Source organism: Rhinolophus ferrumequinum, chromosome 15 (assembly GCF_004115265.2).
Source record: "Rhinolophus ferrumequinum isolate MPI-CBG mRhiFer1 chromosome 15, mRhiFer1_v1.p, whole genome shotgun sequence".
NCBI classification, from domain to species: Eukaryota; Metazoa; Chordata; class Mammalia; order Chiroptera; family Rhinolophidae; genus Rhinolophus; species Rhinolophus ferrumequinum.
The window spans coordinates 45,773,884-45,893,447 of NC_046298.1; the positions used below are offsets into that span (position 1 = coordinate 45,773,884).

Genomic DNA, 119,564 nt, shown 5'->3' on the forward strand with positions numbered 1-119,564 from the left:
CTCTGCCTGTGTGCGTCAGCTGTTAGTGATTTTGGGAGGTCTCTGCACGTGCGCTTGGATCTCGGTAGTGGGTGCGATTGAGATCCACTGCGCAGGCCGGGGCCAGTGAACCTGTATACAGTTCCTTTCATGTGGAGGTGGAGCTCGAGGAAGGACAGCAGGTGAGAGAAGTCTCGATGGGACCAGGAGACCCTAGAGACCCCGGCTTCCAAGACAGGGGTCCAAAGTTTCAGACGCCTGAAGCCCAGTAGTCCTGAGGCCCAGAGTCATCAAGACTCAGATCCAGTAACCCAAGGGCCTGGAAACCCAGATCCTCTAGACTGTCCAGTCCAAAGGCTTAGACCCTTCCCCCACAACCCAGGTTCCCTGAGACTGGGAGACCCAGAACCCCTAGATCCAAGCAGCCAAGAGAACCAGGATTCCAGAGACAACTTTTTCCCACCAAAACCCAGGGACCTGGAGACTCCAATGGCCAAAGGACTTGGAGAACCCTGAAACTGAATCTGGGAGCCCAACTAGTCTGAAGACTCAGATCTCTGGGACCCAGGAGACCAGAGATTCTGGGGCTAAGAAACTGAGACTCTGGGTCCCCAAACCCATGTCCCCAAAACCAGGGCTCAAAGGTCCTCACGATGAAAGGAAAAAACCCTCAGAAATCCCAACACTGAGAGGTACAGAGCTAGAGGGTGTGTGGGTCTGTGGTGAGTGATGATGGAAGGGACATGGCAGGCACTGTATAGCCCATGTTTCCTTCACAATGGGAACCATAATGCCTCAATTTCATATTAGATGACCTCCATGAAGTCATCATTAAGCATGGGCCAGTACTGGTCATCAGTGTCTCGTTGTTTCATTTGCCTAATGGTCATTTCCTGAGGTCTCTTTGTGCCACCCTAACCCTCTGCTAGGTTCTGGTAGCACAAATGAGGTCACTGTCCTATGAGCCCCCTGCCTGGTAGAGGTGATGGAGACACAGTCAATATGGGGTGACAAAGCTTCACATGAGTGTTAGGAACTCTGGGAATTCAGTCTCAATTACTACCAGCCAGGATGTCAGGGAAAAAAAAATCAACCAGAGGTTACTAGACATTCTGCTTAGGACTTTACATACGCGTATACTCTCTCAGTTGTTAATCTGTGAAATGGGAATGGTAATAAATAATACCTGCCTCATAGGGTTTATCTGAAATCATGTTTAATTAATACCTATAAAGAGTTTAGAACAATGCCTGGCAGACAGTACATGTTCAGTAAATGGCTGTTGTTCTCATCTCATATAATTCTCATAATATTAATGTTATATATTACATATAAGTTGGTACCACTATAATTAGTATTTAATAGCTGAAGAACAGAGACTCAGACATAAATCCCTTCCTCGGACTTCCTGAATTTAAAGCAGGAGTCAGTAAGCTATTTCTGTAAAGGACCACCACATAGCAAATATTTTAGGCTTTGTGGACCATAGGGTCTCTGTCCCAACTCTGCAGTTGTAGGATGAAAGCAGTCACAGACACTGATGTAAACGAATGAGGGTGGCTGAATTCCAATAAAACTTTATTGATTCCAATAAAATAAAAAATTCCAATAAAACTTTACTGAAATTTGAATTGCATGTAATTCGCGTGTGTCAGGAAATCTTTTCATCTTTCCCCCAACCAAAAATGTAAAACCATTCTTAGCATGTGGGCCATATAAAAACAGGCAGCAGGACAGATCTGGCTGGTGGGCTACAGTTTCTCAATTCCTGTTCTCCACGCTGTGCTTCCTCCTAGAGGAGGTGTGGGTGTGTGTGGCTAAACCTTCCAGAGTGCAGAGAATTTGAGGGTTGAAATGGCCTTCTAATCAAGGAACCAGACTAAGCAAAGAAAATCTAGTGGCAGGGAGGTACAGAATATATTTCATTTTAATATAATTTATGCTCTATAAACAAATTAGACACTTAAATGCTATCAAGTGAAAAATATACAAGGATCTGCAGTGAAGTCTCCTGCCTCCTAGCCACTTGTGACTATCTAGGAGCTCGTTCCAAATCGACATGCACAGAGTGTTCCCATTATTCTCTGAGGCCGGGGTGGGAGTGGGATGTCTGGTTTCCCAGAGACAGCATGACTCCTCAGCTGCCTCACTCCTCAGCCCCCTGCTGCCTGGTTTCTTCCCTCTTTGTCCCCTAAGACAACTTCCACATGGACATCAGTGTCCTCTTCATCCACAAATAAGGGCTCCCTGTACTTTCTTGACTCTGTCTGCCCTGTCTGCAAAAACCTACCCTCTCTGGTCCTCTTACATCTTAGGGCAAACTATTATATATCAATTAGTACCCCAGGAGCCTTGTTCTCCACAGCTCTATCTTTTCTCTGAAAACTTATTTTTAAATGAGCTCAGCGCAAATGAGCTCTCCTTAAATTATTTCAGTGCAACCACAATGCAGCTTGACATCTCTGCCCTGTCATTTCCCCCACCAGGACAGCCAGACATGCAGAAGAATCCCTGTGGATGAACTAGGAAGCAGAGAGACACATATGAGTTTGGACAATTAAGTTCGTGAACGCATCCTAGAAAAAGTGCTACATACCTTATTCCTGCATATGACTACGGTCAGCTTTGAAGTACTCCCCTTCAGAAGCTATGCACCAAAGCCAGCACCTAGTCCACCCTTCAGAGCAATTTTGGAACTCTTTTTCTAGAAAGAGCTGCTGTCATATTAACCTTGATGTCCTGAATGTCATCAAAATGTCTTTCTTTCAATATTTCCTTTATCTTTGGGTAAAAAAAGAAGTCACTGGGGGCCAGATCAGGTGAGTGGGAGGGTGTTCAAATACAGTTATTTGTTTATTGGCTAAAAACTCCCTCACAGACAGTGCCGTGTGAGCTGGTGCATTGTCGTGATACAAGAGCTGTGAATTAAATTGTTCGCAAAAAGTTCAGGTCATCTAACTTTTTCATGCAGCCTTTTCAGCACTTCCAAATAGTAAACCTGGTTAACTGTTTGTCCAGTTGGTACAAGTTCATAATGAATAATCTCTCTGATGTCAAAAAGGTTAGCAACATCGTTGCAACAAGTTGGCGAACTTAATTGTCAGAGAACACCAGTCCACTGCTTGTCCCCAAATCCTTTCCTCCTAGGTCAGCCATACATTTTCACCACTCCAGGTCTTGGATCCCATACTTAAGAGGTCAGACCGCTTTCAGAGCTGGATGGTGTCTGAGGTCAGGACCCAGCCCTATTTCAGCACCACGGACAGCACCACCGTGTAGTCTGGAGCCTACCTGGTTAAGATCTAATATCTCTGGAGGACAGGCATCCCCTTCTTTGCTGAGCCACCTTCATTGCATCCCAGGCAAATTAGTCCAAGATAATGCTGGAAGAGAAGGGAGGGTTCACTATATCATAGCAAATGAAGGACCTGGACAGACACCTCATCTCAGGTCATCAACCCACCATGCTGGGAATTTGGCATCAACTGTTTGATGTACGATGTATCCTGGAGTTTGCATGATCATGGAAAACTATCCAGCTCAATGTCTCTTATGAGAGTGTCTCTAGGATCCTGAACACAGCAGGGAGTCCAAAGAGAGTTCACGGCTTGGGATACTCAGTGCCTGTTTCCTGGGGACCAGACTGACGAGAGGGGCAAGAGGAATTTCATAACCCCCCGTCTTTACCGTTTCTGCGGCTCTAGAAGTGGGGAAGGCCAACTCTTATTACATCTTTAACCACTGAAGAGGGAACTGTTATGTTTCTGCCCCCGGTACTCCGTCCCCCTGGACATCACGCCTTTCAGGAACATAGCACAGGTGAGAAGGAATCTCTCCTCCCTGGGACTAGTTCGGAGTGGGGTCTCTGTCACCCCACAGCAAAGCTGGATTCCCAAGTGACATGATGGGAAGCATGAGATCAGACGTGGGATGTCCGCATCCCCCACCGTCAGCTTTCTGCCCACACACCCTCCTGATCAAACTCAAGAGCTCCACTGAAGTCCCCTCAGACATCACAAGCTGAAGCCTTGGGGCTAAGGGCTGGCAGCATCAGCACCAGTATTCAGAGGACAGATGCCAGTGAGGAATCCCACAGGGCGTCCGGCCCGGTCCTGCAGCCCAGAGCTGCTCGTGGTCAAGGGAGATTTCAAACTGGTTCTCACGGAGCAAATGTATCTCTAGTTAATTGGTTATAAATGATTTCATGGAAATTCTTTGCTGTAGGGAAAAAATACAGGCTTTAGAATAGTTGAAACTTGGATCCTGGTTTCTCCACTAGTAAGAGGGTGGTAATTGGAAAGTTAGTCACTTTCCCTCTCTGTTTCTCAGTGTCCTGCTCCGTAAAGTGGGGGGGGACGATAAACCCCATCTCACAAGGTACACATACGTGTAAACCACCATCTACAGGTCCTGGGACCAGGTGTGTGTTCATTGTGTGCAGGTTCTTTATCTCTGCAAATTCTAGTTTCTGCTGACAACGTCTCATGATGTAGCAGTGCCAAGACCTAACATGTATTAAATGAACACAGGCCCCTTAAACAAAAGGAGCTAAACTTTCACCAGCAACATTCAAACCAGGAAATGAAGAAAACAGCACACCATGCACTCCCAAATGGGAAAGAAAAAGATGTTTTTAGTGTGACACTGAAAATTTTCTGATGCTAAATAGTTATCTCTTCTCCAGAAGCAGGAATATAGGGGGAAATGTTGGGCTGACAGAACCCTGAGAATTTTCACTGAGTTTCCGCAAGAAACACATATGAGTGGACAGGCCTGGATAAAATCAATAAAAAGACTTCCAGTGAATAAGCCTTACATATTATTAATTCTATATCTGAGGGTCACCAGTGCTTACCATCTTCCAACTTCTGAGTTGAGGTTCGAGCACAAACCCCAATGCAAGATACACCTCTGGGTTGGTGGAGAGGACCCTAGTGAAGGTTGCAGTCTCAGAAAGGAGAGTAGAGTCCTGCACCCCAAGAGGTGTGTGTGTTGAACCCCATTTGAATTTTACCCTGTTTTTCTCCCCTTGATCTCCCTCAAACCCAAATATTTAGATCTCAGAGAAGTTGACTGAAAACAACACCCACTCCCCAGACACTAGCTCAGAATGAAGAGGCAAAATACAATGCCTGGACAGACTGCCTGTGTTAAGCTTAAGAATATGAAAGTAATTTCATGAATACTGCGCATACATACTACTCTGTTTTTGGTTCTATTCTGGCGCTCGATGCATTGGATGACGCCGCCCCACCTGGGGAAGGGTGACCCACTGTACTGAACCCACTGATTTAAATGCTAGTCTCATCTGGAAATACCCTTAGAGACACACCCACAAGAATGTTCATTCTGGGCATCCTGAGGCCTAGACAAGTTTATATGTCAAATTAACCATCACCCTGGCCTAGAAGGCCAATGTTCAGTACACACACACACACACACACACACACACACACACACACACAGCTGGGCATTGAGCACTGAGTACTGAGATGGACCATATCTTGCCTCTGCTCTGAATCAGCACCAAGGACGGCACATAGCCCTTTCCTAGGGATGCCCAGGACCCAAGGGACGTGGGGGCAGAGAGATCGCCCTCTATGGGCAGTGGCCTGACCCCTTCTGGGGCAGAGGTAGGGTTGGTCACAGAGCACAGAACCTGGTAGCTGGCAGAGCAGCGCCAGTACAGTGGGACAGTGAGTGGGGTTGAGAACACAATACCTGACTCCAGCAATTCCAGCGTCACCTAAAGAATTCACATCTCTTGAGGCTGCCCGAGCGTCCCTACCATGTCTACCTGGCCCATTCCTCCCCGAGGACTCACCTTCCAGTCCAGAAGCTCAAGAGCCCCATCTATTCCCAAGCTATGCCTCCCGCATCATCACCACATACCCGACGGCACTGGAATTGTCGGGTAACCTGTCTGTCTCCCAAGCAGATGTTGCTCTCCTCAAAGGCAAAGGCTGGATCTCTCATAGCCACCCCTATACTAGAAACCAGAAGGTCTAGTGTAGATGGTTGTTGAACGAATGAATGAATGCATGATGAATGAAAGAATGAAATTTCCTCCTTTACCTCGTGGGAAGATTTGGCAATTCTTCCCTCTCAGTTAACATAAGCTCCTGTCTCCCAGGACGGTGAATCCTGGGCAGACAAGCATTGATGAAGTGGCTCCCGGTGCAGAAAATGAGCATGAAACAGGGTACACCTATTGTTTGGGCAATTCATTTGCTCACCCTAGACCTCAGTGTCTTTTTCCAAAAATTGAAGAAGTGGGGCTAAAGTGTCCCCCAGCTCTGATGGTCTGTGGGTTACAAATTCCTCTGTTGCACACAGTCAGATTATCTGTCCTTTTCCGTTTCATGATTGTCTTTCCCATTCTTCCCCTTTTCTTTGCAAATTAGAGAAGATGGGGAAAAGACAGGGTATGTCCCAGCCATTCTGACCACAGAGATGCTGCAACCTCCCCTGTAGGGAGAGAATGAGTTGGCCAGGACAGGGAGCCCAGGAGGGGATGAGATGCCGGCTGAAAATGCAGGAATTGGTGATCTGTGGGAGCCTGTGTTCAGGCTGAAACCCTGCACCTTCCCTTCTCGATGATCCCAGCGCTGACTCCACTCCAGGTCGTGGGAAGGGGATAGAATAGGATGGGCGGATTCATGAACTTGGATGGAAGGAAACAGACTGATTTATTTCTATGTATATAAAGTCTTAAGAAAGACATATGCAAACCCACAGTATCAAAAGCAGCATGCTGGGATGATAAAAATATGAAGAAAGGCAAGGAAACAATTAGCTTTAAAGCTCGGCTAAGGGCTCCTGTGGGGGGATTTGGGTGCAGTGAGAAGGATGGGGAACAGGGGGAGGTCCTATTCCCTGGAGGGTGTTCATTTTGTGATGAACCATTGAGTTGTTCCTGGGGGGGCTCTTCTCTGTATGTGTCTCGTATTTGCCCCCCACCCCAATGTTTCAAGAAACCCAACCTGGGCCTAAGGAGGCACCACCTCTCCTGCTTTCCCACCACTTCTGCCACCACCGCCCCCAGTTAAAAATAACGTGTGAAATCAGGTGCATGTCTCTTCTCTCATGAAATCCTCACCATCGCCGAGAGTGGACGTCCCCAGGCTGGCACTTCTCACTCTGTGTCTCCTGCACACCCCGATTGCTGGGAGCAGAACCTACACAAGCAAAGCCCCAGAGGCCAGAAGATCCTGCCATGCTTTGGAGCAATGACAAATGTGGTCCCAGGAGACAGCGGTGATGAAGAAACCCTTCCTGGCACCCAGACAGCTGCGATGAAGGGGTGTTTATCCCTTTCTAAACCTGCGCCTGCCTTTCTGCACTTTCTTCCCCAACAAATCCCACTGTGCAGAGAGTCACAGCCTCAGTTTCCCAGGCGTCCTGCCAGCCGGGCTCTTTGACGTCCTCCATGTGCATTAACACACAGAATCCTCACGTCCACTGCCCGGGTCCCCTCTGCCCAGTCCCCTGAGACCCCACCTCCAGTAGGGAAAGAGTGACATCCCACCCCACCTGTGCGTCACCCATCACAGCGTCTGTCACAGGGAGATCCAGGCTCCAGGACACCTGTGTCCCCACTGGACAGTGACTCTCGGGGCAGCATCCAGGGCTAGTGTGTGACTTTGTGAGCAGAGAGGGGATGCCCACCGTGTGGACGTTGAAGCAGGAAAGACAATTGGCCTCTTCCACCCCCTGCACCTCCCCCACCCCCCATGTCACTGAGCCCCACCCCTGGCTGGACCCACCTCCACAGACATAAACAGCCTGTGACGAGAGGGTTTGGCAAGAAGGAACCTGTTTTAACTTTGCAGAAAATGACCCCCAGGGGGAAGGGCATGACAGGGAGGCAGGGGATGGACGTGGGGCCTCCATGGGGTGTGATTTGGGCTTCTCTCACCTTCCCTGACCTCCGGCCCCAGAGGTGAATGTAGGTGTCGATGGTTGACCTCCAAGGGCTGTCCCACCTGACAGTGTCTGAGAGTGGAGTTTCTCCTCCGACAAGCGTCACTGTCCTGACCTCACCTCTTCTTCCTCTGGAGCCTTCTCTAAATCTTGCACTTTTACTTCTAATTTCTGAGAGAGAAATCTTGAGAAACAGACTTTTCCAGAGGGAGCCTGGCAGTGCCAAGCCCAGACATGCTGCGGGCCCTGCTCTGGGGCCAGAGGGCGTTCAGGAAGGATTACAAAGGCAGGTGTCCAGGATCTGTGGACCCTGGGGTGTCCATGTGCTCTGTGCAGGGGGTGGTGGACGAGCTCCATCTCTGAGGTTCCTCTTCTGTGAACCAGGAGGCTCACACTCCACCCCAGCTTCTGTGGTTTCCCCCCAGGTCCCCTCCCACTGCTTTCCTTCTCTTTTCTCACACAGGAGCCCAGAAACCCTCCATGTCAGAGATGCTGCCGCTGCTTCTGTCCCTGCTGTGGGCAGGTGAGTGGACAAGGGGAGGGGGCTGGGTGGGGGCTCTGCTGACCCTCCTTTCCCCACAGGGTCCCTGGCTCAGGATAAAGGATTCCGGCTGAGAGTGCAGGAGTCTGTGACGGTGCAGGAGGGCCTGTGTGTCTTTGTCCCCTGCACTGTCTATTATCCCGAGAGCTACTGGAAGGACTCTGACCCTGCTCACGGCTACTGGTTCCAGGAAGGGGCCAGTACACACAGAGATGCTCCTGTGGCCACAAACAATCCAGATCGTAAAGTGCAGAAGGAGACCCAGGGCCGATTCCACCTCCTTGGGGACCCTCGTACGCGCAACTGCTCCCTGGACATCAGAGACGCCAAGAGGAGGGATGATGGAAAATACTTTTTTCGGGTGGAGAGAGGAAGTGCATTATGGAATTACAAACGTAACTTCCTCTCTGTGCATGTGACAGGTAAGGAACGGACTCTAACAGAGGCCACAGAAGAAGGACATGGGGGTTCAGGACAGGGCTGGGATGCACCCCCTCCTGGGAGGGTGCGGGGGGTCCAGTGTGTCTGGTCTCAGAGGGAGGAGCTGGACCAAAGCCCGAGGCGTCTCTTGGGGCCGCACCTGGGACCCTCCCTCCTGATCCCGTGTCTCCCCCTTCTCACCAGCCCTGACCCTCAGGCCCCACATCTCCTTCCCGGTCTCCCTGGAGTCTGGCCGCCCCAGGAACCTGACCTGCTCTGTGCCCTGGGCCTGTGAGCGGGGCACGCCCCCCATCTTCTCCTGGACCTCAGCTGCCCTCACCTCCCTGGGCCCCAGGACCCTCCTCTCCTCCATGATCACCCTCACCCCGCGGCCCCAGGCCCATGGCACTAACCTCACCTGTCAGGTGAAGTTCCCTGCAGCCGATGTGACCGTGGAGAGAACCATCCAGCTCAACGTCACCTGTGAGAGCTGGGCCAGGAAGCCGGGGTCTCTGGTGGGGTCCTGAGGGCAGCAGGGATGGGGGTTCCCATTATTCTCTGAGGCTGGGGTGGGAGTGGGATGTCTGGGGTCCCAAACACAGCATGAGAAGCTGCCTCACTCCTCAGCCCCCTGCTGCCTGGTTTCTTCCCTCTCTGTCTCCTTAGACAACTTCCACATGGACATCAGGGGCCTCTTTGTCCACAAATAACGGCTCCCTGGACTTTCTTGACTCTCCTTGCACTGCCTGCGAAAACCTACCCTCTCTGGTCCTCCTACATCTTAGGTCAAACTATTATATATCAATTAATACCAGGAGCCTTTTTCTCCACAGCTCTATCTTTTCTCTGCAAACTTATCCTTAAATGAGCTCAGTGCAACTGAGCTCTAACTAAATTCTTTCAGTGCAACAGCACTGCAGCTTCCATCTCTGCCCTGATGCCTTCCTCACCAGGACAGACAGACATGCAGAAGAATCCCTGTGGATGAACTAGGAAACAGAGAGACGCATATGAGGTCTGACAATTAAGTTTGCGAACTCATCCTAGAAAAAGTGCTACGCACCTCATTGCTGAATATGACTACGGTCACCTTCAAAGTCCTCCCCTTGGGAACCTATGCACCGATGCCAGTGCCTAGTCCATCCTTCAAAGCAATTTTGGAAATCTTTTCCTGGAATGGCCATCAGACCTGTCGTTGTATTACCTTTGATGTCCTGAATGTCATCAAAATGCCTTCCTTTCAATATTTCCTTTATCTTCTGGTAAAGAAAGAAGTCATTGGGAACCAGATCAGGTAAGTAGGGAGGATGTTCCAATACAGTTATTTGTTTACTGGCTAAAAACTCCCTCACACACCGTGCCGTGTGAGCTGGTGCGTTGTCGTGATGCAAGAGCCATGAATTGCTGGCAAAAAGTTCAGGTCGTCCAACTTTCTCTGAAGCCTTTTCAGCACTTCCAAATAGTAAACTAGGTTAACTGTGTGTCCAATTGGTACAAATTCATAGTGAATAATCTCTCTGATGTCAAAAAAAGGTTAGCACCATCGGTGCAACAAGTTGGCGAACTGAATTGTCAGAGAACACCAGCCCACTCCTTGTCCCCAAATCCTTTCCTCCTAGGTGAGCCATACATTTTCACCAGTCCAGGTCTTGGACCCCATGCTTAAAGGTCAGACCTCTTTCAGAGCTCCGCGATTTCTGAGCTCAGGATCCAGCCCTATTTCAGCACCACGGACAGCACCACCGTGTTGCCTGGAGCCACCAGGTGTACAATCTCCTATCTTGGGAGGACAGGCATCCCCTTCTTTGCTGAGCCACCTTCATTGCATCCCAGGCAAATTAGTCCAAGATAATGCTGGAAGAGAAGGGAGAGTTCACTATATCCTAGCAAATGAAGGACCTGGACAGACACCTCATCTCAGGTCATCAACACACAATGCTGGGAATTTGGCATCAACTGTTTGATGTACGATGTATCCTGGAGCTTGCATGATCATGGAAAACTATCCAGCTCAATGTCTCTTATGAGTGTGGGGCCCAGACTCCTAGGATCCTGAACACAGCAGGGAGTCCAAAGAGAGTTCACGGCTTGGGATACTCAGTGCCTGTTTCCTGGGGACCAGACTGACGAGAGGGGCAAGAGGAATTTCATAATCCCCCGTCTTTACTGTTTCTGTGGCTCTAGAAGTGGGGAAGGCCAACTCTTATTACATCTTTAACCACTGAAGAGGGAACTGTTATGTTTCTGCCCCCGACACTCCATCCCCCTGGACATCATGCCTTTCAGGAACATAGCACAGGTGAGAAGGAATCTTTCCTCTCTGGGACTAGTTGGGAGTGGGGTCTCTGTCACCCCATAGCAAAGCTGGATTCCCAAGTAACATGATGGGAAGCATGAGATCAGACGTGGGATGTCCGCATCCCCCACCGTCAGGTTTCTGCCCACACACCCTCCTGATCAAACTCAAGAGCTCCACTGAAGTCCCCTCAGACATCACAAGCTGAAGCCTTGGGGCTAAGGGCTGGCAGCCTCAGCACCAGTATTCAGAGGACAGATGCCAGTGAGGAATCCCCCAGGGCGTCCGGCCCGGTCCTGGAGCCCAGAGCTGCTCGTGGTCAAGGGAGACTTCAAACTGGTTCTCACAGAGCAAATGTATCTCTAGTTAATTGGTTATAAATGATTTCATGGAAGTTCTTTGCTGTGGGGAAAAAATGTAGGATTTAGAATAGGTGAAACTTGGATCCTGGTTTCTCCACTAGTAAGAAGGTGATGATTTGAAAGTTAGTCACTTTCCCTCTCTGTTTCTCAGTGTCCTGCTCTGTAAAGTGGGGGGACGATACACCCCATCTCACAAGGTACACATACGTGTAAACCACCATCTACAGGTCCTGGGACAAGGTGTGTGTTCATTGTGTGCAGGTTCTTTATCTCTGCAAATTCTAGTTTCTGCTGACAACGGCTCATGATGTAGCAGTGCCAAGACCCTTCATGGATTAAATGAACACATGCCCCTTAAACAAAAGGAGCTAAACTTGCACCAGCAACATTCAAACCAGGAAATGAAGAAAACAGCACACCATGCACTCCCAAATGGGAAAGAAAAAGATGTTTTTAGTGTGACACTGAAAATTTTCTGATGCTAAATAGTTATCTCTTCTCCAGAAGCAGGAATATAGGGGGAAATGTTGGGCTGACAGAACCCTGAGAATTTTCACTGAGATTCCCCAATAGACTCATATGCTCATTCGTATGAGTGGACAGACCTGAATAAAATCAATAAACAGACTTCCAGAGAAGACGCCTAACATATCATTGATTGTATATTTGCAGGTCACAAGAACTTTCTGTCTTCCAACTTCTGAGTTGGGTTTAGAGGACAAACCCCAATCCAAGATACACCTGTGGGTTGGTGGAGAGGACCCCAGTGAAGGTAGCAGTCTCAGAAAAGAGAGTAGAGTCCTGCACCCCAGGAGCTGTGTGTGTTGAAACCTTTTTGAGTTTTACCCTGTTTTTCTCCCCTTGACCTCCCTCAAACCCAAACATATAGGTCTCAGAGAAGTTGATTGAAAGCAACACCCACTCCCCTGACATTAGCGCAGAATTGAGACACAAGATACAATGTCTGGACTGACTGCCTGTGTCAAGCTTGAGAATATGAAATGAAATCACATGAATACTGTACATACATACTACTCTGTTTTTGGTTCTATTCCGGCGCTCAATGCATTGGATGACGCCGCCCAACCTGGGGAAGGGTGACCCACTGTACTGAACCCACTGATTTAAATGCTAGTCTCATTTAGAAATACCCTCAGAGACACACCCACAATAATGTGTATTCTGGGCATCCTGTGGGCCCAGATAAGTCTGTACTTAAATTAACCATCACACTGTCCTAGAAGGTCACATACACACACACTCACACACACACACACACACACAGCTGGGCATTGAACACTGTGTATTGAGATGGACCGTACACCTATTGTTTGGGCAATTCATTTGCTCACTCTGGACCTCAGTGTCTTTTTCTGCAAATTGAAGAAGTGGGTCTAGAAGGTCCCTGTCATGCAGGGTGTCATGCGGGGTCTCTGGTCCCACTGCCCACATAAGAACGCAGGACACGGTGAGGCCAAACAGCAACACCCATGGAGCCATAGATAGGGGAGTCACACCACTATATTCTCACTGGTGGCTGGGTTGGAGAAACAGGAAGCAGGAGCCACACTCTCTGCAACCTGCCATCCACCTCTCTGCCAACCAACCTCACTTGCTAGCTGCAATCAGCTCTTGCAGGCTCAGCCACCACCTTCTTGCTAGCCCCCATTTGCTGCTAGTGTAGCCACGGCAGTTATATTAGTGGCCAGTGCCTCACTGGTTTACAGCTGACGGCCAATTAGCCACAGCTGATGGCCATCCAATCACAGCTGATGGCCATTTACTACCTGAGCCAGCACCTTTCCACGTGAGGCCGAGAGCCTGGAAACTGCACTCCTGGCTCTGTCCCCACACTCCACCCCTACAGGGTCTCGCCTCACAATCTATGCTACAAGCGTTTTCCGCAAGGGACCCTGTGGAGGAGCCTGGAGGTGACTGCAATATCCTGGACACAGCCAGGATCTCTGGACACAGCCAGGGTTTCTCAGGGCACCACCAGTACATTTGGGCACAGCCAGACTTCCTGGGCTTCTTAGGGCACCACCAGTCTCCCCAGGCACAGCCTGGGCTCTCAGGGCACCACCACTCTCTCTGGACACAGCCAGACTTCCTGGACACAGCCAGTCTTTGTCACATATTCTCCACGGCGGCTGGTTGAGACACAAAAGCAAACATCCGCCAGCTCCACTACGTTGTGGTATATTCCCAAGCAAACAGTCAAGCGGTCCATTAAATTAGGGATGGAAGCCAGTTCCCCATAGTCCATAGTCATTCGCCAGGGCTGTCCTGGGGACGAGGGACGACCTTGACCTCACCCTCATCTACCACGGAGGACTCAGCAAGCGTTTCCTCCTGGGACTACAGGTCCTTCATCTGGGCTGCGTCAGCAAGCACTTCCCAGCCCACAGGACCGCAACGACCTTCACTTTTTCCGGCCTGTGCTGGTTGGGGAACCATCCATGTCTTCCCACCCCTCCACGGGGGTCCAGCTCTCAGGCAGCTGCTCCTCCTGGTCTTCCTGAGACTGAGTGTTCATACGCACAAACTGCCTCACCGCCCTTTGGAGAGCTTTGGCCTGCACCGTACCCTGCTTGCTGCGCCATTTGTCCTGCAGGGTGACCTGCAGGGCCTCTTCCGGGGTCTCTAGTCCTGCTCCCCACATGAGAACACACAACATGATAAGGCCAAAAAGGAACACCCACGGAGCCATAGGTAGGGGAGTCATACCACTATATTCTCTGTGGCAACTGGGTTGGAGACACAGGAAGCAGGATCCACACGATCCGCAACCTGCCGTCCGCTTCTCTGCCAACCAGCCTCACTTGCTAGCTACAATCCCCCCTTGCTAGCTCAGCCACCATCTTCTTGCTAGCCCCCATTTGCTGCTAGCGTAGCCACGGCAGTTATATTAGTGGCCAATGGCTCACTGGTTACAGCTGACAGCCAACTAGCCACAGCTGATGGCCATCCAATCAGAGTTGATGGCCATTTACTACCTGAGCCAGCACCTTTCCACGTGAGGCCGAGAGCCTGGAAACTGCACTCCTGGCTCTGTCCCCACGGTTACAATTTCCTCTGTTGCACACAATCAGATTATCTGTCATTTCCCCTTTCATGTATCTCCTTCCTGTTCTTCCCCTTTTCTTTGCAAATTGGGCATGATAGGAACAGACATGTCCCAGCGATTCTGACCACAGAGATGCTGCAACCTCCCCTGTAGGGAGAGAATGAGTTGGCCAGGACAGGGAGCCCAGGAGGGGATGAGATGCCGGCTGAAAACACAGGAATTGGTGATCTGTGGGAGCCTGTGTTCAGGCTGAAACCCTGCACCTTCCCTTCTCGATGATCCCAGCGCTGACTCCACTCTAGGTCGTGGGAAGGGGACAGAATAGGATGGGTGGATTCATGAACTTGGATGGCAGAAAACAGACTAATTTATTTCTATGTATACAAAGTCTTAAGAAAAACATATGCAAACCCACAGTATCAAAAGCAGCATGCTGGGATGATAAAAATATGAAGAAAGGCAAGGAAACAATTAGCTTTAAAGCCAGGCCAAGGGCTCCTGTGGGGGGATGTGGGTGCAGTGAGAAGGATGGGGAACAGGGGGAGGTCCTATTCCCTGGAGGGTGTTCATTTTGTGATGAACCATTGAGTTGTTCCTGGGGGGGCTCTTCTCTGTATGTGTCTCGTATTTGCCCCCCACCCCAATGTTTCAAGAAACCCAACCTGGGCCTAAAGAGGCACCACCTCTCCTGCTTTCCCACCACTTCTGCCACCACCGCCCCCAGTTAAAAATAACGTGTGAAATCAGGTGCATGTCTCTTCTCCCATGAAATCCTCACCATCGCCGAGGGTGGACGTCCCCAGGCTGGCACTTCTCACTCCGTGTCTCCTGCACACCCCGATTGCTGGGAGCAGAACCTACACAAGCAAAGCCCCAGAGGCCAGAAGATCCTGCCATGCTCTGGAGCAATGACAAATGTGGTCCCAGGAGACAGCGGTGATGAAGAAACCCTTCCTGGCACCCAGACAGCTGCGATGAAGGGGTGTTTATCCCTTTCTAAACCTGCGCCTGCCTTTCTGCACTTTCTTCCCCAACAAATCCCGCTGTGCAGAGAATCACAGCCTCAGTTTCCCAGGCGTCCTGCGAGCCGGGCTCCTTTGACGTCCTCCATGTGCATTAACACACAGAATGCTCACGTCCACTGCCCGGGTCCCCTCTGCCCAGTCCCCTGAGACCCCACCTCCATTAGGGAAAGAGTGACATCCCACCCCACCTGTGTGTCACCCATCACAGCTGCTGTCACAGGGAGATCCAGGCTCCAGGACACCTGTGTCCCCACTGGACAGTGACTCTCGGGGCAGCCTCCAGGACTAGTGTGAGACTTTGTGAGCAGAGAGGGGATGCCCACTGTGTGGATGTTGAAGCAGGAAAGACAATTGGCCTCCTCCACCCCCTGCATCTCCCCCACCCCCCATGTCCCTGAGCCCCACCCCTGGCTGGACCCACCTCCACAGACGTCTACAGCCTGTGACGAGAGGGTTTGGCCAGAAGGAACCTGTTTTAACTTTGCAGAAAATGACCCCCAGGGGGAAGGGCATGACAGGGAGGCAGGGGATGGACGTGGGGCCTGCATGGGGTGTGATTTGGGCTTCTCTCACCTTCCCTGACCTCTGGCCCCCAGAGGTGAATGTGGTTGACCTCCAAGGGCTGTCCCATCTGACAGTGTCTGAGAGTGGAGTTTCTCCTCCGACAAGCGTCACTGTCCTGACCTCAACCTCTTCTTCCTCTGGAGCCTTCTCTAAATCTTGCACTTTTACTTTTAATTTCTGAGAGACAAACCTTGAGAAACAGACTTTTCCAGAGGAAGCCTGGCAGTGCCAAGCCCAGACATGCTGCTGGCCCTGCTCTGGGGCCAGAGGGAGTTCAGGAAGGATCTGTGGACCCTGGGGTGTCCATGTGCTCTGTGCACGGGGTGGGGGAAGAGCTCCATCTCTGTGGTTCCTCTTCTGTGACCCAGGAGGCCCCACACTCCGCCCCAGTTTCTGTGGTTTCCCCCCAGGTCCCCTCCCACTGCCTTCCTTCTCTTTTCTCCCACAGGAGCCCAGAACTCTCCATGTCAGAGATGTTGCTGCTGCTTCTGTCCCTGCTGTGGGCAGGTGAGTGGTCAAGGGGAGGGGGCAGGGTGGGGGCTCTGCTGACCCTCCTTTCCCCACAGGGTCCCTGGCTCAGGATAAAGAATTCTGGCTGAGAGTGCAGGAGTCTGTGACGGTGCAGGAGGGCCTGTGTGTCTTTGTCCCCTGCACTGTCTATTATCCCGAGAGCTACTGGAAGGACTCTGACCCCGCTCATGGCTACTGGTTCCGGGAAGGGGCCAGTAGAGACCATGATGCTCTTGTGGCCACAAACAATCCAGATCGTAAAGTGCAGGAGGAGACCCAGGGCCGATTCCACCTCCTTGGGGACCCTCAGAACTACAACTGCTCCCTGCACATCACAGACGCCAAGAGGAGGGACAAAGGCAAATACTTTTTTCGTGTGGAGAGAGGAAATGCGTTATGGAGTTACACATCTTACTTGCTCTTTGTACGTGTGATAGGTAAGGAATGGGCTCTAGGAAAGGCCACAGGGGAAAGACATGGGGGTTCAGGACAGGGCTGGGATGCACCCCCTCCTGGGAGGGTGCGGGGGGTCCAGCGTTTCTGGTCTCAGAGGGAGGAGCTGGACCAGAGCCCGAGGCGTCACTCGGGCCGCACCTGGGACCCTCCCTCCTGATCCCGTGTCTCCCCCTTCTCACCAGCCCTGACCCACAGGCCCCACATCTCCTTCCCGGGCTCCCTGGAGTCTGGCCGCCCCAGGAAACTGACCTGCTCTGTGCCCTGGGCCTGTGAGCGGGGCACGCCCCCCATCTTCTCCTGGACCTCAGCTGCCCTCGCCTCCCTGGGCCCCAGGACCCTCCTCTCCTCCATGATCACCCTCACCCCTCGGCCCCAGGACCACGGCACTAACCTCACCTGTCAGGTGAAGTTCCCTGCAGTTGATGTGACCATGGAGAGAACCATCCAGCTCAACGTCACCTGTGAGAGCTGGGCCAGGAAGCCGGGGTCTCTGGTGGGGTCCTGAGGGCAGCGGGGATGGGGTCAGGGCCTCGGACACTGGGTGCTGGGTCCTGAATCTGGTCTGGGAGGGGGTTAGGAGGATGCCTGCCTCCAGCTTTCCCCCATGTATGCAGCTCCATTGACTTGGATCCACCATGTCTTTCTGTCCCAGACTCTCCACAGAACTTGACCGTAACTGTCTTCCAAGGAAATGGCACAGGTAGGAGGAGCCTGTCATGGGCTGTAGGGAGCAGGGCCTCCTCCACGTTAGGGCCTGACTGGGTCCTGCCTCATCCTGTCTCACCCGGGTGACCAGACACTCCCTTGTGGACAAACCCAGTGGTCCCTCCATCCTCAGCCCACTCGGCCCCTGTGAGCAGCTGTCCCCTTCGGCCCCTCACTCCCAAGGACGCCTCCCCGTCAGCTGCACCAGGAGAACAGGGTACCATCCACAAGACAGACCTGCCTCTTGAGGCCCCATATCATCAATCTGCTGACGACATCTCCAGCTTGTCTTTGAATTTTCCCTAACGATGTTTTATTTAAGTAGTTTTGAACAGGTCATATATTCAAAGGGCCAAAAAATTCAACATGCATAGCAGAGTCTGTCCTCAGATGCCGAGTCCCCTCCCAGGAAGCGACCAGTGTCCACTCGCTGCTCTGAGCCTTGGTTTGTCCACCTAAAGGATAAGTGGTCCTTTGGTTTCAGTAGGACAGACGTCATTCTTCTCCGTGACTATGTGGTATTCCCCTGCCTCAATGGACTTTAGTTGTGTTTGCATCTATTAGTGGCATTTATCTTATTTGCGATGAATAATCTTGTATCTACTTTCACAACTGTGTATGGTGGTGGGGGGAACGGGGGCGGGGGAGAGATAAGTTCCTAAAAGCAAAATACAGCTACTTCGTATGTTCCTTCTACTTTTGAGAGAAATGGTCAAATTGTTATGCATGGAGAGTGGACAAGTTTACATTCCCACCAGCGAGCAGTGAAAGTGTGTGTCAACCTACGTCTGTGTGTCTGTTCCTCCCAACTGGGTCCTCCTCTCTCTTGTCACTTTCTCTTGGATGCTTTGTCACTCCGATCGTCTCTTTCTCCAGCACCCACAGCCCTAGAGAACGGGTCATCTCTTTCAGTCCCGGAGGGCCAGTCCCTGCGCCTGGTCTGTGTGGTTGACAGCAACCCCCCCACCAGGCTGAGTTGGACCCGGCGGAGCCTGACCCTGAATCACTTGCACCCCTCAAACACTGGGGTCCTGGAGCTGTCTGGAGTCCATGTCGGAGATGAAGGGGAATTCACCTGCCGAGCTCAGCACCCTTGGGAGTCCCTGCACGTCTCCCTCCACCTCTCTGTGCAGAGTGAGGGCACCAGTGGGTGGGGGAGGGGCTGGAGAACAGCACCCACCACCCTCACAGTCCACCCAGCAGCCCCCTGAACTTCAAAGGGGAGCTCAGCTCTGTCTGTGCTTGGCTGTGAGGCGTGGAATTTGCCTGGGACTCAGAGCATCACAGGTTGTCTTCCTGCCTGGCCAGCTCTGTGGGGTGGGGGAAGGGCTGGGAGGGAGAAGCACAGGGAAAGGAAGTGAGGCTTGGTAGAGAGGGGCTGGGGCCCGGACAGGTGTGTGTTGGGGGCACAAGGCCCTTACTTTGTGGGGCCGAGATGAGGGTCAGGCAAATGAGGCACTCATCTTGGGTACACAATTTCAGGAGAAGCCAAGGAAGCCTCAGCAGTCAAGAAAAAGAATATCACAACACAGTATTTCTTTTAAATAAAAAAGAATGCAAAATAAGTTCCACGATGAATTAAAAACCCCCAACATTTTAAATAAAGGCAGGCTGCAGCCCAGCTCCTGTACGCCTCACTTGCCTCACCCTGATCTCTACCCCGTCACCTGTCCCTGTATGTTGTGTCTGGCAAATGGGTCAGAAAACAGACACGTGGGGCCCTACAGAGTGTGGGAGAAGAGACTGAGTTCTCAGCGGGGGTTACCAATAACTCAATCTGTCTGCAGGAACAGCCTCGACATTATCAGGAGTGGCGCTGGGGGCAGTCGGGGGAGCAAGTGTTACAACCCTGCTCTTCCTGTCCTTCTGCGTCATTGTCGTCCTGTGAGCACTGTCCCTTGGGAGGGAGGGAAAGCCTTGGGGGAGGAAGAGCAGGAGGCCACAGAATCCCTTAATCCAGAGCTGGAGGAACCTGGGGGTTCCGGAGTCTGAAGCAAGGGGGGGAAGGGCGTCTCTGGCACCTGGGTGAGTCTGGCTGGACTGAAAGGCTCTGATCTCTTCACTCAGTGTGAGATCCTGGAGAAAGAAAGCGTCGAGGGCTGCAGCGGGCATGGGCGACACGGGCACGGAGGGTGCAGACACTGTCATGAGGTCAATCTCTCAGGTGAGTGACCTGGGCGTCTCACCATCCAGCATCCCGCCTGTACACCTCCCCCAGGGTGGCCCCCTGGATTGCTCTGCTCAGCATGGCCCAGGTGGCTCTCATGTCCCCTGGCCAGTTCCCCATCTTGCTCACAGCACAACAGCCCCTCTTTCTTTCAGGCCTAGCACGGAGGAGTCACCTTCTCTCTGTCCTCCCTTTCTTCTTCTATTGCTAAACGGTTGCCATGTCTTGTGTATTTTTCCTCCTAAGAACAGCTAGCATTGGTCCCCCTCTCTCCATCTTGACCCCCATCATTGCCCAAGATTCAGGATCGCTTCCTGGAGCCCCTCATCTTCCTGCCTCTCACCTCTGTTGCCCTACACAGAGTGATTATGTAAAGCCATCACTGTCCAGCTCCTCTGGACAAAATCTGTTTGCCTCCATTTTGCCCTCAAAATCCTCCTCTTCGAAAATCTGTTTGCCCCCATTGCCTACAGCAGAGGCTGGCAAACTTTCTATACTTGGCCAGATGGTAAATAATTTTGGCTTTTGGGCCATGCAGTCTCTGTTGCAGCACTCAGATCTGCTGTTGTGGCGTGAAAGCAGCCATAGACCATATGTAAATGAATGAGTATGCCTGTGTTCCAATAAAACTTTATTTACAAAAACAGGCAGTGGGCCGATTTGACTCACAGGCTATATTTTGTCCACCCCTGACCTAGAGAATAAAGCCCAAATTTCTCAGCCTGCTGTTCTGCACATTCTGACCTCTCAAGTGCTTCCCTCTCCCGAAGGACTGGGATTGGGGTGAGGTGAGTGAGGCATTCACCTCAGAAGCAAAACTTGAGAGGGGGCCAAAAATCTCAAAAAATGAGATAAGTAATGCTTTAATGCACTGTTTTTCTTTAAAATCAAAATTAATGAAAAAAAATCCATGATGTGCAATGTATCAAAAATCTAAACAATGGCAGGATCAGTGGACTGAGGTAAGTTAAAAATTATTTAAGATCAAACTTACTCAAGGGAAATTGTCAAACATGGCGTCATTCTCAGATGAAAATGAGAGAAGCAGACAGGTTAATTTTGAAAATATTCTTTCCACATTTGCTTCCAGTGAAGCCAAGAGAACAAAATTATAATAAATTCCGGTTTGGGTATAAATAAAATCTTTACACTTAAAAAAAAGTTTTAACATACCACTTTTCAAGTTTTCCATAATATTGCAATTAATTTAATGTTCTGGAGAAACTGATCTTTAAAAATACATAAAGACATATATACAGTGCACACATTTTCTTCTTCTGCCTCAAGCTCCAATTGGTTTAGAAGGGCATTCTTACTAATCGTAGATTTATTTAAATGTTTGATATTTTGTTCTCAATGGATTTTCTTTCCATTCATTTTGATTTTAAACTCTTGCATTAGAATATCAATCTCACTATGAGGGTTTTGGCCCCTCTTTTTATTTTGCACTGAGCCTAATCCAAGCCCCACACTCTGGCCCTATTTCTGCCACTCCCCCTGCCTCCACCCTTTTCCACTCTTTTACTCCATTTCCACTCTTTACTCCATCCACACTGGACTTCTCGTTGATATCAACCAGAACAAGATTATTTTTGCCTCTGGGTCTTTGCATAGGCTGTTCCTCCCTTCTCAAATGCTTTTTCCTCTCATTTCCTCTTATTCATTCCTGTTCAGCCTTCATGATCCAATGTAAGTGTCACACTTTTCATTCATTTATTGTATTCAGCGTGTGAGTGGAAATCTTTGAAGGCTTGTGAGCAGCACATTAGCATACATCCTTTCATTCATTAATTTGTCCAGGAAATATTGATCACCTACCAAGTGACACGTGTTGTAGGTGCCAGGGACCCATGTATTAACCATGTATGATAAAATGTTTTTAACCTTGAGATCGATGAAACAGAGGGACATACCGCAAGCAATCAAACAAACAAACAAACAATGAATACGTGAATAGAATGTGAAAGATAGACAGATCCTTTGGGGAAAATGCAGGATTCAGGGAATATGGAGTGTTGGGGACATGGCTTGTGGAGTTTCTGCTGTTGCTGTTGTTATTATATTTATTTATTTGTTGTGTTAAAATATAACATAAATTTACTACCTTTACTACTTTAAGTGTACAGTTGTGCAACATATTTCTAGAATGTTTTCATCTTGCAAAATGGAAACTCTGTACCCACTGAACAACAAGGCACATCCCCAACTACCCCAGCCCCTGGGAACCACCATTCTACGTTCTATTTCTGTGGGTTTGACTTCTCTATGTTCCTCATATTAGTGAAATCACATGGTATTTGTCTTCTTCTGACTGGCTTGTTTCATTCAGCATAATGTCCTCAAGGTTCATCCATGTTGTAACATGTGACAGGATTTCCTTCTTTTTAAAGTCTTACTAATATCCCATTGGATGTATATACCACATTTTCTTTACCCACTCAATGATTTCAATGGCTATCTGGGCTGCTTGCATCTCTTGGTTATTATAAAAATGTTGTGATGAACATGAGTGTGCAAATATCTCTTTAAGATCCCGTTTCCAATTCCTTTGGATAAAAACATGTAAGTGGGATTGCTGGGTCATATGATTATCTATCTATCAATCTATCTATCTATCTATCTATCTATCTATCTATCTATCTATCTATCTATTTTTTGCAACCTCCATTGTTGTCCATAGTGGCTGCACCGTTTTACATTTCCACCAACAGTGCACAAGTTTCCAATGTGCCCACATTTTCACCAACACTTTTTTTCTATTTCATTTATGTATTTTTATTTTTTAATACAGAATTTTGCCATATTTTATTTTTTATTTTTCAATAACAGTTGACATTCAACATTATTTTACATTCATTGCAGGTGTACAGCATAGTGGTTAGACCTGTATATAATTTATGAAGTGATCCCCCTGATTAGTCTCGTACCCCAAATTGAAACAGACTCATAGATGTAGAGAACAAACTGATGGTTGCCAATTGGAGGGGGGTTGGATGGTGGGTGAAAAGGGGGAAGGGATTAAGAAGTACAAATTGACGGATGCAAAATAGTCCTGGGGATATAAAGTACAGCATAGGGAATATAGTCCATAATATGGTAATGACTCTGTCTTTGTTTTTTCTAAATATAGTGGCCATCCTAATGGATATGAGATGGGATTGCACTGTAGTTTTGATTTGCATTTCTCTAATGATTAGTGATGTTGAGCATCTTTCCATATGCTTTCTGGCTATTTGTACGGAGAAATGTCTAATTCAAATTTTTTGCCCATATTTTGATATGTATTTTTTTTTAATTTTTGAGTTTTAGGAACTCTTTATTTATTCTAGATATTAACCTCTTATCATGTACATGATTTTCAAATATCATATATATTTGCAATTTATTGATATTTGATAACCATTCCATAGGTTGGCTTATGGTTTTTGTTAGCGACGTTTGAGCAAAGGCTCGAGAGTCTGCCACTTGATTGTGTGATCAGAAAGCGCTCCAGGCAGAGGGAACAGCAGGTGCAAACGCTCAGAAACAGGAGGCCGACCAGTAAGTGGAGAAGCACCAAGGAACACCATGCGATCAGCGAGGGAGACAAAGGCCAGCAAGCAGGACATGAGTGTGGAGAAGTCAGCACGTGTGTAGGTCACGTCTGCACACACCGGCTACTGAGGGCATCTGGAGACTTTTCAGCAGAGGAAGGACATGATCCAACTTTCATTTTCACAGGATCCCCCTGGCTGCTATGTGCAGAATAGACTGTGTGGCAGGGAAATTAGAAAAGAGGTTGGAAGGAGATGGTGGTGGCTGGAACCGGCTGTCATGCGGTGGGTCCTAATTGGGTTCTGGATAAATTCTGAAGTTAGGACTAACAGAAATTGCTAATGGATTGAGAGTGGGGTATGGGTGAGCAAGGGGTCAGGGATGACTTCGAGATTTTTTCCCTGAGCAACTGGAAAAACGGAGGCATCAACCATTAAGGTCGAGAAGATTGTAGGAGGAAGAGACATGGGGGAGGAAAGGAAATTTGGTTTAAATACATTGAGCTTTATGTGCCTATTGGACAAGGGAATGGGGGTTTCAAGTATACCGTCGGAGCAAAGTCTATATTACCTGAGAGGAGATGGGCTGCAGGTACAGACGTGGGAGCTACCGGCCTACAGATGACAGGAAGCCCATGTAATGGATAAGATCACAAAGTCAAGTTGCAGAAGGAAAGAGTCTGGGGCTGCTCTGCTATTTAGGGGTCAGGAAAATGGGGAGCAACCAGCAAAGAGGCTGCCAGTGAGGCGATAGACCCAGAGAAATTTGATGTCTTGTAATCGAAGAAGGATTTTTATTTAGAGAAGGCCTGCAACTGAGTCTCCTGCTGCTGCAAAATCCAGAAAGGCCAGGACTGAAAGATGACCATGTGGACTTCTTAGAGGTCACTAGTGTTCTCGATAATAACCGTGTTGGGAAGTGTGTGTGTGTGTGTGTGTGTGTGTGTGTGTGTGTGTGTGTGTGTGTTTAGATTTGAACAATCGAGAGAAAATAGGAGGAGCAAAAACATAACAATTCTGCTGAAGCGTTCTGTTCTGTTGTCTGGCACCCGTCACTGTCCACTGTTTGAGTCTGCATTAGTTTCCTATTGCTGCTGTAACAAACGGCCACTAAGTTAGTGCTTCCAACAACATAAACGTATTCTCTTACAGATCTGGAGGTCACAAGTCCAAAAGAGGTCTCACTGAGCTAAAATCAAGTCATTGGCAGGTGGGGCTGAGTTCCTTCTGGAGGCTCCGGGGAGAATGCATTTTCTTGCCTTTCCCAACTTATACAGGTCGCTTGCTTTCCTTGTTTGGTGGCTCCTTTCCTCCGTCTTCAAGGCCAGAAGCATAGTACCTGTCCCTTCACATCTCTCTCCGCCTCCTTCTTCTGCTTGTGATTACATTGGGCCCACGAGATAATCCAGGATCTTCCCATCTCTAGATCCTTAATCACATCACAAGGTCCCCTTTGCCATGTGAGGTCACACATTCACAGGTTCCAGGGGATTAGGGTGCAGACACCCTTGGGGGCTGTTATTCTGTGAGCCACAGAGCATCGTTTCTTTCACTGAACCTGAGCTTCCCAAGGGCGGGGGCCATGCCTGTATCAAGGCCCTGGAATCCTCTCTCACTTACCTGGTTCCTGTCCATCTTATCATAATTCACCACTAGATATTTCCTTGTTTAATTCATTTTTGCTGCCTCCCTCAATTGAAGAGTGAGCTGCAAGACGCCAGGGCCTGTGTCTGCCACGTCTACCATGTTTATCCCGCATCCAGCTCAGGGCCTCACACTCAGGAGACCAGGCTTTGGGATCAAAAAAGAACTGGATTGGATTCTGGGTGACCAGGGACTTTGAGCACACTACTTCCTTGTTTCCACCTCAGTTTCCATGTCGATAACATGGCGACAATAATATTATCTTCCTTACAAGGTCGTTGTGGGAAGTTAATGAAGTTAGCAACCACCAAATAAGGTGCTCACCAAGTATTCGCTCTCTGAGGAAAGCATGAAAGAAGGAAATCTCAACAAAAATGTGTATGGCATGTATGGATAAAGGCATTCCTGGGCTTTTCTCCCGGATACTCTCTGCCTTATCTTGTCCCCACTGTTTCACTCTTTCTTTTCTTTCCCTCCACTCAGGGTCCCGTGATGGAATCCCAGCCAGGCAGCCTCACAGACCACCCTCCCGCAACTCTGAGTGTCCCCTCGATGGGAGAGAAAGAAGAGGTTCATTACGCATCCCTCAGGTTTCAAAGGAGGCAGCGTGGAACCGCGAAGGTACAGCAGGTCACTGAGAGTGAGTACTCAGAGATCAATACCCAAGTGAGGAACGGCCCAGACCTGGCCCTGACTTGATGATGGCGGCCCCCGACAAGGAAAAGAAAAACACAAAGGTGGATTCCTGCATAATTAAAAGCCCTCAGGAGATGAGTTAAAAGTATAGTGGAAACAACACAGGCTTTGGAACCAAAGCGTTGTGAGTTCAAATCCACACGCTGCCCCTTTACTAAGTGACAGACCAATCCCCGCCTCTCTGTGCCTCAGTTTTCTGCCCTGTGAAACAAGTTGAGAAGCCCTACTTGCAAGTTTGTGGTGAGAATTGAGGGAGTCGTATCCTATCCGAGCACCTGGCTCAACGTGTATGCTGAGCACATGTCGGATCCTTGTGCTTTGAACAGAAAGTTCCTACTGGGAATTTGTCTTGACTCTGGAGGTGACCAGCATCAGACAGTCCTTGCAGCTGAGGTCCCGCTTCCTGGAATGCCCACCTGGCCTTCATCTGCCTCTGTCTTTGAAAGAAGAATTCAAGGGGTAGACGTCTGGGTTGAGATGGGAGTCAAGCAGAAGCTCACGACTTCTTCCCATAAAGACAAACCAAATGAAAGCAAAAGGTTCCCAAATGATCACAAGACCATGTGATGAATGAAACGTGATCCCCAAATTCACCCACAGCTACCAGATGAGGAAAGGAGTATGTCACAGCAGTCACTTCCTAAAGTAGCCTTGATGGAAAGAAATAAAAGGACGTGACAAGACATTAAACATTCCCTAACTCTGTACTGCAGCTCATTTGTAACCGCATTGAAAGTCATAAAATACCAAAGAACTTTTTTTCAAAAAAATGCAATACTTCTGTACTAAAAAATACAGAACATTGCTGAGAGAAATTAAAGAAGATCCAAATGAATGAAAAAATATACCATGTCCATGGATTGGAAGACACAAAACTGTTAGGATGTCCGTTTTCTCTGTATTGATTTAAAGTAATTCTAGTGTGTGTGAGTGTGTGTGTGTGTGAACACAAATTGACAAGTTGATTCTAAAATTTATATGGAAATGGAAAGGACTTAGAATAGTCAAACAACCTTGAAAAAGAACACAGTTGGGGATATCAAACTTTATTATAACGTTAATCAAGAGAGTGTGGTATGGAACAAAATAGGGTGTGTGTGTGTGTGTGTGTGTGTGTGTGTGTGTGTGTGTGTGTCTGTGTGTGTGTATTAATTTGAATAGCACAAGTATATTCAACTGGGTAAGGAATTTTTTTAACAAATGGTGGTAGAACAAGTGGGTCAATGTTTGGAAAAAATGAACCTTATCAATTATATAATTAATTTATATAACTGGAAACATACAGTAGATACTCTTGTTTTTTTTCCACTGAGCATTACATATTTGGAAATTCATCCGAGCTGTTGTGCATATCAGTATTTTGTTCCCTTTTCTTGCTGAGTAGGATTCCACTGCATGAGTGTATCATGGATCGTTCACCCATTTTTCTATTGATGGACATTTGGTTTGTTTCCAGCTTTTGGCAATTATGAATAAAGCTGCTGCGAGCATATCTGTACATGACTGTGTCAATGTATGTTTTCATTTCCCTCAAGTGTTGGCGAGCCAGGGCCAAGAGGAGACAATGAGGTCAGAGTCACCTGTTGGGAGCTCGAGGGTCTCTGGGACCTCCCTATGGGGACCAGAACCCATCAGGCAGCTAGATGGATGGATGGTCTGGAGTGCAGGAGGAACGTGGGGACAGGACATGGACAATGGGAAATATCAAGAGGTCCAATAATCCTGATGAGTCCCTGTTACTGTGGGTTGAATTGTGAACCCCAGAAAGATATATTCAAGTCTGCACCCCTTAAGGTATTTGTGACTATGATTGTATTTGGAGAGAGGGTCTTTGCAGATGTAATAAGTTACATGGGGGGGCTAAATACAGTGACTGGTGTTTCCCCCCACAAAGAGGGGCATGTGGACACAGAGACACAGGTAGGGAAGAAGGCCAGGGGACAATGAGGGCAGAGATTTGAGTATGACACCATAAGGAAAGGCATGCTGAGGATTTCTGGTAACCAGCAGAAGCTGGAAAAGGCAAGGAAGGATTCTTCCCTAGAGCCTTCTGAGGGAGCACGGCCCTGCCAAAACCTTGATTTTGGTCTTCCAGCCTCTGGAACTGTGAGAGAATGCTACTTTAAGGCACACTGTTGGTGGTGGTTTGTCACAGCAGCCCTAGGAAACTAAAACATTTGCTCAGCACCTACTGTGCATCAAACCTGCACGCATCCTGTCTCATTCAATCCTCACAGTGACTCGTGAGAGGGTTGCCGCTGTCTCCACATCACAGAGGAGGCTCATGTGAGCTGGTCAAAGCCACACAGGCTGCAAGTGGAGGGACCAGGCTGAACCCAGTTACATGCCCCCGATGCCACAAGGGGGCCTTCATCAGTGGGCCCTGGGGTCTTGCCTTGTGTCCAGCACTGTCCTAAGTGCTTTGTGAGTATTCAAAGCAGTTATGACCAGAGCTGCTAGGCTGACTGTCCCCACTTCCATAGATTCTGCCAGAAAGTAGTTTCTGTCTCTCTCCCTTTCTTTCCTCCCTCCCTTCCTTCCTTTCTTCTGCTGTAACTGCCATAGTGGTGAACAAATTTGCTTACATGCTTCTGGGCACCCCCATAAAGACAGCACAGAAAAAGGTTTCAGAAATGGCATTATGGAGACAGAACTAAATTCATACTGTTTTCACTTTACTGGTGTCTTTTTCTGATTATAAAGGCAATTTATACACTTCGTGAGGAAAAACATGTTAGAATATACAGTAAAGGGTAAAGAAGGAAATTAAGACATAACACTGTTAATAATTAATGTTTTCCACAATTTTTGAGCACATATATATGTATATTTATGTGTGTGTGTGTGTGTGTATATATATACATATGTGTGTGTACACATGAAACTGGAAAACACATACTGTACATATTATATCTACATCAATCAATTAATCTATACTTTGTATAACTACGGTCCTATCAGATGCTGCTTTGTATTTCTCATTTCCAACTTATCAAGTTATGAGCATTTCCTGCGTCAGTAAGCATCTTTCCCCAGCGTGGTTCCTAACAGATAACAGATTAGCTCAACATGTGCTGTGCCCCATTTAAGCAACTCCAGTTGCTGGGTATTAGAGGCTGTACTGTTTCCCTGCCATCAGCAATGCTGAGATGGGGCATCAGCGTCTCTGATGGTCCATGGCGCCCATTAGGGAAGCGGGGAAGTTAGAAGCACATTTGCTGGTGAGGAAGAAGCAATGGAATTTGAGCACAGAGCTCTGCACATGACCTGCCCCAGCCTGCATCCTATTTGTTGGCTCTGTCTGGCGATGGAGCAACCAGTAGCCACTCTACCCATGACGTCACACCCCAGGTTCTAGGTGGGGTCTCCAGTCTTCCTCCAAGAGCCTCCATCTCCCGAGCTCTGTGTGACTGGGCTGGTTCCCTCACTTCAATGTCCCCTATGAGCACTCGCCCCCACAGCCTAGCCCACCCCTATGGATACTCTCAGCCCTTTTCCATCACTGCCCCCTTACCTCCTTGCCCATCTGGTCTCGTCCTCCAGTTCTGATGCGGACACTCAAATGGCCCGGTTTGTCCTATGGGAAGAAATCAGGGAAGCAGTCACTTCTCAGGTCTGTAGGAAACTAACAGGACACAGGAGAGTCCTGGGTAGGTGAGGGGTCAGCTTCCTTCCAAGCCTTCCTGGTGAGGGACCACAGGAGTAGGAGGTGACGAATCTGGGGGTTTCACCTCTACACCGAGAGTCCTTATTCCCCATACTTTTAAAACATATTTCGGAGGTATTAAGGCCACTGGAGGGAGATACCACGGGACAGGGGCTGTGGGGTGTGTGGAGGGAAAAGAGGCTGGTGCCCTTGGGGAAGGAGCTGGCACTATGTGGCCTAAGTACTGATGATGGTGATGATGATGATGACGACTCATTTCATGCCTATCATGTGCCAGGCACTATGGCAGATGATTCATACGAGTTATCTTGAACCCTCCCAACAGGTACACAAGTCGATACTTTAACCCCATTTTGTGGATAAAGGAACAGGAGTTCACATAGGTGATGTCACTTGCTCAAAGTCACACAGCAAGAAAATGACAGAGGCCAACATTCTACCCTTGTCTCTCTGACTCCCAGCCCAGACTGGAGACCTCAGACCATGGAAAAGGTGGCACCTCTAAGGGGAATGGGACAGTGAAAATGTAGGGATGACTTCTAGCTATGAGGAGGGTGTGACGCCTGGTTAGGGGGCTTCTCCCAGGGTGTAGAAGAGGAGAACCAGGTCTCCCGGAAACACTTTAAACTCCACAGAGTTTATCGCAACCAGCTCGACATTGTACATTGAATGACGATGATGGTATCAATAGTAACGTCTAAAACTCTACTGAGTGCTGACCACATGCCACACCTGGCTCCAAGGTCTTCATCAGTAATGTCTTACTCTATCCCCATAGGAGCTGTCCCTGTGGGGTCGGTACCAGTGTGACTCCCATGTTACAGACGGGAAACAAAAGCACAAGTGGGCTAACCTGCCTACTGTCACACTGATGGCAAATACTCTAAGCTGCTCGATATAGAGAGCACATAATGATCACAAATAGTCTCAGTATCAAAATACCAAAATGTAACAAAGAATGTATTTTCTAAAATGTTCACATCATCACAGCGATCAATACCACTATCACCAGCGTTACCATCACCATAATCCCCACCCTCACCACCATCACCATTGTCACCACCATCACCACCATCACCATAGTCACCACCATCACCACCATCACCATTGTCACCACCATCACCACCAATGTCATCATTATCACCACTATTCTTATAATTTCCATCACCATCATCGTCATCACTGCTGTTCTTAACATCTACTACCGTGGTCCTCAACCAGGCCAACTTTGCCCGCTATGGGAACTTTATAGAGCCTAGGGCCGTTTTTGGTTGTCCAAACTGGAGGCTATGGTGGTTGTTGCTACAGACATCAAGTGGGTAGAGGCCAGGATGCTGCTGAATGTCTTACAAGGCACAGAAAAGCTTCACCCACCTACCACTGAAATAATTATGTGACTCTAAATATAGAGGTTGAGAAACTGGTCCACTCCGCCACGAGTGTTGCCAATCCGTTCATCCTCCAAGGTGTGTGTCTAACCCTCCCGTAACCCTTCAGAGCAGATGTGACCCTTCACATCTTCCAAGTGGGGCTAGGAAGAGCTGAGAGGAAAAATGATCGGCTCAAGATCACCTAGCCAGCTAGGGGTAGAGCTGGAATTTGAATCCAGATTTTAATCATCCCTCCACCCAATCTCTTTCCCCAATGTACTTGACCTCTGCTACCTGTTTCTCAAACATCACTTGGAAACTGGTGACTACCATGCACCAGGCACATCTCACATCTGCCCTTCTAAGTGGACCTCTACAGCTGTATTGTAAACACATAGAAACTGGAATGAAGTCAAGTCACTGGATGAAACCCTACTGATATGTTAGAGGCATGGCTGACTCTAAACCTTTCACCTCTCCTTCTGGCTGGCTTCTGGTCCTTGAGTCCCATGTGTCTGCCCCCCAGATAATCCCTGACAATCCAGGTCCAGGTTTGTCCATTCCCCTTCTGGCTGTGCTTTCCCCTCTCAAGGGAGTGATGGCTCCTCAGTCCCAACCCCCAGCCAGTGCCCCGTCCTTGGCCCAGGGCAACACGCACCTGGAGAAATGGCTGATGATCACGTAGACCAGGATTCCGCAGAAGTAGATACCTCCCAGGACTGTCATCACGATCAGAACCACCACCAGGGATCCGGAGATGTAGAAATCTCTTTTATCAATAGGAATGTATTCTGGAAGGAGAGGATGTGTGGGGGTTAGGGCCACCGTTCACTTGTCCCTTCATTCATCTATACATCTGTTCTCCAAAAATTTATCAGTACCTGTTATGTGCAAAGCACTGTTCCAGGTAGTAGGGATTCAACAGTGAACAAAACCAACTTCCCACCCTCATGGGGCTGTCTTCCTAGCTGGGAAGTGGACAGTCAGCAATTAAGCAAAGAGATGTCTAATATCATTGCCGGTGGCAATAAGTGCTCTGGAGAAGGACAGACCCACGTCAGAGGACAGAGTGTGACAGGGCAGCGGGGTGTTGTGCACACAGGCTCGTTAACTCATTGCACAGATATTCAGTGAGCACCAACTATATGCCAGGCACCGTGTTAAGCACTGGAGACAAGTGACGATCAAAGAGCTCACCCAACCTCTGTCCTCCTGGAATTCATAGTCCCGTGGGGTAGAAAGGTGTGAGTCAGACAGTAGCACCAATACATTGTGTCTGGTGCATAATTGGTGCTTAGTAAACGGTGTGGAGTGACCAAAATCAATGTCTCTAGCTCATAACCAGTATCTGCTGCTGATTTTGTCTGGGAAGAGCCAGGCTGATGGCTTCTCATGCACTTTCTTGCTCAATCTCTCATTTCATTCTTGCAGCAGACTTGTCATTAGGGACCCTTATTACCCCAAAATTATAGATGGGGAAACTGAAGCTCAGAAAGCTGAAGCTGCTTGCTCTTGGTTCATGCAGATGGGCAGATGCAGAGCTGGGAATTGAACTCAGGTCATCGGGTTCCAGTGTCCCTGCCTTTTACCCCCTGCATGTCTGCTCTCTCCACGAGGACTTCAGGCTCTCTCCTTGATGCAGAAGATTGAATGTGTGGTTGTTGAAAAGGTTCTTTCCCCATTTAGAAATTCAGTCCCAAGCCATGTTTCAGGGACCATATCCATGACAAATGTCTATTTCCTCTGCAGCACTTCCACTCCTGTCTTCCCATTTCCTCGTCTTTGGAGGCAGCCCAGTAGTATGTCTGACAGATTAGGATGTGCGGTCAGATTGCGAGGGTTTGTATCCTGCCTCCTCTGCTGATTAGAACTGGAACCTTGAATAAAGCACTCAAACTCGCCTCAGTGCTCTTGCCTGTAAAATGGAGGTGACGCTTATAACAGTCACTTACTCTGGAGGGAACCTGAGGGTCACACAGGCTGGAATGGTGACTGGCACTTAGTGCTCAGTAAATGCTGGCTGACCTTATCTCCCTGGAATTCAGCCCAACACTGAGAAGAGGACTCTGCAGACTTCCTAGAAGAGGCAGCTTTCGGCTCTCACCTCAGGGGACGGGAGGATTTCACCCAACCATTGTGAGCATGATGGCAGGGTGGAGACGGCATTCCTGAGGACGGGCGCTGCCTAAGCAAAGCATGGAGGTGGGAAGATTTGGAAAGTGTAATCCCAAGAGGGGAGTGGATGTTCTTACCGGGATTCCTCTGGATCCTGACGTCCCTGTACATGGTCAGCTGGGCCACAGGATTCTCCACGATACATCTGTATCTGCCCATCTGCTCCCAGGTCAGACTCGGGAGGGTGATGTTTGCCTCTGAGACGCTCAGGAGGGAGCCGTTGTGGATCCAGCGGTGCTTGGGTTCCGGGAAGGCAGTGGAGGTACACTTCATCTCCACCTTGGAGCCGAGCTCAGCAGACAGGACGCCGTTGAAATTACTGGGATCACTTCTCAGCCACACACTGTCAGGTCCATCTGCAGAGACAAGGCAAGAGACCTGGAGCTATGGTTCTGATGTCCTGGTTGGAGGATCAGTAACTCTAACCAGGACGTGTCCCACTCTGCACCGTGAGTGGACCCCTAGGCGCACCCTGGGCAAGGCATCTGTGCCAACAACAATGACAATAATAATAATGTCTTCCGTTATGAAGCACCTACTGTGGGCCAGCACCTACTATGGTAGCCATTTATGTCATAATAAAATAGGTACAGGGTAGTAGCAAGCGCATCAGGCCCACTGCATGCCAGGCACTGTCCTAAATACTTCACATGTTCACACACTCTCCTAATTCCCACAGCAGCACATGTGATCAATTCCACGATTGATCTATTTCATAGATGATGAAAATGAGGCTCAGAGGAGTGGATTGGGGATTAAATAGTCTCCAATTGACCAACAAATGGGCTAAGCAAGTGCCCCTGTGGCTCAGGAGGAAGCCCCCTGAACAGCTGTAGTCCATGGTCCTGGGTCCTGGTTCAAACCTCTGATCAGTAAGCAGTATTATCCTTCCATCCCTGGAAGGCCTTCAGCCCACCCCTGGCTTCACACCCAGACCCCAGAGCACTCACAGGCCACAGTCAGAAAGATCTGTGCACTTTTTTGAAGATACCCCAGGATGTTTTCCAGCGCACACTGAAGTATCACGTCATAGCGGTTGACCTTGAGAATGACGAGGGTCTTGCCGTCCGGGGAAATTGTCATCAGATCATTGCTGGACACCTGTATGCCATTCACGTACCACGTGACAGTAGTGGCGTTGGTGTGGCAGAAGGCGGCCACAGAATCCATGTACTCAACCACAGAGGTGGTGTTGGTCGAGATGCCTGGGTTGCTTTCCTTTTCTGGGTGAAGCAGGGAAAGATTAGAGGAGGGGTCTGCCTCTTCAAGCTCTGCTTGTCTCCAAGGGGGTGGTTTTGGGGTATGTTGGGGAGAAACCAAGAGTTGTAAAATGGGGCCTGGGGTCTTGGCATAGGATTGTGGCCTAATGGTTATTTCCAAACCGCAAGGTCAGGACACTCCCCCTCAAGGAGCTGTGGGTAGAATTCAGAGCCAGAGGTGGTATTTGGACTCTCCATAATAATTGCTCCCATTATCTGAGTCCTATTTACTTTACAAATACTCCCTCTAACCTTACAACATACCACAATGGTAGACACTACCCCCATTCTACAGGTGAGGAAGCTGAGGACCACACAGGGAAGACAAAGTTCCAAGGCCGTGCAGTAAATACAGGTGGGACCTGTGACTCTTTTCTAACCTGTAGAGTATGGCCAAGGTGAGGGCTGTCTGTCCCATAACTACCCGTGTTAAATAAGTCTCTGTCTCAGCAGACGAGAGACACTTTAGCTGACCTTGAGGAAACAAGCAGCCCTGAGGTGAAACGCCTGTGTACAGAGCCACACTTGAGAACACAGCCATGGCCAACATTTATGAGTCTCAGAACATAGGACTCAGCTAAGCCACACCTGAAATTCTGACCCACAAAAACTGTGTGCTAATAAAATGGTACTGTTTTTAGCTGCTAAGTTTGTGGGTATTTGTTACGCTGCACTACTAACAGATAACTGATACACAGTGAAATGGGATCCCTTAAGGTAGTAAGTGACCCATCTCTGTGGGAGAAGGTGGACAACCATCTGCCAACGCTCCCAGTTCACCTGGAGGTGGTTGACAGAATTGAACAATATGATCTCCAAGTGACCTCACTCCAAAAGCCTCCAGACTCAACTCCTGCATTAGCGAAATGGGGCAACGTGTCAACTCACCTCGAATCTCGAGCCAGCTGGTTGCTCTGTGGGTCCCACTGCTGACGTCTACCCGCACGGTGTAGTTCCCCGTGTCATTTAACATAGAGTTCTTGATCCTCAGGCGGCCTTCCGTGGTTACATTCTCCCGGCCGCTGAACATGGGCCCAGACTGCCAGGAATTGGAGGGAGGTTTGTAGCTGACAATCATACTTCCCTCACTGTCGTTGACACCCCGGTGCCAGCTGTATTCCTGAGCATCCTCAGGGATGTTCTCCAGGTCCAGGAAGCTCCTATATCCCTCTAACCCTATGAATGGGACGATGGAGACTTGGCCAGAGGTCTGGAAGATCCCACAGGCCAGCAGACTGGCTGAGGAAGACACAGAAAGAGAGAGTGGCTGACACCATCCAGACAATGATCCACAGACACTGGTGAACACACCAAGGGTTTCCAGCTCCCGGATGACTCCCCAGCCTGTCCCCTCCTCTCCATCTGCTCAGCCCCTTCCTGGTCCATTGCTCCCTCACCGTCTTTCAGCCTGGATTCTTCCCTGGACACTCAGCCTCCAATCCATCCTCACACAACCCTTACATGGATCCTTAGAAAGCCCTAGTTGTGACCCTGCTCTCCCCCTGCTCAAATACTTTCCATGGCTCCCCAGTGCTCTCATGATAAAGTTTAAACTCTAAAAAGTGGCTTATGAGACACTCTTAGCAAGAGCTGGGTTTTGTTTCATGACTCATCTAGCCCTCTTTGAGATTACACCTACTCTACCCCATCATCCCATGTACTTCCTCATCCATTCATGAATACATTCACTCATGCATTCGTTTTTCAGAAGACACAACACCCACGCTCTTTGCCCCAGTTACACATACAGACAAGCAAAGCTTGAAGAGGCAGACCCCTCCTCTAATCTTTTCCTGCTTCACCCAGAAGAGGAAAGCAACCCAGGCATCTCGACCAACACCACGAATGCACCGCACTGTCTCCCAACTTCAGGCTTTTGTACCTTCTGTCCCCATTTCTGGCACACTGATCCCTGCTCTCTCCTTGTTGACTCACTTCCACTCATTCTTCAGTTCTCAGCTGTGAGTCTCCTCCTCCTCAGCCTGGGTCAGCCTCCTGGGCCCCCCTGACTGCAGTCCCCACACTCTGGGTTATTTGGTGTGGTGACAGGTCTGCATCTCAAACTGGATGCGAGCTCCAGGAGGGCTGTCTCGGGCACCACTGCAGCCCCAGCACCCTGAGCACAGCGTGGAACCCAGTGGGTGTCTCGGTATGATTACCTGGGTGAATAAAACTCCCCGGAAACTGTGTACACACGTCTTTGATTTAGCGCCTAAATTCAGTGAAGTCGATAGGAACAGGGGTGGGGATCTGTTGTCACCTAAGACGTCAGGCGTCTACTGCTCTGTGATCCCTAAGCCTTGTCTCCATGGAGGAGGCAAAGGCACCCGAGATCCCCAGCTCCAGGCCTCCAGGTATGGACACTGGGCGTGTCTGAGGAAAGTACACCTGGCTGCCAGTGAAACATGATAGTCGTGCATGTCAGGGGGACACAAAGTGTCCTGGGGAAGGTGAGGAGATGGGAAGGGGTGTGGTTGGAGAAGTGGGGGAGGGGATCAAGGCATACAGCCCCCCAGGGAACACTGTGTGTGTGTCTATGGGTGAGGTGTGCCCAGGTGTGTGAGCTCATGCAAGTCCTGGCGAGAGTCCCGTCCCTCTCACCTCCCCCCGCAGTCCTGCAAGGTCACCTCTCTCTTACCCACAAGGACCAGTTCCCTCCAGGGGCTGCATCTGGGTCTGGAAAAATCCATGAGCTGCAGCGGGTCCTCCTGGTGGAGGGATCTCTCCAGATGCGCTGCCCCTTCACGGCCTTGTGTCTCCGGCCTTGAGCGGCTGTGTCTCCATCCGCTTCCTGTCTCCCGGGTTGGACTCTGCACCGCAGGTGGGAGGGGCGGGCAGGAGGGGCTCTGGGGAGTCGGTCGTTACCTTTATGACTTTGTGTTGCCTTCACTTTATTATTATTATTATTAACTTATTTACACTATTCTCTCCTGGTAACAAAACAAAAGAAAACAAAACAAAACTCACTTTTAGGAAAACGAGAAAATACCAAACAGGGCAACAAGCACACGACGTATCCACTTGGTTATTTATTTGTGACAGGAAGTGTAGTTTATTGGTGGGTGTGACGAGGGGGCAGCGCCAAGGCTCGTGAGTGCAGGGCCCGCCATTTGTCCCGGGGCCACGACGAGGACTGTGTTGACCCCACAGCGCTCGGGGACGAGCCGCGTTGGAGCCGAAATGTCTTCAGATTCACCTGCACTAAACTTAGTGAAGCCCCGCTTCTTAGAGACGTGGACCTTCTGGCGGCCGGGACCCTGGCACGTGGCCCTGCATTGAGCCTCGGTCACCGGCTCCTCGTTCTGCAGCTGGTGCGGATGGACGTGATGACTTGCGCAGGCGGACCTGGCCACCGTGCCCGGGCACTTTCCAAAGGCACCTGCGTCCCTTCCCTGTCTGGAGTCTGTCAGCCCCGCGCAGGACCACATCTTGTTGATGCCGATGGGGAAGGGGCGAGCCGCACGCAGAGGTGAAAACCCGTCTTTGCCACAGCTTTTCACCATGTACTTGTTGGCACAAATACGAGCGGCCTCCAGAGCTTCGAAGAGAGCTGCTCATGTTCGTCAGACAGCACGTGGCCACAGAGCGGGACCTCATCCACTTTTGCCTCCCTCCGCCCCAGGTCAAAGGTGAGGATCTTGGCCTCGGAGACACCTGGACAGAAGCGAGATTGGGTCCCGTTTGTTGTTACAATACCGGTAACCGTGGGTGGGGCGGCGGCCCAGGGCGACACCAGGACCTTCAGTGGTGCGCCCAGGGGAAAAAGCACGTCAGGCTTTTCAAACGTGTGTCTTGTTTTTTTGTTTTTCCTAAGCAGTGCTGAATTTCCCAACCGCGTTATCCCAGTTGACAAGCGGCTGCTTTCCCCCTCGACACACAGTGTCCTGTAAGGGTCTCCCCAGGTGACTGACTGTTCCCCTAGATGGCCACTTGCGTGGCCGCAGCGCATGCTAGTGTGTGGATGGAGCAAAATTCATAGAACCATTGCTCTTGGTGTTGGACCCTCAGGCTCTTCCTAAAATTCAGCATTAGGAGTGATGATGCGGGAGAGAAGAATCCTCCACGCAGAGGGGAGCTGGAGCTGTGCACACGAGAAACGTGGCTGCGTATTGAGACAGACTGAGAGAGAGACGGTGGGTGAGGGTCGCACCGAGGAGGGGAGGTTCAGAGCACATGCCGGAAGTCTGCGATCCCTACGGTGATTCCTACTGTGTTTGGGACGATGTTCGTCTTCCATTTCATACCAACACATACTACTTTTTTAATTGCAAAAGGAATGCATTGGGTATAAAAAATTTGGGAAATTCTTAACATAGAAAACACTATCTTAATGATTAAACCATTTAAAATGATTTGTATGAATCTTTAGGATAAATATTTTAAAATCAGATAAGTAAGTACTCATCTAAATATATAAAATGTTTATACATGTATAACGTTTATAAATAAATAAAAATATTTTATAAATAGAACAAGTATACAGTTATTTGTTATGGTATAATTAATGCTGGTCACAATCATCTGTAATCATTTGACGGCCTGGAAAATATCCGAGTTTTTCCTATGAATCTTTCCAGTTCTGATATATATCAGTTCTGATGTACATATATATCACATATGCGTATCTTTACCAAAGTGGAATCACACCATTAAATAGCCTCCTATATTTGGTCTTCTCCAATGCTAAACCCAAATTTAGTCAGAGGAAGGTGAGTGAATACACACTTCTGAGTGTCTGGTGTCTTACTAACTATCTCTGAAGTCTTCTACTGTAGCCTGAAAATCCATATGCAAAACACATGTGTGCATAATAGGAAAATGACGTATTAGTTACCACTGAAGTTACTGAATTAGTCGTCCCCAGCATTTGAGTATAAGTGGTGGCCCCAAGAGACACGCATATTTCATCTTCTGCCTTCAGCCCGTCTGAAGCACTGGGCTACAGTCCATGCCCTCGTCTTCAAACCGCATCTCTCCAAACTGTTTCCGTCGTCACTTCACCTTCCTGGACTCTGACTCTCCTGCCTCCCTCTCTCACTGACAAGGACCCTTGTGGATACAGCCAGCTTTCCTCCTCCCTAAGAGACCCTTTTGTTTAGGATTGCATCCAGATGAAAGGAACCAAAAACAATAAAGCATCTTAAACGGGGCAGCAGTTGATGTCTCTCTCACATGATGACTCTGGTGGCATGCAGTCCTAGGAGAGTTTGGAAGCTTGGTGACAAGGAGGAGCCCAGGCTCTGTCTATGTCGTGACTTGGCGACTCTTGTGGCTCCTCTTCCCGATCCAGATGGCTGCCAGAGCTCCACCAGCCCGTCTGCGCACCACACAGGAGGAAGGAAGAAGAGGGTGGGAAAGCCTCCCTTGAAGGACACCTTCCTGAGAACGGCTCACAACCGTTCTATCTCACCAGCCAAAATGTCCTCTTGTGGCCACACCTACCTGCAGGGGAAGCTGGAGAGTGCAACGTTTTAGTTGAGCTCCCATGTGTCTAGAGTCCTTGTCACTAAGGAAAAAGGGGGAGGGGGTGGGAAATGGGAGGAGCCCAGACACCTCTGCCACAGAAAACATCTGAGTGGGTCTATTTGACCACACCCAACATGGAGCATCCATATCAGGAAAAGCTCTGTGCCAAGTCAGTGCACAAAAATGCCCCTCCCTTGTATCCATAGTGTGTATGGCCAACGATGACCGGTCTGCTCAAGCAGGACCAAGATGGCAGAGCTGATTTTATTCATAACCCGTGACGTGAATCCGAGCATTTAATACAATGGGACCCTCATGAGGCTCCTGCCCCGGGGAGGTGACTGTCAGCTTGGGACATCCCTCAGGCTTCAGTGACTCACGATTGTTCCCTCAAGCAGACTCCAAAGCTGGACCTGGCCCATCCCATCCTGGATCCCATATAATTTGGAGCATTTTATCTTTAATCAGGTGGGCTTCCTATGTCATCAGCCCCTGAAATCCCTAAGCTGAGAAGTGTGACAGGTGTTGGGAAGTGACTCCCTCCAGAAAGACATGTCAGTAGTGGGTGTAGTTCCCTTAGGCCAGCTTTGGTGATCACCTGGCAGCAAATGAGAGTCTGGGGAGCAGTCCCAAGGAGCTGTCTTTTGCCAGTCTCAGCCTATCAATAAACAATATTGTGGCTGGACCAGCTCTTGGAGTCCTTATCATGATTGCATGATGCCCTTGGCAATAACCATCAGAAAGTTTGAAATAAAGGGTTATTACTTACACGCCCTGGAAATTACATGGCACACTAGGGGCCACACGGTAAGGTCATAGGAAGAGAGAGAGGGAGAGATTCACAGGCTCAGTCTTTATTGGTAAATTAAAAACATAAGAGCAGGAATTTAAAGTTCCAGAAGAGAAAAAACAAGAGGCCCAAATGGTCAGTTACTGAAATCAACAAAGATCTGAAAAGTAACAGAACCTTGAGGGGAGAAGTGGCTGGGATCCTTATCTAGTCCTGTATTGGCCATCATTGAAGCGGATGCATCAGGCCCTTGCATTACAAAAAAAAAAAAAAAAAAAAAAAAAAAAGGAAAACCTCAACCTCAGGGCTTACACTAGGGAAACCCAGTTTGTACCTTCTTATCAACAAGGCACGATGTCACAGCCCCTCCCAGGGCAAAGTTCTGCCAAGCGCAGGCTGAGTGTACACTTATAAAACATGCACTCCTCCAGCTTATCAGGCATGGAAACACAAGGCATGTTAACCTGGGATCTCTGTGGAGCTGTAAACCTGGTGGAGTCCAGGCAACCCCAGCTCCTGTCACTGTGCCCTGTCCGGGCAATCGCCATCACCCCAGGGCATCAGGCCACGAGGGGGAGCCGTGGAGTTGTGAAATCAGCAACCCTGACCTTGGTCTACATCCTCATAGGGAAGCTGTAAGAACTGGATAGACAGGTAAGAGGCAGGGGCCCCTGTCAGCTTCCAGAGAGGACGGGAGTGGGTGGGAAAGCAATACTATTAACATTAACCGTAGCGTTGTTAATAGCAACATTAATAACAGCTATTTCCTATTTCTTCATTCCTTTGTAGTGAGACTGTACATCATGAGATAGATTGGCCTCTGAGTGACAAGATGGGAGTAGGTGGTGGTGAAAAAGGATAAATTAAGAGATGGATTGAAGGAGGAGACTGGTGCAGCGATCCTGGTAATACTGGACTGACCAGCAGAGGGCGCCCTCACCAGAGCAGGGATTGTTCAGACAGAAGCACAGACTCCAGAGGATGCACCGACTCCAGCTTCTTCTGGAGGAAAACTACCTGATCTCTGTGGGCCTCAGGTCCTCATTTGCAAAAGGTTTGGCCCTTCCATCACATGAACCCTGCAATCCAGCCACATCTCAAGCCAGGTCAAATGAGGCCCTGAATAAAAAAGGGGGACACAGGAGGCCGAGAGATACACGACAGGAACCTCAGATCTGGTGGACAAATCAATAATTACTCTAATCCACAATTCATCCCTCATGCTATATTTTTTTCTTTGTGGATTTGGGGATTTGGGGTGTAGAGTTAAAAACAGATGCTCCAGAGACAGGAAGATAAGATTCAAATCCTGGTTTCAGCATGAGGCGAGTCTGCTCTCTAGAAAATGGGATCATGAAATATTTCAGGTTGGAGAGTCTATTATAAGCATCAATGTAAGAGCATCCAAACTTGTAGAGAGTTTTTATAGGAGTTTATTTGAGGCCAAACCGATGACAACTGCTAGGAAGCAAGTTCTCAAGCACTCCTGACAGTTTTTCATTTTCTTTTATGCATTTGAAATTAAGGAGGGAAAGTAAGGACGGTTACATGAAGGTGGAAGAAAGCAAAGCGGGGATTGGATTACAGGAGAGTGAAGATTATGTGCTTTCTTGAGGGTGGTCAGGCTTTAGAAGGAGGATCAGAAAAGAGGCACTTCGAAGGTGTTCACCAAGAGGCACGAGAACAATGGCAGGGCTTGTTGAAGGCAAAGAGACACCTTTCACTAGAGACGTTATAGCCTGGGTGTGACTCCCCACCACGACCTGCCCAGTGAGGCATTTATGATCAGATCACCTGTGAGGTTACTTTCCGTAGAGCCCCTTTTCATCCACACCAGCTAATGAATGCCAACTTTGATCACATGCAAAAACTCTACGTACCCCCCACCCCATAACACTTTATGTTTTTTTTTTTATTATTGTTTACAGTTTGGTTTTTTTAATGGTAAAATATACAAAGAATGAACACAACTTTTAAGGGTAGGGTACCACTCAAAGAGTTTTTTGTTTTTTTACATTTTTTTTTTACTTTTAAAAGAATTTTTTTAATTATTATTTTTTTTTAATTTATTGGGGTGACAATTGTTAGTAAAATTACATAGATTTCAGGTGTACAATTCTGTATCACATCATCTATAAATTACATTGTGTGTTCACCACCCAGAGTCAGTTCTCCTTCCATCACCATATATTTGATCCCCCTTACCCTCATCTCTCACCCCCCAACCCCCTTACCCTCTTGTAACCACTAAACTACGTTCCCCAGATTTTCAAAACCCGGTGGCCATCTTGTGGTTACTGATTGTTTTATAATCCCCTCACCTCCCCCCTAACCCCCCCCCGCCCATCTAGCAACCCTCAGATTTTCCTCTTTGTCTCCAAAACTGTTTCTGATTAGTTCATTCACTTATTCTTTTCTTTAGATTCCGCAAATAAGTGAGATCATACGGTACTTATCTTTCTCTGTCTGACTTATTTCACTTAACATAATGTTCTCCAGGTCCATGCATGTTGTTGCAAATGGTAAGATTTCTTTCTTCTTTATGGCTGCGTAATACTCCATTGTATAAATGTACCACAGTTTCTTAATCCAGTCATCTACCGATGGGCATTTTGGTTGTTTCTATGTCTTGGCTATTGTGTATAGTGCTGCAATAAACATAGGAGTGCATAAAGATTTTTGAATTGGAGTTTTGGATTTCTCCGGATAGATACCTAGGAGTGGAATTACTGGATCATAGGGTAGTTCCATTTTCAGATTTTTGAGATACCTCCATACTGTTTTCCATAGTGGCTGCACCAATCTGCAATCCCACCAACAGTGCACAGGCGTTCCCTTTTCTCCACATCCGCGCCAGCACTTGTTGTTTGTTGATTTATTGATGATAGCCATTTTGACTGGGGTGAGGTGGTATGTCATTGTGGTTTTTATTTGCATTTCTCTGATGGTTAGTGAGGTTGAGCATTTCTTCATATGTCTGTTTGCCATCTGTATGTCCTTTTTAGAAAAATGTCTCTTCAAGTCCTCTGCCCATTTTTTAATTGGGTCGTTTGTTTTTCTGGAATTCAGTTGAGTGAGTTTTTTATAGATTTGTGATATTAATCCCTTATCAGATATATCATTGGCAAATATCTTTTCCCATTCAGTAGGATCCCTTTTTGTTTTATTGATGGTTTTCTTTGCTGTGAAAAAACTTTTTAGTTTGATATAATCCCACATGTTTATTTTTTCTCTTACTTCCCTCGTGTGAGGGGATATATCAGTAAAAATCCTACCCCGGGTAATGTCTGTGAAGTTTCTTCCTATATTTTCTTCTAGGTATTTTATGGTTTCAGATCTTACACTTAAGTCTTTAAGCCATTTTGAATTTGTTTTTGTATATGGTGTAAGGAGGTGGTCCAGCTTCATTTTTTTGCATGTGTCTGTCCAGGTTTCCCAGCACCATTTATTGAATAGACTGTCTTTACCCCATCGTACATTCTTGCTTCCATTGTCGTAGATTAAATGGCCATATAGGCATGGATTTATTTCTGGACTCTCTATTCTGTTCCATTGATCTCTGTGTCTGTTTTTATGCCAGTACCATGCTGTTTTGATTACTGTAGCCTTATAGTATAATTTGAAGTCAGGTATTGTTATACCTCCCACTTTGTTCTTATTTCTCAAGATTGCTGAGGCTATCTGGGGTCTTTTATGGTCCCATATAAATTTTAGGATTATATGTTCTATTTCTGTGAAAAACGTCGTTGGTAGTTTGATAGGAATTGCGTTGAATATGTAATTGCCTTAGGCAGTATGGACATTTTAACTATATTAATTCTTCCTATCCTTGAACATGGTATGTGTTTCCATCTATTTTTATCTTCTTTCATTCCTTTCTTCAGTGTCTTATAATTTTCTGAGTACAGATCTTTTACTTCTTTAGTTAAATTTATTCCCAGGTATTTTATAGTCTTTGGAGCAATTGTAAATGGGACTGTTTTTTTAATTTCTCCTTCTAATGTTTTATTATTGGTATATACAAATGCAACTGATTTCTGAATATTAATTTTGTATCCTGCTACTTTACTAAATTCATCTATCAGCTCTAATAGCTTCTTGGTGGAGTCTTTAGGGTTCTCTATATATAGTATCATATTATCTGCATATAATGACAATTTTACTTCCTCCTTACCAATTTGGATGCCTTTTATTTCTTTTTTTTGTCTGATTGCTGTGGCTAGAACTTCCAGCACTATGTTGAATAGAAGCGGAGATAGTGGGCAATCTTGCCTTGTCCCTGATCTCAGGGGGAATGGTTTTAGCTTTTCCCCATTGAGTATGATGTTAGCTGTGGGTTTGTCATATATGGCCTTTATTATGTTGAGATATGATCCCTCTATTCCCACTTTCTTATGGTTTTTATCATAAATGGCTGTTGGATTTTATCAAATGCTTTTTCTGCATCTATTGATATGATCATGTGATTTTTATTTTTCATTTTGTTAATGTGGTGTATCACATTAATTGATTTGCGGATGTTGAACCACCCTTGCATACCAGGGATGAATCCCACTTGATCATGGTGTATGATCTTTTTAATGTAACACTTTATGTTCTTGATGTCAGGATTTGATTGTGTATCCATCAAAAAATTGTTGTTTTAATACTTTTGTCTGTTAACTTTTATGCTCAAATTAAAAGTGGTAACAACGTTTCAGTCAATGACAGACCACATATACAACGGTGACACACCACATAGCCTAGGTGTGTGGTAGACAGTACCACCCAGGTTTGTGTACGTGTGCTCTGTGGTGTCCCCACAGCGACAAAATCGCCTAATGACACAGTTCTCAGAACTCATTAAGTAGTGCACGGCTGTGTTTAACATCCTGTCATTTCAACTTGAAGAACTCTTTTAGGCATTTCTTGTAAGGCATTGTGATGAGTGGAATGAGCAAGTCACAGAAGGACAAACGCTTTGTGATTCCACATATAGGAAGTGTTGAAAATACTCAAATTCATAGAAGCAGAGAATAGCGTGGTGGCTGCCGGGGGCTGGAGGGAGGCGAAGTGGGGAGTTGCTGTTCAACACGTATAAAGTTTCACTTAAGCAAGATGAATAATCCTAGAAACCAGCTGTTTGTCATAGTGTCTGTGGCTACCAATACTGTATTGTGCACTTAAAAATGTCGTTAAGAGGGTCGGCCGGGTGGCTGTTTCGTACAGCGCAGTGCTCATAGGTCGCCGGTTTGATTCCTACATGGGCCAGTGAGCTGTGCCCTCTCCAAGTAGAGTGAAAAAAATTTAAGAAAGTAGATCTTATGTTAAGTTTCCTTACAACAAACAAACAAACACACGAAAAACATGAGGCACAGGGACACTTTGAGAGGTGATGGATATATTTCTTACCTTGATTGTGGTCATGGTTTAAACAGGTGTATCCACATGTCCAAACTCATCGAATTGTATGCATTAAATATGTACCATTTTTGTATATCAATTATACCTCAACAATCTGTTTTAAATAGAGACACATCTATGAACTTCATCATCACTCTTGCGATGGAAGGGGATCATTAATCTGGATCTCAGCGGGTGGTATAAGGCTCAAAGGATCTATTATAAGTATTTAGAACCGTAATTAATTGACACTAAATACTCATTAACATGCCTCAAACAATTAACTGGACATTTCCAGCTAATTATCCAGTGTCAGACGACCTTTCGCCTGATTCCCATAGCTGTTCAGTTGAAGAGGACCAGAAATGGAAGGGTCATTACTGCCATCTGGTGGCCAAAACCTGAATTGCTGCCTGTGCAGATTGCCACGGAAAGCCGGTTACCGCAGTCAAGAACAAACTCACTCATCCTCTTTTGCGGAGATGAGGTTTCACAGTAGGTTTCTATTTTGGTTTGCTGGGCATTGGATGGGAGGGTGTTACAAGGTAGGTTTTTAGGAACCTCTGCAAAGAGAGCTAGAGTGAGAGCAAGAGACAGAGAGACACAGAAGAAGAGAGACTTTCTGGTACTTCGTAAGAAATTGGGCAATAAAACCTTCCTGAAACTGATAGAAACCATTTCCTGAATTCATTGTGTCCCCCAGACACAAATTGCTCTTCCAGCTACAGAACAGACAGGAGTCCGAGTGACGTCAGGCAGCTCAGGACGCACACATACGGCTGCTCAGGAAAGAAACAGCCACAGCGGTGAAACTTGACTTGGAGGGGCTCCCCAAAGCAAAAGCATCCATAAGAAAAAGACTGACCTGAGGGGCCAGATCCAGAGGATATTTGCACTGTGAATTCGAAGGAGAGTTTGGAACAGCCTTCATCCATTATTCAAGCATTTATTCACGGAATCCTATACTGAGCATGCGCTGACCAGGCCCTGCCCTGACGTGCTGGTTGATGGAGAGAGGTTGGAGACATGGCCCCGGACATGGGCGGATAAACCCCAGAGAATTAGTAGTATGCTTTGTGTTCTAGACACCCGTGTTCCCATCCTGTTTCTGTACTTCTTAGCAGAGGTAATATGCCAGCGTGATTACGGGCAGTGCCGCACTGATACCTGCCTTTGTTCCTGGTACACAAAGCAGGTACCAAAGGTCAAGACATGGGCAGGCAGCCAGGAGAAGGGGAGCAGGTCTTGCCTTCCCAGGTTCTTGGGGATGTGCATTGCCCTCTCTGGACTGCAGTGTCCCCCTCTGAAAAATAAGGAAGGGAGCTAATCTCCCAACACAGCCCAGCTCTGATAAAGAGCAGGGCTGGTGTTCCTCTTCTGTGCGCACACACCCATGTCATCTTACCTTCCTGTGTGAACTTCCCCTTGACCCGACAGCTCTTGGTTCCTTGAAAGAGGGAACCTAGACACCAGACAATCCTAGAAAATGGCTCAGCCAGTCCCATTCCTGAGCTGCAGCCGCCCCTCCCTTCTGGAGGTGAGCTGGTAGGGCAGGCGGCTGAAGTCCAGCCTCTCACCCCCAGGGCCTCAAGCTGACCTCCCGGATTTCAAGCTAGAAGTAATGATACAGAAGGGCTTCTACAGCCCTGCACCCTGCACCATCTCCTACCCGTGGGGTGGCTGGAATGACACCACACCGGCTGTGGCTACTGGTTCCAGAACAGAGACAAGCCTGGTAAGGACGCCCTAGTGTCTACAAGCCACCTAGATCGAATACTACATGTCAAGACTCAGAGAGAATTCCATCTCCTCGGGGACCTGGGGGAATACAACTGTGCTTTAAGCATCAGCGACACCTGGACGATGGAGAGGGGACAAACTTCTTACAACTGCAAAGAAGAAACAGTATATAGTTACGTCCATGGCTTGATCTCTGCATGTGACAGGTATGGACCTGCTCATCAAAAGGACAAGGACGGAGGGAACATGGGGACCCCATGGAGCCTGAGCGCTATAGACTGAATGGCTCCCGTGCAAATTCATAGGCTGAAGGCTTAACTCCCAACACGACTGTCAGTTCAGAGATAGTTGAGATTAAGTAAGTTCATGAGAATAGTGGGCTTATAAAAACAGGAGGAGAGGGAATGATTTCCTCTTTCTCTTTCCATGAGCATCGGACGTGGGTATGTAGGGAGAAGTTGGCCGCCAGCCAGGAAGCGGGCTCTGACTAGGAGTCAAATATACTCACCCCTTGACTTTGGACTTGCCAACCTCCAGAACTGCGAGAAGTAAGTGTCTGTGGTTTAAGCCGCCCAGTCAATGGTATGTGGTTATGGAAGCCTGAGCTGACCAGGTTTCTTGTCAGCCTGAGGCACGGTTCAAACAAAAGCATCCGATTGTCCGTGGGAACCAGATGGCACCACTCCCTCTTGTTACTCAGAGCCTCCTCCCACAGCCCTGGGGTCTTCATTGCTGTTCCTGAGTACAGCCCTCAGGGGGCCTGCACGGAGTGGGGTCATCCTCCTGGGATGGTGAGTTCTTGTGATTCATAACGTGCTGGCAATCTCATTTGTTCAGTATTGGGGGCCACATGCTCAGTCTTCCCCATTACCCTGGGGCAGGAATCCTCCCCCACCGATGGGGTGAATAGGAGGCCTTCAAAACGTCCTGGAGGCCACACCCTGAGCCCCTGCCAGCCCTCAATGTCCAGAGTCCTGAGCTGTCCCAGGGAGGAGCTGGAGACAGAGGAACGTTCACTGCTGAATGTGGCACCTGCTGGTACCCAGGTCCCCCAGCCGGTCTGTGTGGAGTGAGAGTCAGGAAGCTGGTGGCTGGGCTGCTCCTGCTGGGCAGGTATGAGACAGGACGGAAGTGGTAGGAGCTACTTCAGGCTGGTGATGACCTCCGCACAGCTGGTATGAGGCCCCACAGCTCAAGCCTGTTCTCAGGTTCAGCTTCAGGAGTGCCAGCGACATGGACCATCTCTGTCCTGCTGTGGCCAGGACAGGGGTGTGTAGTGGGCTTTCCTGGGGATCCTGGTCCTAGAGGTGATGGGACCAGGATGAAGGGCCTGGAGTCTGTCCAGCATGTGGGACGCGGGGGATCCGGGGATGAGAGACGCAGGAAAGGGGAAGCGGGGCTAGCCCAGGGCTGGCGGGACAGCAGCTAAACATGCCCTCCTTTGTGCAGCTCTGCTGACCCCTCCACGGGGAGGATTTGAGTGCTCCCTGCACTGCGTCCCACAATAGCCCAGGCAGACAGGGCTAGGGGCTTCCTGAGGTCCATGTGTGTCTGTTCACCCCCAACCCCAGCCCCAGCACAGGGCCAGCTCATAGGCGATGTCCAGTGAATGCTGTAGGAAGGGATGAGCCGGTGTTGCCACGCGGAGCTCAGAGAGTTGACGGCAAGAAGAGAGGGGGCAGCTTCAGAAGCCTTTTAAGCGTCTGCACTGCGGAAAGCCACCACCATCAGAGGGCATAGGTGTGGCGTAGGAGGCCGACCAGGAGACAGGGAAGTGAAAAATGAGGGCATTGTGAAGTGTCAGGTGAGCAGGGAGAATGCAGGGCACGTTGGGAAGTGCTCTCCCGCTTCCCTCTCTGTGATTCTGCCTCCTGATTGACCCTGGGCCCACAGCAGGGTCCCATAGCTGGGAATCTTCGTTCTTGTCCCTTGAGAGACCGGGCCATGTCCATGCATTTGGGTCCCTTGTGGCCAAGAGCAACCAGCTGACAGGGCCTCCAGCCCCTACCAGGCATGTCCTATAGATTGCCTGTCTCTCTCTGGATAGGTGACATCTCAGGGCGTGAATGGCGTCTGCTGTGTCTCTTCAGCCTCCAGCCCCCACACAGGGCATATGCTCACTCTGTGTTTGAGTGAATGAGTGAGTGAGTGGATGTCTGAATGAATGGCTGCCTCCTACAATACATATGAGACTCCTACTCGTATTTTATGTGCCACACACCCAAACAGAACGCCCGACACCCCAAGCCTGGAAGAACTGCCTTCCTCTGGGGTGTAGACTGGGGCTTCTTGGCACTGAGGCCCTTTAGGCCGTATGATGCTTGTCAGGGGCCGTCCTGTGCACCGTACGATGTTCAGAAGCGTCTCTGGATTCTACCCACTAGCTGCCAGCCGCACCCTCCTCCCAAGCTGTGACAATGTGTCCACATATTGCCAAGAGTCCCCTGGGTGGGCAGGTTCAGAAGCACAGGCATAGACAACACCGTGACCCTTGGGCCAGGCCAGGAAGTGGCCGCTCCATGGTGCAAACGGCTCCAACAGCACCTCAGCCTCGGCAGCAGGACTCAGACACCCATCGTTTCTCATGACACGAATCTGCAGAGGCCGCTGCTGCCCACCCCCCAGCCCCATAGGCCAGGACGGGCCTCACCCAGGTCCAGAAACTGGTGGACAGGGCCCACGTCCCTGGTCCAAGCTCCAGTGCTGAAGAGAAGTGCCCGAGATGGGACAGGACCTGGGGTCTGCTCCCTGTCTGCTCCTCTCTAGGAGGGTCTCCAGGTCTCCGAGTTGTGGGGTGTCCACAGCTCTGTGCAGAAGGGGGATGAGCTCCATCTCTGAGGATCCTCTTCTGTGAACCAGGAGGCCCACACTCCGCCCCAGCTTCTGTGGTTCCCCCCAGGTCCCCTCCCCCGGCCTTCCTTCTCTTTTCTCCCACAGGAGCCCAGAAACCGTGTGGTAGAGATGCTGCTGCTGCTTCTGTCCCTGCTGTGAGCAGGTGAGTGGTCAAGGGGAGGGGGCTCTGCTGACCCTCCTTTCCCCACAGGGTCCCTGGCTCAGGATGAAGGATACTGGCTGAGAGTGAAGGAGTCTGTGACGGTGCAGGAGGGCCTGTGTGTCTTTGCGCCCTGCGCTGCCATCTATCCCCAGTACCAGTGGCAAGACTCTGACCAAGCTCATGGCTACTGGTTCCAGGAAGGGGCCAGTACAGATCAAGATGCTTCTGTGGCCACAAAAAAGCCAGGTCGTAAAGTGCAGGAGGAGACCCAGGGCCGATTCCACCTCCTTGGGGACCCTCAGAACTACAACTGCTCCCTGGACATCACAGAAGCTAAGAGGAGGGACGAAGGAAATTATTTTTTTCGGGTGGAGAGAGAGATATGTTATGGAGTTACACATCTAACTTGCTCTCCGTGCGTGTGACAGGTAAGGAATGGGCTCTAGGAGAGGCCACAGGGGAAGGACACAGGGGTTCAGGACAGGGCTGGGATGTACCCCCTCCTAGGAGGGTGCGGGGGGTCCAGCGTGTCTGGTCTCAGAGGGAGGAGCTGGACCAAAGCCCGAGGCGTCTCTCGGGGCCACACCTGGGACCCTCCCTCCTGATCCCGTGTCTCCCCCTTCTCACCAGCCCTGACCCTCAGGCCCCACATCTCCTTCCCGGGCTCCCTGGAGTCTGGCCGCCCCAGGAACCTGACCTGCTCTGTGCCCTGGGCCTGTGAGCGGGGCACGCCCCCCATCTTCTCCTGGACCTCAGCTGCCCTCGCCACCCTGGGCCCCAGGACCCTCCTCTCCTCCATGATCACCCTCACCCCACGGCCCCAGGACCACGGCACTAACCTCACCTGTCAGGTGAAGTTCCCTGTAGCTGGTGTGACCGTGGAGAGAACCATCCAGCTCAATGTCACCTGTGAGAGCTGGGCCAGGAAGCCGGGGTCTCTGGTGGGGTCCTGAGGGCAGTGGGGATGGGGGTTCCCATTATTCTCTGAGGCTGGGGTGGGAGTGGGATGCCTGGGGTCCCAAACACAGCATGAGAAGCTGCCTCACTCCTCAGCCCCCTGCTGCCTGGTTTCTTGCCTCTCTGTCTCCTAAGACAACTTCCACATGGACATCAGGGGCCTCTTCGTCCATAAATAAGGGCTCCCTGTACTATCCTGACTCTCTTTGCCCTGTCTGCGAAAACCTACTCTCTCTGGTCTTCCTACATCTTAAGTCAAACTATTATATATCAATACCAGGAGCCTTTTGCTCCACAGCTCTATCTTTTCTCTGCAAACTTATCCTTAAATGAGCTCAGTACAACTGAGCTCTAACTAAATTCTTCAGTGCAACAGCACTGCAGCTTCCATCTCTGCCCTGATGCCTCCCTCAGCAGGACAGACAGACATGCAGAAGAATCCTTTTGGATGAACTAGGAAACAGAGAGACGCATATGAGGTCTGACAATTAAGTTTGCGAACTCATCCTTAAAAAAGTGCTACACACCTCTTTGCTGAATATCACTACGGTCACCTTCGAAGTCCTCCCCTTGGGAAGCTATGCACCGATGCCAGTGCCTAGTCCATCCTTCAAAGCAATTTTGGAAATCTTTTTCTGGAAAAGCCATCAGAGCTGTCGTTGTATTACCTTTGATGTCCTGAATGTCATCAAAATGCCTTCCTTTCAATATTTCCTTTATCTTCTGGTAAAGAAAGAAGTCATTGGGAACCAGATCAGGTAAGTAGGGAGGATGTTCCAATACAGTTATTTGTTTACTGGCTAAAAACTCCCTCACACACCGTGCCGTGTGAGCTGGTGCGTTGTCGTGATGCAAAAGCCATGAATTGCTAGCAAAAATTTCAGGTCGTCCAACTTTCTCTGAAGCCTTTTCAGCACTTCCAAATAGTAAACTAGGTTAACTGTGTGTCCAATTGGTACAAATTCATAGTGAATAATCTCTCTGATGTCAAAAAAAGGTTAGCACCATCGGTGCAACAAGTTGGCGAACTGAATTGTCAGAGAACACCAGCCCACTCCTTGTCCCCAAATCCTTTCCTCCTAGGTGAGCCATACATTTTCACCAGTCCAGGTCTTGGACCCCATGCTTAAGAGGTCAGACCCCTTTCAGAGCTGGGCGATTTCTGAGCTCAGGACCCAGCCCTATTTCAGCACCTCGGACAGCACCACCGTGTTGCCTGGAGCCACCAGGTGTACAATCTCATATCTCGGGAGGACAGGCATCCCCTTCTTTGCTGAGCCACCTTCATTGCATCCCAGGCAAATTAGTCCAAGATAATGCTGGAAGAGAAGGGAGGGTTCACTATATCCTAGCAAATGAAGGACCTGGACAGACACCTCATCTCAGGTCATCAACCCACAATGCTGGGAATTTGGCATCAACTGTTTGATGTACGATGTATCCTGGAGCTTGCATGATCATGGAAAACTATCCAGCTCAATGTCTCTTATGAGTGTGGGGCCCAGACTCCTAGGATCCTGAACACAGCAGGGAGTCCAAAGAGAGTTCACGGCTTGGGATACTCAGTGCCTGTTTCCTGGGGACCAGACTGACGAGAGGGGCAAGAGGAATTTCATAACCCCCCGTCTTTACCGTTTCTGCGGCTCTAGAAGTGGGGAAGGCCAACTCTTATTACATCTTTAACCACTGAAGAGGGAACTGTTATGTTTCTGCCCCCGACACTCCATCCCCCTGGACATCATGCCTTTCAGGAACATAGCACAGGTGAGAAGGAATCTTTCCTCTCTGGGACTAGTTGGGAGTGGGGTCTCTGCCACCCCACAGCAAAGCTGGATTCCCAAGTGACATGATGGGAAGCATGAGATCAGACGTGGGATGTCCGCATCCCCCACCGTCAGCTTTCTGCCCACACACCCTCCTGATCAAACTCAAGAGCTCCACTGAAGTCCCCTCAGACATCACAAGCTGACGCCTTGGGGGCTAAGGGCTGGCAGTATCAGCACCAGTATTCAGAGGACAGATGCCAGTGAGGAATCCCACAGGGCGTCCGGCCCTGTCCTGCCGCCCAGAGCTGCCCGTGGTCAAGGGAGACTTCAAACTGGTTCTCACGGAGCAAATGTATCTCTAGTTAATTGGTTATAAATAATTTCATGGAAATTCTTTGCTGTAGGGAAAAAATGTAGGATTTAGAATAGGTGAAACTTGGATCCTGGTTTCTCCACTAGTAAGAAGGTGATGATTTGAAAGTTAGTCACTTTCTCTCTCTGTTTCTCAGTGTCCTGCTCCGTAAAGTGGGGGGGACGATAAACCCCATCTCACAAGGTACACATACATGTAAACCACCATCTACAGCTCCTGGGACCAGGTGTGTGTTCATTGTGTGCAGGTTCTTTATCTCTGCAAATTCAAGTTTCTGCAGACAATGTCTCATGATGTAGCAGTGCCAAGACCCTTCATGGATTAAATGAACACATGCCCCTTAAACAAAAGGAGCTAAACTTGCACCAGCAACATTCAAACCAGGAAATGAAGAAAACAGCACACCATGCACTCCCAAATGGGAAAGAAACAGACGTTTTTAGTGTGACACTGAAAATTTTCTGATGCTAAATAATTATCTCTTCTCCAGAAGCAGAAATATAGGGGGAAATGTTGGGCTGACAGAACCCTGAGAATTTTCACTGAGATTCCCCGATAGACACATATGCTCATTCGTATGAGTGGACAGACATGAATAAAATCAATAAAAAGACTTCCAGAGAAGAAGCCTAACATATCATTGATTGTATATTTGCAGGTCACAAGAGCTTTCTGTCTTCCAACTTCTGAGCTGGGGTTCGAGCACAAACCCCAATGCAAGATACACCTGTGGGTTGGTGGAGAGGACCCCAGTGAAGGTAGGAGTCTCAGAAAAGAGAGTAGAGTCCTGCACCCCAGGAGCTGTGTGTGTTGAAACCTTTTTGAGTTTTACCCTGTTTTTCTCCCCTTGATCTCCCTCAAACCCAAACATTTAGGTCTCAGAGAAGTTGATTGAAAGCAACACCCACTCCCCTGACATTAGCGCAGAATTGAGACACAAGATACAATGTCTGGACTGACGGCCTGTGTCAAGCTTGAGAATATGAAATGTAATCACATGAATACTGTACATACATACTACTCTGTTTTTGGTTCTATTCCGGCGCTCAATGCATTGGATGACGCCGCCCCACCTGGGGAAGGGTGACCCACTGTACTGAACCCACTGATTTAAATGCTAGTCTCATCTGGAAATACCCTCAGAGACACACCCACAATAATGTGTATTCTGGGCATCCTGTGGGCCCAGATAAGTCTGTACTTAAATTAACCATCACACTGTCCTAGAAGGCCACACACACACACACACACACACACACAGCTGGGCATTGAACACTGTGTATTGAGATGGACCATACACCTATTGTTTGGGCAATTCATTTGCTCACTCTGGACCTCGGTGTCTTTTTCTGCAAATTGAAGAAGTGCGTCTAGAAGGTCCCTGTCATGCAGGGTGTCATGCGGGGTCTCTGGTCCCACTCCCCACATAAGAACGCAGGACACGGTGAGGCCAAACAGGAACACCCACGGAGCCATAGATAGGGGAGTCACACCACTATATTCTCACTGGTGGCTGGGTTGGAGATACAGGAAGCAGGAGCCACACTATCTGCAGCCTGCCATCCACCTCTCTGCCAACCAACCTCACTTGCTAGCTGCAATCTGCTGTGCTAACTGCAATCAGCTCTTGCTAGCTCAGCCACCACCTTCTTGCTAGCCCCCATTTGCTGCTAGTGTCGCCACAGCAGTTATATTAGTGGCCAATGGCTCACTGGTTACAGCTGACGGCCAACTAGCCACAGCGGATGGCCTTCCAATCACAGTTGATGGCCATTTACTACCCGAGCCAGCACCTTTCCACGTGAGGCCGAGAGCCTGGAAACTGCACTCCTGGCTCTGTCCCCACGGTTACAATTTCCTCTGTTGCACACAATCAGATTATCTGTCATTTCCCCTTTCATGTATCTCCTTCCTGTTCTTCCCCTTTTCTTTGCAAATTGGGCATGATAGGAACAGACTGGGTATATCCCAGCCGTTCTGACCACAGAGATGCTGCAACTTCCTCTGTAGGGAGAGAATGAGTTGGCCAGGACAGGGAGCCCAGGAGGGGATGAGATGCCGGCTGAAAACGCAGGAATTGGTGATCTGTGGGAGCCTGTGTTCAGGCTGAAACCCTGCACCTTCCCTTCTCAATGATCCCAGCGCTGACTCCACTCCAGGTTGTGGGAAGGGGATAGAATAGGATGGGCAGATTCATGAACTTGGATGGAAGGAAACAGACTAATTTATTTCTAAGTATGCAAAGTCTTAAGAAAGACATATGCAAAGCCATAGTATCAAAAGCAGCATGCTGGGATGATAAAAATATGAAGAGAAGCCAGGAAACAATTAGCTTTAAAGCCAGGCTAAGGGCTCCTGTGGGGGGATGTCGTGCGGGGTGTCAGGCGGGGTTTCTGGTCCCACTCCCCACATAAGAACGCAGGACATGATGAGGCCAAAAAGGAACACCCACGGAGCCATAGGTACGGGAGTCATACCACCATATTCTCACTGGCAGCACTATACTCTCACTGGAGGCTGGATCCACACTGTCCGCAACCCACCATCCTAACTGCAATCCACGCTTGCCAGCTCAGCCACCATCTTCTTTCTAGCCCCCACTTTTTTCTGCTAGCCTAGCCACGGCAGTTATATTCATGGCTAATGGCTCACTGGTTACAGCTGACGGCCAACTAGCCACAGCTGCTGGCCACTTGATCACAGTTGATGACCATTTACTACCTGAGCCAGCACCTTTCTATGTGAGGCCGAGAGCCTGGAAACTGCTTTTTGGGGCTCTGTCCCCACAGGGGATTTGGGTGCAGTGAGAAGGATGGGGAACAGGGGGAGGTCCTATTCCCTGGAGGGTGTTCATTTTGTGATGAACCATTGAGTTGTTCCTGGGGGGGCTCTTCTCTGTATGTGTCTCGTATTTGCCCCCCACCCCAATGTTTCAAGAAACCCAACCTGGGCCTAAGGAGGCACCACCTCTCCTGCTTTCCCACCACTTCTGCCACCACCGCCCCCAGTTAAAAATAACGTGTGAAATCAGGTGCATGTCTCTTCTCTCATGAAATCCTCACCATCGCCGAGGGTGGACGTCCCCAGGCTGGCACTTCTCACTCCGTGTCTCCTACACACCCCGATTGCTGGGAGCAGAACCTACACAAGCAAAGCCCCAGAGGCCAGAAGATCCTGCCATGCTCTGGAGCAATGACAAATGTGGTCCCAGGAGACAGCGGTGATGAAGAAACCCTTCCTGGCACCCAGACAGCTGCGATGAAGGGGTGTTTATCCCTTTCTAAACCTGCGCCTGCCTTTCTGCACTTTCTCCCCAACAAATCCCACTGTGCAGAGAGTCACAGCCTCAGTTTCCCAGGCGTCCTGCCAGCCGGGCTCCTTTGACGTCCTCCATGTGCACTAACACACAGAATCCTCACGTCCACTGCCCGGGTCCCCTCTGCCCAGTCCCCTGAGACCCCACCTCCAGTAGGGAAAGAGTGACATCCCACCCCACCTGTGCGTCACCCATCACAGCTGCTGTCACAGGGAAATCCAGGCTCCAGGACACTTGTGTCCCCACTGGACAGTGACTCTCGGGGCAGCATCCAGGGCTAGTGTGAGACTTTGTGAGCAGAGAGGGGATGCCCACCGTGTGGACGTTGAAGCAGGAAAGGCAATTGGCCTCCTCCACCCCCTGCAGCTCCCCCACCCCCCATGTCCCTGAGCCCCACCCCTGGCTGGACCCACCTCCACAGACATCTACAGCTTGTGACGAGAGGGTTTGGCCAGAAGGAACCTGTTTTAACTTTGCAGAAAATGACCTCAGGGGGAAGGGCATGACAGGGAGGCAGGGGATGGACGTGGGGCCTGCATGGGGTGTGATTTGGGCTTCTCTCACCTTCCCTGACCTCCGGCCCCCAGAGGTGAATGTGGGGGTCGATGGTTGACCTCCAAGGGCTGTCCCACCTGACAGTGTCTGAGAGTGGAGTTTCTCCTCCGACAAACGTCACTGTCCTGACCTCACCTCTTCTTCCTCTGGAGCCTTCTCTAAATCTTGCACTTTTACTTCTAATTTCTGAGAGACAAATCTTGAGAAACAGACTTTTCCAGAGGGATCCTGGCAGTGCCAAGCCCAGACATGCTTCGGGCCCTGCTCTGGGGCCAGAGGGCGTTCAGGAAGGATTACAAAGGCAGGTGTCCAGGATCTGTGGACCCTGGGGTGTCCATGTGCTCTGTGCAGGGGGTGGCGGACGAGCTCCATCTCTGAGGTTCCTCTTCTGTGAACCAGGAGGCCCCACACTCCGCCCCAGCTTCTGTGGTTTCCCTCCAGGTCCCCTCCCACTGCCTTCCTTCTCTTTTCTCCCACAGGAGCCCAGAAACCCTCCATGTCAGAGATGCTGCTGCTGCTTCTGTCCCTGCTGTGGGCAGGTGAGTGGTCAAGGGGAGGGGGCAGGGTGGGGGCTCTGCTGACCCTCCTTTCCCCACAGGGTCCCTGGCTCAGGATAAAGGATTCTGGCTGAGAGTGCAGGAGTCTGTGACGGTGCAGGAGGGCCTGTGTGTCTTTGTCCCCTGCACTGTCTATTATCCCGAGAACTCCTGGAAGGACTCTGACCCCGCTCACGGCTACTGGTTCCAGGAAGGGGCCAGTACACACAGAGATGCTCCTGTGGCCACAAACAATCCAGATCGTAAAGTGCAGGGGGAGACCCAGGGCCGATTCCACCTCCTTGGGGTCCTTGGGGACCCTCGGAACTACAACTGCTCCCTGGACATCAGAGACGCCAAGAGGAGGGATGATGGAAAATACTTTTTTCGGGTGGAGAGAGGAAATGTGTTATGGAATTACAAACGTAACTTCCTCTCTGTGCATGTGACAGGTAAGGAATGGGCTCTAGGAGAAGCCACAAGGGAAGGACATGGGGGTTCAGGACAGGGCTGGGATGCACCCCCTCCTGGGAGGGTGCGGGGGGTCCAGCGTGTCTGGTCTCAGAGGGAGGAGCTGGACCAAAGCCCGAGGCGTCTCTCAGGGCCGCACCTGGGACCCTCCCTCCTGATCCCGTGTCTCCCCCTTCTCACCAGCCCTGACCCTCAGGCCCCACATCTCCTTCCCGGGCTCCCTGGAGTCTGGCCGCCCCAGGAACCTGACCTGCTCTGTGCCCTGGGCCTGTGAGCGGGGCACGCCCCCCATCTTCTCCTGGACCTCAGCTGCCCTCGCCACCCTGGGCCCCAGGACCCTCCTCTCCTCCATGATCACCCTCACCCCGCGGCCCCAGGACCACGGCACTAACCTCACCTGTCAGGTGAAGTTCCCTGCAGCCGATGTGACCGTGGAGAGAACCATCCAGCTCAACGTCACCTGTGAGAGCTGGGCCAGGAAGCCGGGGTCTCTGGTGGGGTCCTGAGGGCAGCGGGGATGGGGTCAGGGCCTCGGACACTGGGTGCTGGGTCCTGAATCTGGTCTGGGAGGGGGTCAGGAGGATGCCTGCCTCCACCTTTCCCCCATGTATGCAGCTCCATTGACTTGGATCCACCATGTCTTTCTGTCCCAGACTCTCCACAGAACTTGACCGTAACTGTCTTCCAAGGAAATGGCACAGGTAGGAGGAGCCTGTCATGGGCTGTAGGGAGCAGGGCCTCCTCCACTTTAGGGCCTGACTGGGTCCTGCCTCATCCTGTCTCACCCCAGTGGCCACAGACCTTCTGTGAGAAGGTGTCCCCGTCGGACCCTCATCCCCCATTGATTCTCCCCTTGTCCCTTGGCTGCACCAGGAGAACAGGGCACCATCTACTAGAGGAGCCCAGCTGAGGTCCCTCATCATCCAGCTCCTCACGACTCCTCCTTCCCTTTGATAGTCTGTAACTTACATTTTTTTGAACAGGTGATATAGTCACAATGCCAAAAATTCAAACTGCACAGTAGAGTCTGTCTTTAGATGCCCAGTCCTCTCTCTGGAAGTGATCAGTGTCCACACGCTGCTCTGAGCCTGGGTTTGTGCACTTAAAGAATAAGGGGTCCTTTGATATCAGTAGGACAGACGTCCTCACTGCTCTCTGTGCCTGTGAGCTGTTCCCCTTCCTGGATGGACTCCGGTTGTGTACACAATCTTCAGTGGAGAACCATGGCATTAAGTTTTTGTCTGAATGATATTCCATTTATAGACGTATCATCTTTTGTTCATTTATTGATGAGTTGATGGACGTTTGAGTTGTTTCCACTTTTTGGCTGAGCTGCTAAAAACATTGGTGTACAAGTTTTTCTTTGAACATATGTTTTCTGTTTTCTTGGGCATAGACTTGGGAGTGGAATTGCTGGGTCAAATAGTAGTTTCTATAGTCATCTTTCTGAGGACAAACCAGACTGTTTTCCACAGTGGCAGCATTATTTTACATTCCCACCAGTAATGTATGAGGGTGTCAATTTCTCCACCCAATTACCAACATTGTAGTTTTCCTTTAAAAAATTATAGGCTATTAGTGAGTGTGAAGGAGTATTACACTGTGGATTTGATTTGCATTCATGTAATGATAAGGATGTCATTCATTTTTTTCATGGATTTATAAGCCATCTGTATGTATTCTTTGGAGAATTTTTGTCAAGTCCTTCGCCCATTTTTTAATTGGGTGATTGGCTTTGTGTTCTTTAGTTGTAAGAGTTCTTTGTATATGCTGGATACTAATCCTTATCAGATCTCTGATTAGCAAATATTTTCTCCCATTAAGTGGGTTGACTTTTCACTGTCTCCATAGTGTCAATTGATAAACAGAATGTTTCATTTCATGAGGTCCAACTTGTGCATTTTTTTCTGAATCCAAGTGCTGGAAGGTCAGGGCAGTGGGTGAAGTGAGGGCATGGGTGGTCCCACAACCAGTGTTGCAGGAAGGCCTGGAGGACAACGCCCAGAGTCCTACTGGGAGAGGAAGATACACGGGATTGCAGTTGAGGAGGTGAACCTGTCTTTGTCTAGTTCCTACAGGGAAAGCAGGGCCTGGGGCACAGGTGGTGCTGGTGGCCATCGGGAACATGGCTGTCAAGACCCTGCTCCTCCTTCTCTGCCTCATCGTCCTCATGTGAGCTCTGCCCAGGGAGAGGGGAGGCATGGGGAGGGCAGGGGGCATGTGGCTGAGTCCCAGAATCAGGGCTGGAGGGACCCCAATGAGTTACGGGCAGGGCTGGCAGGAGGTGAAGGGTTGGTGGGTGAGGATTCCACACGGGCAGCCATCATGTGTGCCCCAGCCAGCAAGTGTCCAGAATGGAGGTACTGCTGTGCTCAAGGTGGTCTGTGTAGCTAGACCTGACTCTCCCACCTCTGTCTCCCCTCCATATCCTGAACAGGGAACAAGGGGCTGGGTCTGCTGCCTAGGGTCTGCTGCCCACTGCACCCTGATCCAACCAGGCTGGTTTCTTCTTTCAGAGTGAGGTACCACAGGAGGAAAGGGACCAGGACCACAAGGGGCATGGAGGATGCAAACACCATCCTGAGTTCATTAATGTCTCAGGTGAGTGTTGCGAGAGTCTCACCAGCCAACATCCCACAGACACCTCCTTCAGGATGACCCCCAGGATGTTTCTGCTTAACTTGGGCAAAGCTGAGCTGCCACTTTCCTTCCTCCCCAAACCCACTTCTCTGCTGAGTTCTTTGTCATATGGATGACATGGGTCCCACCTCTACAGGTGGGGTTCTCCACTTTGCCCTCCTTTCCTTCTCTCCAATCCAATGAATCACTAAGTCTTTTTCATGTTTCCTCCTAATCACAGCTCATCATAATACCTGTCTCTTTCCCATCCTCACCCTGATCATTCCTGCCTCTTCGTCTTTTCCTTGTGTCTGTGAACCCACCAACCTCCTGCCTCCATCTCACTCTTCAGCACAGGCCTCCAGACAGTGTTTCCGAGACCATGTCATTTGCTTCCTGAAAAGTATGACAGCGACGTTTCCTCTCCAGGGCCAGAGACCCAGGTGCAGACGCCTCTGGCTGGATTGGAGGGTCTGCTGTGGTCTGTCCCCTGCTGGACTCCCTACCAGATTCCACCACTCCCTGCATCCCACACCATCTCCACACTCAGCCAGGCCCTTTTTGTGACTCTGGGACTTTGCACGTGCAGTTCCTTCTCCTGAAATGCCCTTCCCTCCTCATTCCTACATCTCCAAGTGCTGATCATGCTTCAGGCTCAGTTAAAAGTCACTCCAGTGGACGTATGTGCGTGCGTGCGCGTGTGTGTGTGTGTGTGTGTAATTCTTGTATGGTTTTGAGCAAAGTAAAATCCAGTCATCTATTAATAGACTCCTTCAGCAAGTCTAACTGAATACCTATGATGCGCCAGCATTGTTGTAGGTGCCAGAAATGCAACAGTGCCCATGGCATCAAGACTCTGTCATCAAGAAGCTGTCATTCTGGAGACAAGAGGATAGATATACAAACAAATGAATAAAAATGTTCTGGCATGTTGGATGGTGATATGTGTTGGTGCAGGAATCACCTACGGGAAGAATCAGGTGACACATTGAGGGACAATTTCCTACACCTGAGAGTGTGAAGAGTGATGTTTGAGCACAGACTCTAAGACAGCGAGAAAGCAGATCCTATGTTTGCCTAACGAAGATTACCCAGGAAGATGGAAAGGCAGTGTCACAGCTCTGAGGCAGAAGCAGCCTGGCATGTTGTGGGACAAGTGGTGTTGTGACAGCACAGGGAGGTTGGGAGGGTGGCCCCTCATGTCCAACCCAGGTGAGGTCTTGCAGGAAATGCAGGAATCTGGGAGACTTTGAGGAGAGAGAGACATGGCAGGACGTCCCGTGTAACAGGATCCCCATGGCTGCTCCCATCACAATAGACCAGAGTGGGTCCACGGCAGCGAACAGAGAGAGGGCATCCAGGGCAGGAGGTGATGGTGGTAAACCAGGGAAGTGGAGTGGAGGACGAGGTTTAACTTCTGCGTATATTTCGAAGGTGAAGTTGACTGAATTTCCTATTGGATGTGAGGATTGAGAGAAAGAGACGAGCAGGGACGGCGCCCAAATGTTTCTCCTGAGCACCTGGCAGGATGGGGATGTGTTTCATGGATGTGGGAGGGTTTGGAAGGAGATGTTCATTCTGAGCAGCCACTTGATAGCGACTGGGGATGTCAGCGAGAGAGCTGGATATGAGGAGAGGGCTCCAGACTGGAGACGTGAACGCGTGCAGCCAGTGTAGGTGATGACACCTGCTGAGGTAAGAAGAGGTCTGATAGCACATGGAGAAGAGAAGGCACAGGAAATGCATTGTGACTGGTGATCCTGACGACAGTTGTTTCATGGTTGGTGGGAAAGGTGTGAAGATGAGACGGAGTTGAATCAGGAGAGAACTGGAGGAGGGGGTGGGAAGAGTGGTTACAGAGAAGCCTTTGAGGAACTTGGCTGCAAAGAGGGACAGAGGAAAGGGGCTAGTGAAGGAGGACTTGCTGTGGTGCGTCCCCATATTCCCCCAGCAGTGCTCACTGAATTCCCACCTGTACTGGTTCGTGGGGCCACTACCACACATTACCACGTACTCAGTGTCTTGAAAAAAGGAAATTTATTTTCTCAGTTCTGGGGGCTAGAAATCTGCAGGGAGGAAAATTATCTTCTCCCTCTTCCCTTCTATGTTCTCAACTGAGACCCTTGCAACAAAGAAAACTTAGGTGCCACATCTTGGGGGAATGTGTCCTGAAGCCCATCATCTGAAATCAATTTTACCGGCAGCACTCAGGAGTTGGTTGGGACTCACTCACTCCAGAAGCCACATCTTGCCTCTTCCAGGTGCTGTGGCTGCCGGCTTTCTCTGGCTTGTGGCTGCGTGACTGCCCTCTGTCTCTGTGGTCACATTGCCTCATTCTGCTCTGTGTACACATTCACCACTGCTTCTCACTTAAAGGACACTTGTGACTAGACTCAGGGGCCAACCCTGATTACCTTGGATGATCTCCACATTAAGATCCTTACCTTAATCCCGTCTGAACAGACCCTTTTTCTTTATCAGGTAACATTTGCAGGTACCAGGTACTAACACCTGGATATCTTTGGGTGGCCATTTTTCAACCCACTGGACTGCTCATGTGAACTTTTGTCCCCCTGAACGTCCCCATCTGGCCTCCAGACCTTGTTTACTCTGCTTTTCCATGTCCAGATAATCAGTGGGTCATCTCATGAGTGATACATGTTTTAGGGAACAGTAGATTGCTCTTCTGTAAAAGCCGATGTTAAGAGTGCAAAAAGAAAAATTTAAATCTGGGAGAAAAAAATCTGCAATGTATCCTTGATGAATGACTTGTATCCAAATATATCAAGGACTCTCAAACAAAACAATAAGTGAACAAACAAGCAAGTAAAATCAATTGTGTAAAAAAAAAAAATCTCACTCAACAACAAAAACCAGACAACCCTATTTAAAAATTGGCAAAGAACTTTACTAGACATTTCCTTGAGCTTATACAAAAAGCACATATGCATGAAAATATGCTAAACATCACTAATATTAGGGAAATGCAAATTACAGCCATACAATGAGGTACACCACCCATTATTCTGTAAGATGGTTATTATTTAAAAAGAAACTAAAACAGTAAAGTGTTGGTGACATAGTGAAGGAAGTAGAATTCTATGCTTTGCTGTTAAGGTTGCAAAATTGCATCTGCTGTGATGTTCCTCAAAACATTAAAAATAGAACTACCATATGATCCAGTAATTTCACGTCTGGGTATATTCCCAAAGAATAGAGAGCAGGAACTTGAATAGATATTTATATGCCCCTTTTCATAGCAGCATGACTCACAATAAGTAGAAGGTACTTGCAACCTACGGGCCCATCAACAGAGGAACAGAAGGACTAAGAGGTGAACACATACAGTGGAATATTATTCAACCTTCAAAAGGAAGGGAATTCTGACAAATGTTACAATACGAATTGAAGATGCTATGCAAAGTGCAAAAGCCAGTCACAAAAGGACAAATACTCTAGGAGTCCACTTATGTGAAGTCCCTAGAGAAGGCAAATTTATTGACACAGAAAATAGAATGGTGGTTGCCTGGGTCTGGCCCAGCAGGATGCAGGGTTTTTCTTTTCATGGGCACAGAGTTTCAGTTTGAGAAAAATGAAAAAAGTTCTTGAGAAAGAGGGTGTGATGGTCGCATAACTATGTGAATGTACTGAATGCCACAGACCCAGACAAAAATGGTTAAAATGATGAAGTATTTGTTGTGTATATTTTACCATAATAATAATAAAAAAAGCCAAGGATTTAATCAGCAAATTCCCCAAAGAAGAAAAATAATGGCAACTAAGCCCATGAAAACATGCTCTACCTCACTTGTTAGGAAATCACAGATTGAAACCATGATGAGATACAATGGAATACAACTTAGTAATAAGACATTACGCACTACGGATACATACAACTTGGATCAATTTCAAAAATATTGTGCTGAGAGAATATAGACACAGATGACTACATTTCTAGAACTTCTCCTATAGACAGAATTAATTCACCATGATGGAGAGTATATCAGTGCTTCCTTGAGACTGGAGACGGACGTGGTGAACTACAAAGATGTGGGAAAAACTCTTTGGGGTGATGGAAATGTTTTATATCCTGATTGTGGAGGTCTACATTTGTTAAAATTCATAGAAATGCATGCTTCAAGTGGCTACATTTTATTTTATGTAAATTATAAAGTTCTTTGAAGAAACACAGTGAGAAGTCACAGAAGCTTCCCGTCTATGGACTTGGTAAAACTTTCTTTATTATATATCCACTTGTGTTGGGTTTTCTATTTTGTGCTACATTCTTCCTTTTTTTTTTTTAACAACCTAGAACACGATATCATTTTGCTTATTGGATACTCAATTCCTTATACATCAAATAAGGGTGCAAAAATCTCTTTATGTTAGTAAGACTGAAGGGTCATATATCTAGAAACTACTATGTTTGAAAGATTTTACAAATACATCATGGCAAATATTTTTATGTCACTGGGGTCAAGAATTTGCCAGATGCATACTACACAGAGTGAGATGGAAAACCACGTGAGTTGAACCTAAAATTTTCATTGTTGCTGCATATCCATTCATGTTTTCCAGAAATATATTCTGAGCCACATTTAAATGGGAGAAGTGGATTTTTTTCAACAACTCTTGCTTATTTTTATTTTATGTATAAATTAGACCCTTCAGAGCCCCACAAAGCATTTGAGGTGATTTGTAATTTTATAGCCTCCTAAGGTAGCAATTTTTTTTAAGGCGGAACAGAAATCACCTAGGAAAAATCACATAATTGTACCAGGAAGCTAGAATGACAGTTTCTGAAATTAAGTACTAAATATAACCCTCAGATTCCTTGCACCCAATGCAACAAGGGAAATGTAAAAAAATATATAAAAAATCTTTTTATTTTTAATTGGGGAATATTGGGGAACAGTGTGTTTTTCCAGGACCCATCAGCTTCAAGTCAAGTCGTTGTTTTCAATCTAGTTGCAGAGGGTGCAGCTCACAGGCGCATGTGGGAATCGAACCGGCGGCCTTGCTGTTATGAGCACTGCACTCTAACCACTGAGCAAACCTGCTGCCCGAAATGTGAAATCTTATTGTCTGATAAAAGAAAGTATGTAGTTTATTTGAAAAGGCAAATATTTTCTTATTGCTAAAGGCTGGGAGAAACATATTCCATATGGAAAGCACATTGCATAACATAAAGAGAAATGCCTTTAAAGCACTTATTTACCCCCAACTTTGTTGTGGACTGCCTGGAAAACTTGAAGCAGATGTGTCATATGACAGGAAATACTAATGTGTGTGATGAGGAAGTAAAACAATCTCTCCAGTTGAAACAGCACAGAATGGTGTGAATCACAGAAAATTTCCTGTGCACTGGCTCATAGAACATGTGTTCTCTCTTTGTTTTTACATGAAGATGCTACACGGTTTTTATTTTAGAGATGCCATTGAAATGTCACGAATCAGCATATGAGCTGTAAAAACAAAACTCATACTCATAATATTAGAAAATACCCAGTATGCTAGCAGGATACATGGTAAACTCACCAACGACTGCAGGCTCTAAAGCCATGTCATAAAGCAGTGGCTGTATTTGGGGAGGAAGTGACGTCCACGAGTGGGGAGAATCTCAGTGGCATAGAACAGTCATATCCCTTCTGGTCTCCGGCCAACCAACATTTAGATGCTCACTGAGCATCTAGTGGATGGATGGACCTGCCTTCACTTCACCTGGGACCCCCTTAATTCTTCTGTCCCTGGTGCTCACACAAACCCTAAGGAATCCTACACCTTGCAGGACTGACAACCTGAGGGTCTGGATGAGACTGTGACCCTCCAGGTCAAGGCAACAGTTGAAGGGCTCTCTGGTGTAGACAACACTGCTCAGAAAAGCCCCACAGATGGGAATACTTTAGGAGACTCACGTGTCCTCAGAATTCCTGGTTCAGGCTCCAGTGCTGGAGGGAAGCCCTTGAGATGGGGCAGGACCTGAGGTCTGCTCCCTGTCTGCGCCTCTCTGGGCGGGTGTCCAGGTCTCTGGACTGTGGGGTGTCCATCTGCTCTGTGCAGAAGGGGGATGAGCTGCGGCTCTGAGGTTCCTCTTCTGTGAACCCGGGGGCCCCAGACTCCGCCCCAGATTCTGTGGTTTCCCCCCAGCTCCCGTCCCCTGGCCTTCCTTCTCTTTTCTCCCACAAACCCTCCATGTTAGAGATGCTGCCGCTGCTTCTGTCCCTGCTGTGGGCAGGTGAGTGGTCAAGGGGAGGGGGCAGGGTGGGGGCTCTGCTGACCCTCCTTTCCCCACAGGGTCCCTGGCTCAGGATGAAAGATTCTGGCTGAGAGTGCAGGAGTCTGTGACAGTGCAGGAGGGCCTGTGTGTCTCCGTGCGCTGCTCCTTCTCATACCCCAGTCCCTACTTGACTTATCCTCGCCCTACTTATGGCTACTGGTTCCGGGAACGGGGCAATAAATACCAAGAGGATCCTGTGGCCACAAACAAGCAATATTACAAAGTGCAGGAGGAGACCCAGGGCCGATTCCACCTCCTTGGGGACCCTCAGAACTACAACTGCTCCCTGGACATCAGAGATGCCAAAAGGAGGGATGAAGGAAAATACTGTTTCTGGGTAGAGAGAGAAAATATGTTATGGAGTTACACATCTAACTTGCTCTCCGTGCATGTCACCGGTAAGGAACGGACTCTAACAGAGGCCACAAGGGAAGTACACGGGGGTTCGGGACAGGGCTGGGATGGACCCCCCTCCTGGGAGGGTGCGTGCGGGGGGTCCAGTGTGTCTGGTCTCAGAGGGAGGAGCTGGACCAAAGCCCGAGACGTCTCTCGGGGCCGCACCTGGGACCCTCCCTCCTGATCCCGTGTCTCCCCCTTCACCAGCCCTGACCCTCAGACCCCATATCTCCTTCCCGGGCTCCCTGGAGTGTGGCCGCCCCAGGAACCTGACCTGCTCTGTGCCCTGGGCCTGTGAGCGGGGCACGCCCCCCATCTTCTCCTGGACCTCAGCTTCCCTCGCCTCCCTGGGCCCCAGGACCCTCCTCTCCTCCATGATCACCCTCACCCCACGGCCCCAGGACCACGGCACTAACCTCACCTGTCAGGTGAAGTTCCCTGCAGTTGATGTGACCGTGGAGAGAACCATCCAGCTCAACGTCACTTGTAAGAACTGGGCCAGGGTGTGGGGGGACCAGAGGGCCTGGCTGAGTAGGGGACCTAGAGGGCACAAGCCTTGTCCCTCCTGCATTTCTGTGGTTCTGGGTGTGTGGAGGGTGGTACCTACAAGAACCTAACCTCATACCTTCCCACTAAGGAGGGAACTCCTCTCTTCTTGTCCTAGGTGCCTCACAGAATGACAAAATAGGTGCATGCCTAGGAGATGGCTCAGGTAGGAAAGAGCCTCCTGTCCATGTGACACTGGTTGAAGTGGGGTCTCTGCCAGGTGGATTCAGAGCTGGACTTTCAGAGTTCACCTGGCGAGGGTGGGGCCCGATACACGACAAGCCCCCATCGGGTCTTCCCCCATGTTCTTCTACTGCTCTCCTGCTAGGGTGACCCCCCACACCCTCCTCCCTGCCCATCCTAAATGACCTTCCTCCCATCACGAAAGCCGTTGGGCAGTTTTGAGAAGACTTTATTTTTTAGAGCAGTTTTGGGTTTACAGTGAAATGGAGCAGAAGGTAGAGAGACGTCCCCTGCACCCACTGCACCCTCCCTCACACACATTGCTTCCCCACTGTAAACACCCCTCAGCAGAGGGGCATTTATTACAATCGATGAAGCTGCAGTGACATGTCCATTCTCACCCAGATCCATCGTTTGCATGAGGGCTCACTCTTGGTGTTGGACATTCTGTGGGTTGTCACGCACAACAGTCTCACTGCTCCAAAAACCCCTCGGGGCTGTTTTTTGACTGTCAATCCCCCGGCCCTCAGCCTGATCTGTCTGTGGAGCCCCGAGTTTCCCCCACTGCCCTGTTGCATTGGTGATTGCATTCGGTCATCCCACCCCCTTAGAGAGTGACCCTGTTAGGGCTTTCCCAGCAGTGCCCATCAGACTGCTGACAAGTGACACCCAGAGACACACCCCTGACCCCAGGTGTTGGGCTCCCAGGAGGCCTGGCCAGACAGGACCAGGAGAGCTGTCTGGGTCTCGCCTGAAGGGCTGAGAACCTCCCTATTCTCACCCCCTTCTGGAGGCACAAAAGACCATATTTGATCGTGAGTGACTGGTCCGGTGGAGGCCAGGAGAGGTGATTCTGACACCTTTCCAGGAAGGGATAAGGGATGAGGCCTCTTAGCATCCCGCGGTGGGATGTGTGTGTGTGTGTGTGTGTGTGTGTAATGCCATGGGACCCTGAGCCTCAAGGTCCTGTTTGCAGCCAGGTCTGGGGTCTGCTGCAGGGAGACCCTAGATGGAGAAGAACCTGGAAGAGATGGCATTTGCTGGACAGGAGTTGGATAGGAGCTGTCACATAGACCTTGTCCTTCATCCTGCAGTTCTGGAGAACGCTGAGCTCCTACGACTAGTAGGAGAACTGAGGGGCTGAATCCTGGATGGGAGGAGAGGGGCACCCCTCCTTTCATGCTGGAGAAGAGGGGACCTTTTATGCCCACTCATCAAGATTGGAGTTCACCCAAGTCTCTCTTGTCTGCAGGAGAAGCGGGGACCAGGGCAGGAGTGGTTCTGGGGGCCGTCACAGGAGCCGGTGTCACTGCACTACTTGCTCTCTGCCTCTTCCTCATCTACTTCATGTGAGCTGGGTCAGGTGTGGGCCAGAGGTGGAGAAGAGGGACCTGGGGGTTGGGAAGGCCTGGAGTGGGGCCGGGGATGGAGTGGTGGTGAGAGTCCAGCCAGTAGCCAGCCCTGGTTCCAGATGTCCAGGAACCTGGGGCAGGGAGTGGCCTTGTTACAAAGGCTTATTACGAAGCCACTTGGACTTGCCCCACCCGTGACCTGCCCTAGTCACTCACTCCAGCTTCAAAGAGTGTCAAAGACCCTGGTGCCTCCTGCCAGAGTGAAGACCCACAGGAAGAAAGCAGCCAGGACAGCAGTGGGTGTGGACGACATCCATCCTGCCGGCGGGCTGGCTTCCCTGGTGAGTGATGTGGGCAGCCTGTCATGCAGCCTGGCTCCCGCATTTCCTGGGCGGTCCACAGTCTCGCTCCATTCAGGGTGTCCACAAATGCACTCCTCACGGTCCCATTTTTTTTGTGTGTGGAAAATGTAGATTGCATTAATATTCAGGTATGTCAGGCCAACAGGTTGGGAGACATTTGACACCGTTGGTCCCTCACAGTTCCCAAGAGGAGGGGGAAACGTCACACCTTTCAAGGCCACGTGGGGCAGCACCAGGCTTGGTCAGGAGGCTGAGGGAGTGAGGAGAAAACGTGTGTGTCCAGGAGCCTTAATGCTGGTTTCCATGGGGAAGGGAAGGCGAGGCCGGGGAAGCAGGCTTAGGACTGGCTACTTTGAATAATTCCGTGGGGCTCTGGGGTGTGGCGGCTGTCTCTGTTGTCTGGGACCTGACCCTGGCGTGACTAGGGCAGGAGGAGAACGGTGTGGAGTGTAAGAGCTCCATAAAGGAGGCGGTTGTGGTGTGCGCTCTGCACTGATCGCTTTGCATAGGAAAGGCAAGCTCGCGGCAAGTCCTTCACTCTCTGTAGCAATCGCCTGTTCCTGGCAGGCGCGGTCCCCCTGGGGTTAGCCCCAGACGGCAGAACATCGGAAGTACAGGGTTCACACATACTGTTTCTGGGTTTTCCGTCGCACTGATGGCACCGTTGTCCCTGCCATCCAACCAGAGACCTGGCCATGTCCCATCACCTCTTCCTGCACCATTATACTGCAAAGCGTGTCTGTGCTTCTTCTGAACTCAGCTCCATAGAACCGTTCTCTCTGAGCTGAGCTCCCCTCGTCGTGTTTACCCTGCTGCAGCCCCCCTGTCTCTCCTCCCTGGCACGTGAGCCTTACCTCCACAAAAGATCACCATCTCACCCACGTCTGAAATGCTTTTTCATGCTGCCAAACCATGAGCACCCGACAACGTGATCTGGCATTTGGGACGGGAAAACCAGAGTCACCTCCAACGCGTCACACCTCCCACACTGGCCTGCTCACTTGCCTAGAGCAGAGTGTTTTCATCTTAAGCTTTTCACACCTCAGCATCGTTGCTTGGCTCTCCTCTCCTCCTCACATGCCTACGTCCGCCTGCCCTGTTCCCGCTCCTCCTCCGAGCTCGGACTTTTCATTCATTCGTTTAGCTCTGGCCACTGTACACACCACTGTGAGGTTTCTGAGCACATGACCAGCAATCGCCCACGCATTTATCCTTTCCTCCAGCAAATACCTCCCACTTGTCAATTGTTCAGTGTGGCTGGGTAGTAGCTGTATTTTCACACATTCTTCCGTTACAAATGTAAAATATCCCTCCTGGAAACTCTCTCCTCGCCTGTCAGATGGCCTCCTTCTCCCTGTGTCCTCACGTGGCTGTGTCTCTGTGCCCACGCATCCCTAGTGCTCCCTCTTCTTATAAGGACTTAAGTCATTGTGGGTCCCACCCGAATGGGACCCACACTTACACTTCATTCTCTCTTTAAAGGTCCCGTCTCCAAAAATAGCCCCACTGGGGGGTTAGAGCTTCAACATATGAATGATGGACAATTCAGTCCGTAAGACAGACTTAGTTCGGGGTACTAATGATGGCCCTCCTGTGAAGCAGTTGGGATCTGGATACACTTTGAAGGTGGAGCCAATGGGATTTGCCCGTGGAGTGACAGGTACACCCGGGGTATAAGACAGCTCGCTGCCTTTACCTCACAGGTGTCATAGATGTCGAAGATGACTCCATGGATGTCACAGATATTGTAGATGTCCAGAGACTGTCAGAGACTTCCATAAATGTCCATAGATACCAATAAGGTCTCCGATGTGTTTGCCCTGAGCAACTGAAAGAACTCAATTGACAATCCCTGAACTTGCCAACCCTGCAGGAGGAGTATATTTTTAAGAGGGGATCAAACTTTGTTTTGGTTACTATAAGTCTGAGGTACTTCTGAGATGTCGAAGTGAAGATGACAAGTAGAGGGCCAGAGCCTGGAGCTCAGGAGAGGGGTCCAGGTGGGAGACACAGAGACTTGGGGGTCTTCCACATCAAGGTCTGAGAGAAGATGAAACCACAAAGAGAAGGGGTCTGCAGGCAGAGCCCTGGGACCCTCCAGCATTTAGAGTCAAGGAGATAGTGTGGAAACAGCAAGAAGACCACTGAAGAAAAATAAATGACCAAGAGAATGTAGAGTTAGGTCCTGGTGGCCCAGGAGTGATGGAACTTCAGGGAGGCGAGAGTGCTCATTTTTATCGTGCTAATAAGTCCAGTAAGCTAGGATCTGAAATATGACCACTTCAATTTAGCTAAGTGGTATTGCAGCTGATCTCAACAAAAGCAGATCTACTAGCCTGGTGGAGGCAGATATCTTTATTGGAAGGAGTTCAAGAGTGAATGGAAGGAGAGACAGTGTAAAGACTCTCTTGAGAAATGTTACCATAAATCTAGAGTTGAGAAATGAGTCTGCAGCGGGAAATGTTTGTATTCCTCAATCCCTTGGAATTTCCCTGGTGACAGAAGTGTCTTTTGTTCTAATGAGGTGACTCATGGTGGATTCTTGGATCTGGTCTGGGCGCCAGGAAGACCAAGCCAAAATTAGAAGCTTAGAAGTTTCAGCCCTGTCCTCCATGACCCATCCAGAGAGGGGAGAGAAGCTAGAAATGGAATTAATGATAGATCATGCTTCCATGATGAAGTGTCCATGCAAATCCCCAGAGTTTGGGGTTCAGGGAGCTTCCAAGTGGGTGAATGGGGGGACAGAGCCGGGAGTGCAGTTTCCAGGCTGTCGCCCTCATGTGGAAAGGTGCTCACTCGGGTAGTAAATGGCCATCAACTGTGATTGGATGGCCATCAGCTGTAACCAGTGAGCCATTGGCCACTAATATAACTCCTGTGGCTACACTAGCAGCGAAAGATGGGGGCTAGCAAGAAGATGGCAGCCGAGCTAGCAAGCGCAGATTACAGTTAGCACAGCGGATTGCAGTTAGCAAGTGAGGTTGGTTGGCAGAGAAGTGGACGGCAGGTTGTGGGTTGTGTGGTTCCTGCTTCCTGTGTCTCTAACCCAGCCGCCAGAGAAACTATAGTGGTATGACTCCCCTATCTGTGGCTCCGTGGGTGTTCCTTTTTGGCCTCACCATATCCTGCGTTCTTATGTGGGCAGCTGGACCAAAGACCCCGCAGGCCGCCTCGCATGACAAATGGCACAGCGAGCAGGGTGTGGTGCCAGCCAAAACTCTCTGAAAGTGGTGGAGCAGTTTGTGCATGTGAACACTCAGTCTCAGGAAACCAGGAGGAGCAGCTGCCGGAGAGCTGGACCCCCATGGAGGGGTGGGAAGACGTGGACAGTTCCCCAACCAGCATAGGCTGGAGAAGGCAAAGGTCATTGCGGCCTTGTGGGCTGGGAAGTGCTTGCTGAGGCCCTCACCCCCAGGTTGGGGAGAAATTGGAGCCCTTACCCTGCGGAGAGGGCAAACATTATGAGGCTAATGCACAGCCCTGGCGAATGACTATGGACTATGGGGAATGGGCTCCATCCCTAATCTAATAGACCTCTTGACTGTTTGGGAACGTATCACCATGTAGTGGAACTGGCGGATGTTTGCTTTTGTGTCTTGACCAGCCACCATCGAAAATAATGTAAGCACCTTGACTGTGAGTTGCTGTTGTTCCAGCACGATATCCTGAGAGGCCCAGAGAGAGTGGCAGTGCCCTGAGAGGCCCTGGCTGTGCCCGGGGAGACTGACGGTACCCTAAGAAGCCCAGGAAGTCTGGCTGTGCCCAGAAGTACTGGTGGTGCTCTGAGAAACCCTGGCTGTGTCCAGAGAGCTTGGCTGTGTCCAGGGTATTGCATTCACCTCCAGGCTCCTCATACAGGGCCCCTTGCGGAAGACACTTGTAGATTGTGAGGCGAGACCCTGTAGGGTGGAGTGTGGGGACAGAGCCAGGAGAGCAGTTTCCAGGCTCTCGGCCTCACGTGGAAAGGTGCTGGCTCAGGTAGTAAATGGCCATCAACTGTGATTGGATGGCCATCAGCTGTGACTAGTTGGCCGTCAGCTGTAACCAGTGAGTCATTGGCCACTAATATAACTGCTGTGGCTACGCTAGCAGCAAAATGGGGGCTAGCAAGAAGATGGTGGCTGAGCTAGCAAGAAGCGGATTGCAGTTAGCAAGTGAGGTTGGTTGGCAGAGAAGCGGACGGCAGGTTGTGGATCATGTGGATCCTGCTTCCTCTGTCTCTAACCCACCTGCCAGTGAGACTATAGTGGTGTGACTCCTCTATCTGTGGCTCCGTGGGTGTTACTTTTTGTACTCAGCACGTCCTGCGTTCTTATGTGGGGAGCGGGACCAGAGACCCTGCAGTCTGCCTCGCACGACACATGGTGCAGCGAGCAGGGTCTCCCGCATGACAGTGAATACATGGAGGGGCTGGGAGAACGGTGCACTTGGAGAGAACGTGGAAGTTCGCTTCTTCTCACACATCTTGCCCTGTGAATCTCTTCCATCCGGATGGTCATCTGTATCCTTTATCACATCCTTTTATTATAAGCTGGCGCACAGTAAGTAAACTGTTTTCCTGAGTTCTGTGAGTCACTCTAGCAAATTAATTGAACCTGAGGAGTGGGACGTGGGAACTTCCAAGTTATAGTCCGTCGGTCAGAAACACAGGTGACTTCCGATTGGTGTCTGAAGTCACAGGGGGCAGGAGGGTGGTGTCTTATGGGACCAAGCCCTTAACCTGTGGGATCTGACACTATCTCCAAGTAGATAGTAGCAGAATTGAGTTAAATTGTAGGACACCCAGCTGGTGTCACAGAATTGGTTGGTGATGGGACAAAACCCCACAAACCTTGTGTCAGAAGTATTGTGAGTGTGACAGTAATATAAGAGTAAAGGAGACACACAGGAAGAGTAGTTTTTCATAAACATCTTCCTGTGCATCCAGTACCTAGCACATAGGAAACCTTTGAGAGGCCAGGGGTTGAGTTCACGGTCAGTAGATGTGTGACCTTGAGAAGTACTTAATGTGTCTGAGACTTAGTTTCTTTCTTTGTAAAAATAGCAGTATTTTCCACATCGGTCTGTGTGAGTGTTCAGAAGAATTGGAAAGCAACCAACAAGTGCCATATTTGTTGGATAACCGAATAAATGGGACCTTAAGAAATGTTTGCTAAAAGAATGGAAGAACGAGCAAATGTCCTGTCACGATCAAATTCCCTTCAGGGACCTTCTCTGCCTCCTCCCACACACTGCCCAGCTCTGACCCCCTTCTTTGCTTTCCACACAGAGTCACCAGCAGAAGTCCAAGTTAAACAGCCCCGCTGACTCCTCCAGCTCTGCAGGGACCTCCCCTCCCTTGGAGTTGGAGCAGGACCTGCATTATGCCGCCATCAGGTTTCACGGGAGGAATCCTCCTCAGAAGGGCACGCACACGGCATACTCAGAGATCGGGACCCAGTGAGACGCCCACGGGAGCATCAGGCTAAGCCGGAGCACATCCAGATCCTAACAGGAAGGGGGACCCACAGGCTGAGGCTTGCAAACTTAGCGTCCCCACAGGCAATGGGTTTATAAACTACCGCATACAAGTTTCCTGCTATATTGGAGCCATCATAGGCGTTGCCATCAGAGACTCCTGGCATTAAATCCACACTCTTTCACTTTGTAAGAGTGTGACACCTGGTGAGTCACCTACCCCTCCATGTCTCGGTTTCCTGCTTTGTGAATGGGTGTCAGAAGTGCTACCTCACAGGGTGGCTCTAAAGATTAAATAAAAGTACATGTGGTGGAAAACACCTAGCAAACATCCTGGCGCACTGTGAGAGTTTGATACATGCTGGTCCCTTCCCCCGCGAACAGGAAGGTGTTAGTGACATCTCACTCAGAGGCAGGGTATGTGTCCTGTCCTGGGCGCCACATCACATCAGCCTCACTCTCTACCCAAATCCCTTCCGTGGATCCTTTCCCTGACTTGGCCTCCAGCACCGTCTCTCTCCACTCCGACATCTTCCCTTTCCATCCTGCCTGCCTGATTCTAGTCCTGCGATGGGCAAAATCACTTATTAAGATTCATAGAATTTCCTAAAACTCAGTGCTGACCACAGTCAAAATACTGCTCTATCTTCTCAGCCCCAAATAATCTACAAGCTTCTCCACTTGACATTCTAGGTCAGGGCTCAGGAAACTTTTTTGCAAGGGTCCAGATAGCAAATATTCCAGGCTTTGCAAGATATATGGTCTCTGTTGCGACTCTGTTTGCAACGCGAACGCAGCCATAGACAATCTCAAAATACACTGATGTGGCTGTGTTTCAATGAAATTTTATTTACAAGAGCAGGCTGCAGCTTTCTGACCTCTAGTATAGGTTGTTCCTGATGTCACCCAGTCCACTTGTCCATCACCATATCCTAACCCAGCAATCTCTCGAGCCGTTCTCTAAGCACCCCCATCCTAATACATTCCGCTCTGTCTCTGTGCATCCACATCCTTCCTTCAGGCGGGGCCATCACCATGTCGCCATCACGCTTATACCCTCTTAGCCTTCGAAACGAGCTCAAAAATAATATCTGGGTTGAAACGTGGAGCAAAGCAGGCACTCATAATCTTCCTTCTAAAAATCCTAGTATTCTAACTAAATGACAATCAGTTTAAACAAAAACAGCCCCAAATTCTCCTGCAGCTCCGAACGATAACAGGGGTAAAGCATTACACTATCAGTTCATAAAGTGGCCCCTAAGTAAACAAGTGAAAGATCTTGGTGTGGTGGAAGAAAATCCCTGAGGCCTAAACCCCACAGCCCTAAACCTGGAAGGAGTCAGCGGAGTCAGACTTCTGTTTATGATCATGTCAGGCTGGGCAATATGGATCAACCCATGTATTGAAAACATTAAACACTGATGGTGAGATTTCCGAGCCAGACAATATGGCATCGAATCATTGTTTCCTGTTCAACCCCCTCTACTCACAACTATAAACACTGTGGCTGGTGCAAGAGACAACCAAAGAGAATTCTGGAGTGTGGTAAGAAGGTGAGTTTAGGAGTGTGGTTTGGGGACCCCAGGAACAATACAGAGGCAGGGCACCTCAGTCCCCTGACCCAAGAGAGAACAGAAACCCAGACCCACTATTTTCCAAATCCTGACCAAGCAGCAGAAGGCAGGTAGGCTCAATTTCTCTCCAAGTCCCTCTGACACTATCAGGTGTGTCCAAGTCCACTTGTAAGAGGGATCGACTGGAACCAGAAATGAGTGTCCAGGAAGTGCTTACGTTCCCCATCAGGTCTGAGACTATCCTCTCCTGCCCAGAAGCGCTGGGGTGGGTGGACATAACTGGAGAAAGGGATCCAGCCATAGTGTCTGATATTCCTGATCCTGACCCTCAGTTTTCTCCTTTGTCAACTGTGAACACTAGTCTCTCACTTTTAGAGTTTTTGTTTTTGTTTTGTTTGATTCGGTGAGGCTGGCATGTAGCAAGCTATTTAAAGGGGCAGTACAGAGGGCAGTGAACAGACAGCCTGAGCAAGAACATCGTCCTGCCCTGTGGCACAGCCAGATGGGGCAGACAGACATCCTCAAAAACGATAATACCTGAGAATGAACAGGAGAGGTGGAAGAAGGAGCAGAGAGAAGAACCCAGCTCCCTCCACTCATGCTTGTCTTTTCCTCTCCTGGTTCCATCCATCCCCCTCTCCCCCGGCCCCAAACTGGGACATAAGCCTCTGGCCTCAGACCCTTCTACAGAACTGGGAGGTACCTGAGCTCAAATGGAGATCCTCTTTCAGCACAGTGAACAGTGCCAGCCCCCTCCCTGCCTGGGTCTCCTCAGGGGTCAGTGTCTCCTAGTGGATGGAGCGCCCCGCCTTCCTCCAGGCGAGGGGCAACCATTTATCAGCACCCAGTGAGGAGTGGGAGGAGCCTGGGAAAGAGTCTGGTGACATCCTCGGTCCATCATGCCCGTCAGCGGTGTCTGGGACATTCCAGGGTGTTCCCCCATCCTCAGACTGGGGCTCTTGGCCCTGTGTGGGTGTTGACTATGAATTGGATGCTGTCCTGGTAATTAGATGGGGGTAGCAGAGGCAGGCGCAGAGCATCATGGCAGGAAGGCATTACTCATTCAAGTGCGGCTCCTTATGACATTTTACAGCTGTTGCAAGACCTCGGGAGAAATGAGGTTTCCTTGTGATTTTGTGTCTGTCCTTCCAACTATCTGAATAACTGCAGGTGTGCTTCCTGTCTTTTCCCATCTGAACTGATTTTCACTCTTTCAGTCTGGGACAAGTTTTTCCTTTTTGGGGGTTTTCTCACATTTCTGTCTGGAGCTTTCCAGTCTCTCGTTACATGGTCTCAACCACCCCCGGGCTCCCACCCCGACTCCTACCCACACACATCCTGCAGTTACTAGCCCAGGCTGTCCAGAGCCCCAGACTCGTGAAGTGGCAGGAAGTCTGGGTCCTCATAGGGCTGAAAACAGTAACTTCATGCCCTCCCAACATTTCCCTACAGGTGCCTCTCCTTCTGGTCCTCGCCCTGCTCAGGGGTGCCCACATGGGGGCTGGCTTCCTCCTCCCCTACAGCCTCCCCAGGATCTACTACATTTGGGGATCAGGCCCCTCCCAGGTAACCCTTTATCTGAGTCCCCCAAACAGTAGAACAGGGCTCACCACCTCGTCGGCCCCAGAGCCAGCCTTCTACTGGACTCTGACCTCACTCTCTTTTTCCTGGAAGGGCTGGGAGTCTCTAGAAAAGGAGGTCTGAGCCAAACTTGAGCTCCTTTGTCCCTTAGGACACGGAGAAGGTCCTGGACACGGGATCCTGAAAGGAAGAGCCAGACACAGAGACACCCAAACCTCTCTCGCTCCCACCTCTGCATAGTAGGGAAGCATTTTGCTGAGTTGGCCCTGCCCCTACACAGAAAAACAAACAGCAAACAAACTTTTGTTCCATTCTCACTTCTGGTCTCCCAAACTGTTCCTTTTGGTTGTTAAGTAACTAGATACAGGGGTGGGGAAGACACATATAGGTAATTTTCTTTACCAAAATTAAAGCAAAAATGTATGCAACATTCTGATACTTGTGCATTTACCTGTCAGTAGATCTGGGAAGCCTGTCATTCGACACATGTATGTCACCCACTACGCAGCTCATCACTACTGTGTGCAGAGCAAGTCTAAGTGCTGTGGGAGATGCACACTCTTGTCTCCAAAAACTTACTTTTTAAAACAATTTTTACGAGGGAATATCGGGGAACAGTGTGTTTTCTCCAGGGCCCATCAGCTCCAAGTCATCGTCCTTCAATCTAGTTGTGGAGGGCGCAGCTCAGCTCCAAGTCCAGTCGCTGCTTTTCAATCTTTAGTTGCGGGGGGCGCAGCCCACCATCCCATGCGGGAATTGAACTGGTGACCCTGCTGTTGAGAGCTCAGGCTGTAACCAACTGAGCCATCCAGCTGCCCTAAAAACTTATTTTTTTTTTTTTGAAGATTTTATTGAGGGAAGGGGAACAGGACTTTATTGGGGAACGGTGTGTACTTCCAGGACTTTTTTCCAAGTCAAGTTGTTGTCCTTTCAGTCTTAGTTGTGGAGGGCGCAGCTCAGCTCCAGGTCCAGTTGCCGTTGCTAGTTGCAGGGGGCAGAGCCCACCATCCCTTGTGGGACTCGAGGAATCGAACCGGCAACCTTGTGGTTGAGAGCCCACTGGCCCATGTGGGAGTAGAACCGGCAGCCTTCGGAGTTAGGAGCAGGGAGCTCTAACCGCCTGAGCCACCGGGCCGGCCCCCCAAACTTACTTTTTATAGTGGGGACTTAAATGCACAGTTAAGGAAACTCGTCTCCCCACCCTCTCCTTGCCCATCTCCAATCTGTCCTCCAAGAGAAGCCAGAGTAAATTGTAAAACCCAACAGCGTCAATTTTCTGCTTCTAACCCTCCGGTTGCCCAAATGGAAATGGACAAAATCCTTTAAGATAAGCCCAGGGTGTTGCACAGTCCTTCATATTTGGCCCAGAGGGGCCTGTTTCTAATGCTTAGAACACACCACAAACCAAAAAGCTGACACACGCACAGAGGCACAAGCAAGTTTGTTCATTTAGTCTATCAAAAAAAATTTTAAAGGTAAAGCCATGATTCTCATCCTAGATACAAAATAAACATGTGTTCACAGGTTTTTAAAATTTTTCAGTTACAGTTGACATTCGATATTATTTTATGTTAGTTTTAGTTGTACAGCATAGTGGTTAGATTTTATATAGTTTACTAAGTGATCCTCCCAATAAATCTAGTACCTACCTGGGTGAAATAGGTGAAGGGACGAGGAAGTACAAATTGGCATTTATGAAATTGTCACAAGGAAGTTGAGGTTTTTTTAATTATGGTTAAGAAACACATAACATCCGATCTACCCCTTTAAGACATTTTTAAGTGTACAGTATTGTTAGCTACAGACACTATATTGTACAGCAGGTCCCTAGAACTTTTTCGTTTTGCATAACTGAAACATTACACCCATTGAAGAGCAACTTCCCATCTTATTTAACTCATGAGTGAAGTAACCAGGCAGAAATGAAAGAAGCACAAATTTGTATGGAGTAAAGGAATGTTGAAGTGAGTTTGTGAATGCATGTGAAACTGGCTTGGTGGGGGGAATTCAAGTGACTCTCCAGCAGACATGAAGTATTTGCTTTATTACTAGTTACCTACAAACTATAGCACTATAAAATAGTTCAAAAGGTAGTAAAATGCTAGAATCAGATAATCCTGGAAGCATGCGCTCTAAAAAATGTGTGGTTTTCCTTTGGAGACAGCCAGTAAACTTATTTTGCTTAGTCTAAATTTCCTTACAATTCTTAAAGCAAATATTTGTTGATCACCTAATAGCATGTTTCTAAGCCGTGTGAATGCAGCAGTAAGAAGACCTTATATTTTAATGGCAGGAAAGACAGGCAAATAATAATTAAATAGATTACGTTATATTAATTGGTGATAAGGAGTTTGGAGAAAAACAAAGCAGGAAAGATACATAGAAAATATGGAATGGATTATATTGTTCAATATGTTGTTTGTGGATGTTACTGAGAAACTGACATTTGATTATGCACACATATACACACACACACCATAGGCATTTACACACACACACACAACTCCGCAATGCACACAGAGAGAGCACAGACACACACACACTGACACACACACAGAGACTCCCCCACCACACACCGATATACACACACAGACATACACCTAAGACATACACACCCAGAGCAAAGACACACACACACACACATACACCAGATATACACACATATACCTCAGACACATGCACAGAGACCAGAAACACACACAGGTATTTAGACACACACAACTCAAACATGCACACACAGACACGTGGACACATACATACTTCAAATACACATATAGATACACACAGCAAATACACAAAGATCACAAAGACAGACACACACACCACAGACACACACACAGAGACTCAGACATAAACACACGTGCTGCAAACACATGAACACCATGGACACACGCACACACACCCACACACACACCACAGACACACACAACAAGCATCAGCCACCCTGGGTCCCAGAACAGCTCCTCATACCCGCAGCTCAGCCCTGGGGAGACCCGGGACCTGGTTCTCAGGCCAACTCGTCCCAGTGTCCCAGCAGGAGTGAAAGGTCAGGAATGCTCGTGACTCTAGGCCACTCTCTGCCATTGGGGTGACATTTTCATTCTCAGTACCCATCTCCCCTGCCCACTGATGTCACTTCTCCTCCCCCATCACCCCCACCATCCCTGTCCCCGCCCCGCCATGGCCTCACCGCCCCGCCTGCTGGCCTGTGTCTGGAGCTGCAGTTATATCCACACAGACCAACCGTGGGGAACAGACAGGGAAGGTGGGAACATCTCTTGGCCTTCGGAAAGACTGAGGCATGAAGCCAGGATAGGTGAGAAAGGAAGTGGACTCACCTGAGAGGAGTGGGGAGCAAAGAAGCAGGACTCACAGGCCAGAGTGGGAGGCCCTGCACTCTGCTCGGGGTGCTGCCCCTGAAGCTCCCCCACTCCTGCTCTGAGGGCCCATGGGGGTGTGGCTGGAGGTCACCGGACACACGGGGAGCCCCTCAGAGGTGTCTGCCCAGTCTTCCTGTGCCACTGGGCCTGCCTTTGCTGACTCCAGCTCCTGCCCAGGCTCCAGGCTCCCAAGGAAGCTCCTGAGGTATCTTCCTGGAAACCTGTGTGTTGATGAAGGGACCCAGGCAGGAGGGAAGCAGGGTCTCCTACATGGGACAGCAGTGAGCTCTGCTGGCTGTAGAGCTCATTGGGTGGCTCAGTTATCACCCCCTTTCCCAAAAGAGGATGAGGAGAAAGAGGAGAAGGAAGGGGGGAGGAGGAGGAGGGAGGGAAGGAGGAGGAGGGTGAGAGGAGGAGAATGAGAAAGGAAGGGAGGATTTCCTTCCATTCTGGAGCAAAGGGCTGAGGGACTGACTGACGCCGAGGGCTGCACCCTGCCTGCCTGTGTGCTCTCACCAGCGTCTCTGGCTGGGGTCCTGCTCTCTGGAACGGGATGAAGTTACTTCCCAGACAACCCTGCTCACCTTGCACCTCCCGGCTCACCTGTTCCTTCCTCTAGGCACATCCTCACTCCCTCCTGTGGCTCCCCCAGCCCCGTGGTCCCTGCAGCACCAGTTCTGACCACATCAGGCTGTGACTGTCTCTGCTCCCTGTCGCTGGCCTGGGCTGTGCTCCTCCAGGGTCTGCCTCACCTCAACCCGGCCCCCCCAGGGCACTCCTCTCAGCAGATGGGAAACAGGTGCCCGGGGTGCAGGAGCAGAGACAGGCTCAGCCAGCAGAGGGACCAGCCTGAGCAGAAGCCGCAGAGCCTGTCCTGTTTCAGGGAGAGGACAGGAAGTGAGGCCCGTGAAGCACCAGCCCTGCAGAGCAGAGCTGGTGTGGGAGGAGCAGCAGAGTTTTCCTCCGTCACCAAAGCTTTCCCTTCCTTTTTCTCCTCCCGTCCTCAGGGCGGCCCCATCCTACAGACTGGCCACTGCGCAGGCTGTGTTCACTGTGGGCCAGACCAGGCTATTCTGAGCACTTGTGTGAACACACCAATATTCTTGGCAACGCCATGTGTTAGACACTCCCGCAGCCATAACAGAGCACCACAGTCCGGGCTGCTTAAACAACAGAAATTCATTTTCCCACCATTCTGGAGGCTAGAATTCTGAGATTAAGGCGTCAGCAGGGCTGGTTCCTTCTGAGGCCTCTCTGGTTGCCTTACAGATGGTCATCTGCCCTGTGTCCCCGCGTGGTCTCCCCCTGTGTGTGTCTGTGTCCTAATCTCCTCTTCTTATGAGGACACCAGTCCTGTCAGATTAGAGCCCACCCTACTGACCTCATTTACATTAATCACCTCTTTAAAGACCCTGTCTCCAAATGCAGCCCATAATACCCCATGGGCGTAGGCATCTGACTGTGCACAGAGTGGTTAAGCTGCTTCCCAAGGCAGCACAGCAAGCTTCAAGGAGCAGGCTGGAGTCCAGGACTGCCTGGCTGAAGAGTGCGCACCCTTGACCCCCTTATTGGAGGCCTCAGATGAAGCAGCCCCAGGGAAGAGCTGACCACCAGGAGGTCTCACTGAGGACAGGACCCAGAATGACCACTGGGGAAGGGGTAGGGCTAGACACTTGACCTGCAAGACAGCCACACTGGAGTCTGCAGAAAATGCCCACCTCTAGCCTTGCCTAGGATTCTCCCACAGATGAGAATTGTGATGCCTCCGTGTGACAGATGAGGAAGCTGAGGCTTGGAGGGGAAAAGAGCTAGGCTTCCCCACAGTGTTGCACTGTGCTGGCATTTTGCTCTGAATGCTTGGCTCTCAGTCTTTTGCAGTCAACACCCGGTATGGCTGAGCAGGGGGCTGCGCGCAGGTCAGGAAGCCCAGGACCACCTGCGGGCCATGTCCTGGTAATGTGCATGGAGTCCTGGTGCTGTCCACCCTGGCCCTTCACTGGGAACTCACCGTGTAGCTGCACAGGGCCACCAGCTCCCCATGAGCCGCTGCCTGCACTCCCACCAGAAGCTGGAACGGCTGGGGGTTTCTCTGCCTCCTGAGGTGTCAGAGGCATTTTCAAGGACAGAGGCAGAGGCTGCCATAGTCTCCCCTTCCACTCCACGCCCCTAAGGAGTAGATGCTCTGATTGATCTGTTGCATTCATTCGTTCATTCATTCATCACCACCTCTCTCAGCCAGGAGGGACCCATCCCATCTTTTATGTCTTGTGGCTCCCCTGCCAGCCCCTCCCGAGTCCCACACACACAGGACTGACCCTTCGTGCCATGTAGAAGCTGTGACTGGCCCAGCAGTTCCTGCTTTCCTGTGTGGACAGCGGTGCGGGAGGGACAAGCTGAGGACAGGGATCGAGGACTGGCAGGTTGGGTCCTCCTTGCATGTGGGGCCTCAGCGGAACTCCATCTGGAGAGTGGAAGTGCTTGTTCTCCAAGGGCGGGGCCAGCTCCACTGCGTCGGGGGGCCCAGCCCCTCCTCCGTGCTCATCACTTTTCTGACTTCACCCCGGGCTTCCTGTTGGGGCTTCCTCTCAGTCCTGTGACACCATGGCCCCATGACGCTCACACCAAAGATGCTGCTGCTGCTGCCCCTGCTGTGGGCAGATCAGGGGGACACGCGGTGGTAGCGCCAAAGCTGCAAGTTCCTTGGGCCAATTTCAAGTTACCAGCTGACTGTGCAGGAGTCCGTGACTGTGCGGGAAGGTTTGTGCATCTACGTGCCCTGCAACTTCTCCTACCCCAAGGAAGGCTGGAATGACTCTGACCCGACGCGTGGCTACTGGTTCCGGGAAAGGGCCAGTACAGACCGAGATGCTCCTGTGGCCACAAACAAGCCAGGTGGTGAAATGCAGGAGACCCGGGGCCGATTCCACCTCCTCGGGGACCCCCAGACCTACAACTGCTCCCTGGACATCAGAGACGCACAGAGAAGGGACACAGGGACATACTTCTTTAGGGTGGAGAGAGGACCCAAAGTGAAATATAATTACAGATGGAACCAGCTGTCTGTGAATGTGACGAGTAAGGAAAGGGGTCAAGGAGAGGACACACGGATGGGTCCTGAGGGCACCAGGGCAGGGCTGGGTTGGCACACCCTGCTCCTCATCTTAGGAAGGACCCAGGGGGCCACAGGGGTGGAGAATGCTGGGGCTGGCCTGAGGCACAGGCTACTCTTGGGGGGCTGTCGTGCAAGGGATCCTGTTGAGTAGCCTGCCGACTATGCCAAGTGTCACGCAGGGCGTCCGGCGGGGTCTCTGGTCCCACTCCCCACATAAGAACGCAGGACATGGTGAGGCCAAAAAGGAACACCCACGGAGCCATAGGTAGGGGAGTCATATCTCTATACTCTCGCTGGTGGCTGGGTTGGAGACACAGGAACCAGGAGCAACATAATTCTCAACCCTCACTGTGCCGCTTGCAGACTCAGCCACCATCTTCTTGCTAGCTCCCCCTTGTTCTGCTAGCCTAGCCACGGCAGTTATATTAGTGCCCGATGTCTCACTGGTTACAGCTGACGGCCAACTAGCCACAGCTGATGGCCATTTGATCACAGTCGATGGCCATTTACTACCTGAGCCAGCACCTTTCTATGTGAGGCCGAAGCCTGGAAACTGCTTTTTGGGGCTCTGTCCCCACAGGGGCACACTCGGGGACCCCATCTCCAGGGCCTAAGTCTCTGTTGCTCTTTTCTCCAGCTCTGACACAGACACCTAACATCCACTTCCAGGGGACCCTAGAATCTGGGCACCCTAAGAATATTACCTGTACTGTGCCATGGGCCTGTGAGAGAGGGAAACCCCCCACCTTCTCTTGGATTGGGGTCAACCTCACCTTCCTGGGTCCCAGGATTTCCTACTCTTCAGTGGTCACCCTCACACCAGGGCCCCAGGACCACGGCACCAACCTCACCTGTCGAGTGACATTATTCTCTGGTGTGAAGACGGAGAGGACCATCCGGCTCAACGTGTCCTGTGAGAGCCCCGCCAGAACACCGGGCTCCTGAGGGCAATGGGCGTCGGGGAAGAGCAGGCAGGGCCTGAGTTAGTGGGTGCCGGGCCCTGCAATTCAGGGCTGGGGAGGAAGGAAGGAGAATACCCCATTTTACGCTGTTCCTATTTCTAAAGTTTCTGGGGGAAAAGAGGAAACGGCCACCTTCTTGCCACGGAAAAGGGAATAATTTTGTATGTCTGTCTGTCCAGATGCACCCCAGGACCTGACCATCAGCGCGCTCTGGAAAGAACAGGTAAGGTGCAACACCTTTTCTCCAGGGGTGTGCTGGAAGTGGGGTCTGCCTCCACCCTCCAGAGCAGAGCTGGGGTTTCAGAAATCAGATGGTAGAAAGGCTCGGGTCAGGTGTGAGGACCGCAGATGTAGGAAGCCCTCTGCTCACTCTTCCTCTGATTAAAAAACTGGCCTCCTCCACCCCTGACCCTGTTGTCACAGGGAATTGCATGGCCTCCATGCCTGATGGGATGTGGCTGTCCCCAGTGCCAGGGTGAGTTACTTCCTCACCCAAATTTTGCTCTCATTCTCCTCAGGATCTGGACCCTGCTTCCTCCTCCAGTTTTCTGTAATAATTGTAATGTTATTTTTTAAATCGTAGGCATAAAATGTGTCTTAGTCTGCTCAAGCTGCCATAACAAAATACCAGACACTGGGTGGCTTAAACAGCAGGAATTTATTTCTCACAGTCTGGAGGCTGTAAATCCAAGATCTAGGTGCCAGCTGAGTAGGGTCCTGTGAGGACGGTCTTCCTGGCTTGCAGACAGCCACCTTCTGTCTGTGTCCTCACGTGGTGGAGCGAGAGCTCTCTGGTGTCTCTTCTTATAAGGGCACTAATGCCATCATGAGAGTCCCACTGTCATGATTTTATCTAACTCTAATCATCTCCCATTCAAATACCTCCAAATACCATCACATTGTGGGGTTAGGATTTCAACATATAAATTTGAGGGGAACACAGTTCAGTCCCTTGCAAAGTTTAATAAGAAGAAAATAGTATTCAATACCTTGTGTGCCTCCGCTCTTGGTTATCTTCCCCAAAATAATCTATACATATACATTAAAAAATGCACACATATGTCCACACCATACTATGCACACTTCTTTGAGTCTTTTAGTTTTAACTTTTCATTGTGGTGTAATTCAGATTTACACAGTACAGAGTTTCCATAAATCCCTCACCCAGCTTTCCTCATCATTCGAGTCTCCATCACCATGGCGCATTTGTCACAACTAAGAAAGTGACATTGGTACATTACTAGGAAGAAAGCCCCCCTTTTTCTCAAACTGAGTATATCTTGTAGGTCTTCCTGGATCTGTGTATAGGAAACCTTCTCCATCTTTATTGAGGACTCCATGGTTTCCCAAATGGAAGTATATTGTACTATAAAATACTTAATTGGTCCCCCATTGGTGGAAAACTTTCGTGTTTTCCGCTTTCACCTAAGACAAATAATACTGCAATGAATTACTTGTGCAGACATTTCCCACGTGTGTGCGTGTGTCTGGAAGAACATTTCCTAAAGAAGGAAGTCCTGGATCAAAGGTATGTTTGTAGTTTCTACAGATAATGCCAAATCCTGCTTCATGACGTTGTTCTGTTTATACCCCCACTTGCCGTGTACCTGTCCCTCTGCTGAGCATTTCATGCTTGCTAACATGCTAAGTGAATTCACAATCATTTTAACTTACATTGTCATTTTGTGACTAGGTCGAGTTTCATGTTTAAGGAACATTTATATTTCTTTGTGGACTTCTTAATCATTTGAAGAAGCTCTTTGCACATTAAGGAAATCAGCTGTGTGAAAATTTTTATTTCCAGCCTAATGATGAACTTTTGGTTTAGCATATGGTGATTTTTCAGGGCAAAACATTTTTTTTTAATTTACATACAGTCATGTATTAGAGCTGGGTCCCACTTATTGGCAAAAGACAATTGTGCCCATCTTGTCCCAACTCTGGGTTCAGTGACTTCAGATTGGGTGCTTGAAACTGGCCAAGCTGGCAGTATTTACACCAAGGAAATTGGAAAATACTACAAATCAGGACTTCCCTCTCCCACCTCCCATAAGCTGGTTGTTAAACATTTACCAGTAAACCACTGGTTGCATTTATCAATATTTTCTTTTGTGCCTCTGAATTTCCCCATTTTAATATTATTTCTGTAAATTTATTTTTCAATTACAGTTGACATATGATATTATATTACTTTCAGGTGTACGACATAGTGGTTAGACATTTATATAACTTATGAAGTAATCCCCCAATAAGTCTAGTTCCCATATGACACCATTCATAGTTATTACAATATTATTGACTATATTCCCTGTGCTGTACTTTACATCCCTGTGTCTATTTTTATAACTGGAAATTTGTAATATTATTTTGCAAACCTCCCATAATTTCTTCCAGTAGCCCCATGTAAACACTCCCCAACATGTACATTTGTGAGTGGTGGCCCGGGTTTGAGCCTCACAGGACTATGTGTTTTTCTTGGAGCATGCAAGGCCATTCCACACCTCAGCTGTAGCCACACTTCTGTGCCTTCCTCCCACAGTGTCCTTCTGTGCCAGCACCATCCCCGAGCCAGCTCCCACCCGCTCTCATGCTCTACTTAAGCCTCTCCTCCTCCAGGAAGCCCTCCCTGTCCTGACTGTCTCACTGAACTCCTGTCCTCAGGGCTCTCTCAGCCCAATTGACCCCCACGTCATACTGCTCTGTGAGAACCTGCTTTTGCGGTGTCTTGCTCATGAAACTATGAGCTCTCAGACACAGCTAAATTAGATAGTTCTCAGTAAATCATTGTTGACAGACAAAATGGCAAGGCTCAGAAAGGGAAGTCCGGGACCTGTGTTGGCCCAGAAGGCCAAAATAGGAGGTATGAGGACGAGGGTGGTTCAGGCGAATGCACGGGGGCCTCTTGGAAAGACTGTAGTGCCTGCTCCTAGCTCAGTGCCCGTGGGGCTGAGCCCAGATGGTATGAGCCCATCGTACAATGGAAGAGAAGAAACTGATGTACATGATGTAAAGAAAAGAGAGAGAAAGAGACAGAGGCAGAGAGAGACAGAGACCGTGAGACAGAGATATTAATGAGGTTAGGGCTTAACTTTCTCTCTCTCTCTCTCTCTCTTTCTCTCTCTCTCTTTAGAAATGAAATACACGGGGAACGGCTCCTCTCTTCCAGTCCAGGAAGGGGACTCTCTGCGCCTGGTCTGTGTCGCTGACAGCAACCCTTCTGCCACACTGAGCTAGGCCCAGGGGAGCCAGACCCTGAGCCCCTCCCAGCCCTCAGACCCCGGGGTCCTGGAGCTGCCCCGGGTGGAGTCAGTGCATGAAGGTGAATTTATCTGCAGAGCTCAGCACCCACGGGGCTCCCTGAGCGTCTCCCTCCATCTCTCTGTGCACTGTAAGTGGGGGGATGGGAGACACCTGGGGGCAGGACACCTGGGTGCTGGGGAGGGGAGAGGCACCACTGACCCTTCTCCTCCCTCCCCACAGACCCCCCACAGCTGCTGGGACCCTCCTGCTCCTGGGAGGAGGAGGGTCTGCACTGCAGCTGCTCCTCCCGAGCCCAGCCAGCCCCCTCTGTGCGCTGGCAGCTGGGGGAGAGGCTGCTGGAGGGGGACTTCAGCAACACCTCCTTCAAGGTCACCTCCAGTTCAGTGGGGCCCTGGGCCAACAGCTCCCTGAGCCTCAGCGAGGGGCTCAGCTCCATCCTCAAGCTCAGATGTGAGGCTCAGAATAAGCATGGGAAACAGACAGTGAATATCCTGCTGCTGCCAGGTCAGAGGGTGTGGCGGACAATGCCCGGGGAAGGGGGCGCACCAGCCTGGATCCTAGAAGACATTGAGTGGAGGAGAAATAGGCCTGACTGAGGGCAAAGAGGGACTAGGGTTCAGTTCCCCCTGTCAGTTGGCTGGAGAGGGAATGGGGGAAACAAGAGGCTGCAGTCATACAAAGTGATGGAGAACAAAGGAGTCCTGGATGGAAGTGGGAGTAGTTTGGGGCATGGATTCGAGAAGGCTGCATGCTCAGGTGCCTGCCTAGGGACATGGGAGTTCGCCTCAGCTGTCTTGTGTCTGCAGGGAGACTAGGACCCAGGAGAGGTGTGGTTCAGGGAGCTGTCGGGGGAGCTGGTGTCACAGCCTTGCTTGCTCTCTGCCTCTTCTTTGTGTGAGTGGTGGCCCTGGTTTGGGCGAAGGCCTCACAGGTCATGGTGGTGGGGGTGGTGGGGGTGGTGGGGGTGGTGGTGGGGGTGTGTGTGGAGGGAACCCAAAGAATCTCCAAAATTCAAAACCCAGAGAGCCCCGATGAGCTGATGAATCCAGGAAGAGGTGCAATCGGGAATTTAGCCTCCTGGTATCTTGGCCAGGTGTAGAGTGTTTTCCCAACGCCTGGTCCCACACGTCCAGGAGGAGGGAACATGTGTTCCCATCATGATCTCTGCAGTCAGACAGCAGTCTCCACGCCCTGCCTCAGTCAGCCCTTTCAGGCTCCCAGCAGCAAGCCAGCCAGGCTAAAAGGCCCTGCCTGTCTCCTCAGAGTGAAGATCTACGGGAAGAAATTGACAGAGAAGGCAGAGAGCCAGGATGGCGTCTCCCAGGTGAGGATGTGGGCATCTTTCCATCTAGTGTCCCAGCTGGATGCCTGTCCAGGTGTGGGATGGCAGCTCATTTAGCACATCCAAAATGAGTTCCTCATCGTCCCCCACGCCAAATTTGGTCCTCCCCTTGGATTTACTACAGCAGTCAACTCAGAGATCTGAGAGTCTCCCTTCCCTGTTTCCTGTTCTTCATCTCTCATAGCCAGTAATTGTCCAAGTCCTGTCTCATTTCCCCTTTAACAAAGCTTTTCTCCATTGGACATTTCCTGCTGAGCCCTCACTGTCTCTCCTGAGTCACTGACCCCACCTCTCCTCCCCTAACCAGTTTTTGGCAAGGCAGTCCCCAAACAGCTTTCATACAGACACCTTTTGCTTGCCATCAAGATCAGTGTAGTCCGAAAGAAACACGATGCAAAGGATGCATACAACTTGAAACTTTCTAGTAGTCACATTAAAAAAGTAGAAAGAAACACAAGATCGGTTTTCTTATCCATAAAATGGGAGATCGTAAGGATTCAGTGAGATTCGTAAAAGGAATGGGTCATTATGATTAAAATTTGTTAAAGGTACAAAGGAATGAATGAGTGAATGAATGAGTGAGTGAATGAATCTTCAGGAAATGGGTGTGAGATGATGGATAAATGAACAAGTGCCCCCCCAAGCCCCAACTTCTCTTCACCAGACCCCGAAGGCCCTCTCTGACACCCTTCTCTCCTCTCACTCAGAGTCACCTGAATAAATCTTCATCAGACAGCCCCTCAGACCACCAGCCCCCAGCTGTGGCCACCTCCACCTCAGAGAACGAGGAGGAACTCCATTATGCTTCCCTTAGTTTCCACCATCAGAAGCCACACAACATCAGTTCCACCGAGTATTCTGAGATCAAGATCTGAAAATGACAACCCCAACGCCACCCCCATAAGCTGGCTGGAGCCCAGAAAAGGCATCTCTGGAAAGAAATGTGCATCAGGGACCAATTCTTGAACAGTTAACAGTCCTCAGAGCCAAAGTGTATCTATAAATGGGAACATGAAGTTCCTTGGAGTGGCTGAATACTCCTGGGTTCAAATCCAGGCTCAGCTACTTACTGAGGGTGTTACATCAGGCAAGTCACTTTACCTCTCTGTGCCTCAGTATCCTCCTCTGTAAAATGGGGGATAATATTGATTAGGTACATCGTTAAATGGGAAAATACACGCTGTTGGCATTAAGTATATTGTTATGTGTTAAGTTGACCTCAGGATGGAGGGAGATGTCAGCTTTTGGCTTTACCACAATCTTGAATTTTGCTTGACTATCTTTAAGAACATGTACTATTTTCTTTTTCAGGGGGAGGGGAACATGTATTATTTTAAAAAGTAAATCTATTTCTAACTGTAAATCTTTGGCAGGAGACGATATTTCCGAATACATGTATCTAACAAAGGATTTATCCACAATATATAAAGACTATATAATGATCTTCCAAAAATCAATAAGAAAAAGGCAGACAATGCAATAGGAAAATGGGATATTCTATGGGCCAATAAGCATATAGAAAGATGTTCAACTTCAGTAGCTGTCCAGGAAATGCAAATAAAAATCACAGTGTTAGACCACTATACAGCCATCACATTGGCAAAAATAACAAAAGGAATATCAAGTGTTGAGGACATTGCACTAAGTGAAACAAGCCAGTCACAAAAGACATATACTGCGTGAGTTCAGTTATACAGGTATCTACAGTAATCAAACCCTTAGAGGGTGGACAGACCTCTGGGGAGAATGAAATAGGAAGTGGCTATTTAATAGGTATAGAGCTCCAGGTTATCAAGATAAAGACATTCTAGAGAAATAGTGGACAACAACATGCATAGAATCGACACTACTGTGCTCTACACTTAAAAATGGTTGAGGGGCGGCCAGTGGCTCAGTTGGTTAGACCATGAGCTCTGAACAACAGGGCTGCTGGTTCAATTCCCACACGGGCCAGTGACCTGCGGCCTCCACAACTAGACTGAAGACAATGAGCTGCCGCTGAGCGTCTTAAGGGACGGCCGGATGGCTCAGTGGGTTAGAGCACGAGCTCTCAACAACAAGGTTGCCGGTTCAATTCCCTCCATGGGATGGTGGGCTGCGCCCCCCCCCCCCCCCCCCGCAACTAAAGATTGAAAACGGCAACTGGACTTGGAGCTGAGCTGCGACTTCCACAACTAGATTGAAGGACAACGACTTGGAGCTGAGGGGCCCTGGAGAAACACACTGTTCCCCAATATTCCCTAATTAAAAAAAACCTTTTTGTAATTAAAAATGGTTAAGATGGTGAATTTTATAGGTTGGTTTTTTTCTTAACCATGGTAAAGGAAAGTCATATATAGTGGTTTCCAAGGGCTGAGGGTTGGGAGAGTGGGCAGGGAGTGAAGGCTTAACGGATACAGAATTTCAGTTTAGGATGACGGAAAAGTTCTAGAGATGGAGAGTGGTAATGATTGCACAATGTGAATGTATTTAATGCCGCTGAACTGTACACTTAAAAATGGTTAAAACAGTAAATTCTATGTTGTGTACATTTTACCACAAGAAAAAAATTTCTTTAAGACAATCAAGTGTTGGTGAGGACGTGGAGCAACTGGAACTCTCAGACACTGCTGGTGGAAGTGAGAATTGATACAACCACTTGGAAAACGCTGAAACTGTGAGTCAGCAATTCCATTCCCAGGGGCGTTGTACCCAACACAAGTGTGTACAAATATTCATCAAATACATACAAGAATGTTCACAACAGCATTAGTTATGATGACTGAAAAGTGGAACCTGCCCAAATGTCTTTCAACATCAAGACAGGTCAATAGGTTGCAGATTATTCATGTAATGCAAGAAACAAAAAACTCCACACGTGTGTGAACCCTATAAACATAACATTTAGTAAAAGAACCCAGACACAGAGTATCTACTATGTGACATCCTTGATACTAAGGTTCAGAAACAGACAAAATTAATCTTCAGTATTAGAAGCCTGGACACTGGTTACCTGGAGAATTGGGGAGAGGTTTCCACCAAACTATGAGCTCCTGCAAGGTGAGGACAGTCCTATGTCTGGCTCTGTCTTTTCAGAGCCCAAACTTGGACACAGAACACAAAGTGGACGCAGTCAACCTCTGAAATGACGAGCTCAAGTTCAAGGGGACAACATGGCGGGGCTCTGCTGAGATCTCCCAGGTTGCATTCGCAGCCCAATCCTCTCTCCTAAGTGTTAACTCCCCGTATCCTCCTGGACATCTCTCCATGAATGACCACAGGCTCCTCACTTTCAGTGCATTGGTCTTCCCTCCGGGTTCTACCCCTGCTCCTCCATCCAGGATGTGAGAAAGTCCATCCTCTGGCATGGCACCTGATTCCCGGTATCCGGGCAACGGGAGCATCACGCTCCTGTGTCTGGATTAACTCCAACTTCTCCCCAGGACACAATTTCTGGCCTGGCACTCATTGGGTCTTGTGAAACAGGACTCCTGCCCTTCTCTAGCTCTCAGGTCCCAGTTAGGCTCCTCTCTGCCTGTTCCTCTACGAGGCCAGTGTCTGAATCATGTAGACTAACCTCTGTCTGGTTAGTCCACATCTTCTCCTCATCCTCCCCCACCCCCAAGAGTGGAGGTTGTGAGCTCCCCCTGGCCACAGTGTAAAGCGCCTCTAGTCAAGGCCCAACTTCCAGAGTGAAGCCTTCTTCAACCCCTTCCCACTACCCTGGGGAATAATATCCTGCAACTCCTTTCTCCGGAACTCCTTCCTCTGGAAATCCACAGACCCTGCTAATCTCCCCACCATAGCTTTAATCACAGGCACCAGAGACTGACTAATTGTTTTAGCAAAGGCAGTAAGGGCAATGGTTAAAATTTTAAACCTCTTCCTAATAGGCAAAAGTGGAAACAACCCAAATGTCCATCAACGGATGAATTGAGAAACAAAATGTGGCCCATGTGTACCATGGAATATTATGCAGCCATGAAAAGGGTGGCACACTGATATGTGCTGCAATGTGGATGCACCTCAAGAACATGCTAAATGAAAGACACCAGACACAAAAGGTCACATAGTGTGTGATTTTATTAATATGAAACTTCCAAAATAAGCAAATAAATGGAGACAAGAAGCAGATTAGGGGCTGCCTGGGGCTGGGGGAAGGAGCCAATGGAGAGTGACTGCTTAATGAGCAAGGAGTTTCTTTTGGGATGATAAAAAATGTTTTGGGACGACATAGAGCTGGTGGTTACAGAACATTGTGAATGTACGAAGTACTGCTAAACTGTTCACTTTAAAATGGTTAATTTTATGGTATGTGAATTTCCCACTGGTTGGATTAGGCCATGATTCATCAAACTCAGTGCTATTGATATTTGGGGCTGAACGATTCTTTGTTGGGGTGGGGTGCTGTCCTGTACATTGTAGGATGTTAAACAGCACGCCTGACCTCCACCCATGAGACGCCAGGAGCTTCCTCACCCTGGTTTGATGAACAAAAATGTCTACAGATGTTGCCTAATGTCTGTGGGTGGGCAAAAAAGCCCTCAGTTGATTGGGAGTTAGAGCCTCCCTCCTCTGAAGCTCACACAGATACTTCATTGGAATGACAAACATTCTCCAGTTCTTCTTTTCAAGGTCACCACACAAACACCACTACTTCATCACTCCTGACTAATTTCAAAATGAAAGGGCATTTCAGATTTTCTGCATTACATTCATGAAAGGGACATTGGGAAATCCATACTTTTTCTCCCCATTTCTTTGTTCTCCAAACTTTTACTGCATGTCTATTATATGCCAGAAACAACAAAAGGAAGCAGATAGGGTTCCTGTCTCAGGGGAGCTCAAGTTCATGGCTTGGGGATTGAGGAAAGGGCAGAAATATGTAAATTACTAATGCACCCTTTGATGAGGGTCCTATGATCTAGGGGTCCAAGGGCAAAAGCGCTGATCTCTGTCCTTAGGGGTGGGAGTTAGAAAAGTCTTCTCAGGGGAAGCTCCTTTCAAGATGCACCTTGAAGGGAAAGCAGGAGTTGGCTAAGCAAAGAAGAAAGCAAAGCAGCCCTGGAAGTAGTAACATCAGGCAAAAAGCAAGGATGTAGGAAAGGGCCTGGCAGCTGTCTGGACAAGAGCAGTCAGTGTGCAATAGCTGGACCCTGGAGGAAAGCAGACGAGATGAGATCACACCCCTGTAAAGTCTGTCTGGGGTCTGCTCTTCAAGGGCTCTGTAGCCAGGCTGAGGAGACTGGACCTCATCCTTCAGTCTATCATGTAAACAATAAATCTGGATTTAGATAAGGACAGACTTGATTCAAAAGGATTATTGCAATAAAGGGAGTGGAATTATTACAAAGGTGAGGGATTGTTACAATAATGGAAGAAGGACTCCTCTTTGCCATAAACAAGTCTTATTAAATTTAAAAAGATGGAAGTCACGCAAAACATCTCTTCCGTCACAGTGGAATGAAAATAGAAATCAACCACAGAAGAGAAACTGGAAAACTCACAAATATGTGGAAAGCAAACAACATGCACTTAAACAGCCAATGGACCAAAGAAGAAATCACAAGGAAAATTAAAAAATACCTTGAGACAAATGAAAACCAACACACAGCACACCAAAATTTATGGGATGCAGTGAAATCAGTGCTAAGAGAGAAATTTATAGCTGTAAATGCCTACGTTGAAAATGAAGAAAGATCTCAACTGAACCACCAGCTTTACATATTAAGAAACTAAAGAAGAACTAACTAAACCCAGTGTGAGTAGAAGGAAGGTAATAATGAAGATTGAAATGGACATAAATGATAGATAATAGAAAAACAGTAGAGAAAATTAACAAGACCAAAAGTTGGTTCTTTGAAAAGATCAACAAAATTGATCAACTTTCAAAAGACTCAAATTACAAAAATCAGAAACGAAAGTGAAGATGTCACTACTGATTCTATAAAAATAAAAAAGTTTATAAGAGAGTATTATGAACAATTGTACACCCCAAAATTGGATGACCTAGATGAATGGACAAATTCCTAAAAACACACAATCTACCAAGACTGAATCATGAAGAAATTGAAAATCTGAATAGACCTACAACTAGTGAGAAGATTGAATCAGTAATCAAAAAACTACCAACAAAGGAAAGCCCAGGACCAGATGGTTTCATTGGTGAATTCTACCAAATACTTAAAGAAGAATTAACACCAATCCTCAAACTCTTCCAAATACACAAAGAAGAGGAAATACTTCTTAACTCATTCCATGAGGCCAACATTACCCTGTTACGAAAACCAAAGACACTACAAGACAATAAAATAATAGACCAATATCCCTTGGATAGGACACCAAAACACAGGCAACAAAAGAAAAAGTAGATAAATTGGGACTTCATCAAAATTAAAAACTTTTGTACATCTAATGACACTATCAACATAGTGAGAAGGCAACTGACAGAATGGGATAAAACATCTGCAAATCATATATCTGATAAAGGATTAACATCCACAATATATGAAGAGCTCCTACAACTCAACAAGAAATACAATAACCTAATTTCTAAAATGGCAAAGGACTTGAATAGATATTTTTCCAAAATAGATAAACAAATGGAAAGTAAACACATGAAAAGATGCTCAACATTACTAATCATTAGGGAAATGCAAATCAAAATCATAATGAAATCCCACTTCATACCCATTAAGATGGCTATTATAAAAAAAGAGAGAAACTAAAAAGACTGATGAAGTTGTGGGAAAACTGGAACCCTGTGTATTGCTGGTGAGGGTGCAAAGTGCTGCAGCCAGTGTGAAAAAACAGTATGGAGGTTTCTAAAAAAAAATTAAACATAGAAGCATCATATGATCCAGCAATTCCACTTCTGGAATTGAAAGCAAGGACTCAAACAGATATTTGCAAACCAACGTTCATAGCAGCATTATTCATAATAGTGAAAAGATTGAAACAATCAAGGTGTCCATTGAGAGATGAATGGATAAACAAAATGTGGTATTCAAAAACAGTGGACACCAACTGCCCTCCAATCCCCTCACCCTCCCCCGCACCCCCCCCCCCTCCCGCCCATCTAGCAACCCTCAGTTTTTCCTCTTTGTCTCCAAAACTGTTTCTGATTAGTTCATTCACTTATTCTTTCCTTTAGAATCCGCAAATAAGTGAGATCATATGGTACTTATCTTTCTCTGTCTGACTTATTTCGCTTAACATAATGTTCTCTAGATACAGAATTGCACACCTGAAATCTATGTAATTTTACTAACAATTGTCACCCCAATAAATTAAAAAAAAAACAGTGGAATATTATTCAACCTTAAAAAGAAAGAAATCCTGTTATATGCTATAACATGGATGAACCTTGAAAACGTTATGCTAACTAACCACTGTGCTGTACACCTGAAACTAATATAAAATAATATTAAATGTCATATATATGTGTGTGTATATATATATTCATGAGATGTACAGTACAGCATAGGGAATACAATCAATGGTATTGGAACAGCTCTGTACGATGTCAGATGGGTAGTAGACTTGGTGGGGTTATTTACACTTGTGAGGGGTGTAAATGTCTAATCATTATGTTGTTTTGTACACCTGAAACTAACAAAAAAATTATGCAAAGTGAAATAAGCTGGGAATGAAAGCGTAAATATTGTATGATTTCACTTATATGAAGTACTTAAAATAGTCAAATTCATAGAGAAAGAAAGTAGGTTACCAAGGGTTGAGGGGAGGAGGAAATGGAGAGTTATTGTTTAGTGGGTATAGAGTTTCGGTTTGGGACGACAGCATTTCTGAAGATGGATAGTGGTGATGGTTGCACAACAATGTGAAAGTCCTTAAAGACACTGAATTGTACACTTAGAAATACTAAAATGGTAAATTTTATGTAATGTATATCTTATCACAATTTTTAAATAGAATATTGTGCCATGTTCATAGTCAATTCACCCCAAATTCGTCTGTGAATTCAGTGAAATCCCAATCAGAAGTCTGGAAGGTGTGTGTGTGTGTGTGTGTGTGTGTGTGTGTGTGTGTGTGTGTGTGTCTGTGTGTGTGTGTGAAAGAGAGACAGAGAGACAGAGAGAGAACTGACAAGTTGCCTCAAAAATTTTAAGGAAATGCGAAAAGAGTTAAAAGAAGCAAGACAAAGAAGCAAAGAAGTACAAAGACCGAAGACTTAAAATGCTTGATTTCAAGACTTTGATAAAGTTAGAGGAATTAAGACACTGGTATTGGGGCAAACATGGCTAAATAGGTCACTGGACTACAACAGAGTATCTAAATATAGATCCACACATATCCAGACTTGATTCATGAATGAGGTGCTCCTTCAATTCAAGGGAGAAATAAGTCTCTTTTCATAAATAGTGCTGAAGCCATTAGATATCTATTCAAAATAGAACTAAACTTGACCCATACTTCACATTACACCTAAACATTTACTTGAAATGTATCTTAGATGTAAATGTGAATGGTAAAACAATAAAGTATGTAGAAAAAGACAGAGAGGGGTGTTTTACCACCTTTGAGGATGCTTAGAATTCTTAAACAGGACACAAATGTCACTAAACATAAAATTTTTAAAACGATAAATCGAATTTAACTGAAATCAAAAACTCTTAATCATAAATGCCATTAAGAGAGGAAAAAACTTGGAGAAGATATTTGTTACACATATATGACAAAGAATATCCAGAATATGTAAATAACTGCTTCAAAACAGTTAACAAAATAAAGACAAACTACCACCTAAATCTTATTTTAATGAATAAAAAGTTTACATGGGCACTTCACCAAAAAAGTGTTTCAAAATTGTTAATAAGTAAAGGGGATCAAATATATGGTGATGGAAGGAGAACTGACTCTGGGTGGTGAACACACGATGGGATTTATAGATGATGTAATACAGAATTGTTCACCTGAAATCTATGTAACTTTACTAACAATTGTCAACCTAATAAACTTTAATTAAAAAAAGGGAAGAAATACAGATATATTCCCAACATGAACCTGAAGGAATAAAGATAATTCTATTGTTGTTTTAAAAAAAAGAATATAGGAAAAACTGAGGGTTGCTCGATGGGCGGGAGGGGTGGGGGGTGGATGGGAGGGTGAGGGGATTGGAGGGTAGTCGGTGACCACAGGATGGCCACGGGTTTGAAAATTAATCTTGGGAACGTAATTTGGTGGTTACCAGAGGGTAAGGGGGTTGGGGGCTGGATGAGGGTGAGGGGGATCAAATGTATGGTGATGGAAGGGGAGCTGACTCTGGGTGGTGAACACACAGTGTGATTTATGGATGACGTGATACAGAATTGCACACCTGAAATCTATGTAATTTTACCAACAATTGTCACCCCAATAAATTTAAAAAATAAAATTAAAAAAAAAAAGAATATAAAAATAACATTACCTCCTCAAGGAAATGTAAATTAAAACACAATGAGATACCACTACACCATCACCAGAATAACTAAAAGGAAAGATTGGCTATTATCAAGTGTTGAGAATGATGTGGAGCATCTGGAACTCTCAAATATTTGTGAGAGTTCACCATTAGAGGAGTTCACCATTTATATGAAAGTGTGCACTGGTTCATCCACTTTGGAAAATTCTTTGGCAGTACTTGACAAAGTTACACATACGCCTGACATGAAATTCTGAGCCCCTGCCCCTTCAGGCCTGTTCATGATTAAATGAATATTTATTGATGAATATGAAGCACCCTCAATATTCCAGGCGTGGAGGACACAGTAGAGAAAACAAACAAACAAACAAACAAAATCGTTGTCCTCGGTGAACTTACATTCCAGCTGGATAGTCAGACCATAAGCAAAAATAAAATTTAGTAGCAATATGTGTTTTGAAAATGTTTAATGGGTGAGAACGTGTTTACTGAGTACAGTGTCAGAAAAATAAAGCAGGGTTACTCAAGAGCAACGCAGTGAGCAGAATGGGAGGGTACAGTGGTTTTCATTAGCGTTGTCGAGAAAAGACTCTCTGAGAAGAAACTGGTGCCCAGATTTCCATGACACCGCCCACCACTACTGATTAGCATAAGCCCTCAAGATTGGTCCCTCATCCTTCCGTTCCGCCCCTTTACACCCCTCTCTACAACCCTTTTCTACACCCCCCACCCACCCACCCCGCGCAAAGGGTGAGGGACATGCACTTTCAGCTCCTGATTGGCTCTGGTCTCTGTCATCAGCTCCAACAGGCAAGTGCTCACGCGCGCAAAGCTTCATCTACCTCATTGATTGGCTGCAGAATAATAGAGCATGCAGCCGCTGATTGGCTGAGGCATAGGCTTGTGCGGCCACCGATTGGCTGCGGGGTAGATGCTCCCCGCGGGAGGCACGCAGGGAGAACCCAGGGAGACTTCCGCACCCGTCGCGTAGCCCTCCCCGTGCCTCAGACAAAGGACAACTGGCCTCACGAGACGACACAGGGCCTATTGGCTTTCCTGGCAATCGTTGAGTGTGGGACATGCGTTGGGATTGCCCAGATTGGGCTCCATGAAAGTGGGGCTTCTGTGCCAGTCGGGCTGCCTGTCAGTCAGCGTGACCGTGAGCAGCCGGGCAGTCACGAGGTCAGTTAGGCACCGGGGCAGCCCTCGGGCCTGAGAGGCCCGCGGGAACCTCTTGGCTGGACAAACCCCAGTTCTGGGTCAGACGGTGAGGCTTCCTGAGAGCTAGTCCGTCAACTAGTCCGTTCACTGGAAGCCTGTCTCTATATTCATCAGCCTGCCACCAAGTCCATCACCTGGTCACCCTGAAGGGCAGCCAAGCAGTCTGTCTCCTCGTGATCAGGTTAGTGTCCTTATGAGTCAACAGTTAGTCCTCCTATAAATCCGTTAGTCACGGAATCCATCCCCTTCATAAACTGTCCTGTTAATCAGTTAATTAGACTCCCTCTAAATCAGTCCCTGAATAAGTTAACCCCGCTGTAAGGCACTCAGTCCTCAGTCACACGTTATCCCAGGGGTAAGCCACTGAATCGATTTTGCTGTTAGTCCTCGGTTTCCCTAGAAAATAAATTTCCAGTCAGCCTAAGTAGGTCAGTTATCCCAAAGCCAGCCCTTCCCTTCGCAGTGGTGGAAAGTCCTTTGTACCATTTGCACTCTGCCAAGGAAACATACAGGCAGGAATGTGCTGAGGACGCGAATATCCTGGAGGCCTTGGAACAAGAGACAACAGTAAAATTGAGAAGCGCAGTGATGGACAAAGGGCAATGTGAGGGGGAGAAAAAAGAGGGTGCATGGGGAGTCATCCCATATGTCTCTACAGCCTGGCAGAGAAAAGCAAGAAATGAGAATTTAAGAGCTAGAGTGATCATTACATCTCAAACGATAAAACCCACTCGTGGTGTAGATGAGGAAATAAAAGGAAAACCACAGAGGGGAAAATATTTGACCAGAGTTATTCAGTGATTTACTGGCAAAGCCTGGGCCAGGACCCAGACAGAGCTCATCCACCATGCAATTTTAAATGGGAGAAGGGAATGAAAGAAATTGCTGTGCAAAAAGGGAGTGCATGTGGGGTGTGATGAAGAGAAGTGCTTCATTACCTGGCGGTCTGGGCAGCATCTCCTTTTATGAGAAGGAGAAAGAAAATCTGTTCTGACATGTGGAAGTTAAGGGCTGGGGCAGAATCCACTCGAAGGGGTCCTGTGAAACATGTAGAAATACGGAGTAGGAAAGCAGAGAACTGGTTCCAGAACCAGAAAAGCACTAGGGAGGGATTAGAGGTGGTTAACAGTGACCCCAAGTCAAATACTGACAGGAGCCAGGCAGGTAGTTTAACAAATAGCAACTGGCATTTACTGAGTATCTACTATGCGAGGCTCTGTCCTATTAACTTGTTTAACTCCAACAACAACCCTATGAGATGGGTGATGTTCGAATCTATGTTTTAAATATGAGGAAACAGGCCTCGGAAGAGGTAAAACATCTTGCTTACCATCACACAGCTCACCAGTCTTCACACCCGGGAGACTGAAATTTTCTTTAAAAAAAAAAAAAAAAAAAGACAGAGAAGCTGAAAGTTTGAATTTCTTTGTGAAATACCCTGATTTAAAAATGTTATCCCACCAAAAAACAAGTTTATTTGAAAAATTAAGCATTTAAGTGGCCAAACAAGACCATTTATGGGTCAAATCCAGCTTGGGTACCACCGCTTTGCAATCTCTGAAGCAGACCAACGGTGAGGGCAGTGAATCTCCCAGATGTGGGAGACAAAGGTTAGGCCTTCTGACTTCTGATCCACTTCCAGCAACAATCTAGAACCCTTTCCTAAGGATACAGTGTGTCACACCAGGTCATAGCTGAAGATGTCTTCAACTGACATTACTGTGTGGGTTACAGCTCTTTCCCTGCATATCTTCCCAACCCTGTGGATGCTAGCTGGTTTATTCCCATATTTTATTTATGAGAATATGACTCAGAGAGGAGAATGGACTCAACCGTGTCTACACAGCAGTTTTTAGGGGAAAACAGTGTCATGCAGAGGACACTGCATTTGGAGTCAAGGGTTGAGTCCGAAATCTGTCAGCCTAACGGGTACGGATATTTGGATCAGTCATGTATTTCTGGGTCCGTGCTCTCTTCTGTGAGGTGAGGATAATGAGCTGTATCTCACAGGGTTGTTGAGAGAATTTAGTGACATAAAATTTCTAAGTCTCTAGAGTTGTAAATGGCAATGATAGATGTTAGATGTTAACTGAAAAGCAGTTACCAGTTGTAACAGCAAGTATGATAATGGGTTCATAATAGCCAAAGAGTAGAAACAACCCAAATGTCCATCGACTGATGAATAGATAAACAAAATGTGGTATATTATTCAACCATAAAAATAAAAGTACTGATATACCATAAATGAACTTGGAAAACATCATGCTAAGTGAAAGAAGCCGGGCACAAAAGACCACATATTGTATCATTTTATTTGTATAAAATATCCAGAATAGCCAAATACATAGACACATAAAACTAGATTAGTGGTTGCCTAAGACTAGGGGATGGGATGAGGGTTTGGGGAAACGAAGAGTGAAGGTTAACGGGTATCAGGTCTCTTGGGGGGGGGGTGTTAAGTTCACTCTGATGTGTGAAAAATGGGTCACGTAGGCGACAAGAGTGGAAGCACAGAGCTCATTTGGGAAACTACTTCAGGCAGCTAGATTAGGTGACGACGGTGTGGCTCAGAGTGGTAGCTGCAGAGATTTGAGAGTCATTGTATTAAGGATATCTTTTGGGGTTCAACAGAGAAGATTAGTTGGTGAATTAGATACTGAGAAGTGAGGGAAAGAGAAGATTCAAAGGTGACTCAAGTTTTTCACCCAATCAACTGAGTGGATTCATTTTATTGTATCTATCAGTTAGTTATATCTTTCTCCCCCACCAAACTTTGAGCCCTATGAGAAAATCATTGTGACATCAAAGTCACTCTAACATGGTAAGTGTTCAATGACTGTCACTGGTGAAAGAAAAGTTTTGAACTGAGAGTTGAGTTTTAGCCGTGGTCTGCTGTTAACTACATTTTTAATAATTAATTGTAAAAATTGAGATATAATTGACATTCCATAAAAATCACCCTTTTAAAGTGCACGATTCAGGAGTTTTTAATATTTTCACAAAGATGGATAGCCATCACCATTATCTAATTCCAGACATTTTTTCCCTTAAACATTCTAAATTCCTCACGCTTTGCAATTGCTGTTCCCTCTACATGCCACTTTCCTCCCTCTAGATTTCTGCTCAGATGTCACTTCCTCAAAGAGGTATTCTCTGGCTCACCCTACCTACGCTGTTTCCCCATCCCATAACGTCCCATAACTATCTTATTATCATGTATTATTTTTCCTCCTAGTACTTACAGCTATCAAATTATCTTCATTGCCAACTTGTTTATTGTCTGCCTTCCATACTAGAATGAGGACAGGGATGTGCCATTCTTGTTTACTGCCAGCTGCTTAAAACAGTGCCTGGCATAAAGGAGGTGCTCAAAAGTGTTGGTTGATTGAAGGAATGTTTGAAAGAAAGGGTGCCATCACGCAGGCATGTGCGTCTTGAGAGAGACTCATTAGAGGAAGCTGACTGCTCTTTGAAGTAGAGTGACAGGAGCTGAGATCAGAAGGAACAGGGAGACGGCCACACTGTGCAGAACTTTGGCTTTTACTTTGAATGAGATGAGAGCTATTGGAGGGAGAGTTTTGAAAAGAGAACCGGCAGAATGTTACTGAGGTGTTGGTGGAATCCCTCTGGCTGCTCTGCGGGGAGTAGATTGCAGGGAACTAAGGAAAAGCAGCGAAGTCAATGAGGTTATTGCAGTGATCTGGGTGAGGATGGTGGCGTGAGTCCGCGTGGCAGCGGTGGAAGTGGTTAGAAGTGGTGAGATTTTGAATATATGAGGTCGGACAATGAAGTTTGCAAACTCATCCTAAAAAAAAAAAAGTACATTTCTCACTGCTGAATATCAATTACTATGGTCACCTTCGAAGGACTCCCCTGGGGAAGCTATGCACCGACGCCAGCACCTAGTCCACCCTTCAAAGCAATTTTGGAACTCTTTTTCTGGAATGGCCATCAGAGCTGTCATCATATTACCCTTGATGTCCTGTATGTCATCAAAATATCTTCCTTTCAATATTTCCTTTATCTTTGTGTAAAGAAAGAAGCCATTGAGGGCCAGATCAGGTGAGTAAGGAGGGTGTTCCAGTACAGTTATTTGTTTACTGGCTAAAAACTCCCTCACAGACAGTGCTGTGTGAGCTGGTGTATTGTCGTGATGCAAGAGCCATGAATTGTTGGCGAAAAGTTCAGGTCATCTTTTGCACGCAGCCTTTTCAGCACTTCCAAATAGTAAACTTGGTTAACTGTTTGTCCAATTGGTACAAATTCATAATGAATAATCCTTCTGATATCAAAAAAGGTTAGCAACATCATTGCAACAAGTTCTCAAAAGCTGTGCCAACAGGATTTTCTGACAATTTGGCTGGCTGTGGGACATGAGAGAAAAAAGCCCAGTCAAAAAGAGGACTCCAACGTTTTTGTTTTTTGTTTTTTTCCACAGACTAGTCACAAACATTTATTGGCATCATCCACAGAATTAACATTATTCATCCATCTTTAAAACTTCACATTCCACAGTGTTTATGCATAGGTAAATATTTTCTTTTATATTTCCTGTAAAACTTAACATTACTTGATTTCTTCAATTTAGAGACATGTTTCTTAAGTTTTATGTGATTGATTTTTTTTCCTTTTCCTGAGATGAGGGTGTTTAAGCTTTTACTATTCCTTTTTACCCTTACTATATTGCCGATCGGCCAGAGAATGGGGGTAGACAATAAAATTTCCACTCTTTTCAAAGCTGATATTGAGAAAGAAGAGCTTGAGTTTTAAATCCACTTCTAACTACATTTGCTGAATGACCCTGGGAAAATTACATTTCTCTGAGCTTCGGCTTCCTCCTCTATAAAAAGGAAATCATAACACTTAAGTCCACAGGATTTGAGGAAATAGATAAAGACTACCCAAATGAGGACAAGCAGGACATTTATTCAGATCTGGCTATGGCAAGAGGGTCACCCCCATCACTTGCCCTTAGCAAAGATTCTAAGGCAGGTGGGGTAGCGCAAAACCCTTCCAGTGGAAAAAAAAGAGGAGTTTCTGATTGTGTCTGACTGGCAATTGTGATAATGAGGAAACAGGGAATTAGCTAATTAGAAGTGGGGGCACCTAATGTGATTGGATGAGAGAGCAAATTTGAATTTCTTTGGTTGGTTCTGAAGTGAGGGCAAAAAATAGGGCAAAAATAGGGAACCTGGTACACATTGTTCAAGTTCTGACTGTTCTGGCCAGTTGCTATGGAGACTTTGGTTTGGCTTTTTGGACTGGTGGCTGTAAGGTGAGGATCGAGTCATAGGTCACATGGTGGAAGCTTGAGGGTTGTATGTAGTCTGGCCATTATCTGTTTGTATATCCAGTCTCTCAGGTTCTTGGGACGAATAAATGAGGTGGTGTACATGTGAAGATGACAGGCATATAGGAAAAAATCAACATTAGTTTAAGTTAAAGATTTTTAAATTGTTATCATGGCTTAATTATGTAATTTCTTCTTTCTTTTCTTTTACTAATCAATCTTTGCAAAAAGAATTTGTTCACCAGTGTAGGACATGCATGCAAATTAATCTAACAATATCTAAGTGTATAGAATAAAAACTGAACATCACCTACTTCGTCTTTTCTTACCTAAGGTCGGTACTGGTATCAGTTTATTATGGATCTTTCCATATCTTTGTTTTATTCATTTATATACATGTATATTTATGAATGTATTACATATGAACATATAAATATATATGAGCATATATATTTATGTGTAATACACATATATGAAGATTTTATGTAAATGACAAATGGTCACATTTTTATCTAAATATTACAAAATATTTCAGATATATAGAAAGGTATACATATGGTATAACAAGACCATGTATCTGCCACTCAGCTTAAAATTTAAATCACTACCCCTCGTGTGCCATTTCCCCAAATACATCTCCCACTCAAACCTAGAGAAAACTGCTGTCTCAATTTCGGCATTTACGCTCTGTGCAGTAGGGAATTTAACCTAGCCTGAAACGAGGCCTGGCCTCTGCCCTTGGCTTCTGGGAGATAATCCCCAAACCCCTAGGATATCATACCAGACAAGAGTGTCTTTGTTTGTGTGGGGGCCTTGCGTCATTCACACTGAAGTGTCTAAAAATGTGATTACAGGCAGGAGCTGGCCACACCGATAGTTTCACAATGTGATCATGTTGCATCAGCTCAACTTCAAAAGGAGATGAAGACTAAGATCAGCCATGTGGGCAGTCAGCCATGCCCACGTGACGAAGGCCCAGTAAAAACTCTGGGCACACACACCTCTGGGCACAAGGTTTGGGTGAGCTTCTCTGGTTGTCATATTCTGTGCACACTGTCACACATCGTCACCAAGATGTGTAAGGTATGCTTTCCATGACTCCACAGGGAGAGGACAACTGGAGGCTCTGACTGGAACTTTCCTGGACTCTGCCCTATATGCTTCCCTTGTCAGATGTCAATCTATACCCTTTAGTTGTAGTAAATAACGTAGGGTAGATGTTGAGGACAATTTGCCTTCATTGGTTGATGTGAGCTTTTGTCTATTAGCTTTTATCTGTTCCTGTGTGTGAGGTGATTTCTGTGCTGTGATCAGGGGTTGAGTAAATTCCCCCTTTGTTCTCATTCTCCCAAGCAGGGGATATATGGGATGAGGTTTTCCGTTTGGTCTCATTCTCTTGAGGAAGGGAGATATGAGATGATGTTTGTTGTTCTGTCCGTGTTGTGAGGTGATGGTTAGCTTAGGGTTAAAGAAATTCTTGATCAGGGGTTGAGAGAGTTCCCTCTTTGTTCTGTCTGTTTCGCCCACATCAGCAGATGGAGTGAAGAAGTAGCTAAGTTATGTCAGGATGACGTGACAGGCACATCACCGGGCCTTGTTGCTTACCTGGATGAATTGTCCCTTTGGCCGGACGGGCAGCATTCATATCAGTAACTGCCAGACCCTCCGGGAACTGGCCATTCCCGGAGGGGGAGGCAGGAAGAAGAAACTTGGCTCTAAGGTACATCCGAGGAAATATATAAGACAGACCTCAGTTGGCAGTGTAATTATTATTATTTCATCATTTGGTCATTTGTCATTGGTGATTTCTTATCATTCTAACATTTTGAAGACTTCCAGCAACATGCAGCTTACAACACCAGGGGATGTCCTGACTTCCAGCCGCAGACCTGGTGAGGTCTGGCTGGTTCCCAGCCTCTCCAGTGTTGTTCCCCACGGTTATCCTTCTTGAGAACTTGTTTGCATCTAGAAAGCCTGTGTGCAGCTTGCAGCTACAACACCAGAAAACGCCCAGACTTCTAACAACAACAAAAACAACAACAACTATAACAGCAGCAGCATTCTTGGGAACTAGCAAGCAGCGGTGTGGGAGACACCTGAGTTTCTCTCAGCTACAGAACTGACAAGGTTTGGATTTATGACTTTTTCTGTACTGTTCTCCCCCAGTTTGGTGAGCTTTTGACATCTGTAATAGTTACTATCCTATAGAGCTTATGACTGCTTTTGGATACTCCTTACCGATGTTATTTGTGTATTTAGCCAAGTGATTTTTGATCAATAGTAAACATATGTTGGGATCTTAAACTTATATGTATGTGTACTCCTTTGACATGACATTGATATCAATGTATATAGTTTAGTCTTAACCACCTTTATTTTCTGACGTTAACATATTCAATTAATTGCCTCTGTCTTTTGCTAAATAAATTGATTAGATATTAAATAAATAAATAAATTAGCCCCATTCTAATGTGTGTCCCTCCTCCTTCTTTTCCCCCTGCTCGTCATTACAAATAGTAACTATGAGTATAACAGCTTTTGGTGAATTCTGTGAGTACTTCTAATGAACCGTTGAACCTAACAGTTGTGTTGGAGACCCCCAAACTTGCAATTGGTATCAGAAATGAGGGTGATTTTAGAGACCCCTGAAATCTGCAGTTTGCATCAGAAGTGAGGGCATCTTGTTGGACTATTCCCTCACTTTGTAGTTGGCACCAGAAATGAGAGTCTTGAGAACAAATCTGACTCACTAAACCATGTTTTAGGAGGAGGGAGGATGTGAGGTCAGGAGATACTGAACCTTTGATTCCTGGATGGCTCTGAGGTCACCCACAGATATGAAAATATAACTGTTGTTCAATGAGTTACAGGAGGTAAAAGTTGTGTGTGTTTGTTTTTTTAAATTATGGATCCAATCCCCAAGGAGTTGACTCCCTAGATGCATGAGGAAATGCAAAACAACAAGAAAGCAGCTAAATATATGATTCCTTGGTTAATTTTATCTGTAAAAGCTAAGATGAAAGTAAAGGGCGATGGTGGGTCCTGATGTCTGGCTAAGCTTCGGTTCTGTCCAGTCTGGGCCAGAGCTGCTAGCCTCAGGGTTGCTACCAGAGGAAGAAGTTATGTTGAAACAACAGATAGCAAAGAAAATTAGAGTGATTCACAAGAGAATGAAGAAAGATGAGGTAAGAGTCAAAGGGACTCATCCCAACAGGGAGGAAATCTTTAAACAGTTGCTAAGAAATGAGATGAATAAATTGGACATTGATGGAGTCCAAACATTGATGCAGCACTCAAGGAGTTTGTGTGGACCTCTGGGAACCCCGGATTGTCCGCCAACATTGAATCTCCCTAATCAAGTCTATTCTATTTACACTAGTTTGGAGGAATTTTAAAAGCCAGAAGACAAATATGACATTAAGAAACCTGACTTCAAATCGCCTGAAGTGATCTAATCAAGATGAAGGTTGATCGAAGGGCCTGGGTTCTTTGGCCCCACCCCCAGCTGGAGACTCAAAGCTATATGCGTATTAATAGTAAGATGGTGAGAAGAGAAGTTTCTGGGGCGCCTTAACATAGGCGCCCCATGATTCTAAAGCCTGTTGGTGAGTCCTAATGGGAGTTATAGTTACATTGAGAAGACACGGAAATGCAAGCATTGATGGGATTAAGATGAGAGTTTGAATGAAAATTGTCCTGGTGTAGAATTAACCACCCGTGGTCATTCGCAGAAGGTGAAAGAATTCATGAGACTCTACAAAGTAGGAGAGCAAGGAAAGGTTTATTGAAAGTCAGGCAGAGAGAAAGAGAGCTCTGTTTGGAAGAGAAATATTGGCAAAAGGAATTTTTCCAGGGCAGAGTCTAATGGAGACAGCTGCAGCGGGTTTCTGTTTAGCTGGGGTTTTATATTTCTCTGTGCAGGAGGTCGGGTGCTTGTCAGCTTGCAGGGGGGCTGCTGTTACAATTGTCTTCTCCTGGGAACTGTCCTGTTCCCATCTATGATGGGTGTTTGTTAGAATGCAGGGGGTTGCAGTTGCGATTGGGAACTGTTCTGTTCCCTCCTATGACGGATGTAAGGTACTTGTCAGCTTGTGGGTACAGTGTTAGCCAGGGGATTCAATCAGCCAAGCGGTTAGTTTTTATGCTCATTCATTCCTGCTAACTCACAAACCCACTCCTGTTAACTCTTTACTTGTCTCATCAAAAATGGGAATGTTTGAACAAATTTTACGTTCAGGTAAATAGTTACTGTATCTGACTGGGAAACATGTCCCCGGCCTAGTATTATAAAGCAGGAGGCGTGTAAACCCTTCTTTAAATCCATATTGGTTGGACATGCTAAATGGAAACCAGTAAGATTGCTCAAGCCCACGCAGATTGTTAATTTGAAAAGTGCAGGCTAAGGAAGTTTCATATTTGGCGTATTCCATTTCATTCAGCACGCTTCCTTTCTCCATTCCCTTTTGCCAAGTCAGACCTTTACTCTCTCCCCTTTTATGTTTTTGTCACAAATTATCCCGATTTATGCTGTGAGTGGATTTCTGCACTGCAGTAGCAAGTTGTCTTTTTCCTCTTTTTTTAAAGTAACATGATATATAGGTGATATATTACAGAATTGTACGTTTGAAACCTATGTAACTTTACTAACAATTGTCACCCCAATAAACTTTAATTTTTTTTAAAAAGTATAGGCTATCTGCTGGGGAAAAAAATATTAACAGCCCAGTATTTGATTTATTTGGATTTTGGAGGACACGTTTTCTACATCTGGGAATATTGTTAGCCCCTGTGCATAAACTGCTGGAAAGAAGTTTTGGAGTCCTTATGCAGACTGCAGCTTATGCCAAAACACGGTGACCACCACTCAGTGGCAACCACTGGGATTTGGGGCCAGAAAGTTTCCATTAGAGAAACGACTAGCTGGCTATTGGGATTTAATTGAAACTGCCCCTATGACTGAAGAACATAAAATAATCCTGAAGCCTGAAATACCCATGATGTCTTGGATATTGTTGAATAAACGTGCTAAGAAGGAAGGTCATGCCCAGAGGAGTTCCATCGTAAAGTGGAAATGGTTTATAAAGGAACATTCTACCAGGGGAACGTGAGAGGCAATCATACTCAGGAGCAGGGGGTCTCACTTCCCCCTGAAACCACCTGAGGAACTGCCAGATTCTGTTGCCCCTTGGATGGTGCCAAAGAATAGCTCTCAATTGACTAAGAGCTGCTTGGTTTATGGATGGCAGTTCCAAGGTGAATGGGTTTCTCTGACTGGGAAATGCCAGTCGTGGTGTGCTGGTAAATAGCCAGATATCCGGGGTGCGGGCAAGCCCTGAATTGTAGTATTGCCAATGTCCACTGTGTAAATAATCTCACCATAGTCCATTTCAAGCTACCAACCCATGATGTGGAGTTAGGAAGAGAAACAGTAGCACACATTGTGCAGTATTTCCAGCATACAGATATAATTAATAGATGTAAACAACCTCAAGAACATAGATAACAGTGAGATGTCTTAGAAAAATTAGAAGTAATTGGTTTTGAGTAATTGTTACCTTTGTTTTTAATATAATTTGTTTAACCATAGGTTTATATCATTTAATTTGTAATGATGAATGTGTTTAACAACCAGCTAGCAACGTTCTTAAAAATTTAATAATCAACTCTTGCAAGCTGGTTTACGCAGGCTCCGGCACACTGATGGATATTATTGGAAACCAAGATCTAGGTGCCAGGTGTGTTTATTGCCGTGGATGTATCATTGCTTCTAGGCTTTTCCCATGAACAGAATATGGAAATAGAATTTGTTTTTTAACCAAGGGTTAGTATTGATATTGCCAATTAAAATTAACCTTTCTTAAAAAACAAGTAGTGGGGGAAGGGGGAGATAATTTCAGGAAAGTTGAGATTAACATTGAAAATTTTATCAGTGACTGTCAAACAAGGTCATTTCTGTGGAGGGCAAAAAAGGTCTTCCCTTAAAGAGCTCATTCTTTGCTAGATTCTCTAGTAATATATTTCATTAGTTTCCCAACTAGAATGACCTAATCAGTGAGAGCTTATTTTCCTCGTATAAGAATATGTATAGGGGCCGGCCAGGTGGCTCAGGCAGTTGGAGCTCCGTGCTCCTAACTCTGAAGGCTGCCAGTTTGATTCCCACATGGGTCAGTGGGTTCTCAACCACAAGGTTGCCGGTTCAACTCCTCGAGTCCCACAACGGATGGTGGGCAGCGCCCCCTGCAACTAAGATTGAACATAGCACCTTGAGCTGAGCTGCTGCTGAGCTGCCTCCCGGATGGCTCAGTTGGTTGAAGCGCGTCCTCTCGGTTTGACTCCCACAAGGGATGGTGGGCTGTGCCCCCTGCAACTAGCAGTGGCAACTGGACCTGGAGCTGAGCTGCGCCATCCACAACTAAGACTGAAAGGACAACAACTTGAAGCTGAACGGCACCCTCCACAACTAAAATTGAAAGGACAACAACTTCACTTGGAAAAAAGTCCTGGAAGTGCACACTGTTCCCCAATAAAGTCCTTTTCCCCTTCCCCAATAAAATCTTAAAAACAAACAAAAAAAGAACATGTACAGAGGTAGGCTGTGCAGGTTGGTGTAGCAGTTCCATAAGACCATCAGGGAACCAGGCTCTTTGAATTGTTCAGCTACAATATCCTTCACGAGGGGCTACTATCCTCATGGTTACCTCCTGGTTACCAAATGGCTGCTCCACCTGCAGCATCACATCCATATTCTAGAGAGGAAGAAGAAGGAAGTGACAGGAAGAAGGAAAGCACGATATCAGGAAAGAAAAACTCCCAGGAGTCCCCAGCTCGCTTCCACTAAAACAATGTCACATGCTCTCCCCCCTTAACTCCAAAGGAAGCTCGACAAAGAAGTGCTTTAGCTCGCAATATGGCACCCCTAAACAGAATTGGGTTTGTTAGTCATGAAGAACAGGGTAGGTATATATTGGTGTCTGGCACCAACACAGAAACAAATAACTCTATTATAAAGGAAAAAGTATTTCCCCAGAAAAGAACAAATAATGTGATTATTCTTGGAGGAGAGAGATTTCCCACTTCTGACTGGGTAGGAAGATCAGGAAAGGCTGCATGTAGGAAATGGCATTGAACTCAGCTTTGAAATTGAAGTAGGATTTGCATGTGGGCAGAGGGGAGTTGCAGGAAGAAAGGCTGTGAAAGGGGGAATCCCTGAATGATGGGAGAGGTATGCTTAGAGTTGAATTTGGAACAAGCGACATTACCTCTGGCCTGGAAAATGTTGGAAAAGGCACAGGGGGATATCAGGCGAGGATGGGGCAAAATTGTGGAGGACCTCATCAAAGCAAGGAAGTCTGGAACTTTTCCTATCAGCAGTAGGAATTCCTGCCCATTTTTATTCTCCCCAAGATCTGTTAAATGTGTCCCATCCTCTCCATCCTCACAGCCTGTGCACCAGCTCAAGTGCATCATTCATTCCAGACCACCACACCAGTCTCTTCCCTGGCCACCTAGCCTGCGAGCACTCCCCATGAGGCCGTTTCTCACATGAGCCTCAAAGGGATATTCTGGACACCCAGACCTGACCCTGTCCCTCCGTGGTACACAATCCTCCCATGGGTCCCCCTTAACTTTGAGAGGGAACCCAAAGACGCTGGTAATAGGGTCCTCCCAATGGGGTTGGGACTAGGAGTGAAAGACCAGGAGAGAGAGAAGAAAGGAGACCTGGCAATGGGGCTTCACAGAGGATGGGGGTGTGGGAGCCCTGTCTCTAGATCGCCTTGAGCATCTCGTCCCATGTAACTCCTGCTTCTCAGGGTGGAAAGGCTTTCAGGATGACCAAAGAGACAGAAGCCCCTGACTTGCTAAGAATACTTTCTGCTTTCCCTAGTCCCACATCCTCTTTCAGTTACTCATCATCTCATCCGTCCTACCACACGATTGTGACATCAGAGCCAGCTGCAGTCAAGGTCCTGGGCCTCTCCTGTCCCTGAGAACCATTGCTACTACAGATGGTGCTGCCACTTCAAGATCTGGGTGAGTGGAAGGAGAAGCAGCACTGGAGGCCTGAGGGAGCTGAGGGCTACGGGGTACAAAGAAAGAGAACATAAGGATGTAGGGTACCAGGTAACAATATGGATCAGACATCTGTGGGCTGGATTCTAGCAGGGCTGGGCGTGTCTGGGGCAAACGGCAGACTGGGCCAGAGACTGGAGTTGGGGGTGGCATGGATGCTCAGCGTGGTCTGAAGACATGAAAGCACAAGGAGCTGCTTCAGATATCACTGGCAGATACCGGGAGCTCCAAGGGTAGTCAGGTTTTCAGCGTCTGTCAGTGGCTCTCTGCAAGCATGTTTTCCCAGATGGAAAAGAAAAATAACCTAGAGGACAACAGTGGAGAAGATACTGTGTATCACCATCCCGGGCAAATTCCTCATCCCTCTACACTGAGTGACCCAGAGGAAACACCCAGGATCCAGGGTTACCATTTAGGGGGAAGTTACCCTTTTCTTCCAGTAACCCCAACCGACCCCAAAGAGTACGCAAAAAAAACACAACAACAACTGAGGACCGATTCCTCCTTACTAATCCATGATATTCACCCGATGGAAAACATGTCCCACCTATCCTTTGTAGAATGAGGCAGCTTCAGATGTTTTTGCCCAGAAAATGTCATCGCAATCTTTGGTTCAGATGAATGTTCAAGCAAAGGCCACGTTGGAGTGGGAAGAAGACAATCTAGAAAGGTGTTCTCTCTATGGCATGGGTAATGCTTTACGGTACATTGAGCTAGGAACACTGTAAACCTGAGGGCATTCATCTTTATAGCAATGGTAGTGTGGTACAGGTGTGGTGAATATTCCTACTTTCCAGACTAGGAAAGAGCAAAGAGAGGGGAAGTGATTTACCTGACAGCATCCAGACAGTTAAGTGATGAAGGGAGGTGGCACAGATGGAGCCACCTCCATCCAATTGATCACACGTGGAGCTGGGAAGGGGTAGAGCCCAAGGGAGGAGTGGGGATAGGAGGGAGGTAGGAGCCGAGGCTGAGAAGTCTAGCCTGGGGGTAGGTAAGGGGTTATAGGCAATGGAGATCCCCAGAAAATTCTAGTCTAGAAGGTCAAGCATTCAGGTTCAGGCCAGATGAGGAGAGAGGATGAAGGGGGACTGGTCTGTGAGGCCCAATTCCTCTGGGCTTCCAGAAAGTCTTTCCAAAGCTCCCTGTGAATCATGAATGAGGAGAAGGCTGGGTCCTGGCAGAAGCGGAGAAGCGACGTCAGGATGCCTTGCCGACTCCTGACCCACCCTCCACAGTACCCGCTACGCTGCTCCATTCCTCCTGTTCCTTGGAGAAGACACTGCAGTGCAGCTGCTCCTTCTATGGGATCCCCACACCCACCGTGCAGTGGTGGATGGGAAGTAATCTTGTGGGTGTGAATGGCCTTGATGACAGCTCCCAGGTGACAGCCACCGTCCGTGACCCCTGGGCCAACAGCACCATCAGCCTGACCAAGCAGCCAGAAGTGGGCACGCGCCTTCTCTGTGACGGGAAGAACCACAATGGAAGCCATGCTCTAAGCATCGTGCTAATGTCAAGTGAGGACAGAGGATGAGGAAGAGCAGGATGGGGTCGAGCCCCGGGGCTGACGAGGAAGCAGAGCTCTGTCTCCCATTCCAGGGTCGCAGGAGGAAACCGTTCTCGCATGCTCTCTACTTCCAGGAAAGAGTTCTTTGGTTCCCCAGACATTCATCGAAGGGCTCTTCCGGGGCTTTGTCTACGGAGCCACTGCGATCGTGCTGCTCTCCTTCTGCCTCATCCCACTCATGTGAGTACTGGGGTCCACATTCTGAGTGTCTCCCAGAGCCCGCTACTCAGCAGGCCCTGCTGCGGTGCTGGCACGGAGCGGGCAAAGACAGGCCCACTGCCCTCGAGGAGCTCAGGGTCTGGCAAGGGAAAGGGGCTCCAAACACGGTCATCACAATCCAGGGCCATCAGGACTGTACTGAGCCGCAAAACAGGCCCAAGGGACAGAGGCTTTAGCGAATTTCATAAGGGAGAAAGCAAAGGAGGAAGTGGCAGCCCTGGAGAAGGCAGCAGAGTCCCCAGAGTACTGTGTGAGGTGGGTCTGGGGGCCGAGCGCTCATCGGCTTCGTGGGAAGTAGTATATGCAGACCCCAGGGACACATTTGAGGAATTTCCAGTGTCTTTGTGCAGTGTCACTTGCATTGAGAGTGACCAATAATGGCTAAAACTGAAGGTGAAAAAGGTCTTTGGGGTTGGTTCATAAAGAATCCTGAAACTTGGCTAAACTTGTTGGCTAGAAGCCTAGAGTGAGAAGGCCATGGTAGCCAGAGGGCAGGTGACAGAGGGGCTCAGGCAGGGGAGCCTTTGGCCAGTCCAGGTGTCTTGGGCTGAATCCTCCATTGGGAGCCACAGGAGTGTGCTAAGCTGGGAAGGAAAGCATGAGTTTGGGGTGGAACACCGACCGGAGAAGGAGAGGTAGGAGGCTTGGGGCCTAAGCCAGGCCTGAGCCTGGCAAGCGATGAGGGACCGTCAAAGACATGGGACTGGGGAGGGACTGGCTGCAGAGGTGAGAAAGAAGAGGAGCAGGGTGGCAGGGAGCTCCATTTGGGGAGCTATTTTCAAAGTACAGTCAGCTGGACTTAACGACCAACGACAATCCTTTACAGTTGGCAAAGCCCTTTCATAGCTGAAGCCCACGGCCTGACAAGCAAGGTGCCCCACTGTACAGAGTATGAAACCAACTCCCAGAAAGAGTGTGGCTCACCCTAGATAACACGGCAAGCTGGTCATGTCATTGAGGCTCTCAACCAGAACTTCTGATCAAGACCAGAGCCCACCTGGGGGTACCGGGGGTGGGGTGTAGAAAGCCAGAACTGACCCAGTGGGTCATTTCCATGGAAGGAAACACACCAAAATGAAGCAGGCAAAGAAAACTGCAGCAATCAAATCAGCAAGGAGCCCTGAAGTCAGAGAATGCCAGGAACCCAAGAGGCCTCTGAAGCCCGAGGAACCAGAAAAATCTATAATTACCCCGTCTTCTGAGAGCCAGATACTGGTGGGTACCCATTGTGTCTGGAAGTGCGTCTATCAGAATATCGTAACAAGACCCATAAGGAGAGGCAAGCAGTGTTTAAAGGAACCCTCCTCCTCCATCCTGTAGGATGTCTAGAATACCAGAATATGCTTGAAGATCATCTTAGAGATGATGAACCTAAATCCCAGGGTGGGAAAGAAGGATGTAAACGAAGAGAAACAAAGGATAATCAGAATCAGTAGTACACACACACACACACACACACACACACACACACACACACACTGAGTCCTCACTGAGAAGAGGGTTGGGAGAACCCCTAGCAGCGGTCTCTGAGTGTTTGGCAGGCTGTGGTTAGCACAGTCTGTAGGTACCACAGGCCCAGGTGAGCCCAAAGTGCTGGGGGACCAGACTAAGCCCACGTTACTCCTTCATTTATCCTGCACCCCATATCCTCAGCAAGGTTTGGAAGGAGCAGTGTCCGAGGTTGCTGGGCCTCACTATTATCCACCTTTGACGATTCTCTAGGACTAGAGGTGCCCTGCTGCTCTGCCTACACCCTGCTCTAAGAGCCTGTGTCCCTGTGTGGATAAACCATGCATCTTGTTACCTCCTATCAACATTTCCAATATCCATGTGCACAAAGCTGGGATCTCAGAAACGGGTCAGGCCCCATTTCTCTGAGGGCCACGCCCTCAAAGAAAAACCAGGCTAGTGGAGAAGGCACCCTCCTAGTAACGGCTGAGCAGGGCGTTCTGGTTGCCCAGAGGAGGGAGGTTCTAAACCTACCTGCAGAAGCAGGCAGAACTTCCCAGGGGAGTCTGGGGAGCAGTCAAGCAGCTCCTGGTGCTGGTGATGCACAGGGAGGACCAGTGAGAGAAGACAGGGTTGCAGCCTCCAACCAGAGGATTGCCCGAAAAGGTGGAGCCGGTGCCTATTCCTTACTGCCTTCACCAGTGCTCACAAGGAAATACTGAATTCTGTCCTTTTCAGATTTGAATGCCTCATCTCTAAACCTGTTACAACATCCTTCTTTCTTTGCTCTGCTCTGCAGAACCCATTACCATAAACTTCCAGGAAATGCAAGATAAACCGAAGCTGACAAAGCCTGTGAAAGCTGGAGTCCTGGGGACCTGGAGTCCCCATTCTCCCTGGGGTTACAAAACTCCACAGAATGCTGAGAGACCCCAGAAACCAGGAGTCTATAACAAGCCTGGAGCCCCCGAGTGTCCCCAGCTCACAAAGCCATCTCAAACCCCACCACCCCGTCCTGCACACTGGTTCTCCATTGAACAGTTTACTCAAAGGAAGGAAAAATAAATGTTAAACTGAAATAGGCCCACCAAGAAGTAGCTTTTGAGCTCCTACTGTGTGCCCAGGACCTGGAAGATACATACAAAAGCAACAGACTTTGGAGACGTCATATATGGATTGATTCCCAGCTTAAGAGCTTAGTGGTCATATGTCTTGGAGAAGACCGTTTGCCCCCA

General features: G+C 48.2%; 5 protein-coding genes and 2 pseudogenes across 14 annotated transcripts; 5 read left to right on the forward strand and 2 right to left on the reverse strand.

Annotated features, from left to right (window-relative positions):
* The first annotated feature begins 8,342 nt into the window (after window positions 1–8,342).
* Window positions 8,343–27,386, forward strand: LOC117034421 (sialic acid-binding Ig-like lectin 13). 2 transcript variants are annotated; one of them, XM_033127300.1, is made up of 9 exons: window positions 8,367–8,425; window positions 8,485–8,865; window positions 16,744–17,124; window positions 17,326–17,604; window positions 17,796–17,843; window positions 18,725–18,982; window positions 19,636–19,732; window positions 19,916–20,012; window positions 25,676–27,386. In XM_033127300.1, exons 1-9 carry the CDS (start codon window positions 8,383–8,385, stop codon window positions 25,889–25,891), a joined length of 1,800 nt encoding a protein of 599 aa, XP_032983191.1. In that variant the 5' UTR covers window positions 8,367–8,382; the 3' UTR covers window positions 25,892–27,386. The 2 variants fall into 2 exon arrangements, with proteins under 2 accessions (XP_032983190.1, XP_032983191.1); XM_033127299.1 differs by lacking the exons at window positions 16,744–17,124; window positions 17,326–17,604 and adding an exon at window positions 9,068–9,346 and having other exon boundaries at window positions 8,343–8,425.
* Window positions 23,029–37,174, reverse strand: CEACAM18 (CEA cell adhesion molecule 18). Of its 6 annotated transcripts, none has more exons than XM_033127291.1 (7): window positions 36,998–37,172; window positions 35,248–35,598; window positions 34,051–34,323; window positions 33,178–33,456; window positions 31,584–31,716; window positions 29,403–29,465; window positions 23,638–23,765 (listed from the first exon to the last, which is right to left on the reverse strand). In XM_033127291.1, the coding sequence occupies exons 1-6, from the start codon at window positions 37,047–37,049 to the stop codon at window positions 29,447–29,449; spliced, it is 1,107 nt and encodes a 368-aa protein (XP_032983182.1). In that variant the 5' UTR covers window positions 37,050–37,172; the 3' UTR covers window positions 23,638–23,765; window positions 29,403–29,446. The 6 variants fall into 6 exon arrangements, with proteins under 6 accessions (XP_032983180.1, XP_032983182.1, XP_032983185.1 ...); XM_033127292.1 differs by lacking the exon at window positions 23,638–23,765 and adding an exon at window positions 25,895–26,538; XM_033127290.1 differs by lacking the exon at window positions 23,638–23,765 and adding an exon at window positions 27,530–29,107.
* A 237-nt stretch (window positions 37,175–37,411) lies between these two features.
* LOC117035405 (60S ribosomal protein L10-like) lies at window positions 37,412–39,330 on the reverse strand (annotated as a pseudogene).
* Window positions 39,331–50,698: 11,368 nt separating this feature from the next.
* Window positions 50,699–51,685, forward strand: LOC117035406 (myeloid cell surface antigen CD33-like; annotated as a pseudogene).
* Window positions 51,686–58,150: 6,465 nt separating this feature from the next.
* Window positions 58,151–76,231, forward strand: LOC117034419 (myeloid cell surface antigen CD33-like). Of its 4 annotated transcripts, none has more exons than XM_033127298.1 (7): window positions 58,152–58,238; window positions 58,298–58,687; window positions 58,890–59,168; window positions 59,360–59,407; window positions 69,980–70,076; window positions 70,339–70,420; window positions 75,711–76,231. In XM_033127298.1, exons 1-7 carry the CDS (start codon window positions 58,196–58,198, stop codon window positions 75,882–75,884), a joined length of 1,113 nt encoding a protein of 370 aa, XP_032983189.1. In that variant the 5' UTR covers window positions 58,152–58,195; the 3' UTR covers window positions 75,885–76,231. The 4 variants fall into 4 exon arrangements, with proteins under 4 accessions (XP_032983188.1, XP_032983189.1, XP_032983187.1 ...); XM_033127296.1 differs by lacking the exons at window positions 69,980–70,076; window positions 70,339–70,420; window positions 75,711–76,231 and adding exons at window positions 60,776–60,878; window positions 61,223–61,307; window positions 61,678–61,995; XM_033127295.1 differs by lacking the exons at window positions 58,152–58,238; window positions 58,298–58,687; window positions 58,890–59,168; window positions 59,360–59,407 and adding exons at window positions 67,491–67,560; window positions 67,620–68,000; window positions 68,206–68,484; window positions 68,663–68,710.
* Window positions 76,232–84,323: 8,092 nt separating this feature from the next.
* On the forward strand, window positions 84,324–90,451 carry LOC117035407 (sialic acid-binding Ig-like lectin 5). The gene is given in 6 exon segments (XM_033129281.1): window positions 84,324–84,386; window positions 85,115–85,508; window positions 86,183–86,458; window positions 86,687–86,710; window positions 89,614–89,895; window positions 89,988–90,451. Coding segments are annotated over 6 exon segments (1,416 nt in total). The 3' UTR covers window positions 90,365–90,451.
* Window positions 90,452–90,540: 89 nt separating this feature from the next.
* On the forward strand, window positions 90,541–92,981 carry LOC117035408 (myeloid cell surface antigen CD33-like). Its single transcript, XM_033129282.1, has 3 exons — window positions 90,541–90,662; window positions 91,032–91,092; window positions 91,818–92,981. The coding sequence occupies exons 1-3, from the start codon at window positions 90,541–90,543 to the stop codon at window positions 91,983–91,985; spliced, it is 351 nt and encodes a 116-aa protein (XP_032985173.1). The 3' UTR covers window positions 91,986–92,981.
* Window positions 92,982–119,564: the final 26,583 nt, after the last annotated feature.

Excerpts from the sequence above, each read along its gene's own strand:
- LOC117034419 (XM_033127298.1), top strand. The coding sequence starts at position 58,196 with ATGTCAGAGATGCTGCTGCTGCTTCTGTCCCTGCTGTGGGCAG. Across the intron at positions 58,688-58,889 it reads CCTCTCTGTGCATGTGACAG|CCCTGACCCTCAGGCCCCAC; the intron begins GTAAGGAATGGG and ends CCTTCTCACCAG. Across the intron at positions 70,421-75,710 it reads CCGGCGGGCTGGCTTCCCTG|AGTCACCAGCAGAAGTCCAA; the intron begins GTGAGTGATGTG and ends CTTTCCACACAG.
- LOC117034421 (XM_033127300.1), top strand. The coding sequence starts at position 8,383 with ATGTCAGAGATGCTGCCGCTGCTTCTGTCCCTGCTGTGGGCAG. Across the intron at positions 17,844-18,724 it reads CTTCCAAGGAAATGGCACAG|CACCCACAGCCCTAGAGAAC; the intron begins GTAGGAGGAGCC and ends CTCTTTCTCCAG. Across the intron at positions 20,013-25,675 it reads TCATGAGGTCAATCTCTCAG|GGTCCCGTGATGGAATCCCA; the intron begins GTGAGTGACCTG and ends CCCTCCACTCAG.
- LOC117035408 (XM_033129282.1), top strand. The coding sequence starts at position 90,541 with ATGGGAGTTCGCCTCAGCTGTCTTGTGTCTGCAGGGAGACTAGGACCC. Across the intron at positions 90,663-91,031 it reads GCTCTCTGCCTCTTCTTTGT|AGTGAAGATCTACGGGAAGA; the intron begins GTGAGTGGTGGC and ends CTGTCTCCTCAG. Across the intron at positions 91,093-91,817 it reads GCCAGGATGGCGTCTCCCAG|AGTCACCTGAATAAATCTTC; the intron begins GTGAGGATGTGG and ends CCTCTCACTCAG.
- CEACAM18 (XM_033127289.1), bottom strand. The coding sequence starts at position 37,049 with ATGGATTTTTCCAGACCCAGATGCAGCCCCTGGAGGGAACTGGTCCTT. Across the intron at positions 34,324-35,247 it reads CAGCTGGCTCGAGATTCGAG|AAAAGGAAAGCAACCCAGGC; the intron begins GTGAGTTGACAC and ends TGCTTCACCCAG. Across the intron at positions 33,457-34,050 it reads GATCTTTCTGACTGTGGCCT|ATGGACCTGACAGTGTGTGG; the intron begins GTGAGTGCTCTG and ends TTGTCTCTGCAG.